Source organism: Pygocentrus nattereri, chromosome 13 (assembly GCF_015220715.1).
Source record: "Pygocentrus nattereri isolate fPygNat1 chromosome 13, fPygNat1.pri, whole genome shotgun sequence".
NCBI classification, from domain to species: Eukaryota; Metazoa; Chordata; class Actinopteri; order Characiformes; family Serrasalmidae; genus Pygocentrus; species Pygocentrus nattereri.
Window position 1 is genome coordinate 34,856,053 of NC_051223.1, and position 103,274 is coordinate 34,959,326.

General features: G+C 40.0%; 2 protein-coding genes across 4 annotated transcripts; both read left to right on the plus strand.

Moving 5' to 3' along the window:
* The first annotated feature begins 1,421 nt into the window (after window positions 1-1,421).
* Window positions 1,422-65,415, plus strand: rnf213b (ring finger protein 213b). Of its 2 annotated transcripts, XM_017717880.2 has the most exons (64): window positions 1,422-1,481; window positions 4,616-4,662; window positions 4,763-5,535; window positions 6,807-6,962; window positions 8,018-8,187; window positions 8,299-8,567; window positions 8,654-8,895; window positions 10,289-10,495; window positions 10,827-11,049; window positions 11,130-11,185; window positions 11,474-11,639; window positions 12,130-12,273; window positions 12,369-12,467; window positions 13,370-13,501; window positions 13,655-13,820; window positions 15,262-15,429; window positions 16,239-16,388; window positions 16,509-17,131; window positions 17,238-17,397; window positions 17,861-18,066; window positions 19,260-19,403; window positions 19,515-19,670; window positions 21,048-22,539; window positions 22,967-23,151; window positions 23,267-23,422; window positions 23,911-27,807; window positions 28,260-28,396; window positions 28,629-28,727; window positions 28,968-29,086; window positions 29,809-29,925; window positions 30,477-30,529; window positions 30,652-30,808; window positions 30,907-31,042; window positions 31,881-32,069; window positions 32,262-32,395; window positions 32,827-33,002; window positions 33,112-33,315; window positions 33,726-33,913; window positions 34,016-34,136; window positions 34,540-34,640; window positions 37,407-37,589; window positions 37,868-38,013; window positions 38,974-39,073; window positions 39,245-39,356; window positions 40,658-40,871; window positions 42,002-42,192; window positions 42,937-43,059; window positions 43,414-43,521; window positions 44,166-44,408; window positions 44,652-44,733; window positions 44,865-44,899; window positions 45,156-45,404; window positions 45,616-45,781; window positions 47,151-47,248; window positions 47,440-47,688; window positions 48,499-48,631; window positions 48,758-48,841; window positions 50,243-50,414; window positions 52,193-52,394; window positions 52,487-52,564; window positions 54,844-55,041; window positions 57,472-57,561; window positions 62,731-62,906; window positions 64,860-65,415. In XM_017717880.2, the coding sequence occupies exons 3-64, from the start codon at window positions 4,793-4,795 to the stop codon at window positions 64,993-64,995; spliced, it is 15,609 nt and encodes a 5,202-aa protein (XP_017573369.2). In that variant the 5' UTR covers window positions 1,422-1,481; window positions 4,616-4,662; window positions 4,763-4,792; the 3' UTR covers window positions 64,996-65,415. The 2 variants fall into 2 exon arrangements, with proteins under 2 accessions (XP_017573369.2, XP_017573370.2); XM_017717881.2 differs by lacking the exons at window positions 1,422-1,481; window positions 4,616-4,662; window positions 4,763-5,535; ... (1 more) ...; window positions 8,018-8,187; window positions 8,299-8,567 and having other exon boundaries at window positions 8,764-8,895; window positions 10,294-10,495.
* Window positions 65,416-66,130: 715 nt separating this feature from the next.
* Window positions 66,131-98,154, plus strand: cep131 (centrosomal protein 131). 2 transcript variants are annotated; one of them, XM_017717883.2, is made up of 27 exons: window positions 66,131-66,267; window positions 68,221-68,417; window positions 69,058-69,152; window positions 72,437-72,548; window positions 72,923-73,050; window positions 73,440-73,544; window positions 73,816-73,980; window positions 74,327-74,444; window positions 75,029-75,142; window positions 76,571-76,724; window positions 76,978-77,075; window positions 77,427-77,606; window positions 78,363-78,554; window positions 78,806-78,943; window positions 79,058-79,183; window positions 79,856-79,972; window positions 80,389-80,418; window positions 81,978-82,080; window positions 83,072-83,273; window positions 87,388-87,495; window positions 88,202-88,319; window positions 88,459-88,533; window positions 90,986-91,128; window positions 92,438-92,615; window positions 93,255-93,451; window positions 93,578-93,638; window positions 94,537-98,154. In XM_017717883.2, exons 2-27 carry the CDS (start codon window positions 68,232-68,234, stop codon window positions 94,606-94,608), a joined length of 3,315 nt encoding a protein of 1,104 aa, XP_017573372.2. In that variant the 5' UTR covers window positions 66,131-66,267; window positions 68,221-68,231; the 3' UTR covers window positions 94,609-98,154. The 2 variants fall into 2 exon arrangements, with proteins under 2 accessions (XP_017573372.2, XP_017573373.2); XM_017717884.2 differs by lacking the exon at window positions 80,389-80,418.
* Window positions 98,155-103,274: the final 5,120 nt, after the last annotated feature.

Sequence of the window (103,274 nt, forward strand, 5' to 3'; positions counted from 1 at the left end):
TGGCCTGGGGGAAGAAACCGTCTCGGAACCGGCTGGTTCTGGACTTTATGCTTCTGTACCTCCTCCCGCTCGGCAGCTGTGAGGATAGACAATCTCTTGGGTGGGTGGAGTCCTTTAGAATCCTCCCGGTCTTCCTCAGGCAGCAGCTGGTGTATAAATCCAAAAGGTCTGGGAGCTGGACTCAGGTGACATGCTGTGCAGACAGAATTGGTTCCTGACTCCTTGCTGTGCTCCAGCCATCTCCAGAACCTGATTTGATTTAATAAAGCACAGATTAAATTCAGTCCTGTGCAAAGTTTGCAACACATCCTCTACAGAGAACACACTTTTATGGCATTTGGCAGATGCGACTTACAATTGGATCATTTACACAGGGAGGCCAAGGTGGTGTTGGGAGTCTTGCCCAAGGACTCTTATTCGTATAGTGTAGGGTGCTTGCCCTGGTGGGGGATTGGAGCCCAGTCTACAGCGTAGAAGGCATGGGACCCACTACACTATACCAAACATACTTCTGTGCTTACAGAATTTAACCGTACTGAGTTAAGAAAAGTTCTGGCACACATTCTAATCACATTGATATATTTTCTTTTCCCAGTATGTTAAAGTCAGACTCAGAAGAAAGCAGTAGAATTTGTGCACTGCTTGCAGAAAAGTGCCACATTAAAGCGTGTTCACTGGAGAGGATGTGTCAGTCAGGGGTGTTCAAACCGGTGCATACAACTGTAAACTAGGTAGTGGACGGTAACTATAAAAGCTGGACGTTGCACAGAAAACAAAAGTACTATTTATTTATTTATTTATTTGTTCATCAATCAACCCTTCAAATCTGTGCCTACTGCCCCTAAATGGGCTTACATGTAGTTTTCTCATTTCCCCCAAGTCTTCTGTTCAGTTACTACTAAAGTTTTGAGAAATCAGTGACGCCCTGGGTGAACAAACTGCCTTATTTTATTAGCTTAAATGCGTCTACTTTTAGATTTAACTCCCATTTTCAGTTCAAAACTAACACAAGACATGAAACAAGAGCGTTTTCCATAGCTTTCATTTCATCCACGTTCACCAAGGGTGCTTTATTCATACTAGTTAGAGGGCGAGCTCTGAAGGTTGCGGCACGTATGTGGGGATTGATTGGTTAGTCGCTAGGTGGCGCTGTTGGACAACATTTTAAACATATACCTCGCATTACGGATGGTAGAAATAAACTATAACTAGAAACTTAACTAGAAATGAACTGGTTGTTTTCCTCTACTCAGTCATTTAGATCTGGATGCTCAGAGCTGAAGCACCATTAGTACTGCACTACAGTCCAGTACTGGTCTCGATCCAGGTCCGGGCGTTTCCAGGCCAGCTGTAGACTCGCTGCGCTGAGAGCTGTGTGTCCAGGACTCGCTGTGCTGATGAAACGAAACTGAAAGTGAGCAGTAGGAGCTGAGAGCCTCAGCGTCTTGGTCAGAAGCGCTTCTCACTGCGACGGGGTCAAGGTAGGCAGAGAGGCTTATTGCGTTGGTTTCCCAGCACTGAGTGTTTGTTATTAGTGTGGCGTCAGAAATGGTGCAGCAGTTACTGCAGTCATTGCCAGTGGGGCAAGTCTGATGAAGACCTGTCGGTTATTGATTGATTTGAAGCTGAAGTTTGGTCCATTAGCTTCTCGGCAAGCAGCTTCTTACTGCTGCTCTGTATCAAATCAGTCCACTGTGAGCTGAAGTGTTGACCAGTCTTTAAAGACCTGCCACTTTGACCGTGTCCGCAGTCACTGCTGCAGGTGGACGTTGGGATAGTAAGATGACCTGGACCTTGTTTGGCTACAACACGCCTTAATATTAACAATACCAGGTGCTTAGACCGTCTGCGTGGTTTGAAGTTCGCGATGGATCATCGAAACTCCCACCGATAGACGGCAAAGTGGTTTCACAACAAAAGAACAAGCCCATCAGCCTGTGACGCGAAAACGAAACCTAAGAGGAAACTCTGTCTGCGCTACGAGCCATTAGAACCATTAAAACCCTGTTGATTTTACTTTCTCACAGGTGCTGGCTTAATGGTTGCCTTTAGAGACCACCAGTTTCCTGTAGGACATCTTCAGACCACTTTAGGAAACCATGAAATGCATCTGGAAGCAGTTCCTTGATCCATCAGAATGATAGCAACCCATCAGGAAAACAGTAAATACCATTAGAACCTACTGGACACTATCTGAAACCAACAGAAACCTACAGAGTCCTGCTGGTGACATTCTGTGTTAAAAAATGCGTGGCCACGCCACAGCAACGCATGGGAACGAGATCCTATTGAGTGGTAAAGACACACTAACGCATGGGAACGAGATCCTATTGTATGGTAAAGACACACTAATGTGTGGGAACGAGATCCTATTGAGTGGTAAAGACACACTAATGCATGGGAACGAGATCCTATTGTATGGTAAAGACACACTAATGTGTGGGAACGAGATCCTATTGAGTGGTAAAGACACACTAATGTGTGGGAACGAGATCCTATTGAGTGGTAAAGACACACTAATGAGTGGGAACGAGATCCTATTGAGTGGTAAAGACACACTAATGAGTGGGAACGAGATAAAGACACTCATGTGTGGGAATGACAGCATGCCTTAAGTTGTGGTCAAGACTTAATTATCTTGTTCCCATGCCTCACTAAATCATGGGCTCAACGTAATTGTCTCATTCCCGTGCCTCACATGTCATGGCCACACATTTGGATTTCGTTCCCACTCGTTAACACAATGTAGTATTATTTTGATTTATACAGGATGTCATAATACTGAGCCCTGCTGTTGACATCCCATATAAATAAAAATAATGTGTGGCCACACCATATTAATGTGTGGGAACGAGATCCTAATGTGTGGGCATGACTTAGTAAGGCGTGGTAACGAGATCAAGCCTTATTGAGCTGTGGTCTAGACTTAATGATCTCATTTCCACACTTTACTAACTCGTCCCCATGCCTTATTAAGTCGTGGCCCTGACTTAATTGTTTTGTTCCCACGCCTTACTAAGTCTTGTCCCCAAGCCTTACTAAGTTGTGGCCCCAACTTAATTGTCTTGTTTCCACGCCATACTAAGTCACGGCCACACACTAAGGGTCTCATCCCTACACCTTACTAAGTTTTGGCCTGACTTAATTGCCTCGTTCTTTCGCCTCCCTAAGATGGACATGACTTAGAAATGCATGGGAATGAGATGATTAAGTCATGGCCTTGACTTGGTGAGCTTTATTAAGTCGTGGTCATGACTTAATCATCTCATTCCCACGCCTTACTAAGTCGTGGCCACGCATTATTTTTATTTATCCAGGATGTCACCAGCAGAGCTCCGTAATTAAAAGTGGTTGCTCACATAAAATGCTTAAGGGACACGTTTTAAGCAGTAAAATGTAAATAGAAAAACATGAAAGATGAATCCCAATGTCTTAAACATTTTCCAACTAAACATTTCCCTGGAGAAAGTTTACACAGCCTACTTAAATAAACATTCCACCTATTTTCAAAACTTCTTAAATGGTGAAGATGTAAACAGTCATTCAGAGTGGTTTGATGTGAAATGCTGCATTGATCAGTGCTGGTGATGGGAACCAGACGTCTGAAGTGTCTCTAAAAGCTCCCTCACATTAAGCTATGGCATGAAATGGTTAGGAATCTGCTTTCTTCACAATGAACTATTCCACATCCAACCACTTTGAGTGACCAACTTTGAATTCCCCTTTAAGGTAAGAGAAAAATGAAGATCAATGAAGATGTTTTATTTAATCACGCACTTGGTCACAGATTCTTCTTCCACCTCAGGAAACATCTCGATTGTAGATGTAACATTCAGACTGCACTGCACAAAACTCAGAAGTGAGCTCAGAATTTCAAGCTGTTGCCGTCTCTCATCTGGAGTCCTGCAACGCCTACTACTGCATTATGTAAAAGGGCTTCAGACGTTACACCTTGTACAAAATACAGGCTTGTCTCTTCTAATGTCAAAGTTGCTTGATATAAAGCTCTTCTTGGGTTGATCAACTTTGACCATAATTCCAGATCAGATCTTAAAGGGCCCATATTTGCATCTATTCAGCCTACAACATTTAAGCGACGCCCACTCAGAGTGAAGTTATAGCTAATGTTTCAGCCTGGGCTGCTTTTTTTAATGAGACAAAATGCAGGACAATCAGGACGGAGCTCATTTACATATATCAGTGTTAAAGCAACAGTAGCAAAACATCCTGTTCATTTCTAAGGGATTAAAAGAGTTTTGAAAATTGTCATGTTAAAAAATAAATTAAAACTCTTTTGTTACATAAAACCAGACAAACATCAAGTGGCCAAGACAAGTGCACCTCAAAAATACAATATGAGAAAAATGTAGGATATGAGTCTTTTAATAGCAAGAATGCTTCATATTTCAAACAGTTCTGTTGTTGTTGTTATATAAAATATCCAAACTTTTGAGGGGTAATATTTTTTTTTACTTTAAAATTTTTAATTATGCTTGACCTATTTCATTTGTGTGCACTATATACAATGTACAACAATGTTTTTATTTTATTATTATTATTATTATTATATTACTGAAACATTTCACTGATTTCAGCATGTGCTTTATCTTGACAGATGCTGTTCTCTGTGTATTGCTGCATTACTGAGAATGCACTGAAACAGTAGGTTTGCACTTTTAAATTCCATTTTACTTTTACATAAATTAAAATCAGTTTTGTTCCTTTCTTAATGTGACTATTGGTTACATTTTGGTCCTAAAAGGGCATAAAACTGAAAGGAACTTAAATAAAAATGAAGAGGAAAAGACAGAACAAGGGGCGAAAGAAAGGAGCAGATAAAGCAGGTCGGAACAATGACAGTCTTAGGCAAAGTGGACGGGAGGAGAAGGCCAAAAGATCAGAGCCTGGCAGTAGTACGTCAAGTCCAGCCCAGTCGCAGAAGCAGCCTGATAACACCTCAACCAGACTTAGAGACCAGGCTGAACATCAGGAGTCTGATCAGGGCTGTAACAGGGCCGTGCCTGGGACAGGCAAAGTGGAGGCTCAAACTCAAACAATCAGACTGGAGGTCAGAGACAGAGTGACCCAAACTGAGTCTGTCAGGCAAAATTCTCGTCACACGCAAACCCATTCAGCATGGGGGTCGACGCAGCTCGAGCCAGCAGAGGATGCTATGGAGTGGGAACCGACATCGCAGGACAGAGGAAATGCAGAAAATGAGAAGAATGAAGGAGAAGGTACTAAAGGCTCAATGAAAGAGTTTACATCTGACGAGAAGAGCGGAGAGAGTGCACTGCCGGAGGACAATGTGCCCCACCTTGATGCAGAAAAGGTGAAGGAGAGTAATAAAAACGAGAAGGTAGGAAGGTCAGGAGAAGATCCACAGAATTCCTCAGACCATTCCTCAGCAGGTAGTGGACCAAAGTCATATGCTGCTGCAGCATCAGCCACGGAGCACACCAAAGGCTCAAAGGAGCAGAGCGTTCAGACAGCAGCGAGACAGGAGGGCAGAACTCACAGCAAAGGAGAACAGAGGTAGGTCATGTTTTATTAGTATTGACTTTGGCCCATTTGTGGTCTACACTGTTAAAAATAATCAGTTTATCAGTGGTTCTTGGTTTGGATGTTTAGTTTTTGGATAAGCCTTTAATTGGTGTAAAACTGTTGCATTACGTCTTTAAAATAAAGGTACCGAAAAGAATTCTTTATGCATTGCTCTAGAAGAACCACTTTTCTTCACTTTTCCATGGACGACTCTTTAGGGAACCAGTTTTGTATATGAGTTGTGTGAGTGTGAGGAACCTTTTTAAAGTTCAAAGAACCTAAACACAATGGGCTGTAGGAAGAACATGCATTGCCTCATTGTCTTTCACTCAGTAATTCTATGTTTTAGTAGTCTGAAGCTTCTCCACCAGAGGTGGTAGTAGTACTCAAATAGCTTCGGGTGCTTCATGAGAATAGTGCTATGCATCAGTGACCCTGTGTTCTTGTTAAAGGGGAATTCCACTGAAAAATTCTGTTTAATTCAGTGGTTGAGATGTAAACAAAGTCATTCAGAGTGGGCTGATGTGAAGTGGTTCATTGTAAAGAAACATTCAGATTGTTTACAGTGGTGGTGATGGGAACCAGAGGTACTGGATGTCTACAACTCAAATATATCCATTTAATTTATCAGCCAAAATAATCAGTAAACCTGCATGAGTCATCTGCATTTTGCCTTACAGTGAACTGCAAGTACCTCTACCTCAGGGCACTTTAACTCTCAGAAATCAGGCAGCATATTTGTAAACTTCTCAAAATTAACAGCATTTTGTTTATACTGCACATGATTTTGATATCTTTCTGTGAGGGAGCTTTTAGAGGCATTAAACTCTTCAGATGTCTGGTTCCTTCACTGTGAGATATTCTGACGTGATAAGTTTCTCAAAAAATGGAAGAATTTCATGTCAGACTGATCTGACAGCAAATTAACTATATGGACATAAAAATGATTCCTCATGCTCTTCTCATTTTTAAGAGTTCTATAAGACATGAGGCACTGAAAGGTTCATAAACAGTGACACCTAAATCGGTCCTCAGGGACCCTCAGATGGTCCAGATTTTTGCTTCATCCTCACTTGCAACACAAGAGACAGAGCAAAAATCTGGACCATCTAGGGGTCCCAAAGGACCGGTTTGAGAACCACTGCTTTAGGGAACAAAGATTTCTTCTACCTTGGCATTGCTCCTTTTACTTTAAGACTCTTTCTGTGAAGTGATGTGTAAGACATTGATCTAACATCTCTTTTACACTTGTATCTCCACAGAAAAACATCCCCAGTGAGAGGACCGACTGGGCAGCCAGTGTTCACCTTTTATGTTTACATAGTGGTGGATAAAAAGTTCAGGTTTAACAGAGATGAGGACAAACTTCTGCTCTGTTATACAGGTGGATCTGATGAATTGGAAATCACCCATTTCAAGTGAGTTTATTTATTTCCAAATCTGTTGGTTGTACTTTTTTGCCTTTCATGATTAATTAAGCAGCCAGTACAGTTTCACAGGGCAAAAGAACACTGCTGTTTGTGTTTTACGTGAACAAGTCAATGGGCCAGTCATCAGTTGACTTTGGCCTTTTAGTGCAGGTGAAATATGAAACTGTGCAAAATTAAAGCTAGTCCACAAGAAGCACCACTACCAGAGGGGAATCTTTAGTGTCGTCTAAGCCTAATGATTTCTGGGAAATTATTATTTTTTTTGTTTGGAAACAGAAATGGTTCATTTGAAACACCAAATGTAAAAAATGCCCAGATTTTGCTTGGTGTGGTGTTTTTTAAGTGAGCTCTCCTTTTGGTTAGGCTGTCGGCTGCTAAACTGAGGACCTTAAACTAACTTACACTAACATTATTAGGACATTCCAGAGGAATCAGCCAGCCATGTTTTGATTTTCAATCTCCAATTGGAAGGTGTTTTTTTTTTTTATAGAAAAAACATCACCATTGGCCTTCTGAAAGTCCGAGATATATCACTGTCTTCAAATATGAGCTGTAGTCTAACCACACACACACTCACACACACACACAGACATCTTCTAAGCCGCTTCTCCTTCTGGGTCGCGGGGTGCTGGAGCCTATCCCAGCGGTCATCAGGTGGAAGGCAGTATACACCCTGGACAGGTCACCAGTGCATCGCAGGCCTGTAGTCTAACCTGGTTTTAGTTAATTGTTAAAAATGGAAAACAGCAACTCAGGCCAGGGCTCTGACTTTAGGTGCAGGCTCTTTACTGAGTCACTGCAAAGCTTCCTACAACATAAATAAGTATGTGTACATATTTTTGACAAGTTTTGACATTTTTTGACCCAGAACCAGAACTGAAGGCCAGAACTGAAGTCCAGAACTGAAGGCCTAGCTCTAATAGGCCATGTTTGCCACTGACAGTCACATAGTGTTTGTTTATGGTATGATTTTTAATGATTTCTTAAATCAGTGGGCTCGTGCATGTTTATATACGTTTTTTTTCTCTCTCCTCAAATGCTAGGGGCTTGCGTGAGAAAGGCTATCTGATCGAGGCAAAGTTCTCCGTTGATGAAATTAATTTGCAAAGGGGCAGTTTAATGTCATATAAGTATGCAGTGCTTCAACGACAGAAGGTAATAGAGGAAATTGCCACAAGATACCACCAGATCCCTATTGATCACTCTGTCAAAGGTATGGAAACTGTGTCTTGCATCAGTATTCAGATGAGTCTCTGGATTGTTTCTGACTGCTGAGTTTGTAAGTTAGAGTTCTGTGTGATTTGTTGTTATATTTCTTCTCTAGAAATGCACCTTTTTGAGGCTCACATGAGTCGCACAGGATCAATTAAAGACTGGCTGAGGAGCTTCATTAAGTCTGCAGATAAAGTCATTTCTGAGGCTTGGGAGAATTCTGCGCATTTTCTACTGGACAGATTGTTTGAGAAATGGGACCCATCAAGTCAGAAGAGTGTTCTGACATTCACACAACTCTTAAACAGCTATAAGAGGAGTTTTCACGCTGCCAGAGACCATGTGTTTTACTTTGACAATGTGCCTACTCCTTTTGTGAAGGTCAGTGTAAACCTTTGATTCAGTGCAACTTACCTGGAGCTTTGAAGAACTGCTCCACAACATCAAATCATGACTCTGTGTTTTAGGTGTCAGAACTGATAGCAAACAAACTGGTGAAGATACTGAATGGAGAAAGAGGGGGAAGAACTTCAGAGAGCTCAGCTGATGTCAGTCCTCTGACGACGGGCCTCTCAGTGTTCCAGGTGTGCTGTGCGTGTTGTATTGAGCTTGGAATTAAAGACTGGGGCAAAGTTTGTCAGCTGGTCTCCACTAGTCCTGCCCTGGGACAATTAGAAGAAATTCAGAATGCCTTTCCAGCATTACAGAAGTAAGTACATAAAGAAAGAGGTAACAAGCCTTAGATTATGGAGCAATATTGCATAGAATTATTTCACACCAAGATTTGTTTTTACAAATATGTCTTCAGGTTTTTTTTTCCAAATAATGGCTAAATGATGATAATGAACAATAGTTATGTACTTTATTCCACATTATTAGAAGCACCTTGTACATCACTGACCAGCTCTACCTGCTTTGGAGGTCCACTGTATGGATATCACTGCAGACTGTAGTCTTTTGTTATGCACAGCCTATCAAACACCCTTGACAGCTTTCATTATGGGGCAGTTTCTGACCACAGGACCGTTGTTGACCAGATATTATTGGTCCATTCTCAGCACGGCAGTGACCCTGGCATGATCATATCATGTTAGTGTGTGGGGAGCTGGTACAAGCATATCAGGCACAGTGCTGTTGGTGGGGTTTTTACACACACAAGTCACTGCTAAGTGACTTGAAAGTGTTCCACAACCCTAAAGAAACTGACCACTGATGAAGGGCCAGAAGATGAATATAATGAATTGTGCATCAATAGGCTACAGTATCTAGCTATACACCAGCACGATAGTGCTAATTTTTTTAATAAAGTGGTCCCTAAGTGTATATATTCTAATGTTTTTAACAATTAGTGTAGTTAGTAACTACTTTGCTTGTAACACTGACGTAACCATTATTACAGGGAAATTAAGTCCAGTAATATAACAGTGACATGTTACTGTTACCTGTAATTGTCATGACAAATGTCATAATGTAATGTCATCATGGCTAAATAGAGTACACTTACATTAGCCTATGAGAGAAGCTGTCGTAAGAACAAATATTATGGCATCTGTTGTGACAATTACCAGTAACTGTAATATGACAGTTATATTACTAAAAAAATATCATGAAAGCTCATGACTGCTTAAGGCATCTGCTATGACATGTTTATGGAATGGTTATCTTAATGGTATAAAGCAAAATTCAAGTTTTACAGTGTAGTAATTTAAAAAGGCAGTGTGTGGCATACAGCCATCCCCTGGGCCCTGATGACGGCCACCAGGGTCAAACATGAGCCAAGTGGCTATGCTGCGATGCCTAGGAAGTGGGGCTTAGGCCTCAAGCGCTGGCACTGACACCCGTGCAAATTTGTTTGGGCTCAGAGTTCGAGGCCTGCCATCTCTCACAGCCGTCATACTGCCTTATTATCTATATATTTCATAGACAATCTTACACTGAGTGATTTACAGTGATATTTGAATGTAATATTAGGAGTTTTGCCCAATAACTTTTTAGCATGGCAGTGCGGTGGTGTTCCTGCTTGTATAGGGAATTTGATCATTTGTCCAACAGCATACATATTACACATTGATTATTACTGTTTATTGTTTGATTTGATGCAGCACAGTGTTGGGTCTGATGAGCTTGTGTGCTCGGAAACTGGTCTCAGAGCTGGTGCTGCTGGTTCCTCTCCTCCACACTCTGAGGCAGCCAGGGGCAGACTCAGGCCGGCTTGGATGGACTGTGGAGGAGTCAGACTGGACTGGGCTGCACTTTGTGGAATTTCGTCCATTCAGAGAGAAGATGAGAAGACTCCCTGACAAAAGGAGGTTTGTTATAACACCTTTTTCAGTTTTTTTTTATTTTAATTTGCTTGGCTTTAAAAATAACATTAAAATCTCAAGTAAATAATACATAAATTCGCTGATCTACTCAGTTAATAGACTAAAGTGAGGAAGATTGTGTGGAAAAAGATTTTTAAGGAGAATTATTCAAAAGTGTAAATGAATCCTGAGTTTTATAAATCTGTTCAGAGCAATGATGACATTGTTGCCAACATATGTTCCAAATATATTGTTATGCAAGAAAAGAAGCAGTTACAAAAAAGTTGAAACTGAAACTTAATCAATCCTTTTCACCCTTTGGCCGACATCTTTTCAGGATGATGCTCCGTATGGTCCAAGATCACATATCACTGGTCAAGAAGAATCCTCGGATTTTGATCAGCTGGCTGTCCATGATGGCATTTGAGGATATTATAGAGTTTGCCAAAATGACAGAGATTGTTCCTGAATATCTGATTCAGGGCCTGATGTACAGACTGAAAGTGTTTGAACTGTGCACTCATAACACCGCTCCTCCCGATTCACAGAAGAACCTGCAGGTACATGATGTAAGATTTCATGACAAGTTATGGATTTTGAATAAAGGCAAGGTGTTTCATTAATGTCAATGTTTTTACAGATCACTGAAGAGATCCTGAGATATGTTATGAAGTGGAATGAGCAGGACATAAAAAGGTACACTTTAAAAAATAGACTTCCTGCAGTAATAAACACTTTTACTGGCTTCATTCAAATGAACAGCAAAAGCAGTTATAGTTTAGATGAATAAAGGCAACATTTACATTTAACTCTACTGTTTACAATGTACACTGTCTTAACTTATTGCTGAAAGGTTACAACATTATGCATATTCATTAGAAATCTAGACTATGTCATTATTATGCTGGTTTCTTATTTTAAAGATATGTCTATTAATGTATTCATACTTGTCATATTAATATACAAATCATGTTTCATTTCCAGAATCACAGCCTCTAAAAGATTGGATGCTGTGTTTCAGTGTTGCAGCAATGTTCATAAGAGTACGTGCAGAATAGCACGACAAGATATCCAAATGTTCAAGGCTGCAGTGTTATCTTTCCAATTGGTGCTGAAATTGGCTGAAATTCAGTATGAAGCACTTTCAAAGGTACCGCATCTTACAGCTACACTAATGTTTCAGTGTGCTCTGGAGCAGTTTTCTGTAATGGGGAGCGAGGAGGCGGATGCTGAGATAAGCGAGATTTATTAAGGGCAAATCCAGGGTCATAGTCGTGATGGTCCAGGTTCACATAGCCAACACGGATTGATTGGGGGACAGACATGACAGACAAACCAGAATCCAACGGAACAAGAAGAGCAGAACAGAACAAACAGAACATCCAACACAGCACATCACAACCAACATACATAATACAGAGATTCAAACAAAGACCAGTAACCAGACCGGGGGAAAAAACAGGGTTTAAATACATAAGGGTAACAAGGGACAGGTGCAAACATAGGTGGACACAATCAGGGGTGGAGTCGTGAAACAAGGGGGCAGGACTAGAAAACCAAAACAAATGCACATGGACAGGACTGGGAGGGGCCAATCGTGACATTTTCACAACACAATAATTACTGGATTATATTTTCAGAGTGGAGACGAGAAAGATCTGGAGAAAAAGCGTCTTGTCTCACAGCTTGAACAAATGCAGAAGGAGTTCAGTCAGTGGAGGGATGGACTGCTTCGCCGACCTCTGCTCCACCAGTCCACGCTGTCTTACCCCAGTGAAATCGAAGTAGAAGCTTAAAGGAAAATTAAGGTAATGTTACTGTGTTGTCAAAAGGCAGAGACGATGTATAAACCAACAATGTCATACGTTCCTTTCTGTAGCTCTGGGATGCCTTCTTTGGACTGGAGTGTTCGATAGAGTGCGTCACAGAGCAGTGGTTATACGGTTTGGAGACGGACCTAAGAAAGAGGATCTCTGAGGTAGAAGAATACATAGAGAATACATACAGTGCTGTGCAAAATCAGAGACCACCATTCATTTCCAGTCAAACTGACCATTAAATACAAGTCAAGTCAAGAAAAAAAGCAGAAAACATATTTAATAGAAAATTAAACAGCAGACTCAACAACTAAATATGATTTTTTTTTTTCTTCAGTATTTAGTGTGTCCACTCTACTCTCATTGCAGCTTGTATTCATTTCAGGAGACGATACTTTTCCACGCCTCCAAAGTTCAGTCTTAGAAGTTGGTTGTATTTTCTGCTTTTCACAATCCAAATAACCCCAAGCACATGCAATGATGTTGAGGTCTGGACTCTGAAATGGTCAGTCCATCGCTAGCTTCTTTGTTTGATTTGCTTGGTAACAGCACCTTGACAGCTACACATCCTAACAGCCCCATTGAGCGAGTCGTCTTCTCACAGTGGAAGAATGAACAGAAACACCTATGGATTTTGTCAGATCTGACGCAAGAGTGGAGCTTGATTTTCTGTCTGAAAGATGAAAGCTTCTCTGTTAACTGCCCTGTTGAATAAACAGTATTGGTCATGTACAGGGTCTTGCGCGGTTGTTAGGAATCAAGATTTCTATCTTCTGTCATTTTTTTGGACTCCAGTTTTGGAATTGAGTGTTTTTCCATTTATTTTGCTTTGACTTTCCTCTTCTTTATGCAAGTGGATTATTTTATATCTAATCTCTTTAGAATTACCCCTGAAAAACAATGTAATGACACATAATGGTCACTTTGACTGTTAATTGTAAATAAATAAATATTGGGTGCACAGTACTGTACATGATGTAAATATTATCTGCTCTGGGTAGTTGGTTGATTTTATTGCGTGTTTATTGCGTGTTCAACATAGGCTTTTCTGTTTGTTCCAAAGCTCCAAAGTGATGTGCAGAAGATACAGGTCTGCTGTGTGGAATCTTCAGCAAAGGCTATAGCGAAAAGCCATAGAGCTGTTCAGGCTTGTTTTCAAGATCTGTGTCTGTCTGCAATAAAAAGTATATGCCAGGTCAGTATCGGTCTGCTCAAATGTCCTGAACACTATATTGTCTTTGCTGCAGTTATTATCTGTTTCTCTACTCACTATATAGCTAAAGCACTGTGTACTCATATCTCTCTCTATCCTTTTGCAACATTCCTTCACTGTATATTTCACATCTAGGTGGGGAAAGAAGGGGATCTTCTGCAGACTCTGCTGTCAGACCCAAAGTTTCTTCACTCGTCTATCTTGTCCTCAATCGTAGTGGAATCAGCAGCTCGTTTTGGAGAAGACACAGTGACCCAGCTACTGAATGGCCAATCTGCTGTCCATATCCTCTTGTCTCAGGGTACCGTTTATTGTTTACCACTTATCAGTTCAGCAAACAAACTATACATACAGTGGCTCCAAAAGGTATTTGGACATTTGTGCCATACTTAAAAAGGTATGAAATTCATTCTGTTAGGAAACAAATTGTCAAACAGAACTGCAGTTATTACAAAGCAAACCATTCCGGCTGGTACAGTGTTCTTTCAAAAGGCAGATGGAAAATTTCATTAAGAAAGAGGATCATTTCATTAAGATCATTATCGTTTGAGCAGTTTCTTTGCAGGCACCTGCAGGTTTGCATCCAAAATGCCTTTATAAACTTCATGATCCCATCAATGCACATAAGCTCACCAACAGTATTGAAAAACAGCCCCAGACTTTTTCCACCCATGACTTTCACAGTAATCTCACTACAGTCTGGTTAATATTTGCTTCTTTAAAATTCTTTGGAATTCTTCTTCAGGCTTTCTCCGCACAAAGAGTCTACCATCAGTTTGATTTTGTGCCAAGTGTTTTTGTCTGAAACAGATATGATTTTGTTAAGCCTTGTATGAAGTAACCCAAAGGACTTTTGCCAGTGGTAGAATGGTAAAAGTGGCCAAATCATTTTTGAGGGCAACACGTACTGGACACAGCTTTCAAAATATCTGCTATGTGTTGCTATGGCCAGTGGCACTTTAAGGCACTTTGAAACTCTTTACTGGGCAGCATCATGCCTGGTGAAGCCAGCTTATCCAGTTTGACACACTCAGTGTTTTGGCAGTACTTCAAACTGTTATTACTTAACTTCATACCGTTCTTACATTCCAGAAATGTAAAATGAAGAAAAAAAAAAAAGATTTGATCTTTAGATTAAATTAAATGATAGCATTAGAAAATGTGTTGATACTAAACTTGACTGTTACAGTAAACATCAATGGAACTGGTCAAAAAACAGCTGAATATTCTGATCAGGCCTATCTGAAAACTGCATAGATGTGGTCTTAATATTCAGATGAGCAAGCTTGATTGACATCCTTTTGTTCAAGACTCCCAGCCTAGGGCTGAGCGATTTGCTCTAACAAGTCTTAATGATAGAAAAAAGTGCAAGTGTGATTTTCCAGGCCAGTTATTTTGGCCAAAATGACTAGAAGATGGTTTGAAGCTTGAACACTGAAAGTAGTTTGCCAAACTGCCAATATCAAGAAAACATAAAACGAATATCTATAGATTGAAGTTGATGAGAATCTCTAGGAAAAACAAAAAAGGTGGCAAAACAAGCTAATAGAGGATAATGTGCCACTGCAAAAAATGCAGGGTGTCCCAGAAAAATTGATATCATTTGAGATGTGAATATCTGAGGAACTACATGTCCGAGGCAAACTAAAGAAGGAAGAAAGGAGTTACTAATCTGTATGCTCTGTTGTCCTAACATGAATTATTTATTAATAACAGCAACACTGTGTTTTTCCTGTGTTCAGGTGACTGGAATCAGTGGAAGGTAGAAGAGGATGCCTGTCTTGTTATGCAGAAGTGTCAGTCTATCCTGGGTTCTCTGGTCATTTCTCTTTGCCAGGGTAACATTCCTCTCAGCCACCTGCAGACTGTCTTGAAAAATCGGAACAACTTCCAAAAAATGTACAAGAACTGTAAGTGCGCCATATTGCTTTTATCCCCACTATTATTAAATTACACAAACAGATCAACTGTAGAACTACACAAAACGATGTGATTGATCAGAATTAATTACAAACCTCAATTCCAAAAAAGTTCAACTGCACGCTGTATGAGGCCTTTGTTGTCACATTTTTGAACGTCATTATGTTCCATATAGTTTCAATGCAAGACAGGCAGATCAGTCTACCACCTGCACTCTCTGATTGCACAGTCATGCTGTTGTAAGACATGTAAAATATGGCTTGGTGTGGTCATGCTAAAATAGCATGGACAAAAGCATGGACATTCCTGAAAAAGACAGTCTTGAAGGCAGCATATGTTCCAAAAATAAACACTGAACACAGAAGTATGCTCTTTATAAAAGATGTGCTAACTTATTAATGGTGCATTCATAGATGTGCAAGCCATACCTTGGGTACTATTACACCCCCATACCATAGCAGACCCTGGTTTTTGAACTTTACACAGGTAACAACTTGGATGGTCCTTTTTCTGTTTCACAAAATTCCTAGTCCTACGTTTATTTTTTTAATTTATTTTACAATGACTGTATACACACATTTAAATACAGGTCATAGTGGCCTGCTTTATTTTTTTATCATTCACATTTTACACACTGTCTCAATTTTTTTGGAATGTTTGTATTTTCATTTTTGTCAGCCCAGAAATATGTATTTACTGAATGTCTTTCTTGAATTCAAGAGATCTAATTTACATGTTGAAACATAGTTAGACTTGTCACATTTAAACTTTAAGTGAGTCACTTTTTTGTCATCTTCAGGTATGAAATATGGCAAACTGGATAACATTCCCATTGATTCAGAGGAGCTGCTCGCACAAAGAGAGAAAGACCTCCTAGCCCTGAAGGAACAGAGGGCACATGTAGATGTCCTCATAAAGATGATTGGGAAAATCTCAGAGATGATCCATGGTGAGTTTGGCTCTCCTGCGAGAGATTGTAAATCCACTAGCAAAAGCTTTATTTACATTGTGTTTCTTATTCCAAATTGATATTTGTCCTGAGACATGTCTAAAAATGCATTTCCAACAGTACCTGAGATTTCCTTGCTGGAGGATAAACACAAAATTGATCTTCAGGCACTGAGCTTGAATGAGCTGCTAGCAGTACAGCCATGCTTCTCCAAGGAAGATCTGAGAGAAATCTCAACAGGGCGGGTGCTGTACTACAATGCTGATCTGCTTGTGCTGGACACAGCAAGGCAGATGCATGAATTTAAAGAGAGTAACCTTCTTCTCAGCTCCTGGGTGGAGAGAGCAACTGCACAGGCATCTATGAACACTGGTTCCGGCCCTGTGTCACTGAATCTGACACAAGTCATTTCTGAAATCTGGCAGCCATCTGTTTGTAACTTTTATAAGTTAGGTATTAGGATTGCGCAAGGCCTTGCCACTTTTGAAGAAGTTGATAAGGCTGTGGATGGGTGCGGAGATGAGGGTGATGGCACTAAGATAAAAAAAGAGCTGCATCTTATGGCTGCTAAGCTGGAGAGTTATCAAGGCCTGGAGAAAAACTGGCCTCAACTGAGGCTCTTTCAGATCCAGGAATACAGACAGCTTCACCATGCAGCTGAGGCCACCAGTGCAATACTGCGGATAAGAGACAGACTAGGCCTGCGAGGAGACTTCAGCCCCATATACAGCCTTACTGAGCTGGTAAGAGAAATTTAGTCTCACAGTAATGTGATTTTGAGCTGTTTGAATGATCACATTTGTCTGTATTTCTTTAAATGAGTGAAAGTATTACTATATTCTTATGCAGAGAGATGACACATTCAAACAGAAGACTTTAGAATCCCTCAGTGATGACCTCCTCAGTGCCAAGAGAAGACTGTCGAATGTCAAACCTCAGCACACAGCCTGTCTGGACGCGTACTTGGAGAGTGAAAAGCTGGTCCGCTGGGCTAAGACCTGTATTGAGAGTGAGTTACTGATTATCAGCTCTGCTCACTTAGAAACATTTTTGTTAACATTGAAGTTATATAATTTAAATGTTTTATTAATAATTTAAGTCAAGGCATCAGGTCAGATTTTGCAACAAGTCATACATCTTTACATACATTATATACCATTATATAACAATATAACATCATTCTAATGAGGACATTGATGATGGCAATAGTAGATAATTGACATTCTCTGATGACAAGTTTTGACTGAGTTCTGTTTGAGTGCCCTTTCAACATGCTCATAGTCATCACATTCATCTCACACATGGAAGGGTTTGAAGCACAAATCATATTACAAAGTGTTCTTCTGCACATTACATGCAATTACACTTTTCAACCAGAGGGGTCTCCAAATCCCAGAACTTACATAGTGTAGCTTTAATTGAACTTGCCTACTTAATTATTTAATCCTTCCTGATTTCTGAACCCTGAACAGATCTAAGTGAGCTGAAGTTCTTTATGAACCTGGCTGGGGAGAGTGATGCTGACATTGACAGACTGGCCAGTTTTCGTGATGCTGTCGCAGGCTACAGCCCTTTTTTGTACTCCCTACCTCTGGAGGCAGGCTTTGAAGAGTTTATCGCTTGTGCTCAGCAAATTTGGGACAATCTCCAAAAAGATGAGAAACTTACCGAAAAATTGGTAAGTGTTTTTGTATGTTACTCAAATGATCTGTGCTCTTTACCCAGAGACTGAGACAAGGTCAAGACCAAGACCAGGCACGAGTACTATAGCACATATAATACTGTGCTTGTGCGAAGTGTTAACTGGGGCGTCCAATATGATCCCCAATCATTCGAACAGGGAAAAAATCAAATTCACCCCATTTTACCCTTGATGTAGTCGGTCAGCCGAGACGTTTGGAATCCAGATTATTCTTCTTTACTTTAGAAATGGAACTATGATGCTAACATTGCTAACAAACACTAGATCGCAATAGTCACCTAAATAGCCCAAATCGTTTCTATGAAAGTAATTTGCCAAAACTTTCCTCAACCCGCTTAAATTACATCATCCAAGTCTTCATTAAGGTTGCGCTACTTGTCGATGTAGTTTAGAGCACAGTATGACTTTCTCTGGACTAATAATAAATAAAATTTCACCACCACAGGAAGCCATTTCAGACAACACCAGAGCTGGTATTCATAAAGTAGGACTGATCTTGGATCAGATTCCTCCATATTTATTATGGTTATTGTCCCAAATACTGATGCTAGATCAGCACTCCTGCTTTTGAGGTGGCTTTTGAGTACAGCTCCTGTTATCTAAAGTGACTGCCGGCAGATTTGTTCATTTCTTCTTTAGTTCACAGTAAATTATACCACACTGAAAAGTCTGTAGACTCTTAATGAAAACCTCAAAGCAATTTCAGTGGGTTGAAAGAAGTTTTGGTGATTGGTTAGTAAAAGTGATTTGGGCGATTTGGGTGACTACTGAATTCTACTGTTGGTTAGCAATGTTAGTCTCACTGCTCAAGTTCTAAACAAAAGAGAAAAAAATGGACTCAAACATCTCTTGGTTCTAACTACATCTGGGGAAAGTTGTGGGTAAAATTGTATAAAATAGATTTTTCACTGAAATGTTTAAATGTGTGGAATCAGGTGTGCTACTGCATATTTGGAATGAAAACTTGCAGCCACACTGACTCCTTTTGGGATAAAATTGGACGACCCTGATGTTGACAGTGTGTCCTGTCTGTAGAAAGACTCTAAAGAAAATAAATCCAGCAACACTTGTTGACCGAAGAACTCTAGACTTCAAACCGAAGCAGCAGACTTTAGACCAATAAAAATGTCTGCCACACTCACTGCCTTGTGTTACCTTGTGTTATACAGAAAGACTCTTGTCGCTGGCTGGACTGGCTGAAAAGTGTGAGGGATACTCATGGCTCTGTTGAGCAGTCCTCTCTTTCATTGGCTTCAGCTATCAATACAAGCGGTGTTTACCATGTAGAGTGGCCAGCAGACACTTCTGAAAAGGTGAGTGGACCAGCACTGATCAGTAGTAGAACATGATTCTTATAGACTCATCTGTGCTCTTTGTGAGCTACAGTGTGGATGTCTGAGTGTCCTTGTTTTACCAATGCTTAGAAATGTCTGGGCAGCGTCTTATATGTGAAAGTGCCAAGCAATGAAAAAGACAAGACATACAGCCTGGATGAATTACTGGAGCTACAAAACAAGCTGATGCTGATGTCATCCAAAGGAGAGTGTGGGAAGGAGCAAGAAGTCAACAAGTTCACTGAGGTGAGTTTATGATAGCCTGTTTTCTGAAGGCACTGTTTGCACTTGGTGTTAACATCCAATCACCGTGATCCAGGTGTTTTACATGATGTGCTGCACTAAATCCAGTTACATGGGACTAAGTACGCTCTCTTTATGATAAAACATGCTGATAGTCAGTGTTCTTTCATAAACTTGAGAGATGAAGCATTTTGTGATGTAAGGCGAGGTATTATATCACAATAATGATAATGATGGATCATCATCCCGTCAAGACACATCATGTTTAAATTTGCCTGTTTTAAATGTATCTTTTGTAACCAGAAATTGATTAATCTTATTTTTCTGTTATTTTTACGTTTAAATCAGGCTGGTTTGGTGCCAGAGCAGAGTAGGCAAAGCCAATACTAGTACTCCTACTACTACTAATAATAATAAAAATGATCTTTATTTATATAGTACTTTTTATGATGGTGGCAGCTTAAAGTGCTTTACAGACAAGTGAGAAAGCTTAACACTCATAGAGGAAATCTTGAGTATTAATTTAAAATCATATAAGAAAATGACACAGATTAAATTAAAAACATGAGTTCCAAGAGATGTAGCATTTTAATTAAAGGGAACACTCAGCTTGACTTTCTAATAAAAGATAGAACTGAGTTCCACAGATTAGAAGCAGAATAACTGAATGAGTCTCTCCACGTTTTCTGAATTTTACAGATGTTTGCTGAAGGCCATCTAAGATCTCAGACAGTATGGGCTTTGTTGGGTTTAATGCATGTCATGGCAGATGTCGTATGCTGTATTGAGTTGCCATAACAGATTTGGTTTAGTAATATAAGTGATACTTTTTTTTTTTTTGATCCCACAACCGGGGAAATTCCACCTCCGCATTTAACCCATCCGTGAAGTGAAACACCACAAACACACTAGTGAACACACACACTAGGGGGCAGTGAGCACACTTGCCCTATCCACGGTGCCCGGGGAGCAATTGGGGGTTAGGTGTCTTGCTCAAGGACATGAAAAGCTCAGCCAATTTGCATTGAAGTCCCTGTAGTTACTGAATCATAAGCATTAGAAGCTAATAAACCTGGGATTTTAAGGCGTTAATGTTGTTGTATCTGACGAGAAATGTTTATGGCATGGTTATGTCAACTTTATGAAGCAGAGTTCACAAAATGTCTAATAATTAATCTAACTGGGGAGGTGCTAACAATATCTATATTTGTGGGTGCAACACATGTAACGTTAGTCAAGCTGACTGTATTGCATTTTAAGGTGAAGTTAAAACATTGTCTAATACTTTGATGGTTACGGGATTGTTTAGGATTCTGAAGTTTTGCTTTGATTCATTTCATTTCACTTCATAGAATTAACACAGCTACCTTTTTTTTTTAGATTTTTGAGGGAGTACAACGAATGGGACGCATTCTTTTGCATCTGTGGTCATCTGGTAACTTATTCTTCCGGGATTTGGAGGCACTTGTAAAATGCAACCCTGAAGAAAACCCATGCATCAGTATTCACTGCCCATTGCTTGGGAAGCATGTTGTGTATCATGGACATGTTGCTGAGCAGCTTCAAAAAGTATGCCGCTCTATGGAAGCCTGCCATGAAGACTGGCGTAACTTCATGTCTGATATGCGCTCGAGATTCTATGCACTAAATCACTACACCTCAGAGCAGGTAGTCTACCTTTGCAATTGGATCCACAATATCTGTGTGAAACGAAAGCCTGTGCCACAGCAAATATGGCACCTGCTCCACCCCCTTAAGCCATCCTGCACCCTAAATGATATTAGAGAAGCTTTCAAAAAGGCAACAGAGAGCATTAACCTTCATCTTCAAGGCCAGCTCAAACCTCCAACATTGATACTGGTAGAGGACAGTTCTGAAACAGTATATTCAATGGATATTGGGGACACCAGACCTCATGATGAGAAATCTAAGATTCACAAAGACAATAAAGAAGACCAGGTCAACATTTCTGCTGATGATATGCTAGAAGATCTTACAGATGAGGACGACACATCTGAGCAACATAGTGGAAGAAGTCAACTTCAACAAGACCTTGAAGAAGCAGATATAGAAGAAGAAGAACAACAACAACAAGAACAAGAAGAGGTTTTGGATGAATGGAATCAGGATGAGGAAGCCTTCAGTTATGAACCTGAGGCTCACTCTTCCACACAGGCCCAATGTAGCAAAATGGAAAAGACTGTTATGGAAAGTCTTGACAGTTTGTGGGGACACTTTAGAAATGACATGCTCAGATACCTTACACAATATGTTGACATTGAGACCCTCGCTCACTTCCTTTCCAGCCTGTCTGCCATGAACCAGGTGAACGTCAAGCGCAAGTTACCATCTATTCTTCAAGAAGGAAGACCCAATCTTGTCCATTGTCCTTCTACAGAATTAATAAGCACCACACTTTCATTTTATATGGAGAGCCCAGAACAGACTTTTCCCTCAGTTGATGAAGTGTTAATGTGCAAAGAAGACACAACGGAAGAAGAAGTTGAGATCTTTCTACGCCGATGCCTGGGCAGAGGTTATCCCAGTGGCCATCAAAAGATCTATACAGTAGTCAACCCAGGTTTGCTGACCTATGATGTGAGTGTGGCTCTGGCAGAACTTTTTGAGGCAATGGAGAAAAGTGCTCGATCTCAGTATCGCATGGTTATGGTCTGTCCGGTAAACCAAGACAGATACGTCCCATCATTTTTCAGCAACTACAAGGTTCAAGGGGGATTGAGCCTTTCTGCAGAAAGAGCCAAAAAATACCTCAGATGTCACTTAACTGTTCCATTTCTTCATAGTAGTCACTTCCAGGTCTATCCAGATGGTCTTTCTGCCTGGATGATTACTTCTAAACGTCCAGCTGTTGGTGCGTATTTTAATTTTTATATATACAGTGGCCCCAAAAAGTATTTGTGCCATATTTAAAGTTCATTGTGTTAGAAAATGCAAAACCAAGTGGTGCTCATTTTAAAGAAACCATTCCAAAATTAAGTTTCTGATTGTCATTTGAACAGTTTTGCAGACCTCTGCAGGTTTGTGTTTATAATGTTGTTGTATACTTTGTGTTCATGAGCCCATTAATTAACACAAACTCAATGACCTTACTGTAAGAAAATCATCCCCGCCTCTGAATGCTTAGTGCAGTTTGGTTGGAATTATATTGGAGGTTTTCTCCACACAAAGAGGACTACCTCTACCATCATCTATTTACGGTTGTCCAAATACTGTAGTTGTCTCTGCTTTAGTAAACCCTGTATTGAATGTTCTTACTCATCAGTCTTTTCTCTTTGCAGGGAAGTCCCTCTACATTACACGAATGTACCAGCATTTCATGGCAAAGTTTCCAGAAGCCAGTTACCTGCCCATTAGACTGATCGAACCTTCTGTTGACACAGATTGTTTTGTCCAGACTCTTTCTGAGAAGTTGAGGGAACTGAGGGAACAGGATCCCGTTCTTCTGCACATTGATGCTGCAGCTGTACGCTTTGCTAGAAACTTTGCTTATTTTTTCAAATTTAATTAGACATAAATACTTTTTTGTTAAAACACCTTCCAGTTTTGTTTGATGTTAATATTGACCGTTGGTTTGACAGGTTCGATGTGGTTTAGAGGAGTTCCTCTTCAAACTGCTTGTTCTAGGATGTTTGAGTGACAGTAAGGGAACACTTTGGAGAAGAAACCCAGCTCACTTGATTGCAGTTGAAACACTGCTGCCGGATCCCACTCATCAAAGGCAAACTCTTAAAGAGGTACTGTTTTACAGTAGCTATTTTTATTGTTTCATTTTCCTTACTTTAGCCCTCATTGTCTAAGCCAAGAGTCTCAAATCACCTAGTGGCTAAAAAATTGGAGGGGAAAAGTGTCCTATATTTTTTAAGTATGGCTATGAATATAATTATTTGATTAAATATCAGTTTTCAATTAAATTAAGTAAACTTACATTTAACAGTAGAATTATATTGGATTTTTATTATGATAGCAGTGGTGTTTCTGCTTAATGTGAATGAAGTGTTGTCAAAATGAATGGGTAATTCTGCACCCTCAGAAGATTTGTTTAAAGTAAACAGACAGGGAGTTTGAGACCTCTGGTCTAAGTTATTCTGTTGTTTAAATTTACAGTGAGGTATTATGTCATCAATTAGCATTATACAGATGTGAGCATAGTCATAACTTTTCTTTGCTGCTCCTTATGTTAAAATAAATCCCTGTAAATGAATCCTCTTTGTTTTCCTTCAAGTCAAATCAAGGACTTCTGCACTTGCTACCGACCATTCACTGTAGACCTCCAAAAGAGGTCGAAGAGTTGGAGCTCAGAAATTACAGTCAGAAGTCTGCATCCTTAGACCCACTAATGGACATTCAAGAATTTCAGAGTGAAGGTATTCAGAGACCTTACCAGTATTTAAGGAGATTCAACAGAAATGAGAGCTTGGACAGTTTCACTTATCAAGCTAAATCTGTGGAAGGAGATCCTGCCAACTGTCTTCATCATCTTTTGTCAAACTGTGGACTTACGGACCCATCATGGGCTGAATTGAAGCACTTTACTTGGTTTCTCAACCTGCAGCTGAAAGACTGTGAGAGTTCTGGTTTCTGTAATCCATACTTTTTTGCGGACCATTTGCGTGGCTTCAAGACCTTCATAGTTAAATTCATGATTCACATGGCTAGAGACTTTGCATCTCCTTCCCTGGACATCTCTGACCAGAGCCCTTCTCTCCACCAAGAGCATGAGCCTGAGGATGGTCTTTTAACAATTCGGAAGCGATGGGAGAATCAGTCTCACCCATATATATTCTTTAATGCAGATCACTTGACCATGACTTTCCTCGGTTTTCATGTGAAGCAAGTGGGGTATACTCTTAATGCAGTCAATCCACAAAATGGCAGACTTTTGATGCGTGATGTAATGTCACCTGAACTGTTCTTTGGACTTCAGCAACAAAGAATTTCCTTCTCTGAAGACTTTGATCAGCTTCCAAGAGTAAACAAGCTAAAAAAGATTTCCTTAGTTGTTGGTGTTAATGAACAGTTTGACCCTGATCCCACATATGAGCTTACAGCAGACAATGTCATGAAAATGCTGGCAATTCACATGAGATTCAGGTGTGAGATACCGGTCATCATAATGGGGGAGACTGGCTGTGGGAAGACTAGACTGGTAAAGTTCCTCTGTGACCTGCAGAGGGAAGGTAGACATGTTGAAAACATGAAACTGGTCAAGGTCCATGGAGGAACTACTGCTGAGACTATATACAATAAGGTCAGGGAGGCGGAAAGACTTGCAGAGAACAACAGTCGCAAATACAAGCTAGACACAATTTTGTTTTTTGATGAGGCCAACACCTCAGAAGCAATATTTGCTATCAAGGAGGTGCTTTGTGACAAGTCTGTGCAAGGATTTCCTTTGAAGAAAAATTCCGGTCTGAAAATAATTGCTGCCTGCAATCCGTACAGGAGACATACTCCTGAAATGATCAAACGCCTGGAGCAAGCTGGGTTGGGCTACAGGGTAAAGGCTGGAGAAACAGAGGATCGCCTTGGTAAAGTTCCCATGCGCCAGCTTGTATACCGTGTTCATCCATTACCCCCAAGCATGATACCCCTTGTTTGGGACTTTGGACAGTTGAGTGATTCAACAGAGCTCTCCTACATTCAACAGATTGTACAGAAACAAATGGAAGAAAACCGTTTGCCCCTTGAATGCAAGGGAGTGATCGCCAATGTTTTGGCGGCTTCTCAAAGTTACATGCGTTGTCGAAAGGATGAGTGCAGCTTTGTAAGCCTTAGGGATGTAGAGAGGTCAATGACGGTGCTGGTATGGTTCTTCCAACACAAAGACTACCTTTTTCCAAGTGTCCAGTGCACTGACATTGTGCATATGGCTTTGAAATGCTTGGCTCTTGCTTTGGGTGTTTGTTATTACCCATCTCTCGAGTGCAGAGAGGCTTATCTGTCTGCTATTACCAAGCATTTTCCCCAACCACTGGACTCTGACAAGGCACTGGAGCATGAGATTATCTCATGCCAGGACTTCTTGCTTGAGAACATACCAATGAGAGAGACGATAGCCAAAAATTTAGCCTTGAAAGAAAACGTCTTTCTCATGGTGGTCTGTATTGAGTTAAGGATTCCGCTCTTTCTGGTAGGCAAGCCAGGGAGCTCTAAATCTCTTGCCAAGACTGTTGTTGCAGATGCCATGCAAAGGCAGGCATCTCACTGTGACTTGTTCAAGAGGCTGAAAGAGGTACACATGGTTTCTTTCCAGTGTAGTCCTCACTCAAGTCCAGATGGGATTATTGCAACTTTCAGGAACTGTGCCCGTTTTCAAAAGGACAAGAACATGGATGAGTATGTATCAGTAGTGGTGCTGGATGAGATAGGACTGGCAGAAGATTCTCCTAAGATGCCACTGAAAACCCTCCACCCACTTTTAGAGGACGGGTGCATTGACAGTGAGCTGCCAGATCCACACATGAAGGTGGGCTTTGTTGGAATCTCAAACTGGGCTCTTGATCCAGCAAAGATGAACAGAGGGATTTTTGTATCTCGTTGGGACCCAAGTGAGAATGAGTTAGTGGAGACAGCCAAAGGCATCTGTTCATCCTCCAAGTCTGTTCTTCTCAAAATCAAGCATCTCCTACCTAAGTTGGCAAAGGGCTTTTTAAGCATCTGTAAAAGTGACAGTGACCAGTTCTTTGGACTCAGAGATTATTACAGCCTGGTCAAAATGATTTTTGCCACAGTGAAAAATACAGACAGTGAGCCTAGTGACAGTCACTTAGCAGAGGCTGTAATGCGCAATTTTAGCGGGCAAAAAAATGACTTTGACCCTCTGAGGCATTTCCAAGACCTCTTTCTAAATCTACATGAAGTTCCTAGGACAAGCACCTTGAAAATGATTGAACAAAACCTCGACCACAGTAGTGAGAATGAATGCCGCTATCTTCTCCTCCTCACAACAAACAGTGCTGCCCTGTACATAGTTCAACAGTATATTTTTTCAAAAGGTAACTACACCTGTCCTGAAATTGTGTTTGGTTCAGGATTTCCCAAAGACCAGGAGTATGCGCAAATCTGTCGCAATGTGAGTCGGGTGAAGTCATGTATGGAGACTGGTCGGACTGTCATCCTGCTGAACCTCCTCAATCTATATGAGAGTCTGTATGATGCCTTGAACCAGTACTATGTTGAATTTAGTGGGCAACGGTATGTAGACCTGGGACTAGGGTCACACAGAGTGAAGTGTCGGGTGCACAGAGACTTTAGACTGGTCGTTATTGAAGACCAAGAGAAAGTCTACGACAAGTTTCCTGTTCCACTCAAAAATAGGCTGGAGAAGCATAGAGTAGACAGGAGTACAGACTTGACACCATGGCAGCACAGAGTTCTTGCAAAACTGAGAATTTGGGTGAATGCATTTTCACATGCTGGGTCAACAACATCAGATTTTAGCCCAACGGATGCCTTTGTTGGTTTTCATGGAGATGCCTGTGCCAGTGCCCTCCTGCAAGCCTTGGAACAAAGAGAACAAGACCTTCAAAAAGTGGGAGATGGTCATGTTTCCACAGTTACATCCACGGTGAAGGAGGGCAACGTTATCACTGCACCCATAGAGGAGGGCAGTATAACAATAATCACAGAGAGTCGGGCACAAGGAGGAGAAGCTGTGGGCCATCAGATGACAACTGATGATGACAAGGAAAATGCTATGATAGGTGTTGAGTCTGATGTGGATCATACTTTTCTTGCTGATGATGAAGGTGGACTTGCCCTGATACAAACAGATGACAGTGACGAGGCAATAGAAGTCGAAAAGGAAGCAGAGGTCACTGATGCAATTCCCAAGTCTGAGGAAATGGACGTAGACCCAGGTGAAGCTGAGGCAGTAAAGTACAATGAGCCAAATGAAACCAAGAATGAAGAGGAAGAGGTCTATGAATCTGCCAAGTATTTCTTATTGAAATGTGCCACTCCAGACTCTGTGCTGAGGCTAAAGTACTCAAAGTTGGGAAATCAGGAAGCAGAGAAACATCAGTGGCTGTATTTCCATCAGCAGCACCACCACTCCCTCAAAGACTTTATGGGCAGTCATTTGAAGAGAAAAGACAAAGAGAGAAGCAGATTCATAGAGGTGAGTGATGTAATTAGTAATAATGATCAAAATACAGTAATTTTTAACCCATGGGGTGGCAGTTGTTGGGGGTGGTGCAGAAAGTTGTTCCAGTATATAGACATGTTATAAAACACAATTTTTAATAACCGTTGCTTTCAAAACAAAACCTTCTAATAGTAGGCAGTGGCTCATCTTCAGATTATGCAAATATTTAATGATGGACAGACCAAATGGTCTGAACAGTTAATAGCTGATTTATAGAAGAACCTTATTAGTGCATCATGTAAATGTACATTTGTATCACACTTCTAAGCCTACTAACAAATGATATGTTTCTATTTACTTCATTCATTGTTTGTTAATCACTAAGCAGTTGTTGAGAAGCAGACCATAAAATAAAATGGATATTCTTCTTGGACTTTGGTGCAATCTAATTACACACATTTGATTGGCCTCTTTATTTCATACAGGTAACCACCTTCGCTGGTCTGCTCACTAAAGCTGATGTGCGAAATCTGACCCAAGCTTTGGGCTTGTCCATGGAACAGCTGCTTTTGCTGTCTCTGCACCAATTTGACACAGAGGCTTCGTTCTGCCGGAAGATTCGGTACAGAGCATCTTATCTACATGAAGGCTGAAATGCATGGAAACAACATTTACATGTGCTGTTCTTTGCAACATTAGAAATGTAGAACTTATTGTTAACTCACATTTAATTTGTAGGGTGTAGCATGTTACAATATGTTAGATATTATACAACAACTAACGAATACCTGCTGATTTTCCCATTTGCCATGAATTCAAAAAAATATTTTTTGTCCTTTTGCTGTCATTCTCAGAAACTTCCTGCAGTGTGCAAGTCTGTCCAGCCATATCTTACTGGTACAGACAGATATGGAGGAATCGCTTTGCAAAAATGAGCTCATTGCTTCAGCAAAGTGAGTTTTGTCTATTGAAATATTCTGAAATCATCTACTATAGTGTCTTTCAGAGCTGGTCATAACACTGACAACAGTGTTACACAAATGAATGTAAAAAATGTCTAAAACCTGCATCGAGTGCTTGGTTGCATTTCTTTTAAAGAGCAAACAAAGTCTTTATACAGTGTGTAGTGAAGCATAGTGTTGCCTATGGTTGTTGCGAGTGCTTACCTTATATTTGTCAAAATGTTTTTTCAGATACTGCACCATGAATGAACTTCTGTCTTTTCGGTCAGAAGACTGCAACTGTTATATCATGTTCATCACAAAGCTCTCCAGGATTGCAAGTGGCAATAAGTATATTGGTTTCCAAGGAGGTGAGCAAAGCTACTTTCTTAGAGAGCCAATATCCTTTGGGACTGATCTATATAAATTCTGTTCTGATGGGCTATCCTATAGTGTGCTTCACTTAAGAAGCAGTCCAGGCTGAAACACCTCTTGTAAATTGCAGAGCTAAATGACTATAGGCTGAACTGGCAGATACATGGAAATGCATGGGCTCTCATGACATCACAAACACCAATGAATTCCAGATGGGCTGTTTTTGCAGCTTAGTTTCCGCATATGTACCAAATGGACTGAGGAATGAAGTGTACTCTTTAAATACTATAAATGTTGCAAATAAATGTTATAAATACAACTCTTGTTGCAAAAATGCAAGTACAATGTACAGTCGTTTGAAACGGTTTGAATAACCTCTGTGATATTATAAGTGAAAATAAGTTGGCTCATCCTCTACAGAGAACGTGCTTAAATATGCCCTTTTTCAGGAAATGTTGGTCCACAATTTATATTTGTTACTATTGTAATATATCAGAAAATTTTATCTTAAAATATTAAATATATGACTTTTGCTTAGGCCACATTATGTTTTTTCCCAGTGATTTAATTCAGCAAGTAAACAGTAACTGTGCATTAAAATGTGCTAACTTATTTTTACTAAGAAAATCAACAAAATCGGTGCGCCCAAACTTTTGGCCCTTTAAAGGAACACGGCACCAATATGGGTGTTTTTAATTTACATTCGTTTCTATCACAGGTGCTTGGCTTTCAGTGCATATCGATGACCTCAGAGACACTAAAGACATGAGCCTGGATCTCTCTGTTTTCTGTGGAACACCTATCAGCAAACTCCTCGCCCAGCAGAGACAGACAGGTGTGATGATGCCCGCTTTCTGCTTATGTCTTAATGTGCACCTATAATACAGCACACTGCAAAAGTCTTTAACACCTAAGAAAATTATATTTGAAATCTTTGTATTTGAACAATAAGTATTTATTTCCTCATACTGCACGAATGCCCACTTAAGTCTAAGGCCCCTAACAATACAGCATCATTTACATTATCAAACAGTTGCAGTTACTGGCATAACGTCACTGTTGGAACAAAATATCGTATCTCCAAAAGGGTAACATTTCAGGAGAAGGAAATCATATTGTTAATTTGTAAAATAAGTTAATGCAACAAGGTGATTTTGGAACATTTCTGTTGGTCAGTTCATTGTGAAATTTCAAGACAATGCATAGTGTAACTGGTCTTTTCAAATTATGAAAAAATAAAAAATAGAAGTAGTTGTTGATAAATTTAAGTATTGCTTTTTAAATGTTTATTCAGTGTTCATGCATGTTTCATGACCTCCCCATGTATGTTGTCTCTGTCTTCCTTGACTGAATTAATCAAGTTCAAGCCATATTATATATTAACAGATGTAGAAGATGCCACTGAAGATCAAGAGAGTGCTATACCAGTGGGCCAAGGGGTAAAGTTCTTAAAGTTAATAAGCATGTCCGCGTAATTATTCATTTCTATAGTAGATATTTTAATTATATTACTTGATAATTATCAGCCTTTATTTAACTATCTTATATATTTGGTTGACAGGATGAACCTGCATACCTGCACAGTGTATCGTTGGTGAAATCCTGTTCTCAGAAAGCTGTTTCTTTACTGAGGGACCCTGTTAATAAAGCCTCTAGGAGTATGACGCGCATGGGTATTCTTCTGGACCTCCTAGGAAATAACCGAGGGAACACTGCAGGTCGGTTGATTTCATTGGCATAACTTGGCAGCATGTTTCTTGAAAATTTCAAGCCCTAATACTTCTGATGTCTAACAATCATCATATGTCTGTATTAGCCCGTTTCCAAAAAGTGCTGATGAAGAGGCTGGTGGTTGCCTTGACCCAGAGGGAGGAGCATATTCCTAATTCGGGAGACTGGGTGAATAAGGAAGCAAAGAAGCGAGAGGCGTTGCAAGAAGGTGGAACTCTCAGGTACAGTAATGAAATCAGTTGATGAGTTAAAGGTTAGAGCATTTGGTGCTTGCTTAACATAATTAGTGTTACGTTTTGATGTCTGTAAATGTTAAATTAGCATTTCTTGTTGGTGGGGATACTACAGTAGTTCATTATCACAAGCTAGGCTTTCTGGTGGTGTTTTTAGACTCTATAGACAAATGCCAACACAGAATTGCCTTTCATTGTAACCTAGAATGAAACTGGTCAGTAATTTGTTTCTCTGACGTCGTGGTCATTCTCTAGTTAGTATCACGCCGATATTAGAAACTCTGGGTCTAAGCTCATTTTCTTAATTGGAAAAATGAATGGTGTCACAAATTGCTGATATTGTGCCCACATTTAAATCAAAACATCCCAAATCTGATAGATTTTCCCCAAATATCACTAATTATAAGGTTAGTAAGGAGTTGAAATATACTCCTACACACTGAACTGACATCATAAGACTGGCAACCTCACCAACACCCAGCAAGCTTTGTCAAATGTGGTCGTTAAGTTGCTTTAGCAGTAGTAGCAGACAGTTTGAGTAGCTCTTCTAGCATTTCATGCGATGTTATTTCAGTGCACAGGAGGGATGGCTTGCTTGTAGCATGGATTGAGCAATGTGTTGGCTCAGATTTGACATCTATTGTTCATAGGATAAAACAAATCAGGTTCGAAATGTTTTTGTTTACCACATGGTGTGACAGTGGCAGTTTACGAAAACTGCATGCATTTTTCCCACTGCCAAAAACTGCTCCTAATACAGGTAAGGCGCTGGCTACAGAGGTCTATTTGCACAGCATTCAACCTCTTTGTTGTCTGTTGTGTGCAGGCACACTCTATGGCGCTGCCTACAGGGTGTTCTGACCCCGGTTCTAGCTCGAGTGTTGGAGGTATTGGACAGAGACTCTAACCTGGACCTGCTATATGATGCTGGGCTCAGCGAGGGGCTCATCCAATTCTGGCTGGACATCTTCAGTGATGAACAGATTTTAGACCTGTCACTGCCTCAGGGCTCAAGGTACTGCGTTAAGAAAGTGACCTGACAAATGTGACACTGGAAATACGTGTACTTACACTTTCAGAACGTTTTCTGTCAGTGGCACCATATTATTATTTTATTATTATTGGCTCCAATTGGACAAAAACACGTTATGATATTTGTCCTTTGCCTTTATTTGTGATATTTGATTTTGTCTTGTCTTTCCTTTAGTGGCTCAGAACAAGAAATTGATGTTCAGTGCAACCTGTTGGTGGGAGTAGACGAGCGCGCCTGCACAGCTCCTTTCAGCTGGCTCATCAGGCTGTATTGCCAGAATCTATGGGAGGAGTCTCAGTTTGTGCAAAGTGAGTAGTATTTCATCACTTTCCAAAAAAACATCTATTTTTTTTATTTAAATTTCATTTAATCATTTAAGCACAAACGCCCTTTACACTGCATGCAGATTCCACGATGAATAGACCAATAGAAATGCTCTAAAAATGTAACTTACATTGAATGTAAAGAAAGTTTTTGCCTTCTCCTGTAAAATTGTCAACTTGGAGATACTTTGTTTTCTGGAAACAGGTTAAACTTAATCATTTTCAAAGTATTTTCAGTGTCAAATCCTCCCTGATAGTTACCTAAGCTCTGAAAGGGAATGACTAATCAATTGTCTTTGTAATATTAAGCCTAGGAAAAGAAAGAGCCGTTAGACATCAGATCACTAGCACCAGCGCCCAAAGCTCAGAAATTACTATTGCTTTACTGTATAACTCTCCTGTCTTTTCTCTTTCAGCTACTGGACAGAGCAGCAAAGAGAGGATCCAGCAGTTTGTGAGTGCGGTGACAGGCAGTAGTCTGGGTGGCTATATTGAAAAACTCTTGGAGAGAGAGCAGGTGGAGCTAGGCCACAAATATCTCACTGATTTTCTGCTACTTTCCTTCAAAACCAAGACTGAGGAAGAAATGAAGGTAAAAGACCATTACAAAGGGTGACGTTTATCTTCCTGATTGATTTTCTTGCGTTCAGTGCAGTACCCCTCAGTAGGTAAAAACATGCGCGTGGGTATATTTATTGCAGGTGTTTGGTGCAGCGTTGTTGGGTTGCGTCTCTGCTCTGCAGCAGAGCATGAGTGTGACCCCTAACCTTTCTCCAGCCTGGATCATGGCAGCTGCCCACCACTACAGCCCTCGTCTGGACACTCTCTCTCATGCCCTACAGCTTCAGCCACATCTAGCTCCTCTCATTCTGAAACAGCAATTGCAGAAAGATCTCCCTGACATGGTGAGAACATCTCAGTCCTACCAAACATTAGACATGACTCCAATAACAGTTTCTTTTTTGTTTTCATTTCATTTTTTTTTTGCAATGATAATGAACACATCAAAAGTATGAAAGAGGCGTAGGTCTGCACTTCCCTTCTTCTTTATCATGGTTCCAACTCTACATGTTCCAAATCTCAATTTCTCTAAAAACTACTTCTTTACAAAAAATACATACTATTTTATTTTTTGTTTGTTTGTTTGTTTTTGGGCATAAATTCATGCATAGGCATATATTAAAACAACTTTGAAGCGTACGTCTTTAGATCGACTTGAAGTGTCCAGACTTTTGACCGGGTGTGTTATTACTGGTAATGTTTTTAGAAAGGAGAAATGAGCAGTGACTTCATTGGTTATTTTGATTTGTCACAGTGTGAAGACATTCTAGCTCTTGGGATATGCGTGGAGGAGACTAAACTTCAGCCACTGACGTCAGGTCCTGAGTGTATGTCCTTCCTGAGCAGAGTTGAATTGCTCCAGCCGTGTTTGCAGAGAGTAATGAGTCACAGCTATTGCTCCCTCTGCAGCCCTGGCTGTCTCAAACACCTCACTGCTATTAAGTAAGCCTTAGGAACAGAAGGAGGAAGACTTTTAAAACCTTGCAGTTCATTTCCAGTGAATTGTTTACACCTGTAGTACCTACTACCGTTTTTTTTGCACAGGTCAGTATGGCAGGGGATGCTGGTCATGGCAGCCTTTATCGAGCAGGTTGTGGTCAAAGTGAACTCGAATAAAGAGAGGCTGGTGGCGCTGACGATGAAACACTGCAGCCAGGTGCAAAGGGTGAGTGATGGTAGTGGTTAAAAACCCTGAAGGCACGTTAAAAAGCTGTTTTCAGCCAGTTTATCCCCTCTTTCAAGGCCATTCTTCTGTGATATCATGCAAGTTCACAAGTTTACTCAGACACCTGCATGTGGGGTCAGAGAGTTCACTCGCTGCTGGAAAGCACTAATGCCTAATGCTTCTTATTTTACCTCTTAGTGAGAAATGAATATTCCCTTTTAACCAATACTTAACGATTTGATTATTGATTACATGTCTAATCTATTTACTTATTAAGAGTGTATTTATTCATAATCTTTAATCACACAATATAAGACTTAATAATGAAGACTCAGCTTTGTTATATAAATCATTAAAGGTGAGATTAAGAATCACTACACTAACATGTTTTTTCTTGCTTTAGCTGATGGAGGAATGTCCCAACCTGCAGAGCAAAGCCGCTCTACAACAGCTCATCCGCATCCTCAATGATTACCACGAGGAGTCCATCAGCAGAGAGCTGCGGTAATGCCCTCCATTCTGCTGCATACACCGACCAGGCATAGCATTATGACCGCCTCCTTGTTTCTACACTCATTGTCCATCTTATCAGCTCCACTTACTGTATAGCTGCACTTTGTAGTTCTACAGTTACAGACTGTAGTCCATCTGTTTCTCTGATACTTTGTTAGCCCCCTTTTACCCTGTTCTTCTGTGGCCAGGACCCCCATGGACCCTGACAGAGCAGATACTAGTTTTTATACTGGTTTTACTATATTTACTAGTTTAGGATTTTTTAAACACTGTGTCCACTCACTGTCCACTCTATTAGACACTCCTACCTTGTCAGTCCACCTTGTAGGTGTAAAGTCAGAGATGATAGCTCATCTGCTGCCGCACAGTTTCTGTCGGTCTGTTGGCCTGGATATTTTTGGTTGGTGGACTGTTCTCAGTCCAGCAGTGACACTGAGGTGTTTAAAAACTCCAAGATCCACTCAGACCAGCGCAACACACACTAACACACCACCACCACGTCAGTGCTACTGCAGTTCTGAGAATGATCCACCACCCAAATAGTTCCTGCTCTGTGAGGGTCCATGAGGGTCCTGACCCCTGAAGAACAGGGTAACAGAGTATCAGAGAAACAGATGGACTACAGTCTGTAACTGTAGAACTACAAAGTGCACCTATACAGTAAGTGGAGCTGATAAATTGGATATTGAGCATTGAAATAAGGAGGTGCTCATAATGTTATGCCTGATCGATGTGTATGTTGAGTAAAATCCCCAAAGTGTTCACTTATTAATTGCTCAATTGCTCATAGACCCAAATCAAATGAATAGTTTGGCAAGAAATCCTATAACAGTTGTCCCCTTATGTCAAATGTAGTCAATTAGCCAAGATATTTTGTGTTTGATTTTTCTCTGTCTACTACAATAGTAGCAGCCTTCCTGAAGGCTGAATTTCACTCATACTTTTGTCCGTTTTTAAAGATAACAGTATGTCATACAGTATCAGAAACCATATAAGCAAGTCTATTTAAGATTACTTAAAGGTAAATTCCTCCAATCTACCAAATTTCCACATAATCAAATGGTTAAGATATAAACACCGTCATTCAGAGTGGTTTGATGTAAAATGCTCCCTTCTGGAGAATTGTTCACAGTGGTGATGACCCATTGACCATCCTGATGATACTGCTGCATTCACAGATACACAGACTTTATCACAGACATCATCAGTCAGTGCTTTTTACAACAGGTGTTGTAACAAAGCAGCTTTACAGAAAAATCCGTATCCGAGCCCCCATGAGCGTCACTAATGGCGACAGTGGCAAGTAAAAACTCCCTAAGAGCAAGGAACCTTGAGAGGAACCAAGACTCAAAAGGGAAACCCATCCTTCTCTGGTCATTACTTCCCTTGCTTTTCTGTTTTTCCGTATCTTATACTGATGGTCAGATGGTTGTTTGCTATCCAATGTCAACCAGAGGAGGGTGGGTTCCTGTTTTGAGCTGGACCCAGATTTTTCTGTAAAGCTGCTTTGTCACAACACCTGTTGTAAAAAGTGCTGACATGACTTGATAAGAACTAGACATCCAAAGCACTTAATGTCTTTAAAAGCTCCCGCATATAAAGTTTTTTTTATGGAATGTAGATACAATTTTTTTGATGCCTGAGATATTGTTTTATGACAGTTTTGAGATTTCTAGTTTTTAGGCTTAAACCTAAACTTGTATTTTAAAGTTCTGCGAAGAGATACATGCAAAATAGTCCTCAAAGAAAACTTGTTGAGCGAGGAGGTGGTGGACGCATATGCGGAGATAAGCGATTTTTATTAAGGGCAAATCCAGGGTCGTGGTCGAGACAGTCCAGGTTCAAGTGAACAATACGTAGAACAGGAGGGACAGATATAATGTAAATAAACAGGTACACAAACTACAGGAAGAAAAACAACATACATCAATCATCAAACAACAAAGACCAGCCAAGACAAGGGGCAAACACAGGGCTGAAATACAACAGGGATGATGAGGGGCAGGTGGAAACAATCAGGGGCGGAGTCACGAAACAAGGGGCCGGACTAGACAGAAAAACAAATGCACGTGGACGATCAAAAAGTAAACAGAAAAACCACATGGAGTAGTGGGAGGAGCCCACCGTGACGTGTTGATTCAGACATGACATGATTTTACCTTCATCATCATTCATTACATTCTATCAGCATTGCATGTAAAACGTTCCCTGGTTGTTCTGATTAGTAATTGGAAGTGGATCGTTTGTGTTGCCCACGTTGTAACAGTTTGGTTCCTATCACAACCTCTGCAAAACAATCTGACTCAGGCTGTTTCTCCACAATGCGCCATTTTACATCAAACCTCTCTGAATGACTTTGATTACATTTCAACTACAGAATTATGTTAACATTTTGAAAAATCTGTGGAATTTCCCTTTAACAACTCAACACAGTTTGTGCCAAGTGTGTGATGATATAGGCATGCAGTTTGTACAAATCAGCCTCTTTTAAACGTAGTTATCAGCTTTCATTACTTATTAGCTACACTAGCTTTGTAGCTCCAGTGCAAAACTTAGGTAGCAAGTTTTAGACTCATTGGGGAAAAAGATGGTCTAAATTAAGTGAAGTAAACAGTTTTCAGAGGAAATTCTCATTAAGAGTGACATTGAGACTTCCGCTTGACCAGAAAACCATAGGTTGCATCTTTTTATTCATGACCAAGAGTGCTCTCATTATGATTCTTTAAACTATTTTAATGATTTTGTTCTTTTATTCAGCTTCGGTATAAAGTGCCCAGTGTGTCTGCTGGACATGTCTGAGCCTTGCGTCCTGCAGTGTGAGCATGTCTTCTGTCTGTCCTGTGTGAAGAGTTGTCTGCAAGCACAGGAAACAAAGTACTGCCCCAAATGCAGGACAAACCTGCCTCCCAACTACCAGCCCACTGTCTCTTCAACCATAGAGTGAGTTTATGGAGGGAGCCGTCACTCTGTTTTTTTTTAACTAGTGTCCCTGTGTTATTTAACTGTGTTAAAATGTCTAAATTATAACAGTAATAATAGTACTGGAACAGTACCAGTCGTACCAATAGTAATACTACAAATTATGATTGCTAAATTATTATTCTGCTACAACACTCATTTACAGCAGGAGGTGTTATGCTTGTGCTTATAGTGCTTGTGCTGGGTGCTTGACTGTGCTGTAGCCTGTGGCTCAGGTAGGGAATATGCATGTGTTTCAGATTTGCTCTAAATGAGCACAGAAACGTGAGGAGATGCTGTAACTCCTTCTTCCTGGAGGTGGTCTCTCGTTTCTGTCTCTCTGAAGGACAGCGCCCTGAGGAAGACATGGTGGAGCTGCTCTTCTCTCTGCTCATCTCAGCACAGGGTAGGCTGTGAAATCAAGTGATGGTTATTAATGGTGCACCATTATAGCAGTGGTCACCAACCCTCCTCCTGGAGATCTGCTTTCCTGAGTTTACTTCCAGCCTTCGTCTAACATGTTGTACGTGCTGAAAGTAATAAAATTGTAATTAATTACTTTAGGGCTATACAGTATTTGTACAGTAATTGTACTTATCATTGCTTGTAATGTACTTGTAATTATATTGTTATAATAATAATAATAACAATAATAATAATAAATTATAAATAGTATTTTAGAATATTTATACTTTACGTCAGTGTTGTTGTTTTTTAATGTTGACTCAATTATATCTCTAAAAAGAAAAAAAAACTTACTAAACCTGAGAATTTTGACTTTTTTCTTGTTGTATTTTCTCTTGCTAATCACTTTTTTCTGCACATTTTAATGGATTTTTTAAAGATATAACCACATTCATAACTACATCTCCAAAGGAAACTGCCTACGATGCTAATTCAGCTCTGTCTTGCCTGTTAGTCACTGCTTTCCACACTTTTAACTTAAAAGTTTTACCTTTATATACTCAAGTGTGTTTAAATGTTTCTATGTCTTTAAGTTACTTTTAAGTATATTTTGGTTCCATATCTCTACTGTTAATTTGAGTAAGATTTTGATGTAGTACACATAATTTCAGTGTAATTTCTCTGTACTTTATCCATCTCAAATTAAATCTGGTCTCTATTTTAACAAAATGATATTGTGTTAAAGGCACTGACTTTATGCTCTCATATTTTTAATGCAACGTGTCTGATAGAAATCATTTCATATATTTAGGGTTCTGGTAACAACACACTAAATCCAGGGCTATATATAACCAGTCAGCCATGTGGTTGTTCCACATATTGATGCAATTTGCAGGTGTTTTATTTTTTTTAATTCCGTGTAAATGTGTGCATATGTGTTTGTGTGTTACGTGTCCAACAGGGGACGTATATAAAACCAGAGAGCTCACTCCTTTCCTGGAATGTGTTGATCAGAGCCCTGTGGTTCGGTCTGTGCTGCCCAAACTCTTACTGCAATATAGGTAACACACACACACACACACACACACACACACACATGATAAACCTAGACTAGAAGTAAAAGGATGAGTCTGTAATGTTGCTGCTATGCTTTTAATTTCATAAGTAATATTTTCACAGTGTCGGAATAAACCTTGTATTCTAGTATCATAGGCCTGACGTCATGTCTTCAGTTTTGACCAGGTAATGGGCCATATTCAGACATACTTAGAGAACCTGGAGGACAAGCTCCTGGACGATGAGGACAGGACAGAGCTTTACCGACTCTTCGCCAACTGTTTCCAGGCAAATGCTTCTTTTCCTTTGCTGTCTTCACTTCTTCTTATACCTAGTAACCACACTAGATCAGTGACATTTCTTGATTCTTCATTTTATTAAAATTTGTTATTTCTACAGTTCTGAAATTCAAACTAATGTATACAACTAATCTCAGATGTTCAAACACAGTTCCTCAACAACTGTAAACCTGACCCAGTCAAGTTTTTGCCCCGAGCCCGTTAATGTATAATAACTGTGTTACCAAGCCTGGAACTAGTATTGTATTTTAGAAATTACACCACTGCATAATGCACATGATTTACATACACATACACAAGGTGCCAATTACTTTAAACAATGAAATCTCTTAGATTTTAGTATATCGCTGCTGTCAGAGCAAAACCTTGCATTTCCACTTTGGTAATTTTTTTAACTTTTTGACATCATTTGAAAATGGCTTTTGCCCTTTACATTGTGTGCAAATTTCATGATGAATGGATTAAAAGAAATGGCCCAAAACGTCTGGTTCCATTGACTTGCATTAAAAGTAAAGTAGGTTTTTTTCCTTCTCCTGTAAAATGATCATGTTGAAGATACAAGGTTTTGCTCTGACAGCAGTGATATGCATAGTGCAACTCTCTGAACAGATGTCTTGGCAGTTTTTTGATGGCTGTTTAAAATGACCATGTCTTAGTTTGATGAATCTGATGACTTTGGCTGCCGGTTATTTTGACTTGGCTGCAGTAAAATCATTTAATTTGTGGTATGTGCATAGTGGGTGTGATGTGGAGCGATGTTGAGGCGGACGCATGTGCAGAGACAAACGAGTTATTATGGGCAAATCCAAAATCAGGGTCAAGACAGTCCAGAGTCAGGTAGCCAATACAAAGAGCAGGAGGGACAGACATGACAAAGAACACAGAAATCCAAATAATCTAACATCAAACATACATCCAAACAACAAAACAGAGACCAGCACTAGACTAAGGAAAACACAGGGGTTACATACAAGAGGGCAAACGAGGGATCACAAGACACAGGTGGAAAACACAGGTGGGAACAATCAGGAGCGGAGTAACCAAACAAGGGGCCGGACTGGGATCAAAACAAAAAGCACATGGACTAGACCAAAACACAACACAAACACATGGACAGGACTGGGAGGGGCCAATCTTGACAGTGGGACTCTCTGAACTGAACTTCTTACAAAAAATAATAAATAAATAAATAAATACATTTATTTCATTGCTTTATTTCATTATTTTACAGTAATAATGTACTATGAATGGCTGTCTGTAGAAGTGACCCTGTACTTGGTGTTCGGTCAGGATTCTCTGCTCTGTCCGAGCCTGGGCAGAGCTCTGGAGTCCGGAGAGTTGCGGCATCAGCAGGAAGACATTAACTTTCTCAGTCGACTGGTCCGCAAACAGACCCCGTCCAGAGAGCGACAGCCGGCAGAGTTCCTGCTCTCCATGGCACGTCTCAGGATCAGTCTGGACACTGCTGCCCGAATACTGCCCAGAGCTGTCGGCCAAAAGAGCGGTGAGGTTTTGGTTCATAACAGCTCCAGAAACCAGTTTGTGGATGGATTATATACGATGATGGTGCAAGTGTGGATGGTACAGTGGTCATGTTTACAGATATACAGTACTTTGGAGAATAAGAGGAAAATAATGCATGGAATGTATTTATTCTAATATTAGAATAAACACAACAATACATATTAAGTATTTTATGTATATCCTTCTGTTTAATTAATCATTTCTAAACCACTACTTGATGAAGGCCAGTAGTATCCAATACCTGGTTTGGTTATTCGGTCCTTTGTTAAATTCATTAAGATGTGCTGACAATGGAATTTAACAAATCTATTTGATGGCTGGAGGCATCCAGGAAAAATCAGGAAGGCTCACAGGATTCCAACTACTTTTATGAAAACAAGAACTTCTTGTTACTTTTCCGCTGCGTTAATGGTTGTTTGACATTATTCTAATGCTATATTATATGGTGTTATATATGGTATTATATTATATACAAAAGCATAGTGCTCAGCTAAAAAGTTTTAAACAATATCCTTAGAAGTCAAAGTCCTTTTGCACAGTACTGTATATTCATATCAGATTAGCCTTAGAATAGCTCATGGGTGTGGATCTTGTCATGGCTTGCTCTATTACTGTCAATGATGCACAGAAAAGAAAACTCTTGACTGCAACCTGAACCCAAATTCAGCACACACTCTGTCTTTTGCACTGTTCCATAAATTCCCTAATGACATCAGGAACAATCTTCTTCTTTTTCATGTGGCAATGATAGCTTAAAATAAGTAAAATAAAATAGAAGTAAAAATTGTGCAACCCCCAAAACCTCTTTTGTTAAATAAAAACCTGGACATTTTTTTTGGCCACCAAAATTTCACTGCACCTCTATTTTTATGAATTATGCTGTGTTTTATTTTCTTTTTATTACATTCAGAAGATGATTTTAGTGTTTTAGTGTTTATCTGCCTTTTCATCTACTATATTCATACTTTTGCCTATTTAATTTCCCCGCTGTTGGGAATTTCCCTGCTGTGGGACTAATAAAGGATTATCTTATCTCTTAATTTTATGAGTTGTGATGTTGTTGAAGCGTTAAGGTGTCATCTGTAGCTGTGTTGTGTGTGGACCCCTCAGGTGAATGTGCCGTGTGGGAACAGAAGCTGTTAGAGCAGGTGAAAGCAGTGTGTGAGTACGGTGGGAACGACTGGTACAGGGTGTACTTGCTGAGAGCGCTGAACAGGCAGGCTGGCATTGACTGTGTGCAGACCTTGATGAACAGCGCCCCCTATGAGTGGGTCTTCCCAGCTGAGCTCTTGCGACTTCAGGTAAGAGCAGTCCCATCCAGACCAAGCTGTCAGTGAGTTATATGAGTAGCTTTACAGTTTGGCACCCCTGTCAAATGCCAAGTTTTGTTGATTTTCTAAGTGGATTTAACAAACTGAGGGGAAAGATGGAACACAAACTGTAGCCTGTGCAAAAGTGAGGGCACATTTTACGCTTAATTTTTTCCAATATGTTAAACTCAAAATTGTACAATAGAATTTTCAGAAAAATGTCATATTGAAGTGCATTTTGTGGAGAGGATGTTTGCTTTACTTTCAAGTTTGATTCTGTATTGGCAGGTTTGGGTCTGTTCTGGTATTTATATTTGACTTATAGGTTGGTTAGTGTAGTGGGTAACACCTCTGCCTTCTACGCTGTAGACTGGGGTTCAATCCCCACCTGGGTAAACACCCTACACTATACCAATAAGAGTCCTTGGGCAAGACTCCCAACACCGCCTTCGCCTACTTGTGTAAAATGATCAAACTGTAAGTTGCTCTGGATAAGAGCGTCAGCCAAATGACATAAATGTAAACAAAGAAAATGTTAAAAGTTTTCTTTTTGCAAAACACTGTAAACACAATGATAACTTATAATGAAATTATAATATAATAATAATAAGGTAACCATAATTAAAATTAAATGAAATTCCATCTTGCTTCTGTTACTGTCAGTTATGGCTGCGATGTCTAAGGCTAAATGCACCTGAATAACTTGTGTTACTGTTATGTTTCTCATATCTGAAGAGGCTGATTCCTGCAGAGGTGGATCGCTTCCTGTGCTGTGGTCAGTTGTATCAGCTCCTGAGAAATGGAGTGGGTCAGGCATTACTGGAGTCCAGCACAGATGAGCTCAAAACCAACCTGCAGGTCAGGACTTTTTAACTACAGCTGTGTGATGGACACTAGACAAAAACATATGTAAATATATGCATATTCCATCAATTTATTAGTGAATAAAAGAGGTAGTTCTTGAATTAGTTGCTGTAGTGCAGTGAAGCACCAAATGTCACAGTTCTGTAACTGATATGAGAAAAACCCCAAATGATGACATTCAATTTCATGTTTAATTCCAAATATTAAGCCAAACGTTCAAACGTTTTTCGACCCCATTTGTTTAAAATGATTATTATTACTTTATTTTCATTAAGAATAACATTTGTAATGGCAGTAGAATGTTTTCAGGTAGACGTGTAAAAGTGTGGGTCTGTGTTTTTTCTCTAGGACGTGGTCAGCTCCAGTTCTGCGAGGGTTCTCTTGGCTCTGGCCTTGTTTAGACGAGTCACCTGCCGCCTGTTGTCACTTGACTCTGCCTTGCATCCTAGAGCTCAGGTGAAAATCTCCAATGCAGTAAGCAGTTAAATGGTGCTAGTGTAGAAGTAGTAGCAGTGATACTGCTATATGAGTATTGAACATTTAGCATCTGCACTTTAGACAGATTTAAGTGAGAAATAATTCAAATACAATCACATTTTTACATACATCAAATCACAAATTTACTGCCAGCAAAAATGACAACTTCTAAGGGTTAATACACTTGCTTGACCTCAATATTCCTAGTACCACTGAACAACAAGAACAATAGCAATTATAATAAAACCAATAGTACTGCTTATAATAGTAATTATAGAAAATTCTAGTGGTTATCATGCATTGATGCAAAACAATTATGAAAGACATTAAACAAAATGTATAGATAGTTTTAACAAGGAGTTTCTAATCTTATCAGCAAAGGGCCAGTGTGGCTGCAGGTTTTCCTTCCAAACAAGCTCACATGACTCTACTTGTTAAACCAGGTTAAATCAGTATCCAAACAGCTGATCAGGTATGCTCCTTCACCTGCTGAATGAACACCTGCAGCCACACTGGGCCTGCTGCAGATATGATTGGACACACTTGACCTATACAGTCCAGACCAATATACAAATGCGTAATGGAATTGATCAAAATGTTTTTTTTTCTATATTACCTGACAGGAGCTGGAGATCCTGAAAGACTTTGTCAGGGAGAACACGGCCGGGCATCTCAGAGAACTCTGCACCAGCCTCTTATCCAGGCATGCTGAAGGTCTGGTTTCTCAGCTGTACATCAGTGCAGGTCAATCTGCTGAGAGGCGCCGTCTATTGGAGCTAGTGGTTCATGCCAACGCTGTGTTCCACAGTGGAAGCAGATTACTGCACCCGCTCCATCTCATTGCCTCGAGACCACAGACTATGGCGGTAAGAGAGAGTTTGGTAGTGCTGAATGAAGATTGGTTTTATAGCATTAACTAAAGAACAAAATCACTTAAAAAATTTCAGTGCTTATTCAGTTCTTGATTTTGTTGAATCTAGTGATTGAATGCAATCACGCCAACTTCTGACACGAAGCGCTTTCCTCTCGATTAGTCATTAATAATAAATATAGCTCAAGCATTTTTTAAGCATTGTATTGGCTTAGCGGTTTTCCGTGCGTTTCTTCAGGAGGCCTTTCTGCCCACCATGCCAGACGACAACACCAGCATTGTCCATAAATGGCTTAACGAAAAAAAACTGAAGATGTACTGTAAGTCTGGAAAACTGAGATGTAATCTGAAAAGCTTGAAGGCTCAAGTTTTTGTTAATTCTAGTTGACTTATAATGCTGTTCCCAGTGACTTTTTACTTTATTTATCAACCTCCTCCCTTTGTTTTGCAGTATGTAGAAATGGTCATCCATGCATGGTTGGAGAGGTGAGTTGCAATTCATCACTGATTACATATCATTTTTCATCCATTTGGATTTTATTTCATCTGAAACGTGTATGAAACAGCTAAATATCATTGCTGTCTTTGCAAAACCTCCTCCAAAATCTCCAAAATGATAGGAGAGGGCCAAAAATACTATGATAATGAAATGTAAATGCATAATGTAAAGCTCAGCTATCTTTCACAAATGGTGTGAACAAAATAAAAAAGAGAGTTCTGTTTTTTTTCTTCTTCCAATAAGTGCGGGAAACCAACAGCTTTGGCAAAGTGTGACACATGTGGAGTGCAAATAGGCGGTCAGCACCACAACCCAGTGGCTGGTTTCACTCCGGTTCACAATGTGTCTGATCAGACCCGAAGAGGCCACGTTCTGGGGCAGGCTTCTCACAGATCTGAAGCCCCAAACAGAGATCTGACCATGGTCCAGTCCAGTGTGCTGCGCCTCTGCCTACATCTGGCCATGCTGCAGGGATCTGCATTCAATCCTGAGGTACATGGAGCTTGTTTGATTCAGTATGAAATGGCATGATACACAGCAATGACCTGCTGCATCCATATCACTGTGATTATTAGCCGAATCTTTGATAATCACATGAGTGCAGAAGCATCTGATTTATATGCAAGAATTCAAATCTGTTTGTGGCAGTGAGGCTTTTGAACAGCAAGCATCCAAAATACATTGTGTCTGGATTACATTGTAGGGTATTAGTGCAATGATCCAGCCCACTGTACACAACATCTATGAGTTTCTGTGGCATCACCTTGAGAAGGACATGGAGGCTCTTGGGAAGACACTGAATCTGAACTGGGATGACACAGCCATCGCTGTTCATCTGATCCTCAATGCGTTTACTCATCTCTCTACAGGTATGTGACCATATTCATATCATATAGCTGCACATAACATGATACTGCCATCATTTTATCAGGTTTATCACAGTGAAAATGATATGGTACATGACATAGTACATTTGATAAATGTTCACAGTGTAGAAATTCATATGAATATTCCAGAAATTGTCCAGTGTCATACCAACATGAATGCAGCCCTATAAAGGGTATAATAAAACATATATTTTCAGATTCAATACAATTTTTTTTATTCTGGAGTCAAGATTTGATTTAATGTTCAATATTTCATGTTAAAATTGTTTTATTCTACAGAACTCTGATTACACGCTGCACAGATTGGTGTGGCTCAGATAAATACATTTTTTAAATAGTTGATAAATGTGTTGAGCTGGCCTCTAACAGAATAACTCCCAAAATCAAAGCAGCTTGTCAGATCAAGTTGTGTAAAGCACGCCGCCACTGGACTGGAGCAGTGGGAACGTGTGCTGTGGAGTGATGAATCATGTTTCTTTGTCTGGCAGTCTGAGTGAGGAGAACGTTACCTGCCTGACTGCATTGTGCTGACTGTAAAGTTTGGTGGAGGAGGGAAGATGCTATGGGGTTGTTTTTCAGGGGTTGGCTGAGGCCCCTTAGTTCCAGTGAAGGGAAATCTTAATGCTTCAGCAGACCAAGACATTTTGGACAATTCTATCCTTCCAGCTTTGTGGGAAGAGAGTCTTGTAGGAAAGAACCTTTCTGTTCCTGCATGAATGAGCCCCAGTGCACACAGCAAGGTCCATAAAGGCATGACTGGGTGAGATTGATGTCAAAGAACCTGACTGGCCCTCTCAGAGTCCTGACCTCAACCCCATCAAACACCTTTGGGATGAACTAGAACAGAGATTGCAAGCCAGGAGCTCTTGTCCAACATCAGTGTCTGACCTCACAACTGCTCTTCTGAATGAATGGGGAAAAAAGACATACTCGAAAATCCTGTATAAAGCCTTACAGAAGGTGTTACAGCTGCAAAGGGGAACTAACTCTATATTAGAGCTTCTAGATTTAGAATGGGAGATCATAAAAGCTCCCGTAGGTGTAATGTGTCGGTGTCCCAGTACTTTTGCCCATAAAGTGCTGCATAAGCACCTTGTCCTCCCTGCTCATTATACTGTGATAGTCTTCACCCAGATGCCTAGTTTTAATAAATGACAGCAGTGGTAGATGGCAAATGAGAGACCTCCAGAAGAGACAAGGGTTACTGTGCTAGTTCAACATTTTTATTTAAATTTCAAGTCATTTTTTTTCTTTTTTATATGCTATAATAAATAAAAGTCTTATGTAAGATTGGATTTGGAAGGAAAGGTACAGCTAAGCACATTTGCATGAAATTTTTGTTCTTCACCAGCTGGTGCTCAACACGGGGCAGCACAATTGTCTTCTCGGCAGGACCGAGAGCAATGGGAGAAGGACATGTGCAGGATGGTCATCAGTCCTATCCTAACGGTCAGTATTGATATAAACAGAGTAGATACCTTCATTTTGTATGTTTAAGCTCTGAATAAAAAGCGCTTTTGTTTGATGTACCAGTATCACAGCAACAAGCTGTGGTCTTTCATGTTAGAAAATGTGTGTTGTTGTTGTTGTTGTTGTTGTTGTGTGACTGAGGTGTTCTATTCTCCTCTCACTGTGTACAGAATCTGGACAGGCAGCTCAGTGACGCTCAGGAACGCATTGCAGCTGACGACAAGCTGTCTGACAGCACTCTGATTAAAGTGCTCAAGCGAGACCCTTGTAGCCTCTTGTCACTCCCTTCTGACTGTCCCAGCCACCACTCTGCTTTCTGGACACCTCCGGACCCCCTGACTGTGGAACGTCTCTCCCAGCTCATAGCCCAAAAGCAGGCTGTGAGCCCAGTTCCCTTGCTCTCTCTCTTTATCAACAGAGTGAGTACAGTCTGCAGTTTCAGTGTTTCAGTGCTTACATACAAGGCTTAGGGGTTAATGTCATTTCGGTTTACTCAACTCTGCAGATGTGCTGACATTTCACTGTAAAATTTCCCCAACTCCAAGAGAGCTGGTGACACCAGCTTGTCAACAACAAAATGACTTGAATTTTAGTTGGCTTTAGTTGTACATTCTTAAAAATAAGGGTGCCAAACAGGGTTCTTTTACCATAGAAGTGATGCCTTAGATACATTTTAGTTCCCTAAAGAACCTTTTAACAGGTGGGTTCTGTACAACTTCATTTTTGCAGGGCAAACACACAGACATATACATGCACACACACTCACCTGTTGAAAATCAACTCAGAGAAGAATTTTAATTCATTTAATCAAATAAAATATTTGTCCCAAAAACACTGTTATCAGATTAACTAGGACACTGTTGGCTCTCTGTGTAACGAATGTTGTTACTCTATGTTGAGCTGCTAGCAAGCAATGTGGGGCAAGAATCCTCTGTTGTAAAAACAATTCACACCTCTCCACAAAGACATTGGAGCTCCCTTCAATTAAAAAATCATTTGAAACTGAAATAACATTTAAAAGTCACTTTAATACATTCGGACTGACAACAGAAATCCAGTTTGCTTCAGGTTTTGTAAATCATTTACATTTCTATTCAAATGTAGATATTCCATGATATTCCAGTCATGGAAGGAAAAAAAGGCTGAGGCGCCTCCAGAACTGACAGAAATCGCACTTTACGGCTACTTTAAAACAGGTTTATGTCTGCATATCTCTGTGTGTGAGACAGGTGCAGTGTGTAAGGCAGCTGGTTTGTCTTCCTGACCTGGCAGCGCTGCTCTCTGATCTGATGAGAGTTGTACCTGCTCACTCTGAGACGATCAACCACACCATCGCAACACTACTGCACAGCTTGCCTGCAGGTAGGCACATTTAAACAGGATTTGCAACACTGGGCTCTTTCAGGGTCTCTCAGATTCATCTGTCTTTGACTGGAAGCACTCGAACATGAGATGTTCTGTTATGTCTCATTTGATGATGTGAATTAGGCCATCAGAGGAATACACTGACACGAAGGGTGAAGACCTTCTGCGACGTGTGGAACCAGCTAAGAATGGAGCTGTTTGACAAGGGTGAGAGCTGATCGTGTTTAGGTCTGCTTAAAGCAGAGGTGGACGAAGTACACAAACCATGTGCTTGAGTTAAAGTAGAGACACCCAAGGTAAAATATTCCTCCAGTAAAAGTAGAAGTTCCTCCCTTTAGACCTCCACTTGAATAAAAGTACTAAAGTATTTACCTTCAAATGTACTTAAGTATAAAGTAAAAGTACTAAAAGAGTAATTCTGGCTCTGATGTCCTGTTATCATTTTTATAACCAGACTGGCTTCATGAACTCATTTCAGGTGAAAGTCCTCCAGCGTCTCTCTTGGTAAACCAGTCTTTTAATAGAACGTCATTAATTAGTGACGCTGACGTCTATTAAAATGATCAGAAGCACAAAACACTGAAGGTAAACAGTTTCCATCAGGGAGAACCGAGTGGCTCTGAAATCACTTTTTACACACAAGCAAAGTTTCAGCTTCAGATTTATTTACAACTTAGTTCCAAGTTTAAGTTTAAGTTCAAGTTTAAGTTTAAACTCAGGATCACAGATGAGCTCCTTTACTATGTTGATCTGTAGGCGTCTGTTCATAAACATAAACCAGCCCTAACTCATTTACTATAAAATGAAATGGTGTTTGTAGAAATTCAGAAAAAAGCTGCGTCAGTCTCGACTGCATATGTGGACATATTTCTATATTGTGCTCTATTTACACAAAGTTAGGTTAGTTCATCATTTATGTTGAACAGACTCTCCCAAAGTTTTACGCTGCTGCGCTGACGTTGAACCGCGTGCTGCACTGGGTCGGTATGACCAACAGGTCAAAACCAGCTCTAAACAAAGTGACCGCTGGGCCCTGATTGGTGTCCGTGCCTCCTTTGTTTTGACATGTTACATTTTTATACACACAGAAACCAAAAGGAACATCAGATTTCGCAAAATGTAGGAGGAAAAAGTCGGATATTAGACTCTGAAATGTAGTGGAGTGAAAGTAAAAAGTCGCCCAGAATGGAAATACTTAAGTACAGATACCTGAGAAAACTACTTAAGTACAGAAACTAATTACATTTACTTAGTTACTGTCCACCACTGACTTAAAGTAGTTCACAGTTAGTGAACACCTTTTCTAAGTTGGTTTAAAATACTGTCTGTAGTGTTTATATTTTTTTGTTTTGTTTTTTTTTTAGAGCACAGCAGCTTTTTCTTTACCTTGAAAATTTCATGAGGAATGAAAAGATAGAAATATTCCCAATTACTTGAGATAAAATCTCTTTACATTAATTGCGATTTAAAATTTGGAACATTTTGCCCTCTTCTGTAAATTTACTCATTTATTTTTGGTGGTAATTTTTGAACAGTGATGATTTATAAATTTACTCAGGTATTTGGATGATGTCTTATAGAAGTATGTGTGCTTGTTACTTGCTGTAGGTGTGGATTCTGAACTGTGCGGGAAAGACATTATCATGGAAAGTTCTGGCCAATATCTCTCTTTAAATCGGCGTGGTCCAGGCTCCTGTCTCTACGCTCTCATTGACCTACTGTCAGAAACTCACAACAGCCTCGTGCGAGAAGCTCGAAAACTCAGCCGTCAGGAAGACAGGTGTGTCCTTGTGTAGTCTGTAGAGTAGGATTTTGAGATTTGACCCTTCTGGGCCTCTCATTGCATACAGCTTACATTTAGTTTGGACAAGTGGACAGATTATGTCTAAAGTAAAGACTTTATCAGTTGATACCACATTTTCTGTGTAAGTATAAGGACATGCACTAGCATTCAAATGTTTGTTATATAAAGAACTTTATTTTATTTAGTAATACCTTACATGGCATAGATTAGAATACTATAAGCTAGACAACAAAAGGTATTTCAATGTGGTTTATTTAATATTTTAAGTTTTAATATTAAAACATAATTAAATAATTGTTAATATACAACCCCATTTCCACAAAAGTTGGGATGCTGTGCAGAATGTAAATAAAAATAGAATGCAATGACACGCAAATGATGTAAACCATATTTCTAAAGGAAAATGCTATGAAGACAGCATATCAAATGTTGAAACTGAGAAATTTTATTGTTTTCTGAAAAATATTTGCCCATTGTGAATTTGACACCGACAACACGTCCCACAAAAGTTGGGACGGGGGCTTGTTTACCACTGTGTTTCATCACCTCTTCTTTTAACAACACTCTAAGTGTTTGGGAACTGAGGAGACGCTGCTGTATTTTTGAAAGTGAAATGTTTTCTCGTTATTGTTTGATATAGGATTTCAGCTGGTAAACAGTTTTGGGGCTCAGTTGTCATATTTTTCATTTCTTAACAATCCAAATGTTTTCAGTGGGTGACAGGTCTGGACTGCAGACAGGCCAGTCTAGTTCTTAATATGTAGCCATGCTGCTGTAATACATGCAGAAAATTGGTTTGACATTGTCTTGCTGAAATAAGCAGGTCCTTCCTTGAAAAAGACGTCATCTGGATGGCAGCATATGTTGCCAAAACATGTTTATATTGTTAAGCATTACTGGTGTCTTCACAGATGTGCACATCATCCATGCCATGTGCACTAGTCCCCCCCCCCCCCATAGCATCATGATTACTGGCTTTTGAACTGTGCGCTGAGAGCAAGCTGAGTGGTCTTTTAACCCAGAGGACACAGTGTTCATGATTTTTGAAAATAATTTCAAATTTTGATTCGTCAGACCAGGGAACACTTTTCCACTTCACCTCAGTCCATTTTAAATAAGCTTGGGCCCAGAGAAAGAGGCAGTGTTTCTGGATCCTTTCTATATCTATATGCTATATTTCTATATGCTTTCTTCTTTGCATTTTAGAGTTTTAACTTGCATTTGTGGATGCAGCAATGAACTGTTTTCACAGATTTTTTTTTATATATCCAGTCATGTTACTGACCTGTGGCCAATCAACCACAAGGTGTTGACTGAGCATTACACAACTTTACCAGCCTTTTGTTGCCCTGTTCCAACTTTTTTGGAATGTGTTGCTGGTGTCAAATTCAGAATAGACAAGTATTTTTCAATATACAATAAAATTTCTCAGTTTCAATATTTGATTTGTTGCCTTTGTATTACTTTCAATGAGATATAAGGTTTAAATGATTTGCACGTCATTGAATTTTGTTTTTATTTACATTTTGCACTGCGTCTCAACTTTTTTGGGAAATTGGGTTTTTCTATTACTATCCATTTATAGTGAATTCTTTCCTGAGACGTTTCAGACAGAAAATATGAGTATTTATTATTATTTTGTTATCATTTCATTCTTAATGTTCTACAGCTTTCACAGTCAACTTACAATAATCTGCAGGTCTGTTTGTCATTCTGGACAAAAATAACTTTTTTCTTTTCCTTTTGTCCTGCAGTGACTATAGTGTGCCTTTGGGGGTGCTGTCTGAAAATCAGCTGGCCCTGTGCAACCCAGAGAAAGAACTCCTCCCCCTGGTGTTAGCTCACTGTAACTACACACTTGTGAAGGGCCAGCAAACTGCCACTGACTACGATCTTCAGGCAATTGAGAGGCAACTTAACAGACGTTTCCTTGCTGGCAAGCCTCGCATCCAGATGGTTAGTGAAATTCTGCTACACTCGGACATATTGTGAATTGAAACAAAAATATTGTCTTAAGAATGATTAAAAGTATTTAATTTCACCTGCAGGACACTGAAAAGTATCTGAAGAGGCACCATCAAGACTTTTCAGAGGTCCTAAAAGATGTTAGGACAAAGATTTCGCAGGTAAGCATTACCACAGACCATACCTAATGACTATTTTAAAATTAAATTAAGTAATTATTTATACTTATAAATTACTTATTATATATATATATATATATATATATATATATATATATATATATATATATATACACACACACACACACACACACACACACACGCACACACTGGCCACTTTATTAGGTACACCTTGCAAAAGGTTGGATCCCCTTTTGCCTTCAGAACTGCCTTAATTCTTTGTGGCACACTTTCAACAATGTGTTGGAAACATTCCTCAGACATTTTGGTCCATATTGATGTGATAGCATCTCACAGTTGCTGCAGATTTGTCGGCTGCACATCTATGATGCGAATCTCCCGTTCCACCACATCCCAATGGTGCTCTGTTGGATTGAGATCTGGTGACTGTGGAGGCCATTGGAGTACAGTGAACTTATTGTCATGTACAAGAAACCAGTTTGAGATGATATGAGCTTTGTGACATGGTGCATTATCCTGCTGGAAGTAGCTGGATATACTGTGGTCATAAAGGTATGGACATGGTCAGCAACAATACTCAGGTAGGCTGCAGCATTTAAATGATGCTCAGTTGGTACTAAGGGGACCAAAGTGTGCCAAGAAAATATCCCCCACACCATCACACCACCACTAGCAGCCTGAACTGTTGATACAACGCAGGATGGATCCATGCTTTCATCTTGTTTACGCCAAATTCTGACCCTGAAATCGAGACTCGTCAGACCAGACAACATTCTTCCAATCTTCTATTGTCCAATTTCGGTGAGCCTGTGTGAATTGTAGTCCCAGTTTCCTGTTCTTAGCTGACAGGAGTGGCACCCGGTGTGGTCTTCTGCTGCTGTAGCCCATCTTCTTCAAGGTTCAGTGTGTTGTGCGTTCAGAGATGGTATTCTGCTTTCCTTGGTTGTAACAGTTGCTGATTTGAGTTCCTGTTGTCTTTCTATCATCTGGAACCAGTCTGCCCATTCTCCTCTGACCTCTCACATCAACAAGGCATTTTCGTCCACACAAAAGCCATAAGCAGCTGAACCTAATAAAGTGGCCGGTTGTTGGAAGAAAACCTTATATCTCCATTTTTATTTTTCAGTTTTTGACAAAATTTTAAAATACCAGTTGTTCTTTACGTTGTGTGTAAATTTTATGAAGAACAGACCAAATAATTGACCTAAAATTACTTGGAAAAATACCTGGTTCCATTGACATACATTCAAATATAGTAGTTTTTTTCCTTTTCCTGTAAAGTTACCATTTTGGAGATACACACACACACACACACATATATATAAAACCCAATTACAAAAAAGTTGGGACGCTGTGTAAAATGTTAATACATGTAAGTAAAGACAGGATATAATGATTTGCAAATCTCATAAGCCCATATTTTATTCACAAAAGAACACAGAGCACATATCAGACGTTGAAAGTCAGATATTGTAAACATTCACTCATTTAGCACAGAGGAGATTCAGTATGTGCTTTTTAAAGGCCTCCTGCAGGCCTAAATGGCAGAAACAGGTGCAAAAGTTGGGGAGCACCAGGTCAAATTATGTTTTGTTTTTTTTTTTCTAAATAAAAAGAAATGAACACATTATTCACAGAGAACACACATCTGCACATTTTAATGCACAATTACGGTTTATTTGCTAAATTCAGCATATTGGGGAAAAAATAAAGTGAAACATAAAGTTATGTCATGTCATGTTCTAGGATTTATTTTTTCAAGACGTTATACAAAAGAAAAAAAAAGAAATGTGAAAATGGTCATATTTTTGTGTTTCCTATAGAGGGCGTGTAGTTTTTTTTACTTGTAAGATCAACTAAACCACAAGAAACATGTGATTTGACCAGGGGTATTCAAACGTTTACATACAGCTGTATATATCAATGGATAACAATGGATTTCAGTGTTAATAATAATAATAACAATTATTAATTAATATATCAATGGATTGTTTTCAGTGACAAAAGTAACGTGAATTCAGAATTGGATGGTTTTGTTTTTGCAGCTTAGTTTTCAGATATGGACTGGATGGACTGGAAAGTGATCAGTAACTTTAATAGCACTTAAAAAAGTGATTTTTAATTATTTAAATCATTATTTTGGCAAAACCTGCTCTTCATGCTATGGAAGACACTTTGATGGACATTAAGCTGAGAGCTAAAGGCAAAGAAGGACAATTTGACCTTAAATGTTTGATAAGCTGTATATAAATCATTGCATTTGAGTTTTTAATGATTCTAACTCTCATTTGGGTGACCAGGAGCCGCTGAAGGGTTCAGTGTGCAGCTCAATAAGGGCAGTGCTGCGCTCCTTCACAGATGTCTGTAGTGCTGTGTATGCTCTGGAGATTGGTCTGCGTTTTCTGGGTAAAACCGGAGGACATCCAGGTTCGTTGCTACTGTCCTACCTTCAGAAGTCTCTCAGAATGGAGCAAGAGATCTCCAGCAACGTAGCCAAGGTAAAGATTATAGCAGTGAGCTTTGCTCTCATTTCCTGGGGGTTAGATACTTACAACATGGTACACTTGCACAAGTCTGATCAAGTACATCTTTCTGTGTTAGTCTGTTTGGCTAGTTTTCCTGTTTGTTCCCAGTAATTATTTTAAGAATTTCAGGAGAGGTCAGGAAACTGCTTCAGCTAAGCTGATAATAAGAAGAAAATGAAAAGCATGCAGAAAATATATTAAATCTGAACGAGTTGCGAGTGTTGAGGCGCTTGTTAAGGCTTCTGTTCTGGCCTTTAAAGACATTTCTTGTTCATTTTATTGTTTTCCCTGAGGTCCACGTTGGTGTGGAAGGACATTTGTCACAAACAGTCACAATTCACCATTTTATTCATCATCCTCTTTGTGTTCTTTAGAATTATACGGACTATTTTTGCTACTGTGCCTTTAAAGTGGAATTCCATCCATTTTTCAAAGTTTTTCAGTCGTTGAGATGTAAACCTCTCTAAATATCTCAAACAAGTCACTGATTATGGTTTGGACCTTTTGTGTTTAAAAAGTAGATTGTACACTCTCATAAAAAGGGTTGTAAACAGTCAGTGTGGTGGTCCCCTCAAGGGTACATCTCAGTACCTTTAGTTAGGGAACATAACTGAACCATAATGATATCTGATCTGATAATCTGATAATGATACTTTCTAAGCTGTACTGACTCCACACCCCGTCTCATCTCCAGGCTTTTTATTAAATGGTTCTGTTTTAAAACATTAGAGTATGAAAATGTACAAATACGTACTTTTCACTGGAAAAATGAATTTAAGGTTCACAATTGGAGCTTAAAACTGCTGCTGTATGTTTGAGGGAACATTTACATTGTTCATACCTTGATGAACGAAAAATGAACCTGCATAGAACTTTAATTTCTAACAGTGTAGGCCAAAATCCTGCCTCAAAATATTCATGTAATACTTTCTGTAAGGCAGCTTTTAGAGGTATTACACACTTTAGACACCGGGTTCTATTATGGCTTGGTACGTTTCTCTAGAATGACACATTTCACAACAAAGCGCTCTAAATGACTGTTTATTTCGTAATAATTTAATAAACTAGAGCAAAAACTAAGGCTAATATATTTAAATGGTCTTTGCTCTGAATGGCTGCCCTGTATTGTGCTTCATTCAGAAAGTGTAACACTCCTTATAACTTCAACATGAATTGGGGGGCTAAACCGCCGCAGGCTGAAAATGCAAAAGTGTTGGTTTTTGTGACGTCAGAAATATTATGAATTCATAATGGGCCATTTTTATAGCTTTCCACATACACTGATCAGGCATGACATTATGACCGCCTCCTTGTTTCTACCCTCATTGTCCATTTTATCAGCTCCACTTGCTGTATAGCTGCACTTTGTAGTTCTACAGTTACAGACTGTAGTCCATCTGTTTCTCTGATACTTTGTTACCCTGTTCTTCTGTGGTCAGGACCCCCATGGACCCTCACAGAGCAGGTACTATTTGGGTGGTGGATCATTCTCAGAACTGCAGTGATACTGATGTGCTGATGGTGTGTTGCACTGGTCTGAGTGGATTAGACACAGCAGTGCTGCTGGAGTTTTTAAACACTGTGTCCACTCACTGTCCACTCTATTTGACACTCCTGCGTTGTCGGTCCACCTTGTGGATGTAAAGTCAGAGACAATAGCCCCTCTCTTGCTGTACAGTATGAGCTAATCATCCTCTAGTCCTTCACTGGTGGTCACAGGATGCTGTTGGCTAGATATTTTCTCAGTCCAGTAGTGACACAGGTGTATAAAAAACTCCAGCACTGCTGGCTGTGTCTGATCCACTCAGACAAGCACAACACACACTAGCACACCTCCACCACGTCAGTATCACTGCAGTGCTGAGAATGATCCACCACCCAAATAGTACCTGCTCTGAAGGTCCAAGGGGGTCCTGACCACTGAAGAACAGGGTAAAAGGGGGCTGACAAAGTATCAGAGAAACAGATGGACTACAGTCTGTAACTGTAGAACTACAAAGTGCAGCTATACAGTAAGTGGAGCTGATAAAATGGACAATGATTGTAGAAACAAGGTGGTGGTCAGAGTGTCATGCCTGATCAGTGAATAAACTGTATGGACTGGGTGGTGAAAGGTACTTTTAGAAACCTTTCACAATATTTACATACTTCTTCAAAGTCTCTTTAAAAACAAAGGAAAATTCAGTATTCTATGATATGGGCTCTTTAATCAGGTGAAGAGAAGGAAAATAAGTGCCAACTTACCCCACAAACATCCTAGCGTTAGATGATTACAGTGTAGGTGTTTAATGCTGTACTCACTCATAATAATCTTTCAGCAAACACGTGCTAGAGCAGATCTCTTGATTTATGTTGAGAACAGGACGAGTTTGTAATTGCTCATTCACTGCTGTGTGCCCTCAGGCCTTGGCAGAGAACAGGCTGGATCAGAGTACAGCCACCTGGCAGCTGCTCACCTGCTGGAGGAGTGAGCTGAAGCTGAGGAAAGGACAGGTGAGCTACTCTAAACCACAGCACATTCACAACTATAGAGAAGGTGAGATGGGATTTGTCTTATTTGTCATGACTACAACTTTAAAACAGCCTGGTTAGAGTAGCTTGAAGTTGTTTCGGCTGATTTAAATTTTAGACCATTCACATTTTGTATCCAATACTTGATTTGGCTGATCAATGCTTCATTCAGTTAATCAGGTGAGCTGATGGGATTTAGCAAACCACTTTAATGGCTGGAGCCAGACATCATTCTTCAACCCAGCTCACAAAATATTTACTGCCGTAAAGAAAAAAAGAAGTTCTTGTTCATTTTACTGTTTGGGTGCATTTATTCCTGTTATGTATTGTGTTTTTACACATTAAGATAAATGGTTTTAAATAATGTGCTTATGTGCCTAAGGCTTTTATACAGTACTGTACACACACACACACACACACACACACACACACACATATATATATATAGGGCAAATATCACATCTCTGTGTTGTTTTTCTGGGAATTTTTTTTATTTGTGTGAAAAATTAATTTAAAAAATGGACCATAATTACATGGAAAGACATCCATATACTTCTGTTAGAAGTTAATAAGATGTTTTCCCTCCCCTGAAACCTGAAAAGGTACCATTTTTCAGTTTTGTTTAATCCAGACAGCGACGATATATATATGGATCATATCAAGTTGGAACCGCGACCCTATCTGGATTGAGCGGTCAACGACGGTAACGATGATGATGATATCAAGTTGGTTTAAAGCACGAGTTTAAAACGCTTTTCTGACTTTTAACTGACTTGGACTTTAGTCATTTTACATTGAGTGACCTTATACTTTACTACTGACTATACTTATACTACTGTTTATTTTATTCAAATAAATGATTGAACATCCCATTTTGTCACACTGTAACAAACTTTATCAAGTGTTTCAGTAGTGATTGTTCCGGTAGCAACAGTTTTAACTGTGAGTATAACTCAGTAACTCTAGTCAGTACATGATAAGCGAACACAGCTTTGTAAAGTTGTACACACATAAAATCACAATATTTCTATAAAAATATGAAAAACGTTTATTGCAGAAAATGTGACTTTCAGCAGTGATGATTCTTAGTGTTCCACACGGATTTTCGGACTTTGAGACACATTTACTTTAAAACAGTGAGATCTAACTGCTATTTAGCATTCAGCGTGGTATGTAAATATTTGTCCTTGCTGCAAACTAAGATTCTGATACTACACTATATAACACTACACTGATACTACACTGTATAACACTACGCTGCTACTACTACACTGATACTACACTGTATAACACTACACTGCTACTACTACACTGCTACTACACTGATACTACACTGTATAACACTACACTGCTACTACTACACTGATACTACACTGTATAACACTACACTGCTACTACTACACTGCTACTACACTGCTACTACACTGTATAACACTACACTGCTACTACACTGTATGACACTACACTGCTACTACTACACTGATACTACACTGCTACTACACTGTAGAACACTACACTGCTACTACACTGTATGACACTACACTGCCACTACTACACTGCTACTACACTGCTACTACACTGTATACCACTACACTGCTACTACACTGTATAACACTACATTGCTACTACTACACTGATACTACACTGTATAACACTACACTGCTACTACTACACTGATACTACACTGATACTACACTGTATAACACTACACTGCTACTACTACACTGATACTACACTGTATAACACTACACTGCTACTACTACACTGATACTACACTGTATAACACTACACTGCTACTACTACACTGATACTACACTGTATAACACTACACTGCTACTACTACACTGATACTACACTGTATAACACTACACTGCTACTACACTGTATGACACTACATTGCTACTACTACACTGATACTACACTGATACTACACTGTATAACACTACACTGCTACTACTACACTGATACTACACTGTATAACACTACACTGCTACTACACTGTATAAAACACTACACTGCTACTACTACACTGCTACTACACTGTATAACACTACACTGCTACTACACTGTATGACACTACATTGCTACTACTACACTGATACTACACTGATACTACACTGTATAACACTACACTGCTACTACTACACTGATACTACACTGTATAACACTACACTGCTACTACACTGTATAAAACACTACACTGCTACTACTACACTGATACTACACTGTATAACACTACACTGCTACTACACTGTATGACACTACATTGCTACTACTACACTGATACTACACTGCTACTACACTGTATAACACTACACTGCTACTACTACACTGATACTACACTGTATAACACTACACTGCTACTACACTGTATAAAACACTACACTGCTACTACTACACTGCTACTACACTGTATAACACTACACTGCTACTACACTGTATAACTACACTGCTACTACTACACTGCTACTACACTGATACTACACTGTATAACACTACACTGCTACTACTACACTGATACTACACTGATACTACACTGTATAACACTACACTGCTACTACACTGTATGACACTACACTGCTACTACTACACTGATACTACACTGCTACTACACTGTATAACACTACACTGCTACTACACTGTATAGAACACTACACTGCTACTACTACACTGATACTACACTGTATAACACTACACTGCTACTACACTGTATAAAACACTACACTGCTACTACTACACTGCTACTACACTGTATAACACTAACCTACTACTACACTGCTACTACTACACTGCTACTACACTGTATAACACTACACTGCTACTACTACACTGCTACCATACTGTATAACACTACACTGCTACTACTACACTGCTACCACACTGTATAACACTACACTGCTACTACTACACTGATACTACACTGCTACTACACTGTATAACACTACACTGCTACCACACTCTATAACACTACACTGCTACTACTACACTGCTATCACACTGTATAACACTACACTGCTACTGCTACACTGATACTACACTGCTACTACTACACTGATACTACACTGATACTACACTGTATAACACTACACTGCTACTACACTGTATGACACTACACTGCTACTACTACACTGATACTACACTGCTACTACACTGTATAACACTACACTGCTACTACACTGTATAGAACACTACACTGCTACTACTACACTGATACTACACTGTATAACACTACACTGCTACTACACTGTATAAAACACTACACTGCTACTACTACACTGCTACTACACTGTATAACACTAACCTACTACTACACTGCTACTACTACACTGCTACTACACTGTATAACACTACACTGCTACTACTACACTGCTACCATACTGTATAACACTACACTGCTACTACTACACTGCTACCACACTGTATAACACTACACTGCTACTACTACACTGATACTACACTGCTACTACACTGTATAACACTACACTGCTACCACACTCTATAACACTACACTGCTACTACTACACTGCTATCACACTGTATAACACTACACTGCTACTGCTACACTGATACTACACTGATACTACACTGTATAACACTACACTGCTACTACTACACTGATACTACACTGATACTACACTGTATAACACTACACTGCTACTACTACACTGCTACTACACTGTATAACACTACACTGCTACTACACTGTATAACACTACACTGATACTACACTGTATAACACTACACTGCTACTACTACTACACTGATACTACACTGATACTACACTGTATAACACTACACTGCTACTACTACACTGCTACTACACTGTATAACACTACACTGCTACTACACTGTATAACACTACACTGATACTACACTGTATAACACTACACTGCTACTGCTACACTGCTACTACACTGTATATCACTACACTGCTACTACACTGTATCCCTTTTTAGAAGCACTGCATACTGTAATAATGAATAATACATGTGTACAGTATGTGCTGTTAAATGAATGGGATGGATTACACTTTACACTTCTGTAGACGTTGCTTAGTAGCCTAACATTTTAATGTAATGTATTAATTAATGACTAATTAACTTACTAAAACTTATTTATTAACCTCTTGAAGCTTATTGTTTATTCACAAACATGTGAAGTGTATTGCTAAGAATTGGTGGATGCCTATAAATGTTTTCCCTCTAAATGCTTAGTTTTGCTTAAATCTGAAGAAATCATTTGCATAATTTAATTAACACATGGATATTAATAAGGGATGTATTCATATTTATATGCTTGTCTGCATCGATATTCAAGCCATGAGTCTCAATTAGGCAGAACGGTCCAATAAACTCCCTTCTGTTCATCCGTTTAACTTTGTCACGAATCCGACCCCCTGACCCCTGACCCTGGCTGACCGTGAAGCTGTGTGTCGTAACTCCAGGGAAAGTGTGAAAGTGTTAGTCAGAGTGTGCCTGGCTTTTGTTTACAGCGTGTGCCACCGTCTGCATATTTAAGATATTTGACCCTGTGTTTGGAGTATAGCAGTGAAAGGCATTGCACGGTTCATGCCGTGGAAGCAAAGCTGGGACTAAATCAGCCTTTTGGAATAAAACGGAACAATAAACAATCGTTTTGATTGTCGATGCCGTTTGTTTTGGGCTGTCCTCAACCTCACATACACTCTTGACTGTAAAAGTGATCATGAAAATATCATTTAATAAGCATAGTAACTTAATATAGATCCAGGCTTATACAAATGTTTTGGCACGCCTGGTCAAATGACGTTTTTCTGATTTTCTAAGTGTAAATAAGTTTAATGCATTCTCTACTGCGAAGACATTTCTGCATTGTAATTCACAATTACAGCTTATTTGCTGAATTTAACATTTTGGCGGAAAAAAATGTTGCCTGTGCAAAAGTTATGGCACCCTTTATATTTAATGTTTTTTTTTTTTCTCAATATATAATAAGCTCAGCTAAAAAATGGAAATTGTGCACAATTTTTTTTTTCCCTGCTGAGGGTGTATTAACTTAATTTCATCTTGGCAGTCAAGAAATATAATCTTGACTGGGGGTGTTCAAACTTTTGCATATGACTGTATGTCATATTTCCTCACATGTACCTACATTAACTTTGTCGTTTCACAGGATCCGTTCCCAAGACTTTCTGAAGAGTTCAAAGAGAAGCTGACAGGGGACGAGAGGAGAGAGCTGAAAGAGTTCTTGGAAGTCACTGATGTTGATCTTTTCTCTCTGGAGCTTCATGAAATTCTGCTCCTGAAGGCCGACAGCACGTCGCAGAGTGGCTACTCTTCTACCTGGGAGTGAGAATCATTTACTCTTCTTATCTATCTGCCCTTAAAGAAAAGGCGTTTTGAATTTGCACGAATCAAGTGTGTCACATGACATTCACATGGGTGAAATACCGTATGTTACAACACCATTACTGTCTTTCACGTTTACCTCTTTTGACAAGAACTGTGTTGATGTAAAGGAGTGTAGTAATGTGCAAACGTTAGAATCGTGCAAACTCAAAGCATCTTTTCTTCACTGTGCCTTCAGCTTGTCTGCTCTTAGCACTTTCTGTGTAATGCACACCATTTGTGTGGGAGAGCTCTGACGTGTTTATGTGGCCACACATGGCAACATGAGCCGTTTCTCTGGCATTTCCATTTGAGATGAGACCAAACTAACCAGGCCTTTCCTGGGGTGACAAAAATAACAGTCAGGTGCCAAAAAGGGTTCAAAAAGGAGCCGTGCCATAGAAGAAAGTCTTTTGGTTCCCAGAAGAATCCTACTATGGAGGGTTCTTTATAGCTTAAATGCCCAGGAACCCAACTTTTCATCTACACTCCTATAACATAGTAATAACTTGGCCAGTTTGCATTGTTGTTCACTTAGTTACTAAGTAACAGGCCTTAGAATGTGTTTTCATCTATAGAACCACAGCACACTTTGTGATAATGATTGCCAGATGTTGACCATTTGTCATGGAGAGATTTGGTAAAATGCATTAGATTAGTAGAAAAGATGAGTGCTGAATCATTTCTCTGCAACTTATGGCAAGCTTTTAGCTGTCTAAGCAAAACTAGGCTACATAGGTTCATTAACATCACATTCATTTCATTGGTTTTCAGTTTAGTCAGCTCTTACTTGCATGAGCTGACTAAATATTGTGTTTCACTTCTTCAGGGTCCTTGCTTTGGTTAGAGTGGCTAATGGGAATGACCAAGCAGTATATCCATCAAGCTTCATAACTCTTGCAGCAGACCACAGTCCTCTATAAAAGCCTCTATAAAGACCATGCATATACATTTACGTTGTTACATAGAAAAAGCATTCGTAGGCTCCAGTTTGTTTTTTTTTCCTGTTGGTACTTACACGTGATGTTTTTGAGCGATTTCACTCTTTGTTGTGCTCATATTTAAAAAAAAAAACATATTAAATTAATACTTTCTGTTTTTTTGTTCCCATTTATATCATTACAAAACGTCTTATACTGCATCCCAGAGCTGTGTAAATGATCCCTACATCTGATTAAGGTTTTCCAGATTCCAGGGACATGCAACACTTACATACTACAGTCAAGTCATGGATCCACAGTGAGCTTGAACATAACATTTACATTTACAGCATTTAGCAGACGCTCTTATTCAGAGCGATTTACAAGAAGTCTAGAGAAAGTATCTTTGGTAGTTACCAGTAGGATAGAGAGAAGGACAGTCCTGAGCTCAGATACAGCTAGAAACAAGGTCACTGTTGATACCGAGAGAAAGGAACAACGTTGAACACAGAACAGTGCAGTACATTACAATGTCTGTGGTCAGTAACACTGTAAGCAAGCAAAATAAAAAATACGTTGGTGACATTGCCACTCATTGTTTTTTTTTTTGTTGTTTTTTTTTTTGTTTTTTTTAATCAAAGCTGAAAACACAGAGATAAAGCAATTGTTTCCCTGAACGTTCTGTGTCCCTGAACAATATCTGGTGCTACACCACGTCATCCGCACCTCTTTCCTTCCAGATTGGCTAGTTTCAATCACAGCAAAGCAGACTCTCTGCACCTAGTTGTCCCCTGGGGAACAGGGTCTTTTTGACTCTATAGAGCCACACTTTAACCTCTCCAGGCTTCCATCTGTCAGCCCAGGCCTGCTTGGGCCACCTCCTGAGCAGGCAGCTGGCTAGGGAGAGAAAAGGAATGCGTGTGCTGCAAACAATGGGCCACAATGCTAACTGTTGATCCTTTCCTCAATCCCCCTTCCCCCTGCCTTTTCACAGCATCCAAAACACTATGGAAAGCCATTTGGAAGAAAAAGGTGCCCCTGTCTTGCCTGGACTACACAGTCTCTCTTCAGAGATCACCCTGAGCAAAGCTGCCGATGTCTGGAGGCTTGCAGTGGAGTTCAAGACATGACTGGGTTTGCTCGTGTATTAAAGAATGCATGCTAAGAACAAATACAGTAGTATTAGTGTCCAGTACACCTGCTTGACTTCATCGTTTTAAATGTTTCAGGCCCTGAATGTGAATTCTTTCCACAGTGGTACTCGCCATATTCAGCATTCACTGTTTCTTAGCATCTCATTTGAATACACTGACGTTTGTGTGAGTTTAACGCCATGAAAACTGCTAATGTAATAATGTGCACTTTACTGTTCTTAAAGTCTTTTCTTCTTGTCTTAATTGTTTTTAAATCTATGTAGTTTTCACCATTCCATTTACTTTCTTTCTGGTTTTGTAAAATTGTGGTAAAATATTACCACAGTGGAGGTCTTAGGTTCAGGTTGATGCTGTACTTTATCTTCTTAACTCTGCAATAAATCTGTATTACTGTAACTTGTGCACATTTCCTATTCATGTATATGCCACATACGTATCACACAAAACTGTGGGGTTGGTACTATGGTGTTGTATCATTATTGACATGCTTTTGCTGCCGAACTAAGAGAAATAGGCCAATTTCTCAAATTAAGAAGCAGTGCAACTTTTTATTCCCTGCTGTATGCAAATTTACTTTTATCAGACCCCCTTACATGTTTAAAGGCAAACAAAGCAATAAAAAACAATTACTATATATATATATATATATATATATATATATATATATATATATGTGTGTGTGTGTGTGTGTGTGTGTGTGTGTGTGTATTTTTAAATTATTTTTAAGAAGCTAATAGTTTTAGTGCAGAAATTAAAATATAGATCATACTGTAAAGAAAGAGATGTGCTTTAAGTAGCCTGTGTGAATGATGCTATATAAATAAATCATGAAACAGTACCAGCAATACTATTACTACTAGTAATAATAGCAATAATAATAATGATAATAATAATAATCACTCTCTTAAACTCTGATCCATGCCTGCTGTGCTCAACCTCAACCTAGCTTTGGCTGGCGGCTGAGCGACACGCCTTTCATCTGCTTTTTAAAAGGACGCCCTTTTACCGCCTATCAAATCGTTCGCCACGCCTCCAGAGTCTGAGAACCACCAATCACAGCCTGGCGGGGGGGGGAGTTTCCGTGTGGTTCGGGTTGCCAAGTGATGATGTTGCGCTGTAATGTTGGATACGGAGTGTTTACGCTGCTGGAGCGGACACCAGCCCGCAAACCAGCATCAGAAAAACGGGAATAAAACTGTCATTTCCTGCGCAAGAAGACGAATGTGAGCAGTCTGTTTCACTTTATAGGTAAGTATAGACTCTTCCACTGTTATTTCGATGTTATTATGGCTGGGGGAGAGTAAATAAAACCCGCAGAGGAGCTAGTTTTGCAGTAGCCTAGCCAGGTTATATTTACAGTGTGTGCTGAAGGCATAACAGTTAACCTAACCTAGTCATGTTATAAGTGCAAGAAAACTCACATTTTCTATGGTTTTATGTACTAACCAGATAGCAAAGACGGAACACCCCTCTCAGATGCTTGCTTGGTGACTGTTAGTGGTGACTAGGTTAGCTAGGTTAGATAACCTAGCTGCTGTACAGCTCATTGTATGTTCGCGACCTCGATTAAAGAAAATATTAGAGTCAGTGCTCGTTGCCTAATATAGTAGCTAGTGTTGTGACTAACTACCTATCTAACCGACGGCCACGTCAAAACCAAGCTGAAGGAGGAAGCTTCTTATTCGCCAGCCTCTTGTTCAAATATTCCCGTTCCACCTTAAATGGTGCAGCAGTTACATTCTGGTGCCTAAGGCCTCCGGCGCCAGGATGGAACTAATGCACCGTTTAAGGTGGAACGCGACTATTCGAACAAGAAGCTGGCGAATAGGAGGCCAACCTCAGCCTCGTCACGTCAGATGTGTCCAGTACTTACAATAACACGCATGTAGTGCTGCACTGCTTAATGTCTGTCTCAGTTACCTCTTTTTCGATGGCTCACAATAGCTGCAAAAGTTGCCTCAAGTCAGGGTGAGAAAGGGGACAGCGCAGAATTGCAAACTGACACCAATCAGTGTTCACATATTACAATGGACTTAACCTGCTGGTCCTGCCAGATGTCTTGTGGCTTAGGCCTACTTCAGATAATAGCTTTGATATTAAAGGGGGACCCCACCAATTTCTCAAAACGTCTACATAATAAAATGTTTGTGGTGTAAACCAAGTCACTCAGAGTGGTCTGATGTAAAATGCTCTGGTTTAGTGAAACTTACGGCGTCAGAATTGTTCACAGTGCTGGTGATAGGAACTAGACGTCTGAAGAGTTCAATGCCTTTAAAAGCTCCCTCACAGAAAGTTATTACTTAAACTGGTTAGATATATGCTGCATCATGTCTGGAACATTGGTTTATGATAGTTGGTAGTTTTATGATGAAGTTTTGGCTTTAGTATATTTATTTTACTCCATTTATGGCAGAGGGTTTATGCAGGGTGCTGTAAGGCGAAGTAGTCCCGAAATAGCCTTTTTTCAGATTTAACATTTTTTTGCTCTCATCAACATAACATATAAAAACTTAGAGTATACATGTATGATCACTGATGGTTTTGGATAGTAAAATGGCTGTATTTGTGTTGTAGACATGGTGACTCCGGGTTCCCATCACCACCACTGTAAAGAAATCTGAGTCTCTACAATGAATCAGTTCACATCAAAATCACTCTGAATGGCTCTGTTTACATCTTAAGGGCTGAATTATTCAGAGATTTTGAAGGAATTCGGTGGAATTCCTCTTTAACAGTTGAATACAGGTGATGTTGTTGCTTGAGGTCCCTGGACATGAAAATAACTTGACAACACCTGTAAGTAAAGTGGTGCATCGCTGCTTATGATGTTCTGTATGGTCTCCTCAACAAGTTAATGCTGAAAACCTTGATGGGGCCTTAAGCGACTCACTGAATCCTCTCAACGTTGGAGAAGACTAATCAGTTACTAATGGCCAACTGTAAAGTGTACTTTAACGACGTGTGTTTACTTAGAAAATATGTGGAAATATGTACATTGTGACTTTGGATTGTGGTTTCTGCATATCTAATTCATCTGTGCAGTTAAATGCCTTACCATTGAATACTATCTTTGCTTTTACACTAAATATTATGTTACTGTATCACTAACTGCTGTTCCAATGCATTGAAATGCTTTATCAATCTCACCATTCATTTCTTAAAATGTAGTGCCTTATAACTGTCTACTCCTGTGTTGCTCAGGCTGAGGGAGGATGCACACTACTCGCAGTCCCGCGTCCATCCAGCCTGGAGGGGCCAGTGATGCTCTGGACCTGAGCTTGAGTGGATCGCAGCTCTCCATGGGCCGCAGACCCAGCAGTGCATCACCAGGGAAACACTTCTCCCGCTCCATATCTGTGTCTGTGGCCAGCGATGGTCGTGGCAAACGCAACACACTGGTGAGTTCGTACATTTCCATCAGATGTGTACTATTGGGAGTGAATTAGGCTTAAATTCATCCTGTAGTTTTTCCTAATCAACTTCATGTTCATGTCCTGGACTCATCATACTCAGTGCTGGGCGATATATCATCTATACTGGTAATACTCTGAAATTGACATATTGTGATACTGCTTTTCTGTATGTTTGACAGTATATTTGGTAAATAATCTCCATTGAATCCGTGATATGCCCTTTAAACAGTGGTATTGTTTTTGCCAGTCATTTTGTCAATACTCAAACCTTTACATTGTCTGGAAGTTTTTAAAACTTTTAAAAGGTTCTTCACGCTCACACATTTCATTTGCAATCGTTAGAGGTGCTGAACATGGTTCTTCTGTGGCATCGCTCCAGAGAACCTTTTGGCATCTCTATGTATTGCTTTATTCTCTAGCACGCAGGTTGTTAGTGTGATTGTATGTGGTTTGCTTATGATTTTGCTGTCAGTCTCAGCAATGTTCTGATTTCTATAGAGGTAAAAAATCAGTTACACATCTTCGAGTAACTTTATTCATTATTATGGGTGGATTAGTGAGGTACATAACCACATTTTATACTGCGGTCTTTAATTACTGCGCTGTTGATTCATGCTTTTGGCAGGTTGACTCTGGGTTTGGGAGCTCACGTGCCATTAAGAACCTGAGGCGGTCAAACAGCACTACTCAGGTGAACCAGCAAGCCAACGTCAGCCTCAGGTACAAAACAACTTGAACATAACTCTCACATCCAGTTCATATCTGGTACTCAAACCAGAAGCTTTAAATCTTTTAATAAGAAATGGGACGACCTTGCCTCTGTTTTATAAAGTTGTAAAACAAAGTTAAATTGAACTGATGATGTGATATTGACAAAGAAACTTTGGAAGTCTTCCGAGTTCAGACTTGAACTGTGAAGATAATAGTGATGCTGAATCTCTAAAGAGAATGCATCAACAGTTGCATAGTTTGGGGGCAGTCGTGGGCTGGATGTTAGGGAACCGGAAGGTTGCCGGTTCGATCCCCAGCGCCTACAGTACATGACTGAGGTGTCCTTGAGCAAGGCACCTAGCCCCCAGCTGCTCCTTGAGCGCTGTGGTTAGGACTGCTCACTGCTCACTAGAGTGTATGTGGTGTTTCACTGCACGGGTAGGTTAAATGCGGAGGTGAAATTCCCCTGTTGTGGGACTAATAAGTATCGCTTACTTAGTTCTACTGGGGTGGTGAGGGGCCACTGGCCTGCACAAATGAAAGCATTCACTGCTCCAATGCACCTGCATTAAGGCAGGGAATATTTTAGGCATAGTCCAAACACTTTTAAAGAAAGACTCCTGTTTGTGTTTGGACTGGCAAAAAAGGATCTACAGAACCTTTCACAGTATCTGAACATTCTTTACACTTCAAAAAACTATGCAAAGTACTCATCTTGGTACCTTTTTTATTTTTGTTTTTAAGGGCATTGAGTCCAAAACATTTGATTTGTGAAACTTGATGTTAGAGGACATCAAGCGGGGAGAAAACAAATCTAGTCATCCCATTTCTTATTGTGTTGACAGTACACTAAACAAGTGGATTAGCAGGTGTAAAAATTGCGTTCGCTGTCTTGTTAATTCTAATGATCCAGTGAAAAACATGATGCATTTTCTTAGATGTATCAACTGTTGCTGCTGATTTTTCAGTTGAGTTGCAGGATGCTTTCCATTGTGCAACTCAAGTGCAATTTCATGTAGGTTTCAGGCAAATAAAGTTACAGGAAAGTTTCACCATGTAAAGCCGGCTGAAGTCTGTTAATTTCTTTCTAAAGCACAGAAAGGCAAATGTATTTCCAGCAGTTGCCTTAATATCTGCTCAGTAGCCTAAAATGGTCTCGGGCAACAACATATTGAACGTTTTTTTCATTGATGTGAGTGATCGGAGACATGCCCCTGCAGGTTTCTTTCTGTGTGGCGTGTATGCTCTTAGCCACGGGCAGTGAGTGTCATGCTTGGGCTAAGGTTTAAAGGGGATTTGGGGGTTTGTGCTGGAGAGAGGAGCAACAGCTGGGGTTTGGAAGTGTTTTTTTTTTAAAGGACAATGGCTATTGTGAACTGGCGGCTGCTGCTTGAAAAAGAGGAGAGCAGCGGGGGCTGCTTTGTTCCGAGCGGGTGGGGGTGCAAGAGAGATGGAAGCCTCTCGGGTTTCTGTCAAATGAGGCCGCAGTGAAAGGAGAAGTGTGCACGCACTGGGAGCCTATTGTCTGGCAGCTGCCGTCGCCCTCCCCTTGCACAGCCTCCTGAGATGCTATAGTGGGTTTGAATGAAGGATGACCGAACACTGCTCCCTCCCTTTTCTGCTCCTCAATAACTGTCTTTCTCTGACCTCCCTTACCCTGCAACGTGAAGGAATGCACTTTAAATCAGTATTGGGTGTACTTTTCATTAGGCCAGCTGGAATGGGGTGGTCACCCTTTTATACCCTCCCCCTAAAAATGCCCACACTTCAGCACACATAAGGCTACAGCGCAGATGCTGATGGTGCAGATCAGGCATCTGCCTGGTTCACGCATGCTGGATGTTCGGTGGCATTCGATTGTGCATATAGATGCGATAGCCATATGTCTGTGTGCATTCTCTGCCTTTAAGAAGGTGACGGTCCCTTTAAAAGACTTCCCATGCATTCCTAAGCAGAGGCCTAATGCAGCTGTCGTCACAAAGCTGTTAGCGTGAAAAAAAAGAAAAAAATATACTTTTTTTTTGTGCTCATCTGAAGTGAATCATGCTTTTCATTGAAAGGGAGTCTCACTGCCAAAGATCATAATGGCTCTTATTTATTACAGTTAATGGCTCTGTATTTATTACAGTGTACACTCAAATCTGATTGTAAAATACGTGCTAATTTTATAGGCACTTTTGTATTTATAGAAATAATCTTTGGTCCATCTGTATAATCAAAGTCTGGTAGAAGTGCATGTAAAAATTTAACAACCAGAAACGATGCTTGACTTGCAGTCAACTATCCAAACTATTATCATTATCCTCTTTAATATCAGTAATAAGACTAAAAATGGAAAATAACAGTAATACTAACAATTGTTGTGCCAGCTGGTCCAGTTCAGAAGTGAATGTACTTATTTTATATGCATGTTGCGATAAACACAAGCTGCGGGCATAAAAACGCAGTGCACAAGCCTCTCGTGTGCTGCAGTGTTATTGTAGGAAAACGATCACACTACACAACTACACCATTCCACCTTTTAAAAAAAGACGTTTTGTTTATTTCACATTTTATTCTTTCCAGTTTTGTCATTTTAACACTAAAACAGAGGCTGGGCAGAGTCTGAGGTCTAACACAGCTTCTGCCAATAAGCACAGACTCTCTTATTTTAGGTCTCTACCGACATCTCTACTACTCTGCAGGGGCATGCTTTGTGTAAATAAACAAAAACTACCTGTTCTGAATGGTGTTTCTTTGTTTTTGCCTTAGGCACAATGCATTTCAATACAGTCATATGCAAAAACAAGCAAACAAAACAAAAAAAAACACGTCCTGCACAGAGAACAAACGTCTGCTGTTTATTTGAGTTCACATACTGAAAAAAATATATAAAATAAAATGTGCCACAGGCCAAATGTTCTGTTTTTTCATTTTTTCCCAATATGTTAAATTCAGCAGAAGTGTGTTCTCAGTAAAGGACATTTGCATATAACTGTTTATCAGTCTTAAAGGCACAGTGACAAAACCAGCCTGTTTTATTTTAAGGGGTAAAGAGAAGTTGTCATGTAAAATGAATTAAGACTACCGTTGGTTTATAAAACTGCATAAATATTGCAGACCTTGGAGTAAAAAATAAAATGCAAGACAATGTGGGATATGAGCCATATAATATTATCTTACTGTAGCAACCAACTGCCAAGAATACTACTGGCAGGAGTCCAAGTCTGCAAACTTAACAAAGCTTTGATTTTGTCCAGTCTTTATGCACCTTTTACTCATTCTCTCATTTTGGCTCTGACTCTTTCTCTTAGCGATGGCCATGCTGAGGACTTCATGGCTCTGTTTGACAGCAGCACTGATGGGAGGCGAAAGTTGGCTAGCCTCACTAAGGCCTCCCCAGACCGCACAACATGGAATATACTGGTACACCGATAGTCACTGTAGACACTAGACTTCTCTGTCTTCTACCATCTTTCCTGCTTTTGTAGTGAATCCTTGCTTGGAAACCTCAGATACATATTTATTGTGTTCAGTACTCTGTCCTAATGAGATACTGTTTGTAGATGCTTTCACAAATGTATGAATCTAGACCAAGCACAGATAATAATAAACGAGTGAGAATGGTTCAGTGATCGTACAGTAGCAGCCTAGTGTTGCTCCGTTGTTCGTGAGAAACCTGCAGAGCAAGATGTCAAGTTTTTTACTCAATAAGGAAACTTGAGATGAGACCTTAAAATTTGGACATGTGCCCTATGTTAAAAAAAAAAAAAGTGTTTATTCTTGTACCTGTGTTTCAGGACGACCAGCCACGAGCATTCCCCCTGCCTTCCAGCTCACGCAGTACCTGCAGTATGGATTCCCCCACTGGCCTGAAAAAGAGAGATTCCAGTGTCTCCCTGGCTGCCAACTTTACTGCTAACAACAGGTGGGCAGCCACCTCCTGCCATGTTAACACTTTCTGTTTCTATGGCAACTGTGTTAGATTTTCTTGATGCCACATTTGGGAGGCACGGAGTCTTAAAATGACTTCCAGATAGTTGCTGTTACACCTGAATGTCAAAGTGTCCCTTTCCTTCATTTATTTTGTGTAATTCTTTGTAGGACTGTGTATGTGTTTAGGAGGTGGGTAGCTAGTAGCATAGTAACGTGCAGACTCGGTGTTAAGCTGCTGTAAAGGCTTCTGGAAATTATGTAAACATGTTTTTTATTATTATTTTTTTATTTATTACATTTGAAAACATTTAAATGCAATTTTAGTACAAATAGTGCACTGTTTGGTATGGGTTAATTATGTTTGTAATGTTTTACCTCCAGGAGCAATAAAGGAGCAATGGGTAACTCAGTGACTACCATCCTACACAACAACCACTCGGATAAGCCTCTCACACCTAAGAGCTCCAACCAGAAACCGTGCTTCAAGTATGGACATTTTGTTTATGGACAAAGATTTAACCTCTAAACTGAATGTTTATTAAAGCATGTTTAATATCATTATTCATCAGTATACCTTAGTATAATAACATAGTATTCCTATGAAAGTGATGAACTGAAGAATGGCTATATTGAGTCATAGCAATTTAAATATTTAAAGCAGCCTAACTAAAGTTTTGTCCAGCAGGTGGTGCTGTAGTTCTGAGCCTCGTGCTGATTGTGTTTCTTTCATTCTTTTTGTCTCTATTTCATATCTCAGTAACCTAATCAAGGCCACAGTAAATGATGAGGGGACTCTAGAGAGCGGCTCCCTCACTAAGTCACAGAAGAATTTCTCTTCATCTTCGTCCAACTCCAACAACAACGCTCCCCGAAGCCCTCGCACCGCTGGCAGACGAGAGGTCACTGAGGAGGAGGCGGAAAGGTGAGTCTTGCCTGCATTAGCACTCAACGTTGTTCTCTAGTTTTGCTTACAGTATCTGCTTGGAGCAGCTTTGCCCGGAGTTGGGGTAGCGCTGCATTTCTAGTTCATTGCTCTCACAGCTGATACAGGTAATCCGTACCACCTGTTAATGTTTACACTCGAAATTATGTGCAGTGGTGGTGCTGCTGTTTGAGTTGGGTCTGAAATGTTGAATATGCCATTAATTGTATGATCCTTTTCACCGTTTTGCTCACCAGAGGTTATGTAGTTCACTTCATAACACAATTTCTCAAGCAATACTGTTTGCAAGTGCCATACGAGTTGCTAATATTAACTGTGTTGTCAGGTATATCCAGCAGGTCAGCCACGCAGCAGTCACCATCCAGCATTGGTTCCGTCACCATATCAACCGGAGGAGAGCAAATGATGCTGCCCTGAGGCAGCTGCTCATGTCCAAAAAGAAGGTGTGAAACTGTTTTCCTGACATTTTCTGATTTGAATGAAAGAGAAATGGGACCCTGTAAATGAACAATAAGTCACAATTAAAACGAAAAGGGAATAAATCAGGAGGAACAACAGAAAAATAAACAAGAACTGCAAAAAACAGCAGGAGCTATACTGGTTTTATGCACATTGACTTATTTAGATAAAAAATTGTCATGTTGTGGAAGTTTTATGTGCTTCCCTTAGTTGTATGGAAGTATAGGGGGGAAAAAGAGAAAATGTTTTTTTTTTTTTAACTAATTGTGAACACAGTTGTTTTTTTTAGCTGAGCATTTGATGAAATCAGCATGCTGGATAAGCATAAGATGTTTTTGTGTGGTTTTGTTGCTTGAACATTACAATCACTGGTCTTTTCATTGTAATAATAATAATAAAAAAAAAGAGTAAAAGTGCCATTTAAAACTTTCTCAGCATCTTCAACTGGCATGTGCATTGCAGAGAAAGATTCAAATTTTGTAAACTAGAAAACTATTTTTAGAATACATTTATTTTCTAAAATATCCATGGGTGTCTATTACAAATATTGCATGATGTGATCAAATAGGAAAGGGAGCAACAACAGGAAGATAAAGCAGTAGGATCACAGAAGAAGAAGGAGGAGGACAGGAAACGCATCAGAGAGGAGAAGGCTCGTCTGGCCAGACTCACTGCTATTCAGGTATGTCTGGATCTTACTCCAGATACAGTTGCTAACTGAGGCTGCCCACCACAGCGAGGGTTAAGTTCTTTGGAGGTCTTTTCAGCATTCAAGTGTTTTGGCCCTTTTTCCGAGTAGACTGACTGGACCGGAGCCAACATTTGTTGACTGTGTTCCAGTTACTGTCTGATGTCTATGCTGCCTTGACCTGTTCCTTTACCAGATGTAAAGGATAGCAAAATCTGAACAGCCTACTTGTGAGGTCTGTTTTGTTTGTGCATGCGAACTTGTCACCTTTCACTGAAGTTTGGAATGATGAGTATCATCTCACCCAAACACAACACAGCAGCTGTTCGGGGTTATTATTCAGTCAACAAACAGATAAAGTATTTGATATAAATTATGCCATCTGAACCAAGAAAATGATGCTGCCATGTGAAAAGAGAGCCATGTTTTGTTCTATGGACTGATGTAACTGCTGTGAGAGCTTAACCACCGTCTGCATATCACAAAGAGGGTCCAAGTACAGTATATCATTCTAGAAGAGCACAGCCAGTAGACCATAGATGTGGGGGTCTCAAAAGATGATGTCTGCCAAGTTTCAATACCGATGACCTTTTAGCCTTGTTATAGTAATCAACAGTATGTCAGATTAATTAGTAACATTTTTAGACATGACTTTTTTTTGCAGCACTCAGTGAACTTAAGTCTACAACAATTACCCCTCTATTTCAGTCTCAGACTAAAATATTTTTCACCTAGGAATGATGCCGACAGTCCCTACCACAGGGAATAGGTTTCGTAATTGTCGTTTCATGAGTTTTCATGTTGTTGGCTTTGACTTAATGAACTTTGATTTCTGTTTGGGTGGCATGGTGGGGTGGTGTGCAGCGCTGTCACATCACAGCAAGAAGAGCCTTGGTTCAATTCCCTGGCCGGGTGACCAGGGTCCTTTCTGTGTGGAGTTTGCATGTTCTCCCCGTGTCTGCATGGGTTTCTTCAGGGTTCTCCGGTTTCCTCCCACAATCCAAAGACAGGCAGTTAGACCAATTGGACATGCCTCTGCCCCTGGGTGTGAGTGTGTGAGTGACTGTCTGTGTCTGTCTCTCTGCCTTGCGATGGACTGGCGACCTGTCCAGGGTGTATTCTGCTTTCCGCCCAATGACCGCTGGGATGGGCTCCAGTACCCCCCCCCACCCCCCCACCCCCCCCGGCGACCCTGAGGGAGAAGCAGCTTAGAAAGTGTGTGTGTGTGTGTGTGTGTGTGTGTGTGTGTGTGTGTGTGTGTGTGTGTGTGTGTGTGTGTGTGTGTGTGTGTGTGTGTGTGTGATTTCTGTTTGTACAAGTAAAATGGACAAAATCATATTCATGTCATTGCTTGTAATTTTGGAGAGCTTTTTCATTTTTTTAAATCATGGTTTTGTGTTGAATTTATGTGTGTGCCTGTAGGAGCTGCAGCAGAAGCGGGCCCAGCGGGCATCCAAGGTGCAGCAAACAGCGGAGGAGGAGCTGGATGCCTTGCAGCAGGCTGGGAAGGTGGGCCGTAAAAAACTCACCCAGAGTTTACCCACCTCTCCTATAGCTGCCAAGGCCAAGAACACAGGTAAACTGTCCCCTCACTCATTCTGTCTGAGTATCTATATTCAACAGCTGGAAAATAAAGCTTCCTCTGAGAATGTGTGGATTGTTTTGTCCTGTGTTTGTTTGGTTGTTTGTTTGTGGTTTTTTTCTGTTTAGTTTTTTTTTTTTGAAGTACCAACCATAAAATAACATTAATAACTGTGCTTTTCTGATGTCTGTGGTTGGCTGGTAGTTTGAAAATGACTGACTCATCTTATTTGAATGTCTGTGTACAGACTCAAATGTGAATTTGGCAAGTGAGTTGGAAGATGCTGCTAACCTGAGGGCGGTTTCACCTGCAGTGTCAACACGAAGAGGTTCTCACTGTTCCCAGGTATATCAAGTTATGATATGCAGCACATATAGACAGTTTACTTGATACAGCACAGAGAAAGAGTTGAACAGCAGCACAGCACACCGGCTTCAGTAGATTTCAATAAAGGAATTCTGAACAAAAGACAACACTTTTTGGAATACACTGTATTTCAAAAAGACCTCGGAGTCTAATCTTTTATTCTGGGCCAAAAAGTGAACCTAAAGTTCAGATAAATTATTTTAGAGCTTATGGGCTTTAGGCATCTAATACCAAAGCAAAAACAGCTCATAACATAATGTACATAAACAGCAGATTTCAGCCTTAGTAAACTGAATAAATATGCTAATCCAGTTTGGCTGTCTTGCTCAGGAGATTCTACAGAGGTCTGTAAGTGTTGAGGACCAGAGGCAGGGGGTGTCATCAAGCAGAGCTCATTCTAAAACCACCCTTAATGACCTGCTGGATTCCCTTAAGCTCTTGGAGGAGGAACCAGAGGGACTGTCGGAGGACAAGAGCTACAGAAAAGAGAAATATGCCTGGATTGACGAGGTGAGTCTGCTCAAGCAGTTTTTGTAGATTTATAGACAGCAGCTTTTATTTTTAATTGGGAGGAGAGCTGTATTTCCTGCTTTTGGGCTTAAAATTGTATCCCTAGATAATATAACTACTAACATGAATCACTGCTGGAAATGTCATTGTGGTCCAGGTTAGAATTAGAAAGCGTAGATTCCATGTTTACAATGAAGGTCAGTGCTTGTAGGACAAGTGACTAAATTGTTTAGACAGATTTCATGAAAAGACTTACAATATATTTACAATATGCAGTACTTTGCAAAAGTTTTAGTTACCTGAAAAAAATAAATAAATATATATATATATATATATATATATATATATATATATATATATATATATATATATATATATATATATATATAATATAATATAATATAATATAATATAATAATTATAATATAATATAATTTATATATATGAACACTGTTTATTTGATCAATACATGGTTATTTGCTCAGAAAAAACACCATTACAATATGTACAAATAACATTTAATACTATAAATAGTGATTTTATGTGTGTTTGTTTTACCATTTTCCACACCTCTTCTCACAGCAGGCAGCCCTGTATTATTTGTAGTTGTCATTCACCACCTGGTTTGGCTAATCAGTGCTTCATTACTTTAAATCAAATGTGCTGCTTATAGCATTTAACAAATCTGGATGATGGCTGGGGTGTCCAGCAAGAATGCACAGACTGGCTGTACTTGCTCCATGTCATTCCCTGCAGGACGGAACCTCTAACTCGCTAACTGCGGATAACCTAGAGCGTCATGGGCAGCTGAGTCAGACCCCTGCATTGCCAGATGAGGGCGCCCTCCTGTCTGAGGCCAAGCTACAAAGCATCATGAGCTTCCTGGATGAGATGGAGAAGTCAGAGCAGGAGAGGCCACGCTCAGTCACATCTGGATCACATCGAGAGGTGCTGCTGCTGCAGGGCTCACTTACAATATGAGTCAAGGCAAAATTTTTAGGCACCCTGAGAAAATTATATTTAAAAAAGCTGTTTATCTTATCAGTACGTATTTACAGAACTATGTGAACTACATAGTGGAAAGCGCCACAAATAATAACTGACTATTAAGTGGTTCAAGGTTGGCATTTTTAAGGTAACATTAATTACATTACTTGCATTTCTTAAGAGATGCCTGTTTTTATTGCATGTGTTTGCAGGTGCTGCTGTCTGAGGAGGAGCTGGCTGGCGTGGATCATGCTTCAGCTACTGCTGCTGAAGTCACCAGCTCCATGATGCGACTCAAACTGGAGTTGGAGGAGAAGAGACGCACTGTCAACATGCTACAGACTGCTCTGGTAAAAAAAAAATCTCTATGCTGACAAACACACCAAAAATGGCTATTTAGTATCTTTGGATACATCGCTATGTAAATCGTACTCTTCTAAACTGAAGCTGTGGTGCTCTTGCAGGCTCAGCAGAGAGAGCTGACACTCCATCATGTGAAGGAGAGAGAGAAGGAGCTTAACCACAACTTCCAGCTGCAGAAACAACAGTATGAGGCAACGATACAAAGACACCTGGCTTTCATAGACCAGGTATCCACACTTCACCTCATTCAGAACCACATTCTCTGCTAGCACACATACAGATACCCAGCCTTCAAAGACCAAATGACCAAAGACCAAGCCCACTGACTGTCATAACTGTCATGACTGCTGTGTTCTATTTTTTTCTGAGCAAATGAACCACACATGGATCAATAACACTACTATTAGAGTAAATACAAATAATATTAATTCAATATGTAATGTTTTTTTTTTTGTATGTCAGTGTTTTGATTCAGCTATTTTCAACTCTCTTCTTGAGAAAGCCCAGTATTATTTGTAATCATTATCCAGTACCTTGTTTAACTAATCAAACCTTCATTAAATGAATCAGTCACACTGTTGGAATTTAATCTGTGTTCCTCTTGTCACTGGCTAAAATTTACTATTTTATTTTATTGATATTTTAATGTTACATGGTGTTTTCCGAGCAAAAGCACACTCGTGTCTGTATAGTACTGTATATAAACTAGATAATAAACCTAGCACAGGTCAGAACACTAATAATAATCCCTGTTTCCGTGAAGAATTCCATTTATTTATTTATTTATTTATTTTTTATTTATTTATTTAAGGATAGATTTAGCTTAGCTTTATATGTGTCTTGGACAAGATTGTGGTCCGTAATGTCTTCATTTCTTGATAATTGCCTCCTTCTCTTAGCTGATTGATGATAAGAAGGCCTTGAGTGAGCGCTGTGAGGGGGTGGTGGCTGAACTCAAACAGGTGGACCAAAAATATACGAAAAAGATTAGCCAGATGCAGGAGCAGCATGAACTAGTAAGTACTACATTGGCTGATTTTCAGGATTTTAACCAAACAGCGGGGAACTTGCAGAATGTTGAAAAAGGCAAAGATTGGCTGTTTTTGGCAAATCACATCGACTGTCTATGCATCTTATTTCCAAACACAACATGTATTAGGATAATGGTGCCAGAAGGGGGCGTACTTGATTGCTTGCTTTCTTGCTGTGTTTGTACAGACTGCTATTGGACCATGAGCATTGTGTTTTGTACTTGTTTCTCTTACAATATACTTTATATGAAGAGCTCTGTGTGTGTGTGTATGTAGGTGTGAGTGGGAAGTGCATGCGCTTAATTGTAGCGTTGCTTTTGTTCTCTTTAACCTGTGTTCTCTCTTCTTCTCTTTGTCTGTGTTTTCTTTGCTTCTTTCTACGTCTGCTCTTCTGGCTGTAGGTGTGGCAAATTCTGGGTCCCTTGTGTGAGGTAACGCTTATTTTTCCGTTTCTGACCTCCTGTCTTTGCTTCTATCTCCTCTCTCCCCTCCCTGTCCCATGTCACGATTTGAAATTGCTGTATCCGCAGATGACAGAGTGTCATGATGTTCTGCGAGTAGCCTGTAATCAAGTTAGAGTCAGGCATGGAAGAGAAACAGATGCATTCTATTCACTTCACGAACTTACCACCATAGCACCATTGTAGGAGCTTTTGGGAATTCTATTATCTTCCGGGTGGTTTTACGGAATGTTTGTCATGCCTTTTTTCTGTTATCCTTCTAGTTAATGATAATCTAATTTGTGCCCGTCTGCATACCAGACTGTTACACACCACACGTCTAAATGTAGACGCTTGATCATCCGACTTTCTCCTGAAATCAGGGGTATTATTAGAGGGTTCGTCCCCTTTGCTGCAGTAACTCCTTCAACGCTTCTGGGAAGGCTTTACACTAAACATTGATTTAAGGATTTGATTGCGTTCAGCTACAAGGTCTGCTGCTGATGTTTGATGATCAGTTCTAGATCACTCCAGCTTATCCCAAAGGTATTGGATGGAGCTCCATCCCTCAAGAGAACACAGTTCCACTGCTCTACAGCACAACGCTGTGGGCAGGGGGGCTTTATACCCCTCTAAGCCGACCTTAGCCTCATGTGAGGCTACTCCCTAATGGCTATGGATTATATAAGATGTATGTGCGAAATTGAACACCTGTGTCAGCAGTGAAAGCACATTTAAGTAGCCAAACTCATTTACAGGGAGTGCTGTCTACATGTGTATATGTAGTGCATATGCAGCTTCATGTTAAGTAATCAAAGCTGTCAGTGCTGGAACAGCCACTTTTGACGATACATTTCTTTGTAGCTGACTTGTATTATTGCCACTGCTCACTTGTTTTCTGGTACGCTGCTTTTGCTCTGCTTTGCTGAACGCCTTTCAGTGGTGAAACTAAATATAGAATGTGTTAGACTGCTTGTGGTTTTGCGAAATGCAGCAGATATACACGCTCAATTTCTTCCCACCAAGCAGAAGCTCGCCAGATACAACTAGTCAGTTGTTTGAATACTGAGAATTAAACTTAAATTTATTTAGTTAAAAAATGCTTTGAGAGACACCTTATTGATAAATCTTCAACGATTACTTATCAATTTGCATGTTGATCATTAATGTTTAAAATTTTCTAATGGTCTTTCTTGCAGTAAGATACAGAACCTCATTGATACAGACTTATTTTTGTATATCTTTCTATATATATATATATATATATAATGTGTGTGTGTGTGTGTGTGTGTGTGTGTGTGTGTGTGTGTGTGTGAGCGCGCATGTTTTGTCCTTTTTAAAATGTATTTGCTTTTTAAATTCTGACAATTTGATAGAGCAAAATAATCATTAGATTACTAGATTGCTAATATAAACAATAATGACCTTTCTACTCCCGATGCCATGTATTTTGAGATTTTCAGCCTATTACGGAAACAGACATTAATTATTTATTTAACACTTTTTCTCTCTCTACTTTCTTTCTCTTCCCTGTCTCTGTAACACTTTAGGAGATTAAGAAGCTGAAAGAGTTGATGAGCGCCACAGAAAAGATCCGCAGAGAGAAATGGATTGATGAGAAGACCAAGAAGATCAAAGAGATCACCGTTAAAGGTGAATAACAAAGATTCTTATACATGCAATACCGCACACTACCCTACTGCATAGTTCCCCAGCAGCACAGTGTTTCATAGCTTCTTGACTCCGTGTTTCTTGCTCAAATGAATCAAAAGTGGCTCCTGAGTAGCAAGACTGCATTATTGTGGTCAGGTGTTCAGAGTTGATTCGAGTCGGTCCTCTCCAAACGTAGTCAAGCTGTCCGGTAATGCTGCATGAGCAACAGCTCTAAAAGATGCAGTGATTGGCTCAGTGTCGCAGAGAAAGTATGTGTTGAGTCTCACACTCTCAAATTGGTAATGTGAAAATGTGGTAAAAATGGAAAAAAATAGGACGTAATATATAGAAGTAAACACACATGGATGCGTGAATTACTGTCATGAACTGGCAGTGACAGGCAAGACTGTAATTACCACACAGAGATTAATTGCTCTCTATTTTGTGCCTTGTTAAAATGTTAGTCTTGACCTGCATCTACAGCACTTGCAGCTGAAACTGAATGGTGATCACTACCGTTAAGCCCCATTTAATGAGGCCCCGTTGGACTTGTAGCAGGTCACATAATGAGGCCACATGATGAGGGACATTACCTAAAGTAGCGGGTGTGGTGGTGGATTTGAAACACGGAAAACATTATTCTGATTTTGCCCAACATAGTGTATTATTTACCTGTTCACTGGTCTAATGTGTCCTTAAAATAAACGTTATTTACACTCTTCTTGGAGGCAAGTAGAGCTTCACTGACTTTTAATCCTGAAGGCAACAAGATAAAATCAAAATTTTTTAAATGAATTTATTTATTTTGGGCATTTATTCTCTATTGGCCGAGGTAAGAAGCTTGTGTTTGGAGTTTCTTTGCTTGATTTGGGTTTCAGGTTATAATATAATGGTTTTGATTTTTTTTTTAATGTTAATTAATGTCATTTTCCCTCTATACACGGTGAAGGGTTTTGCAGTATGTGCCTTCATAACCTGTTTGTGTGTCCAGGCCTGGAGCCGGAGATCCAAAAACTGATCTCCAAACACAAGCAGGAGCTGAAGAAGTTACGAGTCCTTCATGAGGCTGAGCTGCTACAGGCAGATGAGAGGGCTGCCCAGCGCTACGTACGGCAGATCGAGGAGCTCCGCCAGCAGCTGGAGAAAGAGAGAGATGAGCAGTGCCAGAAAGAGAGAGAACTTGCTAAGCAGAGGTAAAAACACACACATAAATAGACGCAGATGTAAGATGAACAACGCCAAAAAGAGATGGATTAGTAGTCTTGGAACACTCTCTGAATACAGTTCATGCGTTGTGTATGTCTTACTTTCCTGGCTAAAGATATCGTTTATATATTCGTATCAGAAACGTTACAGAAGCCATCAATAACAATGATGTTTACTCATTGGAACTCAAAATGAAACCTAGTAAGGCAAGTAAAGGTATTCAGACACCAGTGGAAGAAACATCACTCTCTCTTTCCTATATGGGTCAGTTTTGTGTTGCATGTCCTTTTTTGGATGATAACGTAAAATCTTGTAGAAGTGCATGGGTTTGCACTGACGTTCAACCAGGTCTGCTGGATTTTCTTTTTTGGGTGATCTGAGTGTGGCAAGTTTTGAACTCTTCCTATGTCTTTCTACCACTTCAGTCCATTTTTTTAATGCTTGAATTTGGAATTTTCAGAGATGCAATGTTTTTTTTACAGATCATTTCTCAATATCTGGGTTTTCTAAAGCATTGTCGGTCAAAATGTTAATGAAAATTAGAGTGAGGTGTGCTGGATGCTTTTCCTGGAGTAGCATTGGACATCTTTAGCTTTGCTGTTTTGGAGATGTATGCATTTGGATTGCTTTCCCAACCATTCTAATTCAGCTAAAACCGATGGTGATATAGTTCAAATGATGCCCTTTTGAATACAGTTGTGCACAATTTCCATAATACATTAGCAAATTAAGTCATTTTAAAAAAACTGGGGGGAAAAAATGATGATAAACATGTCCCAAGACTGAATGCGTACGTGCACACGCACATACACAGCAACAGAAAAATGACTGTGCAGGTCCGCCCATACAAGCAGCTGTTTCTCTCACAGGCATCGTAAAAAAACACGATACTTGAACTGTGCCAGAGAGAGGGGTGAAGAGAGGAGTAGGGTTTTTCCTGCTGTTCAAAAGGCCCTTAAAGGCACACATAAAACCACATATTAACACACACACACACACACACGCACGTGGTACATAAAACCACACAAATGTAATAAGTAGACCTCTGGGCGAATATAAAAATAAATAAATAAATAGAATATGGGCCGTTAATGTCTATACACGTGCCAATGTGAGAAAACCAGCCAGAAGATCAGCACACCTGGTGGTCTCTAACATACGCATCCGCACATCAACACACTCTTGCTCATAACTGGGCTGCTAGTACTGTTTATACACACCGCTGCTAGGCACACACACTCGCATACAAGTGTTTTCCTAATTTGCACAAGAAATGGTTTCACAACATAGTGGGGAAGCTGATGAGGTGGTTCTGAAGACATGTACAGCTGCCTGTGTCTCACACCAACACACACACACACACATACTCTTGTAATGAAGGGAAAAAAAAAGCACTGTTGTCTGTCATTAGTATGGGAGAGCATGTGTTGTGGGGCTCTGTAAAACAGCATCACTGTAATTAGCCTTATACATGTAGTTTTAAAGGGAAATTCTGAGCTCATAAAAACTTTCCCCTGAACAATCGAAAACAAATACTTTGAGACCTATATTGTAGAAAACCCAATTTGTCTCATTAAAAAAAGTTTCAAAACATTGTTAACTAGTTCATACAGTCCATAAATGGAAAATGATGAATTTACATATACCACTAGCAATTGCAGTTATATGAAATTACAAGGAGAGTTTCAGTCCAGATTGCTTTTTGGATGTGGCAGAATACAGGGCATCCAGTGAGAACAGACATCATTGACATATCAGTCTTGATGCTGCAACAAAAGCAGTCTGATTTACTTCTAAAGGGACAAAGAGAGGTACTGAAATGATCACGGAAAAGTTTGAAAGCCCAAAACACAAAATGCCTTGGAATTAAAAAATACAATACGAGAAAAATGTGGGTGTAGTGCCCTTTAATAGGGAATCTGCCTTTTTTCTAGAAGAGATTTTGTAACTTCATCCAAAAACCGAAGTAATAAATCAAACACAGCCCAAAAACAGCAGTCAAGGCAGTTTTTGTGTTGTATTACTTAACAATGGTTGAGAATAAGTCCGTTCCTGTTCACATCCTTTGAATAAATCTATTGAAATCTGATACTGTTGTAGCTGTGTACTGGGGGGGTCTCTGAACTTGTGGACTGTGTTCTATAGTTGAGGGTGGTGGGAGGGGGAGGTGAACATATTATTGGTTAATATTATGCTTCCCCAAAACAAAAAATGTTTTGACCAACGATTGTGGGAAGACACTTTGTCTTTTCAGTGGCATGATGGGATTGTGCAATTATATGATAAATGAGTGTTTATTATGGTCAGAGACATGAAAAAACAAGATAACAAAGGTCAGTTTTGTTTTTTTTAGATATATTGATATAGTTCAAGGACATTTTTCTTCATTTTCCTGCCCTTTGTTCTGAAATGGACTGTTGAGTCTTTTGGCTGCCAGTCTAAACGGCGGGGGGAAAAACCAGATGAACTTTATTTTACTAGTGAAGATGTAGAACCAATATGTTTATTTAGAAGTATGCTCCGATTGCAATACCAGTGGAGTAGATGGTGCTCAAGGACAAACGTCAGGGTGAGGTCACTTGAACTCCGTGCCCTGCAGTGCTATGTAGACGGTCTTGATCCTATTCTAGGAACGAAGTCAGAAACAGCCGACGTGTCTCAAGCCACCACTGCATCTGAAAATATTTGAACATATTTATTGCATTTATATATACTTGTAGACAGGCTGATTAAGCATCATGTTACTTGCCAAGTTGTGATACACTATCCAGTGCTGTTTAGAATGTAAAGCATCTTCTGAGTTTGAGGAAACAGAAACATGCAAATATGTGAATATGGTATATGATATAATATGAGTTAGATACTCTCTAGATCTCCAGGCCGTTCCTTAGCACTTTTGCAGTCATTGTTAATGTTAGATACAACTCTCATAGATTAAGGCTGGCTTTACACAGTGAAACTGATGCAACTAGTTGCATTCAACTTGACAGTTCCATCAAGCAAGTTGCATGCAACACATTCAGTTACTTTACTAGTTAAAGTTACTGAAAAGTTACCTGTGATGTGTTATTTAAATTGGTTCTTTATTCTATTTTTGAGTTTTATTCTGTTTTTTAAAAAATATTTTATAGCTATTACATTTACACATGATGCCTTGCTTATCCTGTCCTAGATGCATTGCCAAGTTAACAGAGAACCGCACCTCATTCTCCTCTTCAGTAATCATTTTGTTCCTTTGATTCCCAAATGAATCTCCTTTCCGTATAAAATTAGGGGTTGCCAAGAGAAAAATAACAGTCTAGGTTCGCAGATCATAACAGCTGGCTAACAGAGAAGAATTCACGCTGGTACAAGCAGCAGTTTGAACAGCTGTTACCGTTTGCTGGCTGGTTAAGTCAGCCAGTTACAGCATTGCAATAACTCCCCATTTGTCATGACTCAGGAAGCTGAAAATGAAAGTTAATCAGGAGGATCTCATTTTCAGTCGTCCAATAATTCATCTTCTGTTTTAATTTCTTGTCCATTCGTCCAGTGAACTGAGTCGTTTTAACGTATGCCGTTTGACATGATTACGTGATGTATTATTAACGTTTTGATTTCATGAAACTGTGTTGCAACAGTTGCAAATGTTGTGGCTGAGTTTCAGAGGAGCTATAAAGGAGTTACAGCACACTTTACATCCAAAAATTTAGAATTAAATTTAAATGAAATTTAGTTTAATGTAAGTTTCAAGCAGCATGCAAGTTTTACCTTGTAGTGCCAGTCTACAGTTTTATTTATAATCCAGCACAGATGAGCAGATGTCTCAAAGGACGGACAATGATCTCAAATCCAAAGCCTGAGGGCCTTTTTGTTTTGCATTTGGTTTGAAAAAATATTTTGGAACCTGAATTGAAACGTGTCTTACTAAAGGTAGAGAACCAGTTCTGCATATCAGAAGTGAAGTAAAACTGTTTTACAGATGTGCAAAGTATGCGAGGTTCATATTTTCCATGAGAATGGGGAAGCGTATTGGTGACAGCTGAGTAAAATACTGCTACTTTTATTTCATTCTTCTGCATTGGTTTGGTTTAAGGACAACTTTGTGTGTTTGTATTTTAGGTTTGAAAAGCAGCTTCAAGAAGAGGAGAATGCCCTGCAGCAACAGAGGAGACGTCTCTATAAGGAAGTGGCGGAGGAGAAGGAACGTCTTGCTCAGTTAGCGGCTAGGTCAGCATCAGAGTTCGCACAGGAATCAAGGAATTTTCAGCCTGTTTTTGCATATTAAACATTTTTATATACATTTACAGTACTGTTCAAAGGTCAGAGACCAATGGCAGGAGTTTCTAAAAAATTGAAGTTTAAAATAAAAGATAGGACTCCTCACAAATGTGTAAGACTTGGTAGACACCAAAACTGCCCAATCAGATAAACAGCACTTAAGGCTTTCATCTTTGAGAGAGAGGAGAAAATCAAGCTCAGATCTGAAAACATCCACAGGTGTTACTGTCCGTCCTTCCACTGTGAGAAGACAACTCAGTGACATGGGACTGAAAGGATGTGTAGCCGTCAAGAAGAACCTCACTGATAAAAGGGAAAACAAAGATAATTTGCAAATTAAACAAAGCTGCTGCTGCAGCCAACTTCGAAGACTGAACTTTGGATGTGTGGAAAAATATCCCTGAAGATTTCTATAAAAAACTGAAAGGAAGTCTCCTGTAAAAAGTGGAAGCTGTAATAATGGCAGGAAGTGGACAGTAAATGCTTTTAAACTTTATGGCCATGTTGACTGGAAGTTGATTAATAAACTTTGGTCTCTGACTTTTTCACAGTGTTGCTTCATTGTACTGTGGCCACATCCAAGAGGACACTGGCTGGTCATGTGTGATTGGTAGTATAAGCATTTATAACCAAAATGCCTGTGTGTTCATTACAGGCAGCGTGCTGAGCTGGAGGAGTTGAGGACTCAGTTGGAGAACAACAGCTCGCTGGCTAATCGAACGCTGAGGGAAGAGATGGAAAAGAGCAGAGAAGAGCAAGAGAGACGGCACCAGGTAACACGCTGAAAACGGAGAGAACACAGCAATACTTCTTCTTCATCTGAGCAGCTCTCATTTGAATTCTTACTCCAGTTTGACAGATTTGTGGTTATAATGAAGAGTGGGTTCTTATGACTGTGAATTGTGTGTTTAGGTGGAAATGAAGGCCCTACGAGAGCGTCTGGAAATTGAGAAACAGACATGGGAAGAAAATTACATGAAAAAGGAGGTGGGTGTGTGTTTTAAAGTGTTTTAGGTGTGTGTGTGTGTGTGTATATATATATATATATATATATATATATATATATATATATATATATATATATATATATATATATATATATATATATATATATATATATAAATTTTTTTTTTTTTTTCTTTTTTTTTTTTTTTCTGTCATGCAATAAGAAGGGAAGACCACACAAGTCACATACATTATAAAATTTAATTTAAACGAATCTTTTTCAGGATTACAGGAACATGAAAAAGGAAACATAATTAACAATATTGATAAAAATAGAGAAGAATAGATTCAACTGGTCAGCACGTTCACACAAACACATATAACCTCACATGCAAGAGCTTAACTAAGGCAAAAGCTGGAAGAAAGACATCAGCAAGCTAAAACTCTAAAAAGAAAGAGAGACTAAATGGTGGAGCTGAGTGTCGTCCTTCAGTCCTTCTAACATAGACTTAGTCAAAACAGTTGGTTCTGAAAGATAACTGAGATAAACAGTGACATTGGTGAGATCCAGTCAACAAAGACAGTCCCTCATGTGCATCTTAATGACATCAGCAAGAGTCATTCTCAGTCAGGCTCAAGGCCTTGAAGTTTCCCAAATGAGAGAGTGGACTGGGTGTGCACCTTAACTATAAACTGGACTGGTCAGACAACACTGCTGCACTTTACAGGAAAGGACAGAGCAGACTCTACCTGCTCAGGAGACTGAGGACGTTTGGAGTGCAGGGGGCACTCCTGAGGACCTTTTTTGACACAGTGGTGGCATCAGCCATCCTCTATGGAGTGGTCTGCTGGGGCTTCCTTCAGTGACCGGCTCCTTCACCCCAAGTGTGTGAAGGAGCGTTATCGCAGGTCCTTCCTTCCTGCTGCTGTGAGACTGTACAACCAGCACTGCTCCCAGTAGACCACACACACACACACACACACACACACACACACACACACACACACAAAATATACACACATACATTTTATTCTTATTCTTATTTTGTTGTAAATAGTCTAGAGATTTAACTTTAATTTTTATTATTTATATTGTTTATAATGTTTTTACTGTTTCCCGTTTGGATTACTGAGTGCCTTACTTCCATTACTCTGCTGCTGTAATACTGTGGATTTCCCCGCTGTGGGACTAATAAAGGATTATCTTATCTTATCTTATCTTATCTTACAACCCCAATTCCAATGAATTTGGGACGTTGTGTAAAACATAAATAAAAACAGAATACAGTGATTTGCAAATCCTTTTCAATCTATATTCAATTGAATACACAAACACAAGATATTTAATGTTCAAATGGATAAACTTTATTGTTTTTTACAAATATTCCCTCATTTTGAATTTCATGCCTGCAACACGTTCCAAAGAAGTTGGGACAGGGGCGTGTTTACCGCTGTGTTACATCACCTTTCCTTTAACAACACTCAGTAAGCGTTTGGGAACTGAGGACACTAATTGTTGAAGCTCTGTAGGTGGAATTCTTTCCCATTCTTGCTTGATGTACAACTTCAGCTGCTCAGCAGTCCGGGGTCTCCGTTGTCGTATTTTGTGCTTCATAATGCGCCACACATTTTCAATGGGAGACAGGTCTGGACTGCAGGCAGGCCTGCAATCTTATCTTGAATGGATAAAGCCAATTCTAATTTCTGTACCATATGCCGCCACCATGTCTGGTAGGATAGATTGGGGATGGACATAAACAAGTCCTTATGTCACAGTGTCCTTCTCAAGGAACATGTCACAAGCCCTACAGAGGCATAAAAGCCAAAGAACTATATTTCCTCTGTGTGAGCGATATTCTCAAGCAAAATACTCTGGATTAAAACGATTCAGATTTGTTTACAAGAGATAATCTACATCTCTTCATGTTGACTGCGTAGAGACATAAACGTTCAAAACCTCTTTTTGACTCCACAGAAGACAGATGTTCCATATGTGTGCATGTGTGTGCGTATCTGTTCGAGTGCACAAGAATATACAGTTAGCCTCACTGTCATTCCACTCACACAGACATGACCTCATTACCACACGACATGTCTGCCTGAGTCTGCAGCTCACTTCAGTGTACACCTATTTTTATTAAGTGGGTGTAACTTGTGCTTGCAAAAAAAAAACAAAGTGGCATTACATCATTAAACTGCTGTGTTGTTCTAGATGTCCTTTCTCCCTAAAAACCATCCTGATGCAGTTATGATTCTTTGTGACCGTTTAAATTCATTTGTACCTGTATTTTACAGAAGAGCCTGAGAGCCAGGCGTAGTTTGTAGAGCTGAACATGCCCGTGGTTGTTCTTAGACAGTTCCTACGTTCACCCAAGAGATAATGAGACTCCAGGACTAACAGTAAAGCATGCACAAATTTAGCTTGTGTAGTGCATCTGCACCACTTTCACTTTCAATGATAAGATGTCACAGAAAGTGCTTTGTTTCCTCGCAGGAAGCATGGTTGCTGAGTCGAGAGCGAGAGCTGAAAGAGGACGTGCGGCGAGGGCGGGACAAAGAGATTGAGCTGGCCATTCAGAGGCTAGAAGAAGAGACGAGTGGCGCTAGAGAAGAGTGCGAGAGAGCTGCTGATAACCGGTGAGTGTGAACGGTGCATGTGTGACTACTCCGTTGTGTATTTGTTCACTTGCTACGCAGCAGTATGTTCCCACCATTGATTTTCCACACTGTAAACACAGCAAGCCAATCATTTTATAAATATGAATTTATTGTTTCCAGTGTTCATCTCAGGTACTTTATATTTTTGACACAGGAGACGCTTTTCATTTGCCCCATAGTGCTCATGCCACAGGGTTCCAGCACTAGAAACAGACCTCTGAAGTTGTGCGCTATTCTGTAGTCATCATTTTGCACATATTAGGAAATCGAAGCAGAGTTGCTCCATGAGAGAAAAAAAAAGCGGATTTTTGAAAATTGCTGCTGTCTCATCATGTGATGAACAAAGCTTTTTCAAACCCGGTACATATTGTTCTGTATATATTTTCTCTGCAAGTGTCACTGGATCCTCTGAATTACAAGCTTGTTTAGCAGTCAGAATATTAGTACTGCTACATACATGCCAGCAAGCCTGCTCTTTAAACTGATGAGAGTAAGTCTACAGTGGTATATACCAACAACAGCTACTCAAACCTTAAGCTACTACAGCCAAAGCAACTTAACAAGGGGTATTTTAGTGAGGCTATGGGGACAGTTTAGTGTACAGCAGTGCGAAGCCCATTAGATATCAGACATGGTAACTGCACCACATTTAGTGCTGTGTGCAATATGCTCCTATGTTAATCAATGTAGCCTTTCACGCCAGCTGTGCGTCACATAGCGTCGCGGTGGTAATACGCTTTGGGTCTGTTTCTGACCATGCGCAGAATGCCAGCAGTTTCTGTGCAGAAGTAGTAAAGAAATGCACTGTCTTTGCTATAATATACAATCTAGGTTAATAAACAAATCAGTTTTACCTCTTTGACGGGTTGACTGAAATCCCTTGAGTAGGTTAATGCTGTGAATGCAGAGGCACCTCCTCATCTTCACTCAGAGCTTCACTGCCTAGTGAGAAAGCTAGTAACAGTCAACACAGCTAGTCAAAATTGTATTGTTGATGACCAAACTAGGTCATACTGGGTTTGGAATATTTTAGTTCACCACAGGGCACAAAAAAGATTTTCAAAAATGCCATTCGTTTTCTCCAGACTAGGCCCAGACTTCCTAATACGAGCATGGTGCTGACTACAGAATGAAGACATGACATTTAGAGGTCTGTAAGCAAAGATGAGCAAAGATGCAGCGTTTGCCATGTGGTCACATTTGAAGCTGTCAAACTGAGCTCCACACAAATCAGAACATTCACCGCTCACTTCAGTGTTTTGTGTTCCGTGCGTGTCCGTGTGACCAGTGTGAAGCGTGTTAGGGAGAAATATGAAGCAGAACTACGGGAGTTGGAGCGGTCAGAGCGAGCGGCCCTGGAGAAGCAACAGGAAATGAAGAAGAGACAGACAGAGATGGAAGGAGATCTGCTCCGTCTGCAGACAGTTCTCACACAAAAAGAGCAAGAAATCACTGACATCACCCAGGTAACCACTGACGTAGAGATGCAGACTGCATCATAGCACTCAGGAATCAGGAGAGTGAAACCGAATCAGAGTGCTCACAAACGAGGACCTTAAAGTGACAGTTTGGCAAAAAAAGTTTACGTAACGTTCCAGTCCTGAATGTAGTCAGTCAAGACATGTTTGGTTTTCCATGGGGGTTAATATAGAGGAAATTTGCAGCCTAAAAATTTAGCACCATGCAAACTGCATGCCTACATCATCACATGCCTAATGATCAGTCATTACAGGTGACCGCAGTCATTTTCCGCGCTATATTTTACAATCATATTGTCCAGCAAACATACAAAATGAATTGAAAAGTGAATTGGCTGCATTGGGTTAAGCAAACAAACAGAAATAAAAGAAAAGTGTAAATGCATTCATTGAGACATCATGGGGCTTATGCTTCTAACGGTTGTATTTGAAAGCTATGGACTGTGTATGTTACTCAGAAAACATGGCTAAATCAACTTGCACACATAGAAGACTTTCTTAGAGAAAGTAATCGTGCCTGTGCGAGTTGCATCAATACATTCTCGTACACAACCGTTAGGATGAGTTTTGCCAACAGACACTCTCACTGACCCTCACACTGACCATTCTCTGGCCACATGGTTGCAGATCCGTGATAAGCTGGCGGAGGAGAGGCGGAGCCTGGCAGAGGTCATCCGGCAGGAGTTTGCTGAGAGGCTGGTTGTGACGGAGGAAGAGAACAGGAGGATGAAGGTGGAGGTGGCGGAGGTGCGCGCCCGACTCCGTCTGGAAGTGGAAAGGCTGAGCAGAGAGAAGGAAGAAGAGCTGGCCGAGGTGCACCAGCGGTGAGGATCTCTGAGACACGTTTCAAACGCAGGCACACGTGCAGAATTGCAGGCTTTGCATGGACATGAGCTCATAGTGCAGTTGCTGAAGTGTACAATGACTAACTGAGCGCTTTGTTTTTCTAGGGTGAAGTCAGCCATTTTGAAGAAGGAGGAAACTGTAAACAACTTGCGAAAACAACACGAGGTGTGAAGCCCTGTCTTGTGTAATGGAGTGCAAATAGATTAATGCAGTCTGCCTAATAATATGCATAAAATTCCATGAGATCTTTTGTTCTTTGGTCTTTCTTTTGTTCTGACTTTCTCTGTCTCTCTCTCTCTGTAATGGGGCCTCTTTTTGCTAAAGTAGAGTTTTGTGAAACGAAGGATGAATCTATCCATGATTTGTAAAGTTAGCTGTCCTTCTAACTGATGTTAGGGTCCTTCTAGTATGTAATGATTTCTGTGAAATGAAAAAATACTCATCGTTTTTTTGTTAATATTTAGTATTATCATCATTATTAAAAGGGTTCAATGGAAGATTTTCTTTTGTTTCTGTGGTATCTTAAGTAGGTACAGCCAAGCAAGCTCTACCACTGGTTAGGACTTCAGGAGCTGAACTGAAGGCCTAATGTATCACAAATCAAATTAGCAGCTGACAGGGGAATCAACCAGTCATGGGTTTATTTTTAGTTAGTGGGACCACTTTTGTGAGGGAAAAGTACACTGTAGTCCTTCTGGAAGTTCTAGATGTGTCACTGACTGCGAATACAAGTGTTAGCTTGGCTGTTTCAGTCGGTTCTTGGAAATGGAAAACAGCAGCAGCAGCTCTGTTTTAAGGCTTTACTCTAAAAGAGTCACTATAAAAGTGCTACAAGGTAAAATACATTATCATATGCATTAATGTAAAGGGTTTGTTTTGTTTGTTTGTTTTTGACTTGAGTTTTGACATTTATGGCCCAGATTAAAGGCATAGCACTCACTAATAGTCACCATTTGCCACTGTAAATTAGTGCATCAGTTTCCTCTAATCTTATTTTGTTTAATCAGTCTTTCTTTCTTTCTTTCTTTCTTTCTCAATTGTTGTCTTTTGCTCTCTTGCTCAGGCTGCACTGAAGAGAGCAGATCACCTGGAGGCTCTGTTGGAGCAGCAGAGAAAACAGCTGTTAGGGAAGTGATTGACAGGCCAAGAATTCATCCCTCCCCCATCCCTCACACTAATCTCCCTCTCCCCTCCACTTCCCATGGACACGGACTGGTGAGGACAGCGACGGGGCTCAAGCACACTTCTCCGTCCGTCCGGAGCAAACAGCGTCGCCTTTCCCGTGGGAACAGGAGCAGAACGGAGAGCGAGAAAGAGAGAGAGGTGTTTCTCAGCAGGAACTCGGCTAGAGAGGTCCTTTGTGTCGCTCTTCTACTCTTCTATGCCTTGTACTCCACTATGGACTCCTCTTTACATCCAGCCTCACATACACTAACCAAGGAAAAAAGACTTTAGGGGCAAAAAAGGGAGTGGATTTTTTTGTTGGAGACGCATTCCCTGTGTGAGCACAGAGTATGAGTGGGGGTGGGAAAGCCCCTCTCTGGGTACAAAGGCCTCCAGTAGGCACTTCCAGATGTTTCAAGCACTCTCCACCGTCCCTCCCTCCAGCCGCCCCAAGTGAATGTGCCGAGTTTTGCCCTTTTAAGCAACAGGCTGCATGCTGAGAGAGACAGAGGTAGGGGATTTGAAACCCAACTCTGTTCAGCTGTCAAATAATTCAGTTATTTATATTCAGAAAATCTATTAATTGCAGTCTGTTACTCTGCGCAGCTTATAGTCTGTTTCTAAATTCTAAAAAAATTCTAAACTTCTTTGTCTGTGGTTTTCTGTTCTGCATCCCCCTCCAGCCCCCCACCCAACCCCAGGCATTCAGCTTCAATACAGAGAGACAGGAACAGGGAGGGTGACCCCCCTCTTTGTGTTTTTGTGTTACTTACAGATGCCTTTTGTCTCAGCCCCCCCCTGGCTAGTACTAAATTGTGGGATCAGCCTTGAAGCCCATTGCACACATATGGATACACAAAGCCCTCATTACCAGCCCGGCGCTGCTTCCGTAGTGCATTATGAGCCAAAGTACTTTGTTTTTCTAATTGCAGATCTAACTTAAAGGAGAAATCCAATTTTTCAAAATTTCCACACAATTCAGTCGTTACGATGTTAACATTGTCAGTCAAACTACAGTGATTTGCTGTGAAATTCTTCGTTCTAGAGAAAATCAGAGTCAGAATTGTTCACAGTGATGGTGATGGGAACCAGACATCAGAAGAGTTTAATGCCTCTAAAATTTCCCTCAGAGAAAGTGATTATATAATGATTACTAACTAGTTGCCTGGTGCCTGAAGCATTGTTTCATGATGGTTTTGAGAGATAGTTTTGTCCTGAAATGTATATTTTAAAATCCATTCATAGCAGATCGGTACATGCAGGGTGTACATTGTGAGGCAAAGTAGTCAGCAAAAATTTTTTTTTGTAGTAGTAGTTATCAACATTACATATAAAAACTCAGAAGTCACGAGTAGGTTCACTTGTGGTTTTGGGTCATAAATAAAATGGCTATGCTTGGAATGTAAACACTGAAACCCCTTGTTCCTGTCCCCACCACTGTAAATAAATCTGAGCTGATAAGTTTACCAAGAAGGGAATTTTTCACATCAAACCACTTTGAAGTATTTTTTTGCATTGAATTGTGCTGGAATTTTGAAACAAAAAAAATGTGGAATTCCCCTTTAAATCTTGTTTGGATAGACTCTTTGGAATGTTATTGGAGAGAGAAAGAAAAGGAATTTGTCTTTTGAGTAGTCCACAGATAGGTAGGGTTTTACAATACAAGAAAGTAGGCCCCAGAGTAGATCTGTGGGGTTCTATGGAGATTGAGAGCGAATGCTTTAGGATGTAGAATGGATAGAAAGAAAAAAGAAAGCGGGGTGGTGAATAGAGGAATGTGCATAGGAAGTGTTTATAGGATTAGGGTAAGCAGCACTGGCTCGTATATAGTGGGCTTACGGGGGCCACAGAGTTAAACTAAACTATTGCAGTGCAGGTTTTCATAGCCAACACTAAAAGCCGTTCAGTTTCTCCATGCAATGTACACCTCTCACAAAGCCTGGAGAGAGCCTGGGACAGAATGCATTAAGGGGCTGAGGGCATAAAGTTTACTTTCCCTACTTCTTCTTTCTCCTTCTTATCTTTTGTTTGTACAGCATCAGCCTTGAAATGACGGACACTCATCAACGAAACGTCCTTTCTTAATTTGGCTGCGTTCTGTGGAATGTACTCCCGATTTGCCCTTTTGATTTGAACCTTTCCCATTTTTGAAAGGAGACTCTGTCTTATAAAAGCACCACTCAGAAACAGGAAAAGTGGCATCTTGTTTCTGCTCTAAGAGTCTTTTCAGCTCAGAAAACCACTTGCAAAGAAAGGTCACTCAGATTGTCACTAAGGGGAAGCTAGATGACCTTTTATTTGGGGATGTCCCAGGTTGGCCCAGACGCCCTAGATTTATATTCGATTTAATCTAGTTTCAACTTTTTGATGTTTATTGTAGCAGATGCTCTAGAAAGGCTGCCACTAAATGGAGCACAATGATGATATAAGCAGGTCTGTGCCTTCACTTTGAAGAAAAGGCCACGTTTCTGACCTTACTGAACGCTGTACAGTTAGTACTGCTCACTTGTACCATTCTTGGATGGGTTTTAGTACATCAGGTTTTTCTGATGCGTGTTGGTTAATAGTTGATGTGCTTAAGCAATGTGGGGTCCCTAAGTCTGAGAACACATTAAAAAAATCTGGGTTTTTAATAAACAATATTAAAAGATTTGACTTTTCACTCAAGGTCAGGCTAACATTAGAATTTGCCATGAAAAATGACCTATTTTACATTAGAAAGCATTTTCATGAGTGGTCTCAGACTTTCGGACCCCACTGAGTGAAAGAAGTGTATCTCCGGTTCCCTGTTAGCAATTTAGCCGAGTCTGGGGACAAACTACAGGTGTTGTTTTTCAGCGGCGTGAGGGAAGTTCCTGAAAAATCCACCTGCACGCTGGCCACACACTGTTCATTCAAAGGAGACTGGTCTCCGTTAGCATTAGCATTAGCTAAAGGGAACGGCACAGGGATCTAAAATGTGTTTTTCAGCCTTGATGACTCCTGATTGAACTACTGAAGGCCCACATAGGCTTTTATTACCTGAGCGTGTCCGTAGAACTTGGCATAAACTCCCTGAAAGAGGTTCATGCCAGGTTAATGCGAAGGTGAGGAGGAGTTCCGCACATATTTTCCGAAGGGTGCCAGTGGATTGGTGCCCATGAGGGTGGCAGCATAGTTGGCATTGCTGGTGCATGCCAGACCTACTCATGCCAATGAGCTCTTGTTTTTTGTGCTGTCTCTCACAGCCAAGCGCCGGTCGCCCCCCCTCATGCCCCCTTTTTACTCTTTTCATCCTTTTATACGCCCAAAGACTAGAATTGAGTATTGTCTGCTGTCGGTCTTTCTGCTTTGTTGTTGCTTTATTTTGTATTATTTTTAATGATCTGTTGTTAGTATTCCTGTGTGTCCTTACTTGTAGCTCTTAATTATTCCATTGCGAATTTAGTTGTTATTGTTTTAGTCGTTCTGATTTAATTATGATTGTTTTGAAACTGTGAAAAGTCTTTGTTTAAAATAAAGAAAATAATTTAGTTGACTCTCTTCGTCTGGTCTGTCTTGTGCCTGCGAAACCAAACAATCCTGCGTTTGTGCTTGCTCCCTGGCGTTTCTCTCTCTGAGGAGATCTCCGTGACTAATCATCTCACCCTCTCTCTCTCTCTCTCTCTCTCTCTCTCTCTCTCTCTCTTTCTCTCTCTCTCTCTCTCTCTCGCTCTCGCTTTGTTCTGCTCACTAATGTCAGCTGAGTTTGTTCAGTTCACTTTATTCCCCATGGAAAGGGTCTGATGGCTGAGTGTAGCCTCTAACTGTCTTCTCTTCACTGTTTACTGCTTCGTATACATCTCTAAGGTCCGCAAGTGACCCACTTCTGAATACTACCGTTTTGTTTTTTTCTCCTTCTGGCTAGTCCTTCTCTCTCCAGTCCGAGCAGCAGAGATGTGTACATCTGTGCAATTTTTTTTTCCTTCTTCCTTTTTATCTCTATCTTTTATATCTTTCACTTTCCACCCCCCCTCAAGAGACAGAGGGCATGTGTGAGGGTGGAGATAACAGTGCTATATGTGAATGAAGGAGGCTGATAACAAAGCAGCGTCCCTGACGCAGTTGACCCAAAGTGTGCTAAAGAGGATTCCTCCATATTTAAACCGTTAATATGCAAACAGAGTGGTTTGATGTGAAATTGTTAGCTGTAGGGAAGCTCACATTTCTTTACAGTGGTGGTGATAGGAACCAGAGGTCACCATGTCAACAACACAAATATAGCTATTTTTTATTTACTATGCAAAATGACCAGTGGTATGCCAGAAGCTTTATATCATTATTTGGGCAAAAGCTCATATTTCCAAAACTCGCTTTATGTTTACTTGCATTACTTTACAGCAGAAAGAAAAACTATTCTAACTTTAAATGGAAGGGAGTGGAAAATCCAAATCATTTTGGAGCAAATCTACTGGTTTGTCTATCATGCCAATCTAGATTATTGTAGAGGAAGCTAGTATTTTTCAAATTCTTTTTAAAAAGAAAAAAAAAAAGTTTTGTTCATATTTAATATTGATAATGTCAAAATATATGTATTTTCTGCGGGGATTTAGAGCACCTTGTATGTACCTTGCTCCTGTGAATGGATTTTTAGGCCAAAACCGTCATTAAACAAAGACATCTGGCACATATTCATAACCATTTTATAGAAACTTTTCTGTGATGTAGCATTTAGAGGCATTGAACTCTAGACGTCTGGTTCCTATCACCACCACTGCAGAGCACTTCACATCAAACCACTCTGAATGACTGTCTACATCAAAGCAATCTAATTAGGCAGAACTTTTGAAAAAGCAGTGGAATTCCCCTCAAGTCACCTTTTGAGTGTGGGGTCTTTTGTGTGCGAGACAGAGAGAAAACGCATGCTCAGGCATGTTGTCTGATTTCGATGTTCCACATCTGATGAGCCTGATGTTATCTTTGCTTTTTTTTCCCCTCTCCTTGTCCAGCTTCAGTGTCTGAGAGCTATGTAGTCTACCTCATCTTCCTGCATCTCTCTCTCTCTCTCTCTCTCTCTCTCTCTCTGGGGTACAGGAGGTGGGGGCGTTGACCAACTGCCAGCAGCTGTTGCTCGTTTCACAAAAGAGGCCGCCCCTCCTGTGTCCTGTGTGTCAGCATGGGACTCACAGTGTGTGCTTAGTTGCTGGGAGCCTACGTTTCCATAACCTTCCTCTGGAAGTCTGTCTGATAGGAGTTTCCTCCCCAAGAAAAGGCAAGTATTTTTATTTTAAATTTCTTCTCTTTGTCTCTTCCTCAGGGAGGGTGGGGTGCTTTTTTCCACTTATTTTGTTAGAATGAAGCAGTTCAGTCTGCTGCCTGGCTCTGAACAGAGATCATGTACTTAGTTTCGGCTCATCTGTAACTTTGTCTCCTTTAAGAAACTTCACTGAAGTTTCCTTTTATCTGATCCACTTTCTTCTCAGCTTAGACAGGGTGAGCTCTTGTGCCTTACCATGGCTTCCTGTGGGAGGAGTAGTTTAGTTTGTAGTTTAAGTCGACTGCACTGATGTTGTTCAGCCTCAGTCTTGGGGCGGTTCAGGCTTCAGGGAAATCCGCTATGGCCTGAACACTTCGAGCACTTCTGGTCTTCTTGTATGCAGGCAAGTTTGTTTGTTTCACCATCGCATTCTTCACATTCCACTCCAATATTTGGATCCTAAAAAAAGGATGTCTAAGAATGTCTGGCTTGCTGTTGGCTGCATGTTCTCATTTCTTATGTTTGATATAAAAGTTGTACCGCAGTATGTAAAATCTTTGAGATTTTTCTTCTCATTTTAACGTACAGGCTGTCTTTATTTACTTTGTATTTTTAATGTCCAAGTTGCTGTAAAAATAGCAATATATTACTTCAGTCTTGGGTCATTCTACTGTTGCAGTGGCAAAATGTGTCCTGCAACGTTGAAGCCATGAAAGTGAGTTCGAAATAAGAAATCGAAGAACGTTGAGAACTGTGATCTATTACTAAACCACCTAACCAACCACAGTTCTTCTCTCTCTCTTTTTATTTTACCTTTTATTTTTAGTGATTTTTACTTGCGCATTAAAAAAACAGTACGGCGCAGCAGCGATGTCACACATGCTGAACAGTTTTACTTTTTAAATGTGTTCTCATTTGTAAAGCACTTTAAATGACAGCAGTGTATGAAAGGTGCCATATAAATAAACCTGCCTTGCCTTCTTTGTTTTACAGTTTAATTTTTATGAAAATGCATTAAAGTTCTATCCTATGTTAAAATTACTTATGTATATTGCTGCTGTCAGAACAAAGCCATGTATCTCCATTTTTGTCATTTCTCAGTTTTTGTCAAAATTTAATAATGCCTGTTGTCGTTTACGTTGTCTATAAATTTTATGATAAATGGACCAAAGGAAATGTCCTAAAATTACCTTGAAAAAAATGTCTGGTTCCATTGACTTACATTAAAAGTAAAGTAGGTTTTTTTCTTTCTTCTGTGGAGTTCTCATTTTGGAGATGAGGTTTTGTTCTGACTGCAGCAATTATAAAAATTTATAAATAAACTAGTTTGCTAATAAATATTAGATTTATTTTTTGATCGTGGTGTCTGAAATCCTTTGATATCTCAAAGGAAGAAAGACTAACTCTGAGGAGTTCCTGGTTAGTGAAGGCCTTAAAATACTGACGTTTTTTTAAAAATACGTTTTTATCGTTTTATCGTTGCAAAAACTGTCATGAGTGATGTTACTTATGAAATATTAACTCATTTTAAAATTGAAATAAAATGACACTATGTGAAATAAAATGACACTAGCTTGGGAAACAAAAGTAGCTTTTTTTATACGTTTCATATTTGAGTAATTTTTTCGGTGGTGTTAGTCACAACTTGACTGATGATGTAACAGATTACGTTTAACATTTTTACCTAGTTAGCCTTCACTGTGATATAATGACCTGTGTGTATAGCAGCAATGCTGGTGTTCCAAATAGATTACTACCTAAGCAGTACACTGACAAAAAGATGCTTCAAGGTTGCTTTAAATTTCCATGATGCTTATGTGTACATTTGCTCAACGTTTAATAAAATGTTACATCAACATTTCTAGTATATAGTTTAACTTAAACTTAATTTAAGTCAAGGTAACATTTAATTTGTATGGAACCAAAGTACACATTTTAATCATGTTCATGCTTTAAACCTTTTTATTTTTGTCCAGTGTAACTGTTAATGTCAGTTAATTCGTATTAACGACCCGACTGTTACCTCTTGATACAAGTGTGTGATGTAGTCAAGCTTATTATATACTCGAGTCACACTGCAGTCCTCCTATAGAACCTGGTCTCTTCTCACAGATTCTGAGTGACCAGGAACTTTGGCGGACATGCGCTACTTGCATTACATAGCGCTATGTTTCGTATCTCCTGACCACCAAGTTCTTATCAAGTGGATGGTTTATACACACAATGGCACAAGGAGTGCCTCAGCTGCGGCCCATATCCAGAGACCAAACTGCTGGTACTGAGCTAGTTGATGCAGCAACACTGACGTTTTAAAAGTGGGAGAATGTGCACAGCAATAACCGTGTGGCCACTGCAGAGATGTCCACCAGAGGGGCACCTTTCAGGGAAGCCCAGGAGGCTGCTATGCCCCTAACAGAATGTCCAGTATCTGGTGGTGCAGGTACCAGAGTACAACTGAAGCCAGCATGGTCACATCCACTAGCCAGTGGGACAGCTGCTGCTTGTGGAGCAGCGAACCTGTCTCAACTCAGAGAAACATACAAACAACTGATCCATTCTGCAGAGCTCGGCTGTGGCAGTGACGGGTCCTCAGAGCCCACAATAGGCACAGTTGGTTCTGTCTGGGATCAGACTGGTCTGTGCAAGCTGCTAGACTGATGGACTGATTAATGAACCTGAGGTGGGAACTTTGGGTGAGAAGGCCAGATTAGGTCTCATGTGCATCATCCATGTCCCACTGGACACACATGGGGCTAATGGAAAGTGACTGTAGCTCACAGACATTTTGCTGTATATACAGTGAGCAAAAGTGCTGTAAGTGGTTTTGGTGGAGGCAAATGTCTTTGCCCCCGGAATAAAGTCAATCACCAGTTTATGGGAGCCCAAATTAGATCCAGGGCTGCCATGTGAACTTTTCAGGTAGAAGTCATTTTTTGTCAGCTAGGACTGTGAAAAGAAAAGTGCCACTTTGAAGGTGCACAAGGGCTGGTATATCTGGCTGTTTAAACACCAGTTGGTAAAAACCTCCAAGTGCCTTTCCGTAAAAAGCAAAAATAGAGGGGGCTCTGGCATTCAGGATTTTGTTTCTAACCTCCGTGGGGAACATAATGTCAGCTTATGGGCCACAGCCATAGCTGGAGATGTTCTGCATATGGATACCATACCTGTCCCCTCAGCTGAGAAATGAGGCCCCTGTACATGGGAAGATCCATGGAACCCCCTGCTCCAGATGCAACAGCAGAGGAAACCAAGACTCAAATGAAAATCAAGAGGCCACTAGGATGCATTGTTGCACCATTCAGACTGTGTCCAATAGTGGAATGAGGGCAAGTGTAGGGAAGGCATACTGCAGTTTCCTCTGCCACTTGTGCTCCAGAGCATTCTGGCCCAAAGAGCTGTCTTGGACTTGCTCTGAAAACCAC

Excerpts from the sequence above, each read along its gene's own strand:
- cep131 (XM_017717883.2), top strand. The coding sequence starts at position 68,232 with ATGCACACTACTCGCAGTCCCGCGTCCATCCAGCCTGGAGGGGCCAGT. Across the intron at positions 73,051-73,439 it reads AACTTTACTGCTAACAACAG|GAGCAATAAAGGAGCAATGG; the intron begins GTGGGCAGCCAC and ends TTTTACCTCCAG. Across the intron at positions 73,545-73,815 it reads AACCAGAAACCGTGCTTCAA|TAACCTAATCAAGGCCACAG; the intron begins GTATGGACATTT and ends TTCATATCTCAG.
- rnf213b (XM_017717880.2), top strand. The coding sequence starts at position 4,793 with ATGAAGAGGAAAAGACAGAACAAGGGGCGAAAGAAAGGAGCAGATAAA. Across the intron at positions 13,502-13,654 it reads CAATAAAAAGTATATGCCAG|GTGGGGAAAGAAGGGGATCT; the intron begins GTCAGTATCGGT and ends TTTCACATCTAG. Across the intron at positions 30,809-30,906 it reads TAACCGAGGGAACACTGCAG|CCCGTTTCCAAAAAGTGCTG; the intron begins GTCGGTTGATTT and ends TGTCTGTATTAG.